The following is a 144179-nucleotide window of genomic DNA, read 5'->3' on the forward strand; positions in this document are numbered from 1 at the left end:
CAGGACTAGGAGGGGATGGTGGTGACAGATGAGGCAGCCAGTGCTCTTGGCAGTTTTTAGGTTGTGGTCCAAGATCAAGCAATTGACTTTTCTTTAAGATCTGTTTAGCTTATAGAGAGAGGACTGCACTGAGATGCTCATTCTTTTTCCCATTTACTTTTATTCCGTGTCTGTGTTCTAAGCCTGACCACATCCATTATCCCTGATTTTCTTCTCCTCTCTATCCTAAGAGTATTTATTATCTACATTACACAAGTTAGTGAAATTCTTTTGGTGATTCATTATATATCGTTTTAGACTGTTTTATTTTATTCGCAGAGTGACACTCTGCTCAGATGGAAAAATCACCAGCCCTCCTCGAATGATTCATTTGGCGGGAACAACAAAACCATGTACGAAAAACAAAAACAAAACAACAACAATTTAAAAAAAAAAAGTGTGCCAGAATGTTCTCTAACACAAAACCCCTCTATGAAAAGAAAAAAATTTTATCATTTTATTATTGCTCATTGAAAATTAATCAATTTATTGAGGACATTTTTTATAGCCAGACTCTGTTCAGCCACACCTCAAATTCTGTGTAGCATGTCAGCTTGAGATTTTAAAATAAAATAGGATACAAGGAGGGGTGGGGAGGTGTTAAAGAAAAAAATAGAGGCAGGGGCTTTATATTTATAATTTAATTGTGATCTTAGTCTCTCTTTCTTTTTCTATCTATCCCTTTCTGGAAGGACACTAATGCAGGTCAAGCTACTCAGGGAAATTGACTCTGAGGTGGAGATTTGCACACATCATTGTTTTTTGGGGAATGCTCCCTGATCCGCACCTGGAAGGGAAGGAAAGGGAAGGAGGCACAAGTGGGTGGAAGTAGTAGTTGGACTGTGATGGTGTCACTACTGACATCTCAGCTGATCCCACAGGGAGCACTGGGACCTGGATTGTCTTTCAGAAGGGTCCCAAATTAAGGAAAGAGGGATAAACCCTTATGCCCAAGTGTTAGTCAGTCATTGACTGCAGACTGCCCCCGTAAGTGAAGTGGTCTAGACAAACAAAGGCAATTGGGATTTGGGAAACTTCAGACCTCAACTGGGAGTCAGATGGTGAACATGCCAGCACTCTGGGCAGCCGGAAGAGTGAGGGTTCCAGCCCCAAGAGGCAGGGGTGAATCTGGGTGGCACACCAAAGCATACATAATAGATTTTTTGGGTTTTCTTAAATATGAAATACTTCAGATATACAAATGGAGAATAATATAACAAACACCTGCATACCCATAATCTGATTTTTTAAAAAAGAGATTACAAATTCAGCTGAATATACACAGTGTAGTTTTACCCAATCCCATTTCCTTCCTCCATCAAGAAATAATCCACCATTCTAGGATGAAGGACCTCAATGTGAGAAAGGAATCCATCAAAATCCTTGAGGTGAACACAGGCAGCAACCTCTTCGACCTCAGCCGCAGCAACATCTTCCTAGGAACATCGCCAAAGGCAAGGGAAGCAAGGGCAAAAATGAACTATTGGGATTTCATCAATATCAAAAGCTTTTGCACAGCAAAGGAAACAGTTAACAAAACCAAAAGACAACCAACGGAATGGGAGAAGATATTTATAAACAACATATCAGATAATGGGCTAGTGTCCAAAATCTATAAAGAACTTAGCAAACTCAACACCCAAAGAACAAATAATCCAATCAAGAAATGGGCAAAAGACATGAACAGACATTTCTGCAAAGAAGACTTCCAGATGGCCAACAGACACATGAAAAAGTGCTCCACATCACTCGGCATTGGGAAATACAAATCAAAACCACAATGAGATACCACCTCACACCAGTCAGAATGGCTAAAATTAACAAGTCAAGAAATGACAGATGCTGGTGAGGATGCGGAGAAAGGGGAACCCTCCTCCACTGTTGGTGGGAATGCAAGCTGGTGCAACCACTCTGGAAAACAGCATGGAGGTTCCTCAAAATGTTGAAAATAGAACTTCCCTATGACCCAGCAATTGCACTCCTGGGTATTTACCCTAAAGATACAAACGTAGTGATCCAAAGGGGAACGTGCACCCGAATGTTTATAGCAGAAATGTCCACAATAGCCAAACTATGGAAAGAACCTAGATGTCCATCAACAGATGAATGGATCAAGAAGATGTGGTATATATACACAATGGAATACTATGCAGCCATCAAAAGAAATGGAATCTTGCCATTTGCGACGACGTGGATGGAACTAGAGGGTATCATGCTTAGCGAAATAAGTCAAGCAGAGAAAGACAACTATCATATGATCTCCCTGATATGAGGAAGCGGAGCTGCAACATGGGGGATTAAGGGGGTAGGAGAAGAATAAATGAAACAAGATGGGATTGGGAGGGAGACAAACCATAAGTGACTCTTAATCTCACAAAACAAACTGAGGGTTGCTGGGGGGAGGGGGGTTGGAGAAGGGGGGTGGGGTTATGGACATTGAGGAGGGTATGTGCTATGGTGAGTGCTGTGAAGTGTGTAAACCTGGCGATTCACAGACCTGTACCCCTGGGGATAAAAATACATGTTTATAAAAATTAAAAAAAAATAATAATAAAAATAAGAAATAATCCACCATTCTATGCTTGACGTTTCCCTTTTTTCAAGTAATGTAACCAATTGTCTTGATTTGCTTGGAACTGTGGGCCAGCGGGTGGGTCCCAAAATATGAAACTTTCAGTAATAAAACAGTAAAAGTTGCAGGCAAACCAGGATGGTTGGTCACCCTATCAAACATATTTTATACTTTTTCTACATATGTAACAATTCACAAATCATGTATATTTCATGTTTAAGCTTTATGTAAATGGAATCATGTTGCCTTATCACTCTACAACTTGCCTTTTTAAAAGCTAAATATAATATTTGTGAGACTGAGTCATGTGCATAATTATAGCTCAAGTTCATTCATTTTTACAGCTCCAGAAGATTCCACTGCTTGGCTACACCACAATTTATTTATCCATTCTGCTTTTGATGGGACATCTTGGTTGTTTCTGGCTGTTCATTTCAAACCATGCTGCAAGTGGCATTATTGTATCTCTATGCACATGTCTGAGCTTTTCCACGTAGAGGTAGAACTGCTAGCCTGTCTTGCATGCACATCTTCACCTTTACTAATAACCAGAAACTTGCTCTCCAAAGCAAGTGCACTAATCTTCCTCCCCACTAACCATGTTTGAGGGCTGATGTTGCTGCCTGTCTTTACCAAAGTTTACTATTATCCGATTTTGAAAATGTTGAAATCTAAGAGATCTAAGATTGTTGTTTGATTGATTGATTGGATTTTTTTTGTTTTCTTTTTTAAAAAAAGTCTAGATTGTTCCCTACTATTTTTTAAGTATATTAAAATTTATATATTCACCAGATTTTATTCTGTAGGACATTGTACTTCCATTAGATGCAAGCTCCACAAAAGGTCCACCCATAGTTATTTGGTTCACCATTATCCAAGGATGAATACATATAAACAATCAATCTTTGCTGGATTCATGGAAGATAGAAAGTACTTAATAAACACTGAATGGATGAATTCCAAGTGTTAGGTCATGAGAGGGGAATTGGACTTAATTTTCCAAACACCTAAGGATTCATACTTTTTTATGTACTGCCTGTTGATTAAAAATTGCAAAGCTAGCTTTCTGTAGAAACTCAGTTTTTATGATAAGATTCCCCCTTGGTGATGTGCCTCATGTTGTACGGCTCACAATAAGGCATTTAGCTGTTGCATCTGTGTTGTTGAAGATGGTGACGATAAACTTATTAAATAGCAAGTATCTTCAGTTTGTGATTAAAGAAATGGAAATGTCAAGGGGCTTAATAACTAACTTAATCTCACCCCACAAAAATGCAGTCTCCTTCTCCCCAAGAGGCATTTACTTTCCTTTCCTGTCCACACTATTTATTCACAGTCTGCCAATATCATTGCAAATGAGCTCAAGCCATTTAACTTCAAAGCCAGCCAGAGCCTATGACCTTGAGATTTAAAAACCACAAACAAGTACAAAGTGAACAACCATCTTTATGTACTTTCTGGACACCACAGATCTCTTTTCAGACCAAATGGAGTGAGCTCCTGCAACTTCAGAAGAGAAATATGAGAACAGCTCAACAAATGACTCCTGTTGACCTACTCTAAAATCCTAGTGCAAGGCCCAGTTCACAGCAGGTCCTCAACTTGAATGAATGAGGGCTCCTTCCTAATTTCTCTTATAAGTATCAAAGATGGCAACCATACAAAAATTAGGGGAAAAGCAACCCTACCACATTTGTAATCTTTATTCTTGAAGATTATTTCACTTTGTACTTGCTTTTGTTTGAAGAGAGTTCAAGCATTTCCTTTGTTTCTGAAACTTATAGCTGTAAATAAATTATCTTAACTCTTTCTTTTCCCTCAAAAACTAACCCTTTGCTTCCAAACAAAGGCCAAATTCTTGAGCCAGACTTAAGGCGTTATAGGCGGCATCTTATTCCTCCACTGTTCCTCTGAAAGCACCCCATATTGCAGCTCAAGGGAAATCCCTGCTATTTCCATACATGTTCTAGAATTTCCCCCTGTGTCTTTGCTCACACAGATGCTCCAACTGGAATGCCCCTACTGTTGTCTAGCTCTGAGTGAGTTACCTGTGCTGGTGGTCTGCCTGTTTGTTCTGACACACACCCCCTTTGTCTTCCCCTGATCTCATCTGAGCCCTACAGTTCCTGGACTCAGGGGTCAGCCAAAGGGAGGCACTAGTGGACACCACCAGAGGACAGGAAAAGGAAGAAGCTGTAGTGTTTCTTCTCTCTAGCTGCCTTGGGCAGCATCTCTAGCAGTAGCCGCATCTCCCCCTTGGCTGCAGCTGCCGCCAGACAGGCCTGCTGGGATTTCAGGTTCCTGGATGGAAAGAGGGAAGGAATCCCAAGAATCTCACTTGAGCCCTGCATTCAGCTATGCCTGAAGCAATAGGTGTAACCTCTGCAATTCCCATGTATGTGAGCCAATGCATTCTCTTTTAAAACGTAAGCCATTTTGACTTTTTTCACCATAAGCAGCAAATAGTGTTTATTAATTTAATACCTCAAGTAAGAAGTAATTTCTCACTTAGCAAGCATATGAGAGGAAAAACTATTCTTAAATCACTATATTGCAGGGTAGAAAATATTATTTGTTACAGGAAAGATGTCAGTTCAGAAGAGGGAGAGTGACTTCCATCATGACCTGTGGGGGTAGAGCCAAGGCATTCAGGTTGAAATAGGAAGCCAAGGAAGGTTTTTGAACAGTGGTATGTCATGATTAAGCTGAGCTGTAGGCAGATTACTACGGGCACAGTGTGGCATGCAGAGCCACTGCATTGCACAACTCTAGGGCATGCCATTCACCTGGAATGGTGCTCCCTGGAGTTGCACCATGTACAGCCTTGAGCAATGGAGAAAAGCTGAAAACATGGCCAAAGAGCTTCTGCCCTCTGGGAGAGAAGTGCCAGGAATTTGGGCTATAATGGAAGGCAGCAGATTTAAGACACACTGTAAAATAATTTGAAAGTTTCAGTGTGCGGAAAGGAAGAGGTGTCAACAGAAAGAGGGCAATTGGGAGGAAGAGTAGCTTTGGTGGAGATAGAAAGTTCCTTTTCAGACAAGAGATTTTAAGGCAGTAATGGGAGGAGGCTGGTGGCTGCTGACAATGGAACTGGGGCTTGGGGAAATAGGGCTGAGAATACAGATCTGGAAATCATTCACACAGAGATGGTACTGGAAATTACAGTTTGAAAGAAATTGGCAAGAGAGAAAATATGTGTTAGAAGACGGCCAAAGTATGTTCCTTAGGGATTAGCTACATGGAAAGTGCAGAGAGGGCACATGAGTCAGAAAATGGGACTGATGAGGGAGGAATCAAAGAATCGTGAGAAAATTAAGGATCATGTCAGGAGGACCAAGGAGGAGTTTCAGAAAGGAGGGGCTGGCCATTCCCATACCCCCTTCTCCCTCAACAGTAATTGCTGGAGTATTTGTCAAGGGGCACATGGGAGGCCCAGTCAGTGAAGCATCCAACTCTTGATTTGGGCTCATATCATGATTTCAGTGTTGTGAGATCGAGCCCCATGTCCGGCTACTCATTGGGCTTGGAGTCTGCTTGAGATTCTTCCTTTCCCTCTCCCTCTGTCCCTCCCCCTTCTCTTTCTCACTCCCTTTCTGAAAATAAAATAAAATAAAATAAGCCATCAGCCTGGGTCCCTGAACAACTACAATGAGCAGAGCCCCAAATGACCCAGAAGGACATCTAGCATGAGTGAAAATTACCTTTGCTGCTAAAAGCCAAGACGAGTGTTTTCTTGTTTCTGCAGCAAAGCCCAGCTCACCCTGACCAACTCATGATTGCCCCTTGGGGATGAGGGAGTGGGGAGAAAAAGCATAATCCGAGACCATAGCATGTTTCTAGGAATAGGGGGAAAACTGGCAAAAGAAACTGAAGATGTAAGAGAGGGTATAGTTGTTGGTCTTGGTTCTGGGAGAGGGTGAAATGTTGTGTTATTCCTGTGCACACCAGCATACCACAGACCAGACTTGCTGGATATGTGGCCAATACACCAGGTCTTCACAGGATGCCTCTGGGTTCTGTGGAGCTATAGGCCAGCAGGCAAGATGCAGCAAAGGCCCAGAAGGTGTTGTTCTGCAATATACAGCAAGAGCATGTTTCTTCCGTCATCAGGTAGGGCAAGGCACTGAGAAGTCCAATCCCAGGAAGCATCTCGAAATTGCACTCTCTAGACATGACAGAGGTACCTGGAGGGTGACCAGCCTTTTTCTCCGTGCAGCCACGTGGAGAGCTCATCTCTGTTCTGTGGTGCACTTAAGACTTGAGGTGGAGGTTAGTGGAAAGGGTAGGAAGGAGATACTATAGAAGAGAAGCAGCCTTGTGTTAAAGATGTATGTTTCTTGATTTTAAGTAATGGCTTACCCAACAAAAGCTCAGGTCTCTTTCTGTTTCCAATCCCTTGTTTAGACTTGATTCTTACTGCTCTATTTTCCAAGTAACAATTCATGGTGAATGACCCTTGTCCTCAAGGCTCAGGTACAAATACCAAATTTCCATTTTCTTTTATAGGCTCCTGGTCTGAAGCAATAGGAGAAGATAAGATGTTCTCATCAAGGTATTTTATCCCATGGGTGAAATAAATCACAAGGAAAGAATCAAGTGGACTATAGTAAAAAAAAAATAATGATAAAATAAATTTTTTTTTTAAATCGCACTTTTTTTTTAAAGTGACCTGAATGAAGACTGTCATCTCCTGGAGAACAGTGGCCGGTCTTGTCACTGTGTCCCCAGCATACAGCTTAGTGTCCGGCACAGAGTAGGCACTCAGAAAAACTGTTTGCTAGCTGGACAAATGAATAAATGTTTTGCTGCATTGTGGCTGCATAGATTGCTTTAGAAAGCAATCACAATTATAGGTAATACAAAGAATCTGCTGGGCTGGACCCAATGCATTTAGGACCCACTGAAAGGGCCATTGAACTGGGATAATTCATACACCCGAAAGACAACTACCTATGCCATTTGACTTCACTCTGCTGCTTATAGGATTGGCTTAATTGTGCAGCTAATGGGCTCTACCAACAACAAACTCCCTGACCTGAGTTTCCCCATCTGTTAGTGTGAGGACTGAAGTAGTTAGCTGCAGGACCCTCAGTAATCTCTGTTCACTCTGAGTGTTCTCTCACATCCTTGAAAATATTTTTTTTTTGAAAATACATTTTTCTAAACAAAAACCTGGCTAGTAAGTAGGGAAGTTTCTAACATTTTCTTCTGTGAAACTGTAGCAGTCTGTGGTTAATGTAATGAAAGAAATCAGTAAGTTTAAGGCCCCTCTTATTACTGTCCTCTTTCCCTCTCTTCTTCCAAAATGAGCGGGTCATGTCTGCAGACTTCAAACTCTACCCTGGTATTTTCTCTGGAAAACACTCCTTTCACAGTAGGTGGGTCCACAACATTAAGCTAGAGGTTCCCTTTATACACACTGATGCTTATTTCCCTCAGTAAAAGGGTATTTCCTTCCCTCCTTCCATCAGCATGTAGGCATCAAATGTAGGCACTAATTGCAGGAGATGCAACTATGAACAAGTGAGATACAGGGTTCCTATTCTAGGTTCGGTCAGGGATTTAGGCAAGTAAGCAGGAGATTGGTGTTTGGTGCAATGTAATGATACGAAATGTGAGTTGGGGAGAAAGTACGCTGGAGACATCCAACCCAGGCTTGGAAGGTCTGGGTTTCTGAGTGAGTGATGCTTGTGCTGTGACATGAAGGTTAACTGTGAGCCAGGTGAGGGGCTGGAGTGAGGGAAGGTGTGGGTAGTCAAGGGAATAGCATCTCCCCTCTCTGAAGACACCGAACTACGCTCTCTTCTTAACTTGCTCTCTGAGCTTTGCTGATCTCAAAGGCTGTAATTTTCAGTATTGACTTTTTTTAACCTCTAAGGAGACCTGGGACTTCATGGACATCAAAAACATTTTTGCTGATGCCTAAGGTAAATGGAAACTACTGCATATTGCTGTTTAAGGGCACTTGCCTTCCAAGGATGCGGAGAAATAGGAACCCTGGTGCGTTGTTGGTGGGAATGTGAACTAGTACAGCCACTGTAGAAAACAACATGGAGGCCGCAAAAAATTAAAAATAGAACTATCCTATTATCCAGTAATCATGCTATGGAGTGTTTACCCAAAGAATACAAAAACACAAATTCAAAGGGATACATGCACTCCCGCGTTTACTCCAGCATTATTTACAGTAGCCAAATTATGTAATCCAGTGTCCATTGATAGATGAATGGATATAGAAGACGTGGTATATACACAACAGAATACTATTCAGTCATAAAAAGGAATGAAATCTTGCCATTGCAATGAAGTGGATAGATCTAGAGAGTATAATGCTAAGTGAAGTAAGTCAGCTAGAGAAAGACAATGCCATATGATTTCACTCATATATAGAATGTAAGAACAAACAAAGGGGAAAAAAAGAGACAAACCAAAAATCAGACTCTTAACTATAAGGAATAAACAGATGGTTACCAGAGGGGAGGTGAATAAGGCGGGGGGGGGGACAGGTGAAGGGGATTAAGAGTACACTTACCTCGATGAGTACTGAGTAATGTGTAGAATTGTTGAATTGCCATATTGTACACCTGAAGCTATATATCACTGTGTGTTAACTACACTAGAATTAAAAGTAAATAAAGGCACTTGCCTTCATTTTACCTCAGTGCTTGGGATTAAAATTTAAAATGTCACGTTCCCCTCCTCTTCCAATAAACACCACAGGTTGGCCTATTCTTCCACAGCTACTTATTGGGTCCCAGAGCACCCAGCACAGGGCAATGAATTATTGGAGAGATCTGCATGGCGTGACTTTGTAGCACACTTGCAGGGCTGCATGAGAAGATCTATTTATTCATTCTGGAAGAAGCATATGAAACCTGTTCATTCAGAGGACAGTCACTTATTTTCAAAAGTTTTTTGTTTTGTTTTGTTTTTAATGGAGCCCCTAGGGCCATCTACAATGTGGTATCTTTTACCAATATCTACTTCCATTGCACTGCCAGGAAATTGATTTTAATTGCTAATTTTACTATTTTGTACTAAATTTAATTTTCTTTCATTCATTCACCCAGCAAACATTTATAGAGCACCTCTACTTCATCACTTTGTCCTACCTCCAATGCTTTGAACATAGTTATAAACTATAAACTATATTTATAAACTATAAACTTTATAAACTAAAGACATAAAAATATACTAATCTCTAAATCTATTCAAGTTTAGAATACTTATAGAAAAGTCCAAAAACAATTAAATCAAGAAAACTTTTCTCAGAAGAAATAAAGCAGGATGTTGTATTTCCATGGATTTTTTTAAAAAGATGCCACCTAAGTCCTGGTTTCCTTATCATATCAACATAGATAACAAATCAAATGTGTAGGTAAAAATAAATTTATCCTTTAAGCTCAATTCATCACTCCTAGTAGGTATTTTTATATTTACTGTTAGTTTTCTTGAGCCTTAGTTTCCTCATCTATAAAAAGAGAGTTCACTCCTAAATTTATTAACAAACATATACCAAATGCCTACTATGTGCTAGATACTGGCTTATGCTTTGGGAACACGGTGGTAAACAAAACAGACACAATTCCTGTCTGTATGGTGTTAATAGGCCGTGATCGTATAGTGGTTAGTACTCTGCGTTGTGTATGGTGTTAATAGTCTCATGAAGATAATAATACTAATACGGAATGCTTGGAAGATTGGCTATTAATATAATCAAGCATTCTGTGAGTTGCAAAGTGCTTTGTAAACCCAAGGCTCCTCAATGTGAGAACCACTTTTTTCTTCGTTCTATCTCCACCATTCAGTAGGTTTTACTAAATGATGATCTGAGTAGATACAACTACTCAATACTATCACATTTGACCACTAGAGGTCCTCCACAGTCATACCCAACATTAGTGTATTATATTCATTCATTCCAGTATAATTTACCGAAAGCAACTTAAGAAAGTTGGTTACATTAAATAAAATGTATTATATGAAACTCTAAGGGACTCTCCACAAGAGATTAATTATATTAACCTAGATATCACATCCCATGAAATAAGATTTGTGCTAACCCTGACTGAACACCCAAAATAAAGAAAATATTCTGAATTAATGCTTTATCACAGCAGTCCTGCAAAAACAAACCACTTCACCACCATACATACTTCTTTTAAGATAAATCATTGTAGGGACACCTGGATGGCTCAGTCAGTTAAGCATCTGCCTTTGGCTCAGGTCATGATCCCAGGGTCCTGGGATGAAATCCTGCATCTGGCTCCTTCCTTGCCCAGCAAGGAGCCTGCTTCTTCCTCTGCCTGCTGCTCCCTCTATTTGTGCTCTCTCTCTCTCTTTCTGACAAATAAATAAATAAAATCTTAAAAAAAAAAAAAAAGACAAGTTAATGTCCACATCATTTTTAGTGGCTATTTTGTATTCTATTTTATGGTTATACCAATATTACTATGTGCTATAGTTAACAAACTTACTGCTAAATCTTTGCAATCAAAGTCAAGTCTTGTGTTTTTCTATAAGAAAAAAAATCAGTATATTTATAGGAAAGCAGCTTAAATTTAATAAAATATTTCTTTATATTTTCATATTTACTGGCAATTGTTTTTAATGTTTTCATAATATTCCCCCAAATTTCATAAACTCATGAATTTAAGTTTAAAATTTTACACAAATAGCTGAAAAATATAATAAGAATTTTGCCCAAGTGGTGTTTTCCTGTTTTCTTTTTTGAAATATCACAGGAAATACTTAATGAACACATACTGAACTGCTTTTTATAATTGCTCTGATCGTGAATATACAAAAACATGAGTATTTCAAGACTCTTTTCACTTATGTCTGAGTGTGCAATCAAGACAAAGGCACTGGAAATTCCTACTGTCAGGAGCCTTCCATGAACACAAGACTGGTGTAATCTATTGAACTGTACTCTAATAACTGTACTCTAATAATTATTTCTATTATCTTGGTAATTCTTAAGTATGAGCCTTATTGAGACAAACTTCTAACAGATATAACAACTTAGGGAACAAATTCTGCTATTTAATGGCAGAATCTTACTATTCCCTTGAAGCAGTGAAGTAAATTCCACAAGTATGAAAAGGGCAGTTTAGGTGGCAAAATCAAAACTATTCTCAAATTATGAGTGCTTGATATATGCAATTTCTCACATGAACTGAGTGATCAGAATGCATTTCCAACACACAAAAAAGTACACTGAAAACTTAGTGCATATGTTTAAGTTTTAATACTTGAGAAAATAGAAGTTAAAATCTGATACAAACACTGCTGCACAAGAAAAGAATATATACACATTTGGATATCAATAGAGTCAGTATGTGAACCTGGATGTACAAATGTATCAAAACAACCTGTTATTGAAGGCCTTAAAGGAAGTAAGAGATTTTAAAATCAGGTAAGGATTAAAAGATCGCAGAAGGAACAGTAACTATTTCTCAAAAAATTTCCCTTGTCCACTAAGAATTGTAAACTCTGTGACATGGAAAGTTAGAGGTCACATAATGCATCAAGATATTTTGAAGACGTAAGACATAAATGCCCAATGTAAACCCAAACAATCTAAAAATAACCAGCATTTCATTTTCCTCCAAAGATCAAATTGATATACCAGTCATGTTCACAAATTTTGGCAATGAAAAATAAAAACTCGTTCCATTCTTTTTTGAAAATACATGTTATTTCTTCCACCAGCTGCTTTAGTAATTTAAGCTTAATTCATTTTGTTAAATATGAAACAAGAAAAATCTTTTAAAATCTTGTCCTCTTAGTTAGAAGAAGTGAAAACTTCTTTCCAACTTCAACACTGTATTTTAATAATTGTGAAAATGATCAAAAACAATATATTTGAAGGTCTTTAAGATACTTCAAAATATATTTGAAGAAAGAATTTTTCAGCTGTTGTTTATTTTTAAAAATCTTTATCTTGGAAGGATAAGCTTCAAAGGTATCTTGAAAGGGATCATGCAACATCAATATAATTGGAGAAATTCCCTACTGATGAAAAATAGGGTCATTTATAAATTAACTTCCAATTTTCTAAAAAAAATTCTTGGAATTTATGCCAGATGCCTATGGGATACTTTTATTCCTGATTATTCTCAATACAAAAGTTACTGTTTAATACTGTAAAATCTACTTTATTTCATAGGTTGGTTGGCATAGCATTATTTTTTAAGTTCTAGAAGTTACCAATACCAAAATATTATTTGATCTTATGAGGGAATAAACTTCTTGAACATTAAATTCTTTCTCTTTGAAAGATGCATTAAACATTTCTGATTACTAAAAACGTAAAGCTCCTAGCACTTCTTGAACACTGATTTCACTTTCCAAAAATGTAAATATTCTCTCAATGCCCAGAGCAACAGAACTCAACCAAGTATTTGGTGACTGTCTCTTTTAAGAAGAGAAGTATCAATTATTCCAAAAACTAGCTTGCATATATCTCTGATTTTAACTGTATTCCTCAGACAAAAGATCACTTCGGTTTATACAAAGTTTTCTTGCTTTATAATCTACAGAATGTTAGTGAGCTTAAGATGATTATCTTATAATTGCACATTTGTGTAAACCATTGTTTTTCTTTAGAAAACACATTTTAGCTTAATAGGGAAACACAAACCTCAATATTGAATATAATAACCTATGATAACTGATAATACTATAAAGTTTTAAACACACCCCAAAACTTCTGAAAGTACATTTATGATTTTTTTAAATAGCCATAATCCCTTAAAAAACAAATTATTTACAAATATCTTAGAGCAGTGGAACCTATGCAGTCGTTACATGATGTGGATATGTTCCTTGAGAGTCTACCTACAGAGCAGAAAACACTGCATTTATACTGTCCACTTGCCATTGAAAAACTGAAAGCAGCATGATTTTATGAAAGAAAATTAATATAATTGGAAGGGTTTAATTAAAACTGGCAGTGTGCTCTCTAAAGAAAAATAATAATCACATGATAGAATTTTTATATAGCACCACCATAAGATGCTTTAGTAACACCTTAATTTTAGGATTGTTAACACATAATTCTGATATTAAAACATTATTTTAATGTAAAAATTCATATCTGTACTCAGAGGAAACTATAGTAAAAATATTTTTAATATGCTAAAAGTTACTAACTCAGTTTCCCCTTTCACATTGCACAGCATCCATCTAAAATATAAGGTGTAGATTCTTATAAATAACATATAAAAAGTCTTGGGTTTCTTTTTGTTTTTTTACCAAATTTCAGTTTAAATGTCAATATCTTATGGGGTTTTTTTACCAAAAATATTACAAATTTTTTTACCAAAAATATAACAAAATATTAACAACTTTAATATAAGCCAGTTAAAAACCATTCCTTCTGATTTGGAAAGCTTAAAATGTTAAGTAATAGAATTCTACCAACCCTAGAGTAATGTCAAGCTAATCAGCAGCAGCCATTGGTACTTAGTATTGTTCAATCAGGTAATCCTGATCAAAAAATTAAATTAGGTGCCTTTTGTAAGACAAGTGCCAAACCGTTGCTATTTTATCAAAATGCGATAACTAATATGAAGAGCACCACTGTTGCTATTAGCCAGTATAAAACCTCCATATTTAATACATATTCAAAAATTCAATAACTATAGTTATAACTCCAGTAGTGTTATTTAGCTCTACATTTCCCTTAAAGGGCAGACATTAACAAAGATGCTATGTATTAAAAATCATATCAATATCTATTATTAATAAGAACATTTTGATGATTTTACAACTGTCTGCCTCAAAAGGGTACCTCTGGCGAATTCAGAAATGTGAATTCTGATGCACACTCTACCCATCCCCAACCTCCAACCCTCACCTTCCTGTGCCTAATATCTGAACCTATTTGGACAAACACCCACAGGAGGAAACTTTTAAGATGTGATGCTAACATATTTTACTCTCTTCTTTTCCTGTTTTCTTAAAGGATGCATTTGTATTTATTTTCTAGGTTTCTTACTTCCAGTCATAACAAAATAATGGTCATCGTCTTCCTTTTTCTTTGCGGTAGGTTTTTTATCTCCACTAACTGCTTCCTTACCAGATGAGGGTGGTTTCCGGGTTGCAGCTGGGGCTTTGCCACTTTTTGGAGGCCCTTTTGCTGAATACTGGCTCTTAGTGGCCATCTGTGCTGACTTTGATACAGGTTGTGTCTTGACAGAGGACTGGGGAAGACTCATGAGAGACAGTGGGGTACGGCCAGGGGACTTCAAGGAGCTGGGTCCTATCTTCTGGGATGGACTTTTATTCTGAGGCTGCTTTTTGGCAACTGAAACCATATTCTTATCTTTTGATTCCTGTGCAGTTTTTGTAGGTAAAACTGAGGATACGGACAGTGGTTGGTTTAAATTTAAGGCTGACTTAAGCTTGTGTGCTGGCATTGCCCCAGCTTGTGGGGCTCTATCAGAGGGCTGAGACCGCATTCCTAGACTTGTGGGTATAGTTTTGGAACTGGATTTTGTTATTTTTGCAGGGGAATGGAGAGAGGGGGAAGGTTTAGGCCTTACATGTATATTTGCCATAGGTGGCTTTGGACGCTTTGACGATGAATCTGAATGTGCTGCTGAAGGAGACTCTGCATTATCCCTGGAAGATTTCAGAGTGTGTTTCAAATGCTTCAGTTCAGTTTTTCCAGAAGACTTATTTGGCACAAGTGCAGACTCAGGCACATCTCTGGGCTTCTGGGCCATAACAAGATTGGCCTGAGGAGTATCGTGTGATGAGATAAGTTTTCTCAATGACTGAGATTCACAAGGTGTGGTTCTGGATGAAGTTGGTGAAGAAGTGCTTTTACCTACTGCTTTGACTGAAGGGGCCTGTGGTTTCTTTGTGATGCCTTTTGAAGATTTGAGCTTAAGATGAGAAGATGATGCTGGAGAATCTGGCAATTTGGAACGGACTGACACAGAGCCCAGATTCCCTCCTTTCAGGGAAGATGCTGGCAGCAACCCATCCAGTGGACGTACCTGCTTTTCTTTGCTTCTTGGAATACCAACTGGCGTGCCAGGTTTTGATTTTTGTTTCTGAAACATGTTAACAGCTGACAAAGGATTCATTTCAGGAGGCTGAGGTGTTCTGGCAGACGAATCAGGTACATTTTCATTGGAAACTCCTTTTTGAAAGGCTAGAATTTTTTGTTCTAGTGTAGCAAATTGTAATATTCGACAGGGATCATATTTAAGCAAAAATCCTTGAAGAGTATCCCAGCCTCCACCAACACGGACCATGACATGTTTTCCATGAAGCATCTTTTCCCCCAAAAGAAAGTAAAAAAAGAAATAAATAAACAAAAAGCCCATAAGGTTCATAGTTCCAATCCATTAGCAGTCACAATCTGTGATGTTTATGATCTATGAAATTCAGAGTATTTGCCAGCAGCTTCAATATAAATTGATAGTCTATTTCTTACATTACTAAAATTATCTATTTAATTCATACTGAATTGTGCAATTAAATATAGGTCCTCTAATTTGTAAGAAAAATTTTTGCACACAACTTACATCCTAAAAATCCAAATTGCAAATATACAAAATTGCAAGGGCAATATTGTTCAATAAAGAGGAAGAAAAGAGAAAGGAAAGGCAGAAGGAGAGGAAGAGAAGGAGAAATGAGGACTTACAGAAAATACGCCTCATAATAAAGAAAAAAATTACGGAAGAAAGATAAAAACAACTAAAACTTGTACTTTGCAAATTAGTAAATTCCTTTCATATATATAATTTAGCAATTTAACCTTTCAAAAAACTTAATATAATTTACAATTTAGTCCTTCTTTGCAGACAAGAAAATTATAGCTCTGCAAAGTTGAAGAAATTGTCTCAAATCACACAGCTTGAGCCTGGCCTCAAACATACCAGGCTGCACAACTCAAATGGCGCTTTTGTGCAGCCAAGATGCATCCTGGGTAGGCCAGCATAGTCCCAGCTGATTTTCAGGCCCCTATCTACTCGGCAAGCAATTCTTCACCATTGTAGGAGATTGCCCTGCAAACATTAACTCCAAATCCCATGCTCCCATCATTATATCAGACTGCCTTAAAAAAAGAAAGCTAATTAAAAAACAAAAAGTCTTGGAAATGTTTCTAAGCGAGTTGGGCAGGGTGTGAGGAGGTAATGATAACATATGAAATTTTAAAATATGGATGGTGAAATATTTTAAAATATTTTTATATTATATTCCTAGATTGGAAATAAAAGTGGACAGAATGCCAAACAGGTGAAACTTCAATCTCTTTACCAATAAAGGGGACAGTTAATCAACTGCAGATCACAGGTGGGACAAAGGAAGGAAATGAATATGCACATCAGGATATTGGTAAATACACTGATGCTGTGTCAAAGAGAAAAGGTTTTATACTTAAGACCCAATCTATACATTATTATAAACTGCAACATTTCGACTTCCTTTTCTTATTACTGATATTAATCTTATTACATGTACTGTTTTAGTTTTTTCTTCTTATTATAGGAAATCATGCCTTTTTAGAAAATTTGAAACATGGAATAAAATAGCTTGGGTATATAAAAATTTTTTTCCCCACAATTATTTTAAATGTCTGAATAGTCTTAGCTATCCTTAGTAGTTTATTGTGTTAAAGGTGTCTACCAAAACTCATATGTACTCGTGAAAGCAAGTATTCCATATTTTTCCTGTACAGTAAAATTCTTCCATTAATAACACTCCCTATTGCATTTTTTTAAAAAGTAAAAGGCAAGCAAAAGGAATTTGGTTAAACAATAAATCCAATTTCAAAATAAGACCTCTATGGAAATAGGATATAAATGGTGGACTCACTCTTATAAAGAGTATTTTATCCCCAAGTCGGTACCGTCCTTCAGATAAGTACTCAATAGAGAATCGATGGGAACAACTACAGGGGGGGTCTTCAGCAATATGTTTAACCTAAGATTAAAAACAAACAAAATTTAGTGCTTATGACAAAAAATATTTAACATTAAAACGCAAGGTTTATTTGATAGATGGGAAATCAAAAGATAAAAATTTAAAGACAGTTGAACCATTTATTATTACCTGTCCTTTACTTGTTGACAAATACTGAGATTAGTTTTTAGAAAATATCTCTATACCCAACATGGGGCTTGAACTCATGATCCTAAAGATCAAGGGTCACATACTCCACAGACTGAGCCAGCCAGGTTCCTCGACAGATAGTGAGGTTAGACATTAACTGATCTAATAAAAGCTGACAGTGACAGCCTTTTTCCTCTCAGCTTTCAAAGTAGGCTCCACACCCAAAGTAGGGCTCAAACTCAGGACCCTGAGATCAAGAGTCGCATGCTCTACTGACTGAGCCAGCCAGGAACCCCAGGGATGAAGTCTGAAGCTCCCTTTCTCCCTCCCTACCCCACCTTTCCCCCTCTCTCTCCCTCTCTCTGCCCAAGTCTAATCAGGGTCCTAGTGGATTCACTGAGCACTGGACGTCTGTGAATCTGAACAACAGGAAGGTCAATTCAAAGCACATTCATTAAATCATAGGAAACACAAGATTTATTATTGAACTTGAATTGTTTTATGCCCTGGATTAATATATCTGTGCCAAGTCAAAGACAGGCCAGTCAGATAAACTTTAAGTAGGAATTCTCACTTGTCCCTTAACACTATGCTAAACATTTGGAGGGGGATATCTAGATTGTTCCAAAGTTACTGTTAAAATAACCAGAGGCCAATTTATATCTATTCACCCAAGACTGGATGAAATTCTAAACAATTCAATTCAAGAGGCATTTTTCTAAAAGTGCCCACTTTGTTTCAATAGTCTGCTAAGTAGATGAGAACTGGAGACAAGTCCCTACTTCTATCCCTCAAGGAGCTTACAGAATTTTTAACTGCAGTAAACATCTAAAAAATTATAAAAATGAATATAAAAAGAAGTTTAGGAGTTCTATACTTAAAATATGGAAATTTTTATAAACTGATTAAAAAAATAAAAACATCTGGGGTGCCTGGATGGCTCAGTGGGTTAAGCCTCTGCCTTCAGCTCAGGTCATGATCCCAGGGTCCTGGGATCGAGCCTCGCATTGGGCTCTCTGCTCAGCAGGGAGCCTGTTTCCTCCTCTCTCTGCCTGCCTCTCTGCCTACTTGTGATCTCTGTCAAATAAATAAATAAATAAAAATCTTTGAAAACAATAAAAATAAAAACATCTGTTGAGATGTTTGAAAAAAAAGTTGCTATCAGTCACCATGGAAAATATTTTGTTTTCCTAAAAATTACATTTTTGGAAAAAGCAAGACCATGAATATTTTTCTCAATTGTCACACAGACTATATCTACACAAACTCATTAATTGAATTTGCATATAATATTAAACCAAAGCCTCTTCAGATACGCCTAAGTTAGCTAAGCACTGATAGAAATCCATGACTGTCTTCATTATCTACCCAAAATGAACAGCCACAGGTGGATTCACCAGGACATGATCAGAAGGTCCCAGAATTTATCTCCCCACATCATTCATTTAACAAATAATATGATCATAAATAGAACTATCATAAGCCATTCAATTATGTTTCTCTTGTTCATAGCCTAGTATATATGCATGTGTACACAGACATTCATGCTCTCACACAGCACAGGCATAAATAAAATGCCTAAACGAAAACTGAACATGGGTACAGAATTCACAATTATTAGAACTATTTACACATGTTAACCAAAGTAATCTGAAAGGAGGTATTTTTTCAGTCACTACTTTCTATCAATAAAAGTTTCATAAGCATCAGAAATATAGCTGAATACAGCACTCTAAATAATGAATCAGATGATAATTACTCCTTACATTAAACGCAATTGCAAAATCTGTAGATCATGGATGTAGAGGTGGACACTGAATGTATTCAAATACCATATGCATATTAGAGAAATGTGTTCTTTTTTAGTGTTCACAACAAGAATGTAGACATGAAAAGTCACTTGCTTTATTTGTTTAAAATATCCAAATACCACTTACATTCAGCAGTAAAAATTAGCATTAACCCACAATCTAAAGAAAGGAGTAGGCCTAAAAGAAGTAAGAGCTATGGATAAAAAAATGTTCTCTTCTGGTTTTATCTACTGTATAATTAATATTAAAACACTAAAGGGGGGTGCCTGGGTCGCTCAGTGGGTTAGAGCCTCTGCCTTTGGCTCGGGTCATGATCGCAGGGTCCTGGGATCTAGCCCCATGTTGGGCTCTCTGCTCGGCAGGGAGCCTGCTTCCTCCTCTCTCTCTGCCTGCCTCTCTGCCTACTTGTGATCTCTGTCTGTCAAATAAATAAATAAAATCTTAAAAAAAAAAAAAACACTAAAGGAAACATAAATTAAAATAATCTATAAAGGCACTAATCTACTATCGATTATTTTCCTTCTTTTTCTTACAGTTTGTCTATATATACATACTTTTCACAAAATATTTTTCTTGTTGCTACATAGTCTTCATAATGATCACATATAATGATTATTCTGTTAAGATAATGAATCCTAATTCACCTAGCCATTGCTCTGAGAGTATTCATACTGCTTTTAATTTTCACCATTATATATAGCACAAAAAAAACTTTCATTTATTCTACTTTTTAATCCCCTTCAATTGTAAAAAAAATTAGAGAGGAACATTTTTGTGTTTTTCAAAGTTTGTTGAACTTTGTCAGCTGTTTTTCAAAGTTTACATCATTTTCCACCACCAGTAGCAATCCCTAAGTATAGTTTTACAAAATTTACCAGCACCAGGTTTTATAATTTTAAGAAATTTTACTAATGAGGCAAGTTGTGTATCTTAATTCCTTCATTCTCAGCAAGACTCAACACTATATTTTCCTCTTGTGTGAACAACAGTCCTTCCCATTTACCTTCTGGAAATGCTTTTCTTATCAAACTGTATGTAGTCTTTCCAATTCAGTAAAAAAATATTTTGCCAATGTTTTCTTTTTTATTTAATTATCATTATTTTAGTTTATATAAGATTTAAAGTAAGTTTTATTTTTTAACCTATTGCATTATCACTGTCACATATGGACATTGATAGTCATCATATAAATCATTAATATAATATAAGTAAGTATATTTTGGCCTGGTAAAGAATATTCTGGCTGATATTTTCTTAAACTGTCTTGCAAGGATATCCAAATCTTTTATTATAGACTTTCATTACGTTAAACAAAATAATCAAAGCAACACTTTCCAAATGTTTATCAGTACTGACTTGCTCATTATTTCTTAAATAATTTTGTACATTAAGCACTTTCATAAAATACAACAGTCTGAAAAAGACCATAATTCTAAGCAACAGTGGAAGCAAAAAAAAAAAAAAAATGTTTGCTACTCAGTTCAAACATTTGAACTGAGGTGAACCTCCATCACTTACTAGACTAGAGTCACTACAGAAGATTCAGCCAAGGACAACTGCAGCTCTAGTGACCTCTGCATAACAATGACCAGGTAAAGCTCAAAGACTTCCCAGCTGAGACCCATCATCTAAAAGTCTGCATACATTGTCAGGGGAATATTCCCAAAACCCCATCAGTTCGCTCTCAGAACTTTTCCTCCTCCTATATTCTCTATGTATCAGTGTACTATTTACTTAGAAACCTCAAAAATCATCCTAGATTTTCTCCCTCCCTATCAGAATTAGGATTCTCCAATTCTACCTCTTAAATATGTCCTGTTATTGTCCCTTTGACTTCACCTTCACTACTGCTGCTCAAGTTCAGGCTCTCATCACTGTATGCCTGGATTATTACAACAAAACCAATATGACCTCTACATGACCATGAGAGTAATCCTTACAATGTGCAAATCAGATTATACCACTACCATGATTTAAAAAACAATCAATGAATTCTTGTGGCCTCCAGTTCCCTTCATGATGGATTCCAGCCTATTTACCTCCCCATTCCTCAACTACATACACATCCATTCCTCATCATACACGAACAACACATCACCTTTAATATATAGTGCCCTAAACTCACCAGGGAGTGGTAGTTAATACTGGTGTATGTTCTGAATAAGAAACATTCTCTTTTAAACACAGCATCACCTGCAGCAAACTGAGACTCTGACACATCACAACTGAGAAAATACAGCGATTACTTACAGCCTCATGTAGCTCCTCATGCTGACAGCACGATTTCGGAATGCTAATGGAATCTTCGGGCCCAGAAGTATTAAGTAAGGTCTCTTCTAGTTCGATTTCTTTCTCAAGTTTTACTAATACTGGTGGCTCAACCCCATATCTGAAAACCAGTTAGGAGATCTCATCATTCAAGGAAAGTTTGACTCATTCACTTCCCTGCATATCACAATAGGTTATGTCTTATTTTTAAAGTGAAGTCTATTTGATTCTCTTCTACCAATTGTTTCACTGGGACATTTGGAAATGCTTTTTAATATCCCACAGACCATCAAAAATTCAACATATAATCTTCACATTATAGCATATATTGGGATTACTGGATGCTCCAGTATTCAACTAGGGATCCTGAAAGTCAGCCACCTTTAAAGCTAGCTTGAAAGTAAAGATGGGGCTGAGTCAGGTATGGAGGACACTAAGTCTAAGCCTTCTTATCAGATCCTCTTTGTGTCCAGAAGATTTGCCTTGCCTTCAACTGCTACGAGAGTTTTACATGCTCTTACCTTACTCTTAGTTTAAAAAATTTAAGCAATGACTTTTATAGTTTAATACTAAATGACAACAAGTTATATGGGTGAGCAGATGTTGACACACGACACAGCTCATGCAAACAAAACAAAGTTAGAAAGGAAGAAAGAAAAGGAAATTAAGTTGTTTTATTTCAATCAAAATTATTTTCTTTTATTTATAAAAAATAGTGCTCTATCTAAAATAAAGTAGCTTTTATAAAATTAGTGACACTGAAATTCTGAAATAATGTGGAATACATACCTCGACACAATTCGACCAATTTCAAGAAGACAAAGATACACCTGTCTTGGATCTTTGTGCAAAACTGTAAAAAAATAAGACCACATATTTTAAAGGGCAAATTAAATAGAGAAATAAATTTCTGGCATAGGAGAAGTAAAAAAAAAAGAATAACGAAGACAGTAGGTTTACTTGTTTGGAGACTTAGAAAAGACATTTTCTCTACATATTATCATCATCATCCATAAATTTTTTTAAAAACTGGCTAATAAGAAGAGGATGAAATTTTAGCATGTACCCTAACTGGTAGCATTTTAAGTCTAAAAGACTAAGGGCTTAATAACATTAAATTATTTATATTTCAGATCTCTCAACAGGATATTATTTGAAGAGATATACCACCTCAATTTTATTCTGAACTATCTTTAGCTTAAGACTATGTGTTAATGGCTTTCTCAAACTTTTTCAAAATCAGAAAAGGAGTACTTCCTAACTCATTCTCTGAGGTCAGTATTATCCTGATACCAAAGCCAAACAAATACATCACAAGAAAACTAAAGACTAATATCTTTTATGAATATAGATGTAAAAATCTTCAATTTATTACTGGCAAACTGAATCCAGTAGCAAGTGAGATTTATCCCAGGAATGCAAGGTCGGTTCAACATATGAAAATCAATCAATATAATCCACTATATTATCAGAATAAAGGAAAAGAAATGTGCAATTATCTCAGTAGACACTGAAAAAGCATTTGACAAAAATCAAATCCTCCTTTCACAATTAAAAAAAAAAAAAAGCAGCCTCAACGAATTAGAATAGAAGGAAACTTTATAGGAATGGAAGGAAATCTGAAAATGGATATCTGTGAAAAACCCATAGTTAACATCATTCTTAAAGGTGAAAGACTGAGACTCTTCCTCCTAAGACTAGGGAGAAGACAAGGATGTCCACTCTCACCTCTTCTATTCAAAAATTGTACGGGAGGTTCTAGGCAGGGCATTTAGGCAAGAAAAACAAATAAAAAGGCATCCAGATTGGAAAGGAGGAAGGAAAACTAACTCCATTCAGGTAACACTGTCCTTTGTATAAAAATCCCCTATGGAATCTACAAAAGAAAAGTATTAAAGCAATCTTAATTTCAACAAAGTTGAAGGATATGAGATCAATATACAAAAATCATTTCACCTTATACACCAGCAATAAATAATCTGAAAATGTAATTTAAAAAACAATTCAATTTACAATGTTTCAAGAAGAATAAAGTACTCAAGAACAAACTTCACCAAAGAATTTTATGACTTGTTTATGGAAAATTACAAAATATCATTGAAAGAAATTAAGTAAGATACAAATAAATGGAAAGACATCCTGTGTTCATGGATTGGGAGACATAATATTGTTAAGATGACAAAACTCTTCAAACTGACCTACAGATTCAGTGCAATCCCTATCAAAATTCCAACAGTCTTTTTTACAGAAATGGTTAAGGTAATAAAATTCATACAGAATTATAAAAGACAGAATAGCCAAAACAAGAACAAAGTTGGAAGACTCACACTTCCCCATATCAAAACATACAACAAAGCTACAGTAACCAAGACAGTGTGTTATTGGCATAAGGACAGACATATAGACAAGTGACTGGACCGAGAGTCCAGAAATAAACCTAGACATTTGTGTTCAGGTGATTTTCAAAAGAGTGGCAAGACAACTCAGTAAGGAAACAGCAGTCTTTTCAACAGATGGTGCTAGAACTGAATATCTGTATGCAAAAGAATGAATTTAGATCCTTAATTCACAACATATACAAAAAATAACCCCAATGGATTAAAGACCTAAACTTAAAAGCTAACACTCTAAAACTCTTAGGAGGAAAAAGAGGTGAAAATCTGTGTGACCTCGGATTAGGCCATAGTATTTTACATATGACACCAAAAGCACAGCAGTCAAAGAAAAGATAAACTGAACTTCAGGGGCACCTGGGTGGCTCAATGGGTTGAAGCATCTGCCTTCAGTTCAGGTCATGACCTCAGGGTCCTGGGATGGAGCCTCCCGCATTGGGCTCTCTGCTCAGCGGAGAGGCTGTGTCTCCCTCTCTCTCTGCCTACCTCTCTGCCTACTTGGGATCTCTCTCTCTCTATCAAATAAACAAATAAAATCTTTAAAAAATAAAATAAAATAAATTGAACTTCATCAAAATTAAAAATTTTCATGCATCAAAGGACACTATCAAGAAAGTGAAAAGGTAACCCAAACACTGGATGAAAATACTTGCAAAGGCACCTGGGTGGCTCAGTAGGTTAAGCATCTGCCTTCAGCTCAGGTCATGATCCCCTGCTCAGCGGGGAGCCTGCTCCTCTCTCTACCCTTCCCTCCTGCTCATACCTTCTCGCTCTGTCTCAAATAAATAAATAAATAAAAATCTTTAAAATTAAAAAAAAAAAGAAAATATTTGCAAATCATATATCTGATAAGGGCCTAGTATTCAGAATAAATAAAACTTACAAGTCAACCAAAAAAAGACAAATAAGCCCCTAAAAATGAGCAAAAGATTTGAAGACAAATTTCTCCAAAGAAGACACACCAAGTGGCCAATAAGCCATGAAAATGCTCAACATCATTTGTCATTAAGATAATGCAAATCAAAATCACAATGAACCACCACTTCACATATCCACTAGGACAGTCATCGGAAAAAAAGAAAAAACAAAAACCAAGTGTTGGCAGAGATGTGAAGTTGTGCACTGCCAGTGGGAATATGAAAATTGTGTAGCTACTGTGAAAAGAATGGTAGTTCCTCAAAAAGATAAACATAGAATTACCATACGATTCAACAATTCCACTTCTAGGGATATCCCTAAGAGAATTAAAAACATGTTCACTCAAAAACCTGTAAACAAATGTAGTAGACAGCAACATTATTCATATTGACCAAAAAGAAAATACAATCAAAATGTCCATCAGGTGATAATGTTTTTTAAAAATGTAGTATATCCATGGGGCGCCTGGGTGGCTCAGTGGGTTAAGCCTCTGCCTTTGGCGCAGGTCATGATCTCAGGGTCCTGAGATCGAGCCCCGCATCGGGCTTTTTTCTCAGCAGGGAGCCGGCTTCCCTTCCTCTCTCTCTGCCTGCCTCTCTGCCTACTTGTGATGTCTGTTAAATAGGCAAATAACATCTTAAAATAAAAATATAGTATATCCATACATTGAATCATTCAGCCCTATAAAGGAATCAAGTACCGTTGAATGCAATGACGTAAATGAAACAGGCTAAATGAAAAAAGCCAGACACAAAAAGCCACATATAGTATGATTCTATTTATTCAAAGTGTCCACAATATGCAAACCCATAGATGCCATCTACAGATGTGGCTCATCTACCTTTCTGTTCCTGTTCTTGAGTTAAATGCTCTAGGAAATTTCTGAAAATTAACAGAATAACGGTATGTATGATGAATAACATAACATGCACACGGACTCCCCCAATGAAAATGGCAGTTCTCCTTTGATTTATGAATATTATCTATTATATACCCAAAGCACAAAGTATACCCTTCCAATGCAATAAGAAGGCCTATATTTGAATCTTAAATTCATACCAAAGGGAATCTGTCTTGAAATTTTTATTAAACTTGTTTTTTAAAAAGTAGCTTTTAAGCATACTTTAACCACAGCATACTTGGGGTTTTTTATTTGCTTTGATTTCCTAGCAAAATGTAAAAATTTAGAGCTTTACCTCTGAAAACCTTTAGTAAGTAAAAATATTAGCTCATCAGTTCAATTCCTAGAAAGGAGTTACTGTTATCAGCAGTGCTTTATTTAGTCCTATGCTGACCTTCAGGACAGTCAGAAGATGGCTTCTACTAACAATTAGAAATATACAATTTTATATCCTTTCAGAAACAGTAAGCTGGAAACTAGAGAATTCAAAGCATTTCCTCTTTCCTTTGATCTCTACAACTTATATATGCCATTAAATCAACCTCATTGTCAATAAAAATCAGCACACCTGGATTAAAGCAGGTGCAAAATGGGAAGTAAAATAGCAATCCATTACATTTTTTTTTTATTGTATACTGGATAGGAATATCCAGAGGCATATCAAATGGGTAGCAGTGGGAGCAGCCGACCCCACACACAGGCAACAACAGTGTGCATAGTCAGAAAATTTCATTTTATTTTGTTCTGTTTTTGTTTATTTTGTCCATTTATGTTTGGTATGGAACTATGAACACATGGTTACCTAATAACCTGAATCTTTGCTTAAGGCAGTGAACTGGTTATTCCTTTTTTTTAGCTCAGAGAATTATCAAACTATAATAATACCACCTAAAAATTTGTTTTTTATTATCACCATGAACCAGCAATTCTAAACAACATCAGTGATAACATAATTCTCTCTACCACGGTATGCTACTACTCCCATGATTCCGCCCACACTTGGTATGCTACCGTTCTTTTCAAAATGTTACAAATTCCATGCATATATGTGTATAAATGCTCTAAGGAAATATATATATAGTAGTCTAAAACTTCGGTAGCTTTCAAATTAGTCACTGCAAAGACGATTCTATAGACTTAAAGAAAATGAGATAATATGTCAATAATTCTTTGGCAAAGTATGACTTTTAAAATGAATTGTCAAAAACATGAATCGGTTTAGATGATCAACTTGGCAACTGCTGTGTACAAGGTAAATCTAAATACTGTGAGTATACATCATTTGACCTTTTGTTATTTCTATAATTATCCAGTCAAAAAGAAATTACTAGTAATTTAGACTTTGGTAGAGTCATTCTTGATGAAAACATTAATTAGCAAAGCATTAGTCCAGAACCTTTCCTTGGCCAACTCATTTAGGAAGTAAAATATCTCTAGGGCATTCTAAATATATGATATTTAACTATAAATGAAAAGCTTAATCTATATTGTTTAGAATCGGATTCTCCGATTGTTTTACACATATTTAAAATATAAGTTTTTCTAGGAAAATGAGACACGGCCTTATTTGGAAAAAAGTCTTTATTTGGAAAAAAAAAAAAATAGGCGTGAGACATACAAAAATACCCTAATGAACATTAAACACAATGATGACACCAACACTTACTTACCTAGACCTTCGGATTCAAAGAGGTAAGTCTCATCAACCCCAATGTGCCTGCACCAGTAAAGGAAGTTCGCAGTATTATCTCTAGCAAAGAATGAACCTGAGGCAGCATCTTTCTTACAGGGCACTTTTCCCATTGGAAAATTCTGAAAAAGATGAAAGGCTAATTTCAAAAACTCATATCAAGGATATTTTCATTAGCTATCCATTTTAATATTACTAAATAAATGTTCAGTGTATTGAATCTGACTAAAAAGTACACATTAGGAGGAAATGTATCTTCAAAAATTACTTCAAGTATACTCCAGAAAATGACTCATAGAAGTCAAAATTAGCAGTAAAATGAAGCATCTCTAACCTCGTTCTTCTTAAAATGACACAAGAGTCTTAATTAAAACAAAAAACGACAGTCTAATAATTCCAAAGCACATCTCTAAATGTCTCTCCATACACAGTTCAATACAACACAAAATTACTGCCATGTTAAAGGTTAATGGAACACTCATTTTTGCTTACTTCCTTATTTGCAGATTCATAAATATGGTTCTGAGTTTCTTGAGGAGACTGTCAAATAAGGAAGTAGTAGCCCATTCTTAATTCAAGTCTTTGAAAATTAACAGTTACATAGAATCCTAAGTTTTTAACTATCTGGACCAAGAATAGTTAGATAATCCTGCTGAGACAGGGGTTTTAGTTCTGTTTTAAATTTTTACTTGAAAAAGCAATTTATGCCTAAGATTTTTTTGCAGTAGGCAGAATGGAGCACAAGTCTGTCTCCCACCTCTACCACTCAGTTCCTCTCTCTTCCTAGAGATAACCACTAATACCAGTTCTTTATATACCCTTCCTGTTATATTTTCCAGAATTAAAATGGCTTTGTGAGTTCTTCTAATTGTTAACTGAAATCTTCTCACTTACATGTTAGTGGGCATCTCTACACACAAGGGCACACATATCTGTACATACAGAATGCTACACAAACACGCTAGTCTGTAATCTGATCTATATGTGTATGTGTGCATACACACTTAAAGGCTGCAGGCATCTTTTGGGGTGGAAAATAACAGATTAAAATAGTAATTTCTAATGAATAGATAAGCATTCCACTCAGTTTAGGCATCATAATTAATTTTTTTAAAGATTTTATTTATTTATTTCACAGACAGAGATCACAAGTAGGCAGAGGCAGCCAGAGAGAGAAGAGGAAGCAGGCTCCCCACAGAGCAGAGAGCCTGATGTGGGGCTTCATCCCAGGACCCTGGGATCATTACCTGAGCTGAAGGCAGAGGCTTTAACCCACTGAGCCACCCAGGTGCCCCTCATAATTAATTTTTAACAACTTCTTTATTGATGAGCATTTATGTTGTTCTTTAATTTTTCTGCACAATCACGTTTGTGAATTTGTAGTTATTTTCTTAGAATAAATCCCTGGGAAAATAATGTTATGTATCAAAAGATGTACTTTACTTTCAATGTGATATATATCACCCACTACCCCCCAGAAAGATGATAGCAATTTATATTTCTACTAACCCTACGTGAGTATCCAGATGGCACACTCACAGACCCCAGATCTCATAGGTGACCCACATTCAATAAAAAGAAAGGAAACCTTATCTAGTTCAAATCATGATTTCAGGGTCAATGGAGAAACACTACCTAAAAAAAATTATTACTCATTCAATCAAATTATAGAATTTACCACTATGACAAAATATGGGGAATATAAAGATGGTGATGATAATGGTAATAATAATAGTAGTAAAAATAATAACTATGTCCCAGGAATCATCACAAGCCCTTTTCTCATTTAACTCTCAAAACAAGTGAGAATATGAGGATTGTTCTCAAGGAGCTATAACTACTTACTGGATATTTACTTACACTAGGCACTAACCTAAATACCATTTATACATTACTTCATTTAATTTCACTAAATCCTTGCAAATAAATCTGACAACATAAATATTAACTCTCCCATTTTGCAAGACTAGGTAAATTATCTAAGGTCTTATACATAGTTGGGTAGAAGTTTGCAACTTTTCAGATATGATAAGAAATGTACAAAAACAAATTAATATGTACCAAGGTATAAAATCACTGATTGTCAGGGCACTTGGGTAGCACTGTTGATTAAGTGTCTGTCTCTTGGTTTGAGCTCAGGTCATGATCTTGCTTGTGGTCATGAGATAGAGCCCCACGTTGGGCTCCTGGCTCAGTGTTGAGTCTGCTTCAGATACTCTCTCTCTCCCTCTGCCCTTCCTCCTGCTTGCTCTCTCAGATGAATAGATAGATAGATAGATAGATAGATAGATAGATAGATGACAGACAGATAGATAAAATCACCTCCTGTCAAACATGTTCTTACCCTGGGTTCTCCAGACTCAAAAGTTTTCACCATGCTTTGAAGAACATCAATCAGTTGGCATAATAGTACTCCATTATCAAGTTCTTCCAATAATCTTTCTGCCTTAACTTCAATACCTAAAAACGTATTTGAAAGTCAAGATTCTACTAGAAACAGTAAATTCAAACAATATGGTTAAAATTTAATTAAATGTAATCAGATTGTAGCTGAAACACAAGACAAATATTAGATCAGACTCCAAGTATTCATTCTTAGAAGTTATAGTTAAAACAGATAATGTGAAATTAAGTGAAAGATAAGAGAAACAAAAATATCTGTGATGGAGAAGAAAAAATAAAATGACATTTTATTTCATTTCTTAAAAACCAGAATATTTACTGCACATTACTACTGCTTGCACAAGAAAAAGATTCTCCAAAAATAACATGGCCTTTGTTGTGATTTTAAAATTAAAGATAATAGTATAACAAACGCCTAGGGAATACCAGACTTTTTGCCTCTAAAATCCCTTCTTTAGGATGATTATTATTACATGATGAGCTTTTAAAAAACTATCCAAATCATCAAACTGATATGAGATAATTAGAGTGTATAGTGTTTTTAATTATCTTGGGAAAGCCACAGATGAAATTCTGTATTTAAAAGAGAGCATGTGGGGCGCCTGGGTGGCTCAGGAGTTAAGCCTCCGCCTTTGGCTCAGGTCATGATCTCAGGGTTCTGGGATCGAGCCCTGCTTTCGGCTCTCTGCTCAGGAGGTAGCCTGCTTCCCCTTCTTTCTCTGCCTGCCTCTCTGCCTACTTCTGATCTCTCACTCTGTGCATATATATAAATAAAAATCTAAATTTTTTTAAAAGAATTTATTTATTTATTTGAGGGAGAATGAGTGAGAGAGAGCATGAGAGAGGAGAAGGTCAGAGGGAGAAGCAGACTCCCCAAGGAGCTGGGAGCCCGATGTGGGACTCGATCCCGGAAGTCTGGGATCATGACCTGAGCCGAAGGCAGTTGCTCAACCAACTGAGCCACCCAGGTGCCCTAAAAATCTAAATTTTAAAAAAGTGTTTTTCTGGGAGATAGTTCAGAGCACTCCTAGTCTAACTGATAAAGAAATATGAAGCCAGATGGGGCGCCTGGGTGGCTCAGTGGTTTAAGCCTCTGCCTTCAGCTCGGGTCGTGATCTCAGGGTCCTGGATCGAGCCCCACATCGGGCTCTCTGCTCAGCAGGGAGCCTGCTTCCTCCTCTCTCTCTGCCTGCCTTCTGCCTACTTGTGATCCCTCTCTATCAAATAAATAGATAAAAATCTTTAAAAAAAAAAAAAAAGAAATATGAAGCCAGATATTCTCCAAGCTGACACTTCCTCCTAGGTTTCACATGCCTTTGCCCCTCAATCCCTCAGAAGTAGCAATCATTTTAATTACAATATATATTCCCCTCAGAATCTCATGCTTATATGAGATGGGGGGAGCACATCAGTAATAGAGATCCCAAATCAGACCTAAATATTTACAAAAAAAAAAAAAGGTTTTAACATTAACAGTGAAAATGTTGATTATTCAAAGATTACTATATACCTTTTCTATTAAGCCTCAACCTTTCTTACTATTCAAGCCCTAAGGTTCGGGATGAATTGAAATATCTCCCCAACAGGAATGTAAGCTTGCAAGAACAAGCATATCAAATATTCCATTCACTAGAGTATCCTGAGCCTCTGGAACAATCACTCCTTAACAAAGAGTAAGATTCTCAATAAATATTTAGTAAATAAAAAACTACAATTTTGAGTATCTTTTCAAGCCTTACCTAATAAACCAGACAGCCAGATCGACAGATCTTCTTGCATGGGCAACAGGGTGGCTTCATGCCTCACAGCTATCCACTCATCATACTGACAAACATCAGCCAAACCTGGCCCATGTCTGGGAGTCAGAGGACTCCGTGGACTTAGAGGCAGGTCTTCTCCAAACCATACCTGAAGAAAACACCAAACAAATGGATGTGACCTTTTTAAAAGTTAGTGCAACCCACACTTATATATTTATATGATGAATTACAGACCATACATAATATGCACATGTATAAAACTGTGGCAGTTCACAGAAAGGTTATAAACTAGAAGCAAACTATTAATCCAGAAACTCGAGACATTTTCAATATTCAATACTGTGGTAAATATAAATGAATCTTTAATCAATGAATGGATTCTACTATCGAACTACAGGATAAAAGTCAACAAATAATATTTTTCCTTCACTTGTTAGCTAACTAAGTTTAATAGATTACTTGAACCACAGCTTCAGCCTCTCAGCTATAGAATCAGTCAATGGTACCTGCCTTACAAGATACATCTTTGTAGCATCTAGCACTGGGGCTAACAACATTTGTTATACAATGGATAAATGAATGAATAAATGCATAAATGGCATTTTATAACTTCTGATCATAATAACAGTGTTATCTTTAAAAAATTCTAAATAATCTGGCATGTCACTTGATTTTTCAAGGCCCACAATCTAAGAATGGTTTTTACATGTTGTTATCTACGTACCTATGTAATAGCCTCAATTTTGCCTACTTACTCACAAAGCCAAGAATATTTACTACCTGGCCAATCCCAATGTTAAGAATAAAAATTGACCTAAACATAATACCAAACCAACACTTGCAAAATTTTGAAATACAATTAGAAGTGCTTTAGTGTAAGATTATTTAGAGAAAAGACTTTAGTTTCTCAATTCAGGAAGGGGTATTTGAGCCCAAGTGAAGTGATTAGGGATCCTCACTGGAGGGAAGCTTGAAATGGAGGACCAGAACTTGAGTGAAATTAGAGTGTATCCACACATGGGGACAGCCTTGTGCACAGTATCAGACCCTGAGTAGGATGAGGAGGACGTCCCCAGGGGAAGATGGGGAACATCCCAGTGCAGGGTGTCAGACAGAGCCCAAGTGAGCTGAGAAAAACATCAACTCAGGGAGTAGGTGGTAGCAATAATGGGAGATTGTTATATTCACAGGGATTTATCAAATGGAAGCCAAGTTTCTCACAAGCCGTAAGAGGTCAACTCTTTCAGAATAAGAGAAAACTAGAATGAATCCTGTGGTGACTGGAATATCTTACCAGAAAGCAAAGAAGGCTCAAAGAATGATAGGTCAGCAAGAAGGGACTTCTACTGGCTAAATCAAGAGCAACTTGAGCATTACACATTGAATAAAATAGAAAACTATCAGTTCATATAGATATAAATATATGAATAAAATGGGATTTTGATGAGGAATGAGATTTTTATATGGTTTCAGAGTATTTCCCCACAAAATACTTTCACAAAGAGAAGAAAGTAATTTTACAGTAGAGAAACCTGACAGTCGGCAACTTAAGCAAGTGACAAAGGTAAACACAATCAATAATGGGACAAATAGAAATCACATTCTACCCAAAAGGATGCAGTGAGAAAACACAGTATCCCTCTGTGATATTCCTGCCAAATATGCATAACATGAATCTAATCATGAGAATACAACAGACAAATCCAAACTGAGAGACATCCCACAAAATAAAAGGTCTCTAATATTCAAAAGTGTCAAGGTCATTAAAGAAAGCAAAGATACTGTTCTAGACAGATTAAGGGACATGACATTAGGTGGCAATACTGTACCAATGTTAATATCCTGGTTCCAATTATTTCATTGCTGTTGTGTAGGATGATGTCCTTATTTGTGAGAAATACACACTAAAGTACTGAGAGGTAATGGGGCATTAGACTGGCAACTTATTCTCAAATGGTTTAGCAAACAAATATCTCTGTTCTACACTTAACAGCTACTTTGTAGGTTTGTGATTACCTTAAAATAAAGGTTTTTTAATTTTAAAAAGGAGGTTCAAGTATAGTTAATACCAAGTGCATCTATTCCCTTCTTGATTTTTAAATGTAGATCATTTTCCTTCTAAAATATATTACACTTATTGAAGTGTATTTAAGGCAAGTCTTACTACACAAAATAAAAATCCATAACACCACTGTTAATCCAGACAAACTTTGGAGGAAAAAAAAAAAAAAGAGTTGTTTCCAAGTTCCTATGGTAAGAAGCAAATCATTTAAAAAAATCCCAAAGCAGGTGGAGGGGGCACATGAATACATACCACAAGAGGGAAGCAGAAGTAGCAAAACTCAATAAAAATATCAAAAGAGTCTCTCTCTGCCTGCCTCTATGCCTACTTGTGATCTCTCTCTGTCAAATAAGTAAATAAAATCTTTAAAAAAAAAAAAAAAGAAAAGAAAAAGAAAAAAAGGGGCACCTGGGTGGCTCAGTGGGTTAAGCCACTGCCTTCGGCTCAGGTCATGATCTCAGGGTCCTGAGATCGAGTCCCGCATCGGGCACTCTGCTCAGCAAGGAGCCTGCTTCCTCCTCGTTCTCTCTCTACCTGCCTCTATGCCTCCTTGTGATCTCTCTCTGTCAAATAAATAAATAAAATATTTTTTTAAAAAATCAAAAGATTAAAAATAAATAAATAAGTAACTCATTTGAGGGCCATTATTTTAGGAACTAAGAGTAGAGATTAGGGAATGAAATCCTAAATATATAAAGATATTAAAAGTTATAGGAAAAAGACATTATTTATTTCTCTGAATTCTCTTAAAATTATTTCAAAGGGAGTATAGCAAAGATTGACTATTTAAATCTTCCTTTCATAGGCATGTCTTATTTCTGTTAGCATATGGTATTCAGTTAAATATTTGTTAAATAATTGAAGACATTAGCAAATGACTCTTTGCACCATCAGAATCAAGATGTATCATACAGTTGAAGATATTTTATAGCAAATAGAATGTTATTTATCTTTTAACAATTTGGCTGAGCTGAAAAAAGGCAGAGCAGTTGCAAATGTTTGTCAAGGAAGGATGTGATACAGTTAGAAGGGTGGTTTTGGAAAAAATTGTTTGTGAAAATGAAGAGGCTAACATTAACAGAAGCCATTCTAATTTCTTGCCACATTAGGGAAAAGAGTACTTGGATTCTCCTATTCTTGCCAAAAAAAAGACTACAATAACTTGGGCTAGTCAATACCATATTCATGTTGTTAAAATTTAGATGTTAATAGCAAAAACTGTACATATAAATGTCCTCAAACATGTGAAAGCTGTCATATTGCAAATATTGTTAATCCACAAACAATCTATAGATGAACTTGAGTACATACAAAAACTTAACTTAAAATTAGGTAAACTTTTATGCCTATACACAAATGGGCCTTTTCTCAGTTCATAACTTTTTGTCAGATTCTTAAAGAGGACTATGTATGACCCAAAAGAGATCAGGAACAATTATTCATTGATTTTTTTTAGACTGTATGTTTATTTACTAATCAGAATGAACGATATAAAAAAAGGAGCAAGGAAGATCTTAATGTATTAAATTAACAAGAAGTCAGCTGATAAGCTACCTACTGAATGTCTCCTCTCTCTGAGGCACTTATGAATAACTACACAATGGTCTAATATAATTAGCAGAGAAAGAGGTGAAAATCCTACAAAGTTTTCACACTCATCAGAGAGAGAAGTAAAAACAACCATGTCAAGAGTACTCTTAGAAAAGAATTAATAAAGATGGATCTATAGACTCTAGATCAGAGAAGGTTTCATGGAACTATAAAACAAAACTGTAAAGAAAAATCACCAAGCTAAGAAAATATTAATGGCATTAGAGTAGAATGAGAAAAACATGGTCAATGCAGCAATTATAAAAAGCACCCAATAAAGAATCAAGAAAATATAATTAACATGAAACTGATGATATTTCTGAGACTTAGATCAAAAGAGAACAAATCAAAATAATTGGATAAAAAATAGTTTTGAGTAATAAAGGAGTTTTGAGCATACTCAATGGGGATTTGAGAGGACCCAAAGAGCAAGCATAAGACCTTTTGGGAGACTGCCATGGACTCCCAAGTCCCAAAAGGGAAAGAGTATAATAGAACTCTTTATTAATACAGCTGCATAGCACACATAGGAGGGAGTATAAGCAGGATCATATTCAGAATTGTTAACATTTGATAAATAAATCATCTTTAGTATTCACCACTGTCATCTTGATAAGCATTCTTTTGAAAGAAAAAGAAAGGAAGGAAGGAAGGAGGGAAGGAAGGAAGGAAGGAAGGGTTTCATGACATAGGTATAATCTCCAGTTTTATATGTGGAGAGTTTGGTTATACCAATGATACAATCAAACTGCTGAAGCGTCTACTACGCAACAGACATTCTAGTAGGCACTTTGCTCATGTTCTCTCATCGATTCCATTGATTTCCTGAACAACAACCTCATCTTGGAGGTGAGGATGTAGAGGTAAAATAAACTTTCAGAATCTTACAGAGTTGGCAGAACCAGAACCAGAAATGATTGATTCTGAAGTTCTCACTTCACAAAGCAAATTTTATTATCAGCTGCTTGCATCTTTATAGGTAGAATTTCAATGTGATTTTTATCTTTAAATTAAGATTCAAGCATATTCTAATTATATCAAAGAGAACTTTTAAAAGAATATAAGAGTAATATAGCAAATACCAATTCTGGAAATCATTCAAATGTAAGATTATTCTGGTTTGTCTAATTATCTCCATCTTGCTTCCCTTCACCCAAAACAAATAAACAAGCAAAAAAAACCACTTTAAACTTTAAGTTTTAATGTCTGGTCATTTATAGGCATTACAGTGCACAGACATAATTATCTAAAATAATTTATAATTGTTTTCATTGAGAACTCTTTTAATTACAAATACATACTAAATTGTAAGGAAAGGAAATTTATAAAATGTTCCAATTCTCTTCCCAGGGTAGTAGGGTTGACACACCAATTCTAAGGAATTTTTGACTTTTTAAAAAATTTTATTAACATATAATGTATTATTTCCTTCAGGGGTCTGTGGATCATCAGTCTTACACAATTCACAGCACTCACCATAGCACATACTCTCCCCAATGTCCATAACCCAGCCACCCTATACCTACCCCCACACTCCCCAGCAACCCTCAGTTTGTTTCCTGAGATTAAGGAATTTTTGACTCTACAAATAATTTGTATAAGTGAAAGCTTAAAATCTTTTCAGAACTAGAAAGTTAAAATATAGTCATTTCTGTTATTAAAATTTCATGCTTAAAGAACTAGTACAGTAAAAGCATTTTGGGATAATTTTAGTATTCTAATTATTATAATTTTATATAACCTCACATAATTATTATCTCGTAATTTAAATACATATTTTCCCAAGAAAAACACTTACTTGAGTTGCAGGTTGCATGGTCATATATATTGAAATGAAACTGCTTTTCTGAAAATAGAACAAAACATTAATATGCAAATAATGGTAGCTTTCCTATTCCCCAACCCCCAAATTTTAAGGAATCTGCTTTAGTCTCCTATTTGACTGAAAACTTCAAACTTTTTCTTCTATTTAGAACACTGTGACTGTAGAAGAAATCAATAATCACTCCTAGCTTCTCACTTATGAAAGTACTCCTCATTTAAAAAGAGGAATACCTGAAACAGTTTCTGGCCTAATATCAAGGTAATTCTGGAAGCATCTGGCTAGAAAAATAAAACTGACAATAAAACTTAGCACATATAAAAGTCTCCCCAAAATTTCCCCTGTAAACATAATGTAAACTATAATGCAAACACCAACAGCACAACAACTGATAAGGAAGTCAAGTATCTCTCATCTGATTTTTATAAAGAGATCATATAAATTCATCTGGACTTTGCAGAAATTCACAAGCTTAGCCATTAGCCTCTTCTGCCAGACAACAAGGGAGTAAAGACAGATATCAACTTTAACTATAAAACTATACTCAACGCCTTCCCATAATAATTTTTCATAAGCTGTTTTCTACATAAAATACTAAAGACAAAAAAAAAAACCAGCAATTTTAACTCCAAAGTACTATTTTTGGAATCTATTGAAAAAAAAAATACAATTTTAATTAATTAGGTTAGTACAATCATTTAATGTAATTTTAGAGGGAAAAAGGGTGAAGAGCTTAAAAACACTCAGAATAAAAGAGACTATATAAAACCTAGGATTTTTTATTGCTTATGGCAGCATAAATACTAGTCTATTTTTTATTATAAACTACTATTAAAACATTATAAAAAATTAAAATGGTCTATAATGCTGTCAATTTCCAAGAAAAAGTTACTTTCTCCTCTAAGTTTTGCCAAACATACCTCATGCACAGTATCAACTACACATACGACTTTCCTTTCAGGAACATTTCGTCTGGTACCAAAGTTGAACTTGAGCTAAATCTAACTGAAAAGTCTAATATTACATCACGTTTTCTTTACGGGAAAGCAAAGGACAGCAGAATGTCCTTTTTGATGTCATTTTTCCTTCTCTCTACCATAGCAAAAGGCCAAAGTACAATTGAGCATTACTAATGAGCTTGTTATGCTTCCCACGAGCTAATTCAGTGGGGAATACATTTTCCTTTGGCATAAATAATTCTTTGTCCTCAACAAAGATCCACAGTAAGAAGCTTCCGAGACTATTTTTTAAAAATGCAGCAAAGAAGCTGCTCCCATTAAAATAAGGAGTCCCACATAATCAGACAAGAGCTTTAACAGTTGGAACTGCCAACCCAAAACAAAAGAAGGCCTAAATTATAAGGCGTGTGCAAATCAAGAACAGTGACACATTCACAAAGAAGCTATCACAAAAATGTTTCATAGTTGCACTTTTTATGGAAAATCCAACAAAACTGGTTTTACGAAAGAAATGAAGAATTTGTGCACAACCTTCAGTCACTTGAGCTTTAGCAGAAGAGTCTTTTGTATACATATTTTTCAAAGCATTCTACTTATGTAATACAAAGAACCATTCTTAGGATGATAAAAATATAACCACCTGTATTACCTTTAAAAAGAAATTTTCTAATAAATTGTACTCAAATAGGCAATAATGTTAACTTCATATATGAAAAACTATCACATATACAAATACATGCTTTTATTGGAAAACTATAAACTGATGAGATCGTATCAGTGAATCAATTAATTAATGAGTACTCATCACGTTCCAGATCCTGAGAGCCAGTTATTGATATTTTCTAGTCATTTACTGTTCTTTTTCTAAACCATTTTTGTGTCCTCAGGTATTTAATCCCAACAGTAGCATCTATTCTACAGTTACCCCTATCCCGAGTCTGCAACACAATCACAACTCTTACCTCCCACTCATTTTGTTACTACCTATTTCCCTCTTTTCCATCTTTCCCTAAAAGTCTCAGTCTCTATTTTTCTCACATAAACCAAATATGATGAATCAGCAACACTTCATTTTTGGAGCTGCATTTTAATCAGCAAATTATTGCCTTTATTTTGTTTTGGTTTTGTCTTTCTCTCTGTCGGGAGGAGCCTATTTCAATTCTTTGACAACTTGAGGAAGTCTTTTCCCTTAGATTTGGGCAAGAAGATCTCTGATTTGACCAAACTATACTGTAACCCTGCTGGGAATCATTCACAAGACCAGGATTAGAGATCTTACAGGAAGAGAACTAAACTTTTACAGTCTGAGGAAATCAGAAACGCAAAAGGCACTCACTCATCCACCTGAAACCTGAACAGAGCTTGGGCCTAACCCACTCATCTTAGAAACAGGTTCAGTCATGAGGTCCTCAAGATCATTTATGGTTAGCCTCTTCATACCAATTGAACTTAAAATCATGATGGCAGAAAATGCCAACCTGTTGAACAGATCCTTCTTCCCACAGCTGTAGGCTTTGAAACTGAGTACATTTTTATCCCCCACCCACATTGTAAGATATGACGGGAGGTGATAAGGTGGAATAGTACATTCCCGGTACAAATGAGGGAGGGGGGAGTTTGGGAAAAAAATGACAAAAAAGCAAAGAAACAAGGTAAGTTTTTTCAGAAAAAAAATGACATTAACTGCCATCATACCACATTTAGCACTCAGACACCAGATTATTGCCAAAATACATAAACTTCAGGGATACGATAAATGCCAAAATTGGGATAGTGGGATAATGCTTACTGTTGAGGAGTGGGAGAAAGATGAGACTGGGAAGAAATGCCCAGAAGCCTTTCAAATGCACTGGTAAGATTTTATTTCAAGATAAATGGTGAGAACACAGGTGTTATTATACTAGTCTATATGACTTTCTGTATGTAAAAAACCATTTCATCATTTTTTAATGCTTCATTTAGAAAAATAACTGCAGAAGATATCTGGATTTTTTTCAGGGTCGGGGGGTGGGGGACTTTCTTAGCTTTAAAGTTTGGGTTGAATATTTCCTAATCGCCTAATAGGAAAAATAGAAATGCTACAGTCATACCAAAGATATTTCATTTTTTAAAATATGTACTAAAATAACACATCATAAAAGCACCAGCTCTGGTAGTAAAAAGTAGCAGACACAACTGGTTTGAATTCCAGGTCCAGCACATTAGCTATATGACCTTGGGGTGCTTAACTTTTCTGATTCTCAGTGTTCTCATCTGTAAAATGGGATACCACCATCTCCTCCACATGGTTATTATAACAATTAAATGAGATGACACACATGAAGTACCTGACACATAACTACCACTTAACAAATGAGTTGATATGATTAATATTTTGATGAGACATGATTATAGTTCATTTAATATAACTTATCAAATTAAAAAGAGATAAGGCCAGTAATACCTAGAAATCATTAAACATAATATGGAAAGCTTCTTTTTTTTTTTTAAGATTTTATTTATTTATTTGACAGACAGAGATCACAAGTAGGCAGAGAAGTAGGCAGATAGAGAGGAAGGGAAGCAGGCCCCCTGCTGAGCAGAGAGCCCGATGTGGGACTCGATCCCAGGACCCTGAGATCATGACCTGAGCCGAAGGCAGCGGCTTAACCCACTGAGCCACCCAGGCGCCCCGGAAAGCTTCTTTTACTAATAAATAAATATAGTTATAAGTGAAAGCAAAAGCTTTAAAATAGTCATGTCATCATGGGGAGGATACTCAGATATGAATCCGTGACTCACAGTTCTCTTTGCTAGAATACAAGTCTTCAGGAACTTATCTAACATCAACCCTTTGCTCCATTCAGTCTGTCTCCTCATTGTCCTCCCTCAGTTTTGTTCACTTCTGTGGCTACATCACTGTTCAGTCTGGATGCTTTTCCATGGGGTGAACACTCATGCATTGATTCAACAAGCATTTACTCTTCCTCTTTAATGAACTAGGACCACAACCAAGAGACACAGTAATGAGTGTAACAGACATGTGACTGCTCTTATGGAACTAATACACCAGTTGGGAAATTTTTAAAAAGCAACCACACAAATGAATACACAGAGTTAAATCTTGATCATTTTACTTTGAAGGAAAGAACGGGGAAGGAAACAGCAGGGCCTACCTTAGACTTAGATCAAATGCTTAGAAATGGTTTAGCTGAAGGGAAAACATGAATTTGAAGAACGGTAGGAGTTAGGGAATGAGAGGAAGAGTTCTAAGTACAGAGAATAGTTTTTGCGAAGACTGAGGAGAGAACGTGGCATATTCCTAGAACCGAAAGAAGCAGGCATGGCTGCAGCAAAAACAATGTGTGGCTTGGAAGGGGACTGAAAAGTTAGGCAGCAGCCCCATCCCACTAGGCCTCCTGAAGAAATTAGATTTTACTCTAGGTGCAGTGAGAAGCCATGGGAGAGCTTTAACCAAGGGAGAGACAATCTAATTCCGAGTTTCAAAAGAGCTCTTTGAGGGGGAGAGTGGAAGACGGCAGTCAAATAGTGTTGGGTTTAACAGAGAAAGGGGAAAAGAAACAGAAAGGGGAGTGGCTAGAGATGTGGGGAAAAGAACCAGGGGAAACAATGAAAGAAGGAGACATGGAGAGGGTAGAAACAGTGAGACCATATAGGAAATGGGAGCACACAGGTAAAGAGATGGAGAGGAGCCTGGCAGAGGAAGAGTTAGAAAATCTGCAGGACTGCAGTAGACAAACAGTGAGTGAGCTAGAACAGCAACATTATCTCCACTTTAGAGAAGTAGATGGAGTTGATATCCACTTTAGTCAGAACCAAGACCTGATAATGGTTAGAGACGAGGGGTGGAAGGGCAGAGTGAAAGGTCAAAAGTGACTCCCAGGTTTCTGGCTTAAGCAATTGAGCAAATACATAGTGGGAGCATTTATTAAGGTGAGGATGATAAGAGTGTGAACAAACCGAGGCAGGGAACACAATACAGACAGGTCAAAAGCACTGTGTTTTGATCATGTTTAATTTGAGCAGATGGTAATACTAATTTAGAGCCGAGAAGAAAGTTTAAGAGAAGGTAGAAATTGTCGGAAAATACTTGGAAGGTAAAGCTATTAGGAAGAATGCGACAATTCTTCTTCTGTCTTGAGAAAGAAATGAAGAAAACAGTAATATAGGGTCTAAGAACAAGAAAATCCAATATTAGTCCTGAGAAGGAGTTAGCATAGGAGATACAGAAAGAATAGCTGAAAAGATTCTTCATCATCTTACTAACCCAGGCTTATAACTTGTTTGATTAACCTCCTCCCAGTAGCCCTTCCTGACTGGCCTGAATTACTTCTGATTCTATCTTCAGCTCTTGAATTCACATAGCATTTCCCCAATATCTTGCCTTTACACTGCTTCATACCATTTTGTGTTATTTCTGTGCATTGCTTTGCCAACTATATTGTAAGTTCCTGGACTGCTGCTAGAAGCAGTATTGAAAGAGTATTCAAGCCTAAAGTTTAGGAAACACTTTTGGTAAATCTCTAGGGAAAATTGGGTTGTCTCTCTTCTCCATAGTGTTTCTGCTGTGGAACAAAATGTGACAGCAGCTTGGAACCAGCTAAATCATAGACAAGTATCTACTGGGAGACCTTTTTTTTTTTTTTTAATTTTTGGCATTCTTTATTATTTTCATGTGACATGTACTGATAAATTATTTTGCCTCTCAGCCAGCATGTCCAAGGTGGAATATGTACAATGGTTACTGGTCAAAGTACCAGCTGGTCAAATGAGATGCCTGATAACCAAAGGAATCACTAAGGGGGTAAAAAAAAAAAAAAAGAATGTTGTATAGGCAGAGGGTCCAAGTGAAAAACATAGAATAGCTGTGCCAAGGGGCATGGATTCTGGAAGCAATGAACTACTCAGGAACTTGTGTGCCTCAGTGAACAAGTACAATTTTATCCCATCTTTAATGAACTCCATTTGTAGTAGACAGAATAGTGGTTCCCCAAAATGTTTACATCCTAATCCCCAGAAACTGTGAATACACTACTTTGTGGCAAAATGGGCATTGCAGGTTGAGTAAATTAAAGACTCTGGGATGAGTGATTATCTTGGTAGGTCAAACGAAATCACAAGAGTAGCAGTTTAGTGTTTTGTTTTGTTTTTTTTAAGATTTTATTTATTTTTTGACAGAGAGAAATCACAAGTAGACCGAGAGGCAGACAGAGAGAGAGAGAGAGAGGGAAGCAGGCTCCCTGCTGAGCAGAGAGCCCGATGCGGGACTCGATCCCAGGACCCTGAGATCATGACCTGAGCCGAAGGCAGCGGCTTTACCCACTGAGCCACCCAGGCGCCCAGCAGTTTAGTGTTTCTTACCAATAAAGTAGCAATAATAGTGTTTCACACATCAAAGTATTGTTTCATGTAGTAAACAAGATAAGGTATATGTATCTTGTAAGAGGAGTGCCATGGCCAAAATTCCTGATGATCACAGATGCAAAAATGCTCAACAAAATATTAGCAAACTGAATTCAACAATACATTAAAGGGACCATATACCATGATCAAGTGGGATTTATTCAGGAAATCAAGGACGGTTCAAACCACAAAGCATTCAACATGATCTACCATGTTAACAAAATAAAAAACAAATGATCAGCTCAATAGATATAGAAATAAGATTTAACAAAATCCATCACCAATTTATGAGACAGATTCTCAACAGAGTTGAGAGGGAACATAATTTAACATAATAAATGCCATATATGACAACCCCACAGCTAACATCATGTGGTCAAAAGCTGAATATCTTTCCTCTAAGATCAAGAACAAGAAATGGATGCTGACTCTCACTACTTTTATGCAACATAGTATTTGGCAGTCATGGTCAAACAATTAGACAAGAAAAAGAAAAGTATCCAAATTGGAAAGGAAGAAGTAAAACTGTCATTATTTACACATTACATGATATTATATATAAAACATCCTAAAGACTACCAAAAAATCTTAGAACTAACAAATGAATTCAGTAAAGCCACAGGATTTAAAAAATCAATACAAAGAAATCTGTTGCTTCTATACATTAATAACAAATTATCAGAAAAAGAAATTAAGAAAATAATCCCATTTAGAGTTACATCAAGAAGAATAAAATACCCAGGAATAAACTTAACCAAGAAGGTAAAAGACCTGTACAAACTGAAAATTGTAAGACATTGATGAAAGAAATTGAAAAAGATGCAAATATATGAAAAGATATTCCATGCTCTTCAACTGGAAGAATCAATTAAAAGTCCATATTACTCAAAGCAATCGACATATTCAGTGCAATCTCTCTCAAGATTCCAATGGCACTTTTCACAGACACAGAGCAGAACAATCCTAAAATTTATATGCTCGTTCATTCTCTGTCTCTCTCTCTCTCTCTCAAAAAATAAATAAATAAAATCTTTAAAAAACACACAGCATGGTACTGGCATGAAAACAAATATATAAATCAATGGAAAAAATTAGAGAATCCAGAAATAAACCCACACATTTATGATCAATGTATAACAAAGGAGCCTAAAATATGTTATAGCAAACAGACAGTCTCTTCAATAAATGCATTGGAAAAACTGGACAACCACATGCAAAAGAATGAAACTGGACCATTATCTTATACCACACACAAAAATTAACTCAAAATGGATTAAAGGCTTAAATCTGAATGTGAGACCTGAAACCATAAAACTCTTAGAAGAAAACACAGGTGATAAGCTCCTTGATATCAGTCTTTGAGATGATTTTTTGGATCAAACTCCCAAGGCAAAGGCAACAAAAGCCAAAATAAACAAGTGGGACTACACAAACTAAAAAGCTGATGCACAAGAAAGTAAACCATCAACAAATGAAAAGGCAACCAACAGAATGGGAGAAAATATTTGCATATCATATGTCATAAGGAGTTAATGTCCAACTCAACTCAGTAGCAAAACAATCTGACTAAAACCAGACAGAGAACTGAGGGTTGCTGAGGCCTGTGGGGTGGGAAGGATAGGGTGGCTGGGTTATGGACATTGGGGAAGATATGTGCTATGGTGAGTGTTGTGAATTGTGTAAGACTGATGACTCACAGATCTGTACCCTTGAAGCAAAGAATACATTATATGTTAATTAAAAAAATGGAGAGAGGACCTGAATAGATATTTGTCCATAGTAGACATACAGATGGCCACAGACACATGGAAAGACACTCAAAATCATTAATCATCAAGGAATGCAAATCAAAACTACAATGAGGGGGGCACCTGGGTGGCTCAATGGGTTAAGCCGCTGTCTTCAGCTCAGGTCATGATCCCAGGGTCCTGGGATCGAGTCCCGCATCGGGCTCTCTGCTCATCAGGGAGCCTGCTTCCCTCTCTCTCTCTCTGCCTGCCTCTCTGTCTACTTGTGGTCTCTGTCTGTCAAATAAACAAATAAAATCTTTTAAAAAAAATTAAAAAAAAAAAACTACAATGAGGTATCACCTTACACCTGTCAGAATGACTTACCAAAAAGCCAAGAAACAACAAGTGTTGGTGAGGATGTAGAGAAAAGGGAAACCTCCTGCACTCTTAGTGGAATACAAATTTATGCAGCCACTATGAAAAACAGTATGAAGCTTCCTCAAAAAATGAAAACAAGAACTACTATGTGATCCAACAATTCCACTTCTGGGTATTTATTCAAAGAAAATGAAAACACTGATTTGAAAAGCTATATGCATCCACAAGTTCACTACAGCATTGTTTACAATAGCCAAGATACAGAAACAACCTAACTGTCCACTGACAGATAAATGGATAAAGAGGTGGTGTATGAATACAATGGAATATTACTCAGCCATAAAAACGAATGAAATCTTGCCATTTGTGACAATATAGAAGGACTTAAGGGCATTACACTAAGTGATATAAGTCAGATAGGGAAAGACAAATACAATATGATCTCACTTATATGTGGGATCTAAACAAACCAACCAACCAAGCTGACAGATAAAGAGAACAGATTGGTGGTTGCCAGAGGTAGGAATTAGGGGGTGGGCAAAATGGGTGAAGGGGTTCAAAGGGTACAAACCTACAGTTTATAAATCATGGGGATGTGATGTATAGTATGGTGACTATAGTTTATAATACTGTATTACACATTTGAAAGCTGCTAAGAGAGTAGATCTTAAAGGTCCCCATCACAAGAAAAAAAAATTATTAACTATGTATGGGGATGGATGCTAGCTAGATTTTTTATGGTGATCATTTTACAATATATACAAATATCAAGCATGTATGTTGTACATCTGAAACTAATATGTGACATGTCAACTGTATCTCAATAAAAATAGATTTTTTAAAAAGAGGGATGAAGAAAAGTCAAAGAAGCAGAGAAACAGATTTGAGGAGCATCACTGTCAGCTTTAAAGATGGAAGGAGGAGACAAGGAACACAGGTGCCCTCTCAGAGCTGGAGAGGGGAAAGAAATGGGACTTCCCCCTGGAGCCTCCAGAAAGAAGGAAGCCCTAATAACATCTTTTTTTTTAGCTCATTTCAGATTCGTGACCTCCCAAACTATAAGATAACAAATTTGTGTTGTTTGCAACCACTACAGTTGTGGTAATTTGTTCCAGCAGTAATAGGAAAGTAATAGTGGAGAAAGGAAGCTATGCCCAGAGGATCAAGATATTTGGCCCCAAGAAAGCAATATGCACCCAGAACATGACTAGAAGATATAGTGATCCAACATATTGAAGCAGTGAGAAAAATGGCACCAGTCTGTGTAGTATGCTAAAAGATAAATAAAACCAAACAAACAAACAAAAATGCAAAATTTATAGGTAAAACCCATTGTGCTATATGCTCTCTAGCATCATCTCATAATCATCATCATCATCACTATCATCCAATGGCCCTGCCTTTGTATAACTGAGATTACTTATTCATTTCCTCATTTACATATTTACAAAGGCTTCCTATGTTTACTATTTCAGGGAATAGCACCAACAGTCACCAAGTTAAATAGATCATCCATGATTCCTTCCTCTCCCACACCTTCACTGTGTCCTAGCATTTGTCAGTTAAAATAGTGACCACATCTTTGTTGCTTCTACCTCTAAATTTCCTCTTCAGTATCTATGGCCATGCCTCTAGTTCAAGTCATCATCACCCCTCTCTCTAGGTTTACTGAAACAGCTTCCAAACAGTCACCCTCTCCCAGCTTTGCAAGCCTCCAACCTGTTCTTCATGTGCTGCAGCCAGATTGATCCTTCAGAAACCCTTATCTGAGGATACCTTTCTCCTTCCCTACTTAAAACCCTTAATGACCCTCCAATGCCTTCAGGATAAAGCCCCAACTCCTCAACAAAGCTAACAACAAAGCCTGATAAATCCCCTCTAGCCTCTTCTCTAGACCCTCACACTCCAGCCATATTGAACTTCTTTTAGACCCTGCAAGCATGCTCCCTCATCTCTGGGACTTTGCGCGATGATCTATCTACATGCAACAATCTTCCTCCTCCTTTTTTCCAGACTCATTCCTACCTATTTCAGATTCAATTCCTCTATTTAAAAAATTAAAAAAAAAAAAAAAAAAAAAAACCCACCTCCCAAACTCCCTCCCTAATTTAGGTTACACAGCAATATATGCTTTTATTTTACTCTATACTTTCTAAAATAAGACCCTTATAGGGGGAACATTCTCTGCTTCTTCTACTACTGTGTAGAAATTAGTGCTAAAATTAGTACCAGAATTACTCCTAAATACAGTAAATGTTACATTTATCACTAAAGAGAATATGAAACAATAATGAAGTAAATTTGTGGTACACTCATTAAAGGAAAATGCAGCTTCCAAAGCAGATAAAGATTTTTCAAGAGAAAGAAATAAGATTCTTACAGCTTCATAAAAACATCACATGTTATTTGCAAAATTATAAAGACTTCATTTGTTGGGAGTCTTTGGTTTTCTATTTGAAATTTTCCTTTTGAAATATTTCATAGAGATTCAACCTAAATAACTTAATTTTATGTTCAATAGAACTATTCATTTATCAAAAAAATTTAAAGAACTTAAAACATTTTGACTTTATATATGATAAACTAAAAGACTCTATGGAAAACATACCCATACACAAATATAAAGAAATATAAAATATATAAAAATATAAAAACAACATAAAGTATCTATTAACAAGAAAATGCTCAAATAAGTCGTCATACTTTCATTCAGTGGATTTATTCAGCCATTTGAAAAAATAATAGCTATATCTACTGATATGAAAAGATGTTATGTGACCAAAAGCAACCTGCAGAACAGCATGTATAATTATGTTATTGGGATCACAATGTTTTCTAAATTGGGGGAGGGAGGGTATAAAAAAGAAAAACTTCTGAACACAGTCAAACAAGTTTTTCAACAGCCAACTTTATTTTTAGGATCCAAAATTGTAACATGTCACCCATCAGAGGGAAAAAAAAGTCATTATGTTTGAAACTACATAAAGTGAGCTCTTCAACCATAGTTAACTGTATACTGTTACAGAAAAGTATATGTTGTGTGATAGTGGGCAGAAATTTCCATCAGTCAGCACTTCAGCAATATCTACCATATGACTAATGGTCATAGTACTATAAATTCCTAAGATGCTTTCAACATCAAAGATGAAATTAATGTTTAGTGCATATGCTACATTTTGTTACATCCTAGTTCTTTAGAAATTAGTAATTTATTGATAAAATAAATGGCAACTTTCTGTTAAAACAACCTACTATGTAACAATGTAATAACATTTGTATTTTTAGAAGGAGAAACATTAAAGAAATACAAATGCAATGACTGCCTTATCATGTAAACATGCCTTGGAGGCATTTCTTTATGGCAGTTAAATTTTGATTAAAAATTGTAAAACTGGAAGTGAGATAAACTTACTGACAGACTCAAGTTTCCTATTCTCTCAAATTCTATGTACATGACATGATTCTTTAGGTATGTAAAGTTGTATCTGATATCAAAGTATAGAAGGCAATAAGTAATAAGGAAATAAAACACAAAAACACAGACATACACGGACATGTTACTGAAAGTAAACTATAACAATACATATTAACCTTAATCCTTTACTTCCCTCCTCAACAGTTGGCTTGAGAAAAATTATTGAAATAACTGAACTTTCTTAACTCCAAACTTGAGATTTACAGGGGGTTGGGGAGGGGATAATAGAAGAGAGCTGCAGAGTAAAAATACAGTGAATACACCAAAGCTAAATGGGAAAATACAAATTAGGAAACATTACTTCTGAACTGGTCAATTCTTCAAACACCATTAGACTCATTTAGTTTTTAGTAATAGCATGTATGTTGCTGACATTCTTCTCTTATCACACACTTTGATCTACCATCACAAATTATTTCTTACTATTTTTTTATTATGAAGTATTCAAAAATAAAACTATACATGGAAGAAATGAACCTGTGCTATACAAACAACTCTGTGCAGAGAAGTTATTTAACACTAGGAATATAAATGAAGGGCAGTGTGACACACACAAAAAACGGGGTGGACTAAATTCTGAGTGGACTCAGTAGGTTATTTACTTTCTCTGAGCTTAAGTTCCCTCACCTATAACGTGCAAATTACACCAACTACATTATAGAATTACTAAGAGGTTTAACACTAATATAAGTAAAGCACCTAAAACACGTACCTGAAAACAAAAACAAAACAAAACAAAACAAAACAAAAACACGTACCTGCACCATCTAGGTAATAATGTGTTTGATATATAGCAACAATTCTATTTTAAGTGCTTACAGGTATTAAATTAATCAATAAATAAGAACTCATCACTATCTTCAGCACTACCTTTACCTGCTGTGCCTCTCAGTCCTTTGGGTGTAGCTTGAAACTTTTAATCCAAATTAAACAGCAAGAAATAATAATAGCTATATCTCAGGCACTGTACTAAACCATTTACATGGATTATTTATTTCATTTAATCCTCATGACAATCCTCCCATCAATAAGGCAGGAGCTACTGTTAACTTTTTCTTACAGATTAGGAAATTAAGGCTTAGAAAGATTAAAAAATTTGCCTAAGGCCATACCCATGGTAAACCTGATTTCAGAACCTACATGCTTAGCAACTTTGCTATGTTAAAAAGAAATATTACTTTAAATTCAATAATGTCAAAATAGCAGACACCTACTATCCAAAGCTGTTAATGAATTTTTGAAACAGATGAATCAGACAACTTGTACCAGAATATATGCTAGAAGATTCTCATCAGTTTCCACTTTTTCATTCAAATCCAACCAATCTCCTCCGAAAGAAAATCTGAGGTGACTAGAATTCTAATTCCTAATAATTTAAATCCCAAGAAATGTGATCACATAGCAGCTCAGCAACTGCGTATCTTCTGATAAAGTAGTTGTCAGCGCTCTTCGCAGGAGCAAAACAAAACCCAGTGTGACTTGGACTGTGCCTGCAAAAAACCATCTCTTCACTTAAGGACTGGATCAGCAACTCCGCCATGCATACAACAGCACTCTTAAATCCGTAAAATTCAACTTGAAAAGATTAGTTAGGAACCAGGAGTGACTGCGTCAGGAAGGACACCTTCCAAGAGCTTCCCCAGATTTCCACGCAATCTACAAGCCTTCCCGTCCTTCTACCCCATTAAGGCAGCCCTCCAAACTAAGGGATGCACCTGGGAAAGCAAAGCCCTGCCCGGACTGGAGAGAACAAATAGGGAAGAGGCTGTAAACTTTGCCAGAGAAGAAAATGACCGTCTGTGTCGTTCTTTTTCCAAGGTCTGTGACTTTATTAATTCTTCCAAAAGGCAGTGTTGAGAAATCAAGTGACCCTATATGCGCCGGGCGCTTGCGGAGAAGGGTGCCCCTGGAGACCTTCAACTAGCTTCAGGTTCTGATCTCCCTCTCGTTTTCTAAAGCATACCGGTAACGGCTTGACACCTCTTCCCCGACCTACTACGTCCGCACCTGCTGCTCCCCCCACCCCGCCCCTGCACACCTGTTGCCCCTCGCGCCGCACCAAGGTGGGCAAGACAGGGCAGGCAAAACGTCACCTTGACAGCCCCAGGGACCAATCAGAGGACGCGGCTTCCGCAGCGGGCCAATCGCAGAGCGTCTTGGATTCCGCGGAGAGACGAAACCGGCGCTTCGACTCGGCGGAGCGCCGGGGGTCCTCGAGCCCGCAGACTGAGGCGCGACAGCCCCAATAAGGCGAGGGAAGGCTCGCGAGGAAAAGAGAAGGCAAACAGGGAAGTACTCACCCGCCCAGGCGCGGGATGGTCACTTCTCCCTGCGGGGTGACATCTCGGTTCAATCTGTGCGAAGCCGGCACGCCCCTGACCAACCGCCACCGCCTCCGCCTGGGTCTCAGGTCTCGCCGCGGTTCGCCGCCTGTTTCGAAAGGACCAATCAGAAGGCGGAGGGAGGGCGTGGCTGGAGGCCCCGCCCCAGGCCGCAGGGAGCACGCGACCCGCGCGCGCGCCTCAGTCAGCCGGGGCGCCCCGCCTTCCACCCCTAGGAGCCTTCCAAGTCTGGTGGCCAACCCCGCTTTTCATGGAAAAGGGAAGCGGCTTGGTCTCGAAGCAGGTCCCCCCATCTGGCACCCCGGCGACATCAGCAGCCCCGAAATTTGTCCCGATGGGCAGAAGAGGTGAATCAACCTCGCTTGTAAACATCCTGGAGAGCTGCCGGGTAGAGTACAAGGGTGTTGCCGGGTCGTACCCAGATCTATTAAGAGCCCCTCCCAACTGTAAGCCGCTGGAGATCCGGCTGTAGTGCGGGCGCCACGGTTTCCGGAGACAAACCGTCACCCATAGGAATAGGAGTCCTAAGCAGAAACCTTCCCGAGAGAGAGGTCCCTCCTCCTGTGAGGTTCGGTGTTGAAAGATGCAGAGCTCCCGGCCACAACTGGAAGCAAACAGGATGTTGGCTCTTACTTCAGGAAACCCAAGAGACGGGGGAGGGGAGGGTAAAAAAATGAACCTCATCACAATGAGGGATGCTTAGTATCTCGGAGGGTTGAAATCGAGCAGAGACTGGACTTCAGTGTAGCAATAAAAAGGTCCGATAACTGCAACTGTAATGTGTTAATAGTTGGGGGGGGGTCAGTAATCAAATGCCTGGAGGCCCTGACCCTTCCCTTCTAGTTCGATTTGGTCAGATCATGTCACTTCTCTGGCCCTCAGTTTCCCATCTGTAAAATGAGGGCGTTGATGTGGAATGATGTTCTCTCTCTCTAGAATTTCTTCTTTCATTCACTCATCAAAATCAATGAGAATGGGGAGCCTGAGTGGCTCAGTCCTTAAGCGTCTGCCTTTGACTCAGGTCATGATCCCCAGGTCCTGGGATCAAGCCACGTGACGGGGTCCCTGTTCAGTGGGGAGACTCCTTCTCCCTCTTCCTCTGCCTGTTGTTCCCCCTACTTGTGCTTGTTCTATCAAATAAATAAAATCTTTAAAAAAAAATGAGATTCTGCTGCTGCATTGCTGAGGAGACTAAAATGAAGAAGACAATGCCGCCCTTCAAAGTGCTCAGTACCTTGGTAAAGGTTTAATGGAGGTCTGCAAAGAAGGGAACACCTAACAGTCTTGGAAGGTGATGGTCAGAGGTTTGAAAGGTGCTGAGTTTTTGAAGGATGGTTAGGAATCTTGCAAAAGCAAGGATAATTGGGAATAAGGAGCGCTTTCCAGGCAAAGAAAACACATGGTTCCAGAGATGTGAGACACCTGGAATGTCCTGGGAATAGTAGTTCTTGAAAGACTGAAGACTGGAGATTGGGAGGTAGATCAGGTTGAAAGAGTAAGCACGGATGAAAGGTCTGGTAGGTGCTGAGGAGTTCAGAATTTTTCTTGCAGTTATTTGGGATTGGTTATAAAAAAAGGGAATGATATGATGGTGTGTTTTAGAAAAAAAAATTTTTCAAGGATTTTTGAAGAATGGAGTGAGATTGGCAACAATTCCAAAAACTAGAAGTTAAGAATTATCTAAACTAAATTCAAAATGGATGGAGAGGACGAGGTCTCTGGAGATAACCTAAGAAGCTGACTTATCTGGACTTAGTAATCATGTGATAATGGTGCCAATCTAAGGAACACAGGGAAAACAACCATCGGAAAGAAAACTGCACTTTGGTTTGGGGTGTATTCAGGTTGAAGTGCGAGAGGAACATGTAGGTAAAGGGGCTTAGAGGGGTTTAATTGGTTGGTGCAGGAGATACAGATTTGAGAAGTTAATTCAACAAATATTACTGAGTACGTGCCCCACACCAGACTCTATCCTAGCACAAAGGGTCCTGTTCTCACAGAGTTTACATTCTGGGGTAGATAAGATGGTCATCCAAAACTGGACATATTCAGGTAATTGAACCTGAAGCCCTATAGTGGGCCTTCCCTTTTTTACTGCAGTTGATCCCAGAAGGCTTTGGTGCCCCTGGCTACAATAAATCAATTTTTACCTATTGTTCAAATAAATGTATGTTTTATAGTGTTTCTGTTTAAAACTAAGGACAATTTGTCATATTACTTCATATAGACAAATTTCAAAGTGGAGCTGTAGCTTTAAATTGGGCTTTACCTAATATCAAAATCTGCACACTTCTCTACAGAAATTTAAGAGTTGTTTGATGAGTCATTAGTTGACTATTTTTTCTTACATGCATACTGTGTGCCTAAACATTTGAATACCACTTATTAAAAATTGGAAGATGCTATACTTATATATGTATATAAACTCTCTCTCTCTCTCTCTCTCTCTCTCACACACACACACACACACGCACACACACACCCCACCTAATATTTCTGAACTATTTACTGAAACTTTGACCGAAAGGCATTTTATGCTTGCTTTCTTTTTATTCTCATTGTCTGTGTAGTTTGTCTTGGTAACTTCTGTACCTTATAAAGATACAAGACAGGAAGAAAATGAATCTGCAACCAAAAAGTCCAAGCAAATCACTTTTCTTTAAGTCAATATCCCTCACTGGTTAAATGTGTACATTGGGTGAGGAGTTCCTTCTAAATTCTTTGATTCTTGTTGATTTTCCCTTCTGTATTATAAATAAGAAAGTTCTCTTATGCTTTCTTAACCTCATTTTTACATTAGTTCCTGGTTAGTACCCCACTCCTTAAGTGCACTCACCATCTTACCTATCTTGATTTTAACACTACAATTAGTAATTGAGGGTTCCACCTAATGAGGTGAAATCTACTTTCATGTGTAGGTTTTCTAATTGGTGGTTAGGTTAATAGCTATATTTTAGAGGTTCTTACTTTACTTGAAATTGCCATGGTTGCAACATGCAGAGCAAGTTTCCCCAGCCTGTTTTCATCAGATGATAAAGTCTATTAGTTATGGCTTTGCCAGAATTGTGAAGATGTGCCCCATTTTAAGAAAGTACCATGCCTGGAAATCTAAATATTAAGTTATTACATTAGGAATAATCACTTATCTGACTAATCAGACAGACGAGCCTCTCAAAATCATATACCCCTTCAATGTAGAGATATGATTTGGCTTTTTCACAGCCCTGAAAGAATGCTCTATTGCTTAAAACATACTGTAGTTACAAAAATAAACCCAAAATGTATTAAGGATTTAAATGGAAGACCTGAAACCATAAGACTTCTAGAAGAGAGAACAGACAGTAATTTTTCTTACATTGGCCATAGCAACATTTTTCTAGATTTATCTTTTGAGGCAAGGAAAACAAAAATAAACTATTGGGTCTACATCAAAATAAAAAAACTTCTGCACAGTGAAGGAAACAGTAAAACTAAAAGGCAACACACGAACTGGGAGAAGATATTTGCAAATGACATATCTGATAAAGGGTTAGTATCTGAACTATATAAAGAACTTATACAACTCAACACCAAAAAAAAAATCCAATTAAAAATGGGGAGAAGACATGAACAGACATTTCTCCAAAGAAGACATACAGGTGGCCAAAAGCCAATCAAAAGGTGTTCAACATCACTCATCATCAGGGAATGCAAGACCGCAGTGAGATACCACCTCACACCTATCAGAATGGCTGAAGCTGTGGTGCCTGGTTGGTTAAGCATCCAACTCTTGATTTTGGCTCAGGTCATGATCTCAAGGGTTGAGATCATGCATCAGGCTCCATGCTGGGTATGGAGCCTGCTTAAAATTCTTTCTCCCTCTCCCCTAACTCCTCCCTCAAAGCTCCCTCTCTTTAAAAAAATGGTTAAAGTAAAAATGGCAAAGAACCACAAGAAATACAAGAAGCAAAAAGTGTTGGCAAAGGTGTGGAGAAAAAGGAATTCTCATGCACTGTTAGTGGGAATGCAAACTGGTGAAGCCCCTGTGGAAACAGTATGGAGGTTCTAAAAAATAACTACCATATGATACAGTAATTACACTCCTGGGGATTTACTCAAAGAATACAAAAAACTAATTTGAAAAGATATATGCACCCCTATGTTTATTGCTGCATTATTTATAATAGCCAAATTATGGAAGCTGCCCAGTTTCCTTCAATAGATGAATGGATAAAGAAGAATGTGATAGGTGATAGATGATAGAGAAATAGGTAGGTAGACAATATATATATATACATATATATTTATATATATAGATATGCATACACACAAACACACACACACACACAGTGGAATATTACTCATCCATAAGAAAGAATGAAATCTTGCCATTTGGAACAACAGGAATGGATCTAGACAGTATAACGCTAAATAAAATAAGTCAGAGAAAAAAAAACTATCATGATTTCACTCATAAGTGGAATTTAAGAAAATAAATGAACAAAGTAAAAAGGGACAAACCAAAAAATAGATTCTTTAACTGTGGAGAACAAACTGATAGTTACCAGAAGACAGGAGGGTTCAGGGTTGGGTAAAATAGGTGAAGGGGTTTAAAAGTATACTATTCTTTTTTTTTTTTTTTTTTTAATTTATTTGACAGAGAGAGATCACAAATAGGCAGAGAGGCAGACAGAGAGAGAGGGGGAAGCAGGCTCCCCGCTGAGCAGAGAGCCCGATGCAGGGCTCAATCCCAGGACCCTGGGACTATGACCAGACCGAAGGCAGAGGCTTTAACCCACTGAGCCACCCAGGTGCCCCAAAGTGTATTCTATTCTTGAGGAGGAGCACTGAGTAATATGTAGAATTGTTGAATCACTATATTGCACCCCTGAAACTAATATAACACTGTATGTTAAGTATACTGGAATTAAAAAAAGAAATAGTTCTTGATTGATTGATTTTTTTTTTTTTTTTTTTTTTTGCTTTTCATGGTTTTTTTAGTTGTTTTGTTCTGCATTTTGTGGCTGCCGCTGCTGTTGCATTTAATGCCTTGACATTACTGAGTGTCAGTCTATGGATTATACCTTGTATGAAGTATTGGATAAAATTTGGGGGCAACAGAGGACTTGAGTAATTCATAACTAACTACTCATTCTCCTGATAATCTATTGAGAGCCAACTACATTAAAAACAATACTAAGCTTATCTTAAATGTTGCAGATTTATATTAATATAAGTAAGTCAATGTTATAAAACTTTATAACAACAGTTCTAATTAATAGTAAAGTGTTATATGTATGTAGTGGATTGAATACTGTCCCCCCTCCCCAAAATTCATGTCCATCTGGAACCACAGAATGTGACCTTATTTGGAAATAAGGTCTTTACAAATGACCCCCTCCTCAATTTTGATAATTTGCTAGTACAGTTCATAGAACTCAAGAAAACTTTACTTACTGTTACTGGCTTATTATAAAGGGTACAACTCAATAATAGCCAAATGGAAGAGGCATGGGATAAGGTATGGGGTTGGGGGAGAGGACATGAGCTTCCATGCTCTCTCCAGCACACTGCCCTCCCAGCACCTCAATGCGTTCATCAACCCAGAAGTTCTCCAAACCCATCATTTAGGTGTTTTTATGGAAGATCCATTACATAGGCATTATTTGATTAAATACTTGGCCGCTGGTGACTGACCTCAATGTCTGGGATCATCTTTTTTTCCTCAGATTCTGGGAATGGGGCTGAAAGATCCAGCTCTCTAATCACAGGGTTAATTACTCTAGCAATCACCCCCCATGCTGAAGCTCCATAGTCCCACCCGCATCACTTGTTAATAAACTCAGGCCCTTTGAAAGGAGCTGTTACGAATAACAAAAGATGCTCCTTTCACCCCTATCACAAAATTCCTAAGGTTTTAGAACCTCTGTGTCAGGAACTGGGGACAAAGAGCCTATATATATATTTGTAATTTTATTACAATTAGTTTTCCACATGAGAAGCATATTATTTACTATTATAAGGTCTTCACTATGTGAATAAATCCATACCTACACTATAAACTCTTAGCTGTGTCTACAGAGCCCCCTCAGTTCCAACTCAATTCCCATCACTTTGCCTACATATGCCTTATAATTTGGGCAACACCAACCCACATTCAGGTCCTCAAACTAGATCTCCTCCTTCAGGCATTCAGAAATTGATTTCTCCGTCTGAAGTGTCCTTTCTTTACCACCCCTCTCCCTTGGTGGGCCTGCAACTTCCCACTTTTCATTCATTAGCTCAATCCCTAGAGATGGTAGTTGCTGGTATCTTCATCTCACCCTGGTGAAACTAAGGGTCAGAAAGGATTGTGCTAAGGGTGGTCCCTCTCCAGATTACTTGTTCTTTGTCAACAGCTGCACAACTCACCAGCCTCTGCTTTTGCTCCTGCTGCCCTTTCACCTTGGATTCCCTTTCCTCTCACCCTGATCCAAGTCTTGGATACCCTTCCAAACCCAAGGGAAAGGTCACCTCCTCCATGAGACTTGCCCAGTGACCCCAGGCAGTTACCGTGTCCCTGTAGGCATCTTGTAATTAGCAAGGACTCAAGTCTTCCTCTCCTATCAAATGGAATACATTTAAAGCTAGCTCTACCTTATTCCCTCTTTTACTATATTTAGGACTTTGGGGTTGCTCTAATATTTTAATACAAAAAATCTTTTTGCATGCTTAGCTAGCTCCATTTTGTCTGATTCCAGGAGAAGGGAACATACAAGCCCATTACATACAGAGGGTCTTTTATTGTATTCACCAAAGACTAATGGGGAGAAGAATGCAACAGTATAACAATGAATGAAGGAAATGAACTAATTCCTGCTTTGGGGGAAAGTATACAACAGCTGTGCACCCAGCTGTAGGTTTGTTTTTCAAAAACAAAACAAACCAAAAAAAAAAAAAAGAGAGAGAGAGAGAGAGATTAATTATAAACACTGAAGCCAATAGCGAATACTTTTAAGAGAGAAAAGGGAATATCCCATCAAGGGAGTCTTCCGCATTTGAAAATGCTGCTTCAAGACTCTGCCTGTGAAAGGGTTTGCTTGAGGAAATGCTTTATGTGAGAATCATTAACTTTTCTGTATATTATCTCCTTGAACTTCAAAGAAAATGAACCAATCCAAGGGCTATTACAAATAAATGAATATTCACCAGGACTTCTCCAGGGATGAGAAAAACACCCTTTGTGTTGTGAGAGTTTATCTTTTTGTAAATTACCCTTCACCCACCCACCCCCCACCCCACCTCCCAGATACACACCGGGCCCTTTAGGATGTGATTCACCATTTAAAGAAATGAGTTTGTATATTTTTCAAATTTTGTTCCAGAAGAAAAGCCTGTTACCATTATGTTCAGTTTATTGCCAAAGTTGAAACCAGCTCTTTGATAAAATGTATGCAAATAAGGTAAGATAAAGAGCAAAATGAAATTTTCCCTATTTCAACAGATAGAGGTAAAGAATGATCAATTTAATTAGGCAAACAGGGCATGCCAGTTAGAACGAAAGACTCCCTGAAGCCTTATAAAATACAATGTAAAGAAAGTCATTCTATCCAGCTCTATATTTACAACTGTGTAAGTTATGGAATTACTGCATAAATATTTGTCAAAATTCTTGTGTGAGACCAGGTGCAAATGAAATAAAAGAAAGTTGTACATCAGATTTATATTATGAGGAAAATCAAGAGCTAGATGCTGTTGCCCCTGCAGTGTTCATCACTGCACATCCCAGATTTCGCAAAGAAGTGGGGTAAACTTGTGGTCATTTACTCTCCAGGACATCAGCATCTCTGCGTGGTGATGATTAAATGTCCGCAGCTCAGTCAAGCGACCCAGGAGACAGGCAAAATGTTGAGGATTTTCGGGCTGATAAATCTTACACAACTTCTGGAGCACATCAAGCAGTGGTTCCTGGAGCTTTTCTACCGCTTCTCTGTCCTTTATGTATTGTCTGTCTGTTTTGAGGTTTAAGATAAAAAGACAAAATTAAAGAGTGGGGAAGTATTAATTTGGCGTAACTGTAGCAACAGTAACTTGCTTGCAATGTAAATGTAAGGGCCTATTTAGCCAGAGTGGCCCCACCCCGGCTAAACAGCCATTTTGTTGTTTATGCAGTAAAACTTAAACTGACCCTGCCCCCCACCCCTTACTTAAAAGCAAGTCCAGGGGCGCCTGTGTGGCTCAGTGGATTAAGCCGCTGCCTTTCTCTCAGGTCATGATCTCAGTGTCCTGGGATGGAGCCCCACATCGGGCTCTCTGCTCAGCGGGGAGCCTGCTTCCCCCTCTGTCTCTGCCTGCCTCTCTGCCTACTTGTGATCTCTCTCTCTGTCAAATAAAAAAAAATAAAAATTAAAAAAAAAAAAAAGCAAGTCCAAGAAACCAGTCCCAGGTAACAAAGCCCAAATACAAGGGTGGGTCAGGTCAGATGGAGATAACAGCCCGAAAGCAGGGATGAGTCAGGTCAGGTAGAGACATCCAATCAGTAAAGCGTGCATAAGGTCTCCCTAGGTACCAAGGAGTCGGGCCCCACCTTTTGGGCGCCAATTCTCACCAAGGTGATAGGCTAGTTCAAATGTCTACTATAGGGTAAACTGTAATTTAGTTGGTCACGTATGTGTGACCTAACATGATTGTGCAGCTTTCTCTGTGTGTTACAATCTCACTCGCCATCTGTGTGTGGCCAGGCCCAACCACATAGCCTTTTCTCTATAAAAGTTAGTCTGTGAGGCAGGGATGGGTCGCCCTATCTGTAAGGGCGACCCATCTATATATATATATTTTTTTTTTTTTTTTCTTTTTTTTGAGAGAGAGAGAAAGAGAGAACACATGCATGTGCACATAGGAGGTAGGGGGAGAGCAGAGAAAGAATCTAAGGAGGCTCCACGCCTAGCACAGAGCCTAACAGGGGCTCAATCTCACAACCCTGAGATCATGACCTGAGCTACAATCAAGAGTCAGATGCTTAACCAACTAAGCCACCCAGGCATCCCATTGCTAGTATAATTTTTAATGACATGGGAAAATAAACTTCTCTATTGTGTTAAAAAGTATGTAATTCCGTTTAGGTTCCTGTTCAAATATCAAACCCTTAGAAAAGCCTTTCCTGACTACTAATTATAGCAACATCCTGCTGCCACTTTCTTTCCTTATATCCTCACTTTTACATATATATAAATATATATAATATAAATATATAATAAAGATATATAAAACATATACCTTTATATGTTTTATATAAATATTATTTATAAATTTTATACTATATAACTTAATATATAAATTGAATTATATATAAGTATGTATTATATAAAATATATACTTACATATTTTATATATTATATATAACAAAAATTATATGGAAATACATATATAATTATAATTTGATATATAAATTAAATTATAAAATTTATAATCTATATTATATATATATTTAACATTACCACCTCCTGAAAATTATTTTTGTCTCCTCATTCGTTATCTTTCTCACCCTATTGGAATGCAAGCTCCATGTAGCTGTCTCCTGCCTGTTTCTTTACTGCTGTATCCCCCAGTGTTTGGAACCATGTTTAATGCATGGTATGTGTTCAAAATGCAATTATTCAATGAACGAGTACTATGTTTAGAATAAAAGTTGAGAAGAACTACACTGAAATATTAACAATGATTTCATTTGAGTGGTGGGATTAAAGGCCATTTTACTTTTTCTTTGCACTGCTGTGTCTTCCAGATTTTCTTTAAAGAAACATTATTACTATTACATTGGAGAGGGAGTAGAACAAAAAAATGGCATAAAAATAAAAATGTAGCAGGCACCTGGGTGGCTCAGTGTGTTAAAACCTCTGCCTTCAGCTCAGGTCATGATCCCAGGGTCCTGGGATCAAGCCCCACACAGGGCTCTCTGCCTCTGCCTACTTGTGATTTCTGTCATCAAATAAACAAATAAAATCTTGTTTAAAAATAAATAAATAAATAAATAAAAATGTAGCAAAAACATTACCTGGAGAGAGGATAACAATTGCCGTAAGCAGAGCATACTCTTCTTGAGTCATTTTCAATTCTGCAACACTTTTATAAAAACTAAACATAGGTGTTATGTATTCATCAGAGATACCTATGGTGGAAAGACGAAAAATTGCAGAGGCATAACAAAATTTTTAAATGAAAAAAAGTGTAGAACTATAGACACCTTGTATACACACACACATTAATATTTATGCACAAATGTATAAATAATGACTGTATATTATGGCTCCAGTCAAAGGCAGGTCATTGCAAAGAAGGTCAATTAACAAAATCCTCAAAATATCACCTAATCAGTGATTTATGTGTTCCTAACTTCTGCAGTGCCTTTTTTTTTTTTTTTTTCCATTTACTTGAGAGAGAGAGAGAGCGCAAGCAGGAGGAGTGGCAGGCAAAGGGAGCAGGAGAAGCAGGCTCCACTCTGAACAAGGAGCAATGTGGGGCTCGATCCCAGGACTCTGGGATCATGACCTGAGCCAAAAACAGACACTTAACTGACTGAGCCACCCAGTTGCCCTCAGCAGAGCCTTTGTTTCAGTCACAACTATTCGCCAGTAAAAGACAATATTCTCAAATTGCCCAAAGACTCTCCCAACCATTTTCTAAATATGGTTTAATCTTTTTAATATTAATATCTATAATCAAGGTATAGGCAGCATCTTAAACAAGGAACAAAAAATTGTTGTTCCTAAGTCCAAAAGTATAAACATCTTCACTTAATACATCAGCTAGGGTTCTTCTCAGAGTTGCATTGCCTACTTGGGCATGGGTACTTGGCTGTTCTCTTCAAAGTCAATACATCCAAAATCAAAAATACCATGTACAGAACTAAAATCCCCATCTTCCTCCAAATCCATCCCCTTCCTGGTATTCCCATTCTCAATTACTGGTACCTTCACCCACCCAGCTGCCCCTGCCTGACAACTGAGACTCGGTCCTCTCTCTTAACTCTGGCAGGTGTGAGTCCTATGATTTGACCTGCTACCTCTCCCTGGGTGTTCTCTCTTCTTTCCATGGCACCTGGAATTGATTTTGTTTAAGTCCTTCTTTCTTTTCATTTGGATTACTACAACTCCCTCCTCATTGGTCTTCCTGTCTTCAGTTTAGTCCCAGAATCTTAACATTTAAATCACGTTTTGTCCCCCCAATTCAGTCTTCCTAATACCCTATGAGATAGTCACCAAAAAGTTAGATAATTCACCCAAAGACACACAGTTGGTGCGAGATGGAAGCGGGATTCGAAACTAGCAGGCTCCAGAGTCCTGGCTCTTAGCTGTCACTAAGCTGCCTGACCTTTCTATCACACAGCCTTTACTCCAGCCATGTTTAGCTACTCAGAGCTTTCTAAATAACTCACATTGCCCAGTTTTCACATTCTCTCTACTTGGAATATTCTCCTTCTCCTTTATCTAGCTGGCACTTCTTCATAATTTAGGACTCCTTTGTGTCACTTCCTACAGTCATTCAACAAGTATTAATTTTGGGTCTGTTCTGTGCATGGCTCCACTCCAGAAGAGCTTTGACTAAGGAATTACAGAGAAAAAAAGGAGGAGGAAGAGGACAAGGAACAGGAGGAAGAGAAGGGGAGGAGAAGGAGAAGAAGAAAAAGAAAAAGACCATGGGAATTAAAAAAAAAGAGAGAGAGAGAGAGAGACTGTGATGTGATTTATGGATGAATTAAGATGAGGATGAATTTCCCAGAATTGGTCCACACAAAAATGGACTCCTCTATTCCATCTCCAACCAGACCTGGAGCTTTACAGCTTTGGCCAAACCAAACCAGAATGCAGCTGGATTCCAGACCCTAAAGAGTACAATTTTTATATAATATTACGCGTCGCAGAATCAGAAAGTCCAAATCCTTGCCTTTAGAATAATCTAAAGAGTCTTCCGGAACTGAATCCCTGGCCTTTCTCTCTTTAGTCCAAATGCCACTCTCTTCTTTCCCCTTGACTTTTGATTCTTTAATGGACCCCAGGGGGCTCTCTTAACGGTAGTGTCTTTGTTAAGCAACTTGGGTATTGCATCATGTGGAAGATTCCAGCTTTTACAGATTGTGCTGAATACCCACGACCAAACTAGATACAACTTAAAATCCAGAAGGTTGAAGATTGTGAGCCTGGGAATATCAGTCCTGGTTAAGAATTAGTGAGGAGGTTAAGAGTTAGTGAGCCAGCTCAGTTTGAAATCTGATCTATGACTCGATGTTAGTCACAATACTTAAATTCCATAAGCCTCAGTGTCTTTATCTGTGAAATGTGAATTATAACAATAGCATTATATGAGATAATATATGTGGAGTGCTTAGCATAATGCCTGGTTGATAGCAAACCCTCAATGAATGTTAGCGCAAATACTATTATTGTTATTTAAGAAATTAGATCAATATTAGTTCATTAATTCATTTTTATCTCAGTTTATCTCAACTTTAGTTAGACAGCTCATTTACTTTTGTGTTTGCAGAGCTATGTTTTTGTTTTATTTTTACCTTCTGGACCTCCCTAGAGATTAATATAAATTGGCTGATCAGTGATCTGCTTCAGTGTTTTTCTAAAACACTGAAAGCTTGTTAAAGCTAAACTAAGATCTATATTTTCCTGGTAAGGATGTTCTTTTTTACTTTAAAAAAGAAAAATGGCAGTCTTTAGCCTTTCCTCAGCATTCAGGGACTACACCCATCATTTGTGGCTACCTGAAATAATAACTCATGCTATATTTTAAAATAGCATACAAAGATTGATGATAATATTAAAGGTGGTTGATTTGAAAATATTTAATTTTTAGAAAACATATTTGACTACCTAATTTCCTATTTTGTCTTTCTAAATACCCATTAACCTTACAAAAATGTTACGTCCATTAGTTATCTAACTATAGCTAATACTTTTGAGGAAAAAAGAGGTAAAGATATTTGTTATGATTGTTTATATTGTATATGTTGTACAAGCTAACAGTGAATATAGTGAAAATATAGAAAATAGTAGAATTTAAAAAAAATTTCTTATAGCATAGATCAAATATAAATCTGCTTTTAGAATTGAAGTTAATAATCAGAATTAACGGGAGCACCATCAACAAAGGGGTATTTTAAGTTTTATGAACCAGCAATTTCTAACTTAGGAAATGTAACAATAATATCATTCCTAAGGGGCAATCTTTTCTTGTTTTCCTGCCTCCTCCCTTCTGGAGATTTAAGTTTGTTTCATTTTTTGTTTCTATACCCAATTAGCTGATTTTTGGCCACAAGGTGGGGCTATTTTCTAATTTAACAACAAAGACTACTATGGAAAAGGGCATAGTTGTTAAAAAAAAAAGTGTGGAAAAAAAAAGTGTGTCTCTGCTTCTCTGTTTCTTGTTTTACCTTTTTTAGAGAAAGAGGTATGTAACTGAACAATTAATTGTTCAATAATCAGAAACAGTCTGAGAGAAAAACTACTTGATAGAATCAACTCTATGCTATTTTAAGTTATTTTGAATTGTAAATGTCTTTTATTTCCTAATTAAACTTCCAAATTTTAACTGGGGACAAAAAATAAAGCAGAGAGGGGCGTCTGGGGCAAAAAATAAAGTAGAGAGCGGGTTAAAGCCTCTGCCTTCAGCTCAGGTCATGATCTCAGGGTCCTGGGATCGAGTCCCACGTTGGGCTCTCTGTCCTGCAGGGAGCCTGCTTCCTCCTCTCTCTCTCTCTGCCTGCCTCTCTGCCTAGTTGTGATCTCTGTCTGTCAAATAAATTTTTAAAATCTTAAAAAAAAAATAAAGCAGAGGGTTGTGTGTATGTGATACAGGATAGTATATAAGACAACATTCCTGGTATTTTAAACACCTCTATCTGATTTATTATAAATGATGGGATCAAGATAGACCAAGAATCTTACTAAAAATGATGCTTTTTGCTCAAAACCATGTAATTTGACATTTTCCTAGAAAGGGAACCACCCCATAGCATAGAAGCTAAGGTATAAGTTTCTGACATGCCCCACAAAGCAATGTTTGCCTTCCACTTTCCTTAGAAAACTCTTTCCATCCCAGTAGTTTCCCTATGAGGTAATGACAGAAACTCTTGGTTCCTGGAGCCGAATTACGTCAGTCTACACTTCTCTACCTCTCCTTCCCTCCAGTGCCATGGCCAATGTGCTATTGCAGAGGAAAAGATGGAAGCTCCAGCCCAAGATCCAGCCACTGTTGGTATAGTCAGCAACAGTACAATTCTGGCTACTGAGGCAAAGGGGAGTCTACTTGGGAGGTCTCAAGAAAGATTTCTATACTCAGAAAGAGGTCATTAATTTCCTTTCTTAAGTTTCTTTTTCCTTTGGGCACTGTTGCCCCTGGATGTGATGCCTGGAAATGCTGTGGCCAGGAAGAGAATCAGCCTGAGGGTAAAGCTAATACACCAAGGATAGCAGAGCAGAAGTTTTGAAAAAGACTTGTCTTTCTGCTAACCTGCTGAGCTTCTTCATTAACCAATTCTGCTGCCACCCTTCCTCTGGGTTTCTCATTTGAGCTAATGTCCTTACTTTTTAAGCTATATTGAACTGGATTTTCTATAATCATCAGCCAAGGGCATCCTAACAGTTCCTCTAACAAATAAGATACATTTTTAGTCTTCATGCTTTTTTGCTTGAAATATAAGGCAGGATCCCTATTAGGCTAGGACACACCACTCATGTTTCAAGACAACACTCAAATTTTGCTTCCTCTGTGGAGCTTCCCCTGTCACAGTGAAGCAGAATTAGTTGTTTTCTTCTCTACATTCATTTCTATGCATGTATCACAATTCATATCTCTCCTTCCCAATGGAGTGTGAAATACCAGAAAAAAAACTATGAGAATAGGAACCAACGCCATACTCCCTGTGCCTGACACACTGCCTGACTACTTAAAGGTGCTCTACTCAGTAATCAGCATTCTGCTGGAGACATGATAACGATGAACAAATGTTTGTTAAATTGGGCAATATTCTGTTTTGTTAGTTCCTTGCGACAAAGGTGACATAATTGTGAGACATCATAGGGGCAAGGGATGCCCTTAGGACATGGAAACATTCTCAGATGTTAAAAGCTTGGGCCCTAACCTCTATTTCAACTGCCAAATTCTACCCTGTCAGTCATTTGTGCCATGCTGTTGGCCTTAAGTTAAAAGTTGTCATCAAATTAGCAATTCAAAAAAATAACTACTTTCAAAATAAAATATTTGAAATATTTAATAAATAACGTGCTTCCCATTAGTCCTAGTGGCTAAAGGTTATGTGGCTAAATTATATTTCACTGGAGCTTAGGAGTTGCCAGGGTTTGGATCGTCAGGTTCCAAATCATCTCAACAAAATTCACCAATTTTTGTACAACAGCAGTGCCCCAGGCACTGTGATAATGCTGGGAATAACCTAATAGTCAACAGATTAATGGAAGAAACAGAAACATAAATAAATACATATTGTCTAATACTGGACAAGTATAAAAGGCTTACTGAATACAGCTGAGAGCCAATGAACATGCTGACTCTTTTATTAATTTAATACTTTCTTTTATTTTGAAAATGCCTTTTTCCTACAGATTGAACCCCCATTTGTCTATGCCAAAATTACATAATCAATTTGAAAAAGCAAAATGTGGTGTTAAGGGCTCCAAATTTTGATTTATGCATTTTACTTTTCTTATAAATATTCTGTTATTTGTTCTTAACATTTCCAGCCCTTTCTTCAAAGTTAGTATCTCAACTGACAATCAGCTTACATCATCCTCTTTAGAAAAGTTAGTTCTTAGAATTGTTTCCATTTGTAGCCAAAGCTAAGGCAATGAAATTATGTGTAGTTAAAAAGCAGAAAAATAAGCAAGGTATAGAGTACACTTGACCATGCTACCATAAACCAGCTACAACTCCATCATGCTGATAAGGATCTCTCATTTCTCTGACCTCCCTGATTCTATTCACTTTATCATTTACCTAAAACCAATTTCAAATAGCTACCTGCTCCTTATATGTTCCCTCTCAACCAAAGGGCAGGAACTGTGCTTTACTGGGTCTTTGCATTCCCTACTAGCGGATAATAGAGCAAATATTAGACCATGGTGAGTGACATGTGCAACATATAGAAAGAGCACTGGGCTTTGAGTTGGATCAACTGCATTCATCTCCTGGCAATCTGCTGATTAGCTGTGCAACATTGTGCAGGTCAATTAGCTTCTCTAAGACTGTTTCCTCATCTATAAAACAGGAGTGTAAACCCCACCTTTAGGGACCATTGAGAATATACGTAAGATGATGTGTATATAAGCGAACAACTACGAAATCCTAAGATATACTGTCATCCTGATAAACACTTAGGGATTGAATATTTCATTTATGTCTGTTATGGGAATAAAAAAAAGCCAAAAAAAATATGTTTCAGAGGTGATATTTGAAGTTAACAGAACAAATTTCATGGTCTGTGAAAAGTTACTGCTAATTTCCTTAATGTTAAAATGTAAACTCATTCAATGTTAGCAATTTCAGTGCTGTCATATTTTATGGTATCATATGATTATTTCTGGTTTTAACAAATATTTCAGCTTTAAAACCTAGTTTGCATAATAGTACATTAGAAATAATATAATTGAGGCACTAGAATTATATAGAAATAACCTAACCACAAGTTATGTCAGATATAATATTCTGAAGCTTCAATTAATATAAATAAGCTCTATAGCTCTCATTAAGTAAATGTATCTCAGGAGACAGTACTTTTGTGTATGTAATTGGGATTTAATAATAGCAAACAAAAGAGTACAAATTTGAAGAACAAGAAATTAAATTTCACATTATATTCTTTAAAGAGTTCTGTAGGCATAGTCAGGGCAACTTTGAGACACTATGTTTCTCTAGAATTAAATGTACAATAGAAGAATGTGTTATATTTGCATAAGAATAAAAAGTTATTCTGAAAGGTCATCTTGCAAGATCAGGTTTTTATGTGGTGTGTGGAAGAGGCAATGCTCTGAAAATCCACTGGGAGAAGCAAATTCATAAATATTGATAAATGGAAGCATCATTATAGATAATAAAATGTGAAGCAGAATGTGAGTTTCGATGGTTTTTATTGTCACAATATGTGGTTGATGTTTGGGTAAAGTAATCTATTTATGAACCAGAGACACACGTAGTTATTTATATAGTTTGCATTCTAGAAAACTTCATTCTGGAACTTTTCTGAAACTTGCAAAATCACAAGTTCTGAAACCTACATTAATCAAGCAAGTTTTTTTCCTATTTTTTACCTGTTTTTAACCTGCAAGACCCTCACCATTTCTCACCTAGTTATTGCATTGATTTCCTTATAGACTTGTCTCAATCCCTGTAAAAGTTCCTTCATATTACTGCTTGAAAGACCTTTCTACAGTACTTCTATGGTCATGTCACATATGCTCAGACCATTACAAGACTCCTCATTATACAGGAACTACACTAAACTATTTTTGTGGTGTTCAAGGTCCTTAAAAATCTAGCATTATTACATTTCACCTTCAGAAATACTATTTTTCAGCAATGTCACAGTATTTGTGGGTCCAACACATGGATGCTCTCACACCTCCACATTTTTGCACTTTAAATTTCTGTATTACTATTTAATGGCTATAGCTGTTGGAGTACCCTTCTCAGACTTTTGTGGCATGATGAGTTCACAACAGTCCTCCATGGTTCACTTGTCAACTTTGTAAGCCTTTTCTGACTCACCATGTAGACTCAGGGAAGCCAAGCACATCTTTCTGCTTCAATTTCATTTTGCATATACATCCCTCATAGTCCCTATTACACTGCACATTGTTTTGGAATTCTTTTTTTTTTTTTAAGATTTTATTTATTTATTTGACAGACAGAGATCACAAGTAGGCAGAGAGGCAGGCAGAGAGAGAGGAGGAAGCAGGCTCCCTGCTGAGCAGAGAGCCCGATGCAGGGCTTGATCCCAGGACCCGGGATCATGACCTGAGCCGAAAGCAGAGGCTTTAACCCACTGAGCCACCCAGGCGCCCCTGTTTTGGAATTCTTAACTTCTACATCTTCCCCATTAGTTTGTAAGCTCCCAGGGGACAAAGATCATAATTCCTCACCTCCATACCTCAATAATTGTGCAGTGCTTGGCACAAATCAAGTATTCAATGTATACTTGTTGAATAGAAAGATCTCCTTTATTATGCCTACTAATTAGTAACTCATTTCCCCCTCCTACTCAATGGGCATACATTTTCAGTTAAGTGAGATGAATATCTGCTCTACAACATTATACCTATAGGCAACAATGCTGTATTGTACACTTAAACTTTTGCTAATAGTGTAGCTCTCATGTTAAGTGTTCTTATCACAATAAAAAAAAAAAAAATCAAGATACTTCAGTAGCTGCCCAAGGGACTGGTTAACCCAGCAGTCAGAAAAATTGATTGGTTAAGAACTAATTAGAACTGGATGGTACTGTGGAGGTTACCTGATTCAACCCTTCCTTCTCCCTTACCCCAGCTGCCTAGACAGATGCACAGATGAGTGAAAACACACACACACACACACCCCACTACATTCCAGAAAATGTAAAATAAAATCTGTCCAGAACCAGAACCCATATTTCTTTTTTTTTTTTTAAAGATTTTATTTATTTATTTGACAGACAGAGATCACAAGTAGGCAGAGAGGCAGGCAGAGAGAGAGAGAGGGAAGCAGGCTTCCTGCTGAGCAGAGAGCCCGATGTGGGGCTCGATCCCAGGACCCTGAGATCATGATCTGAGGCGAAGGCAGCGGCTTAACCCACTGAGCCACCCAGGCGCCCCCAGAACCCATATTTCTTACTAATATACTGTCTTTCAAAGGGCGGAAATCTCTGACAATGTATTTCTCAGACTCTTTCCCTTCTCTCCACTTCTTCTGGGAGCACATTCTTGAAACCTCTTGCCTCCTGAGAGGCGTCTCCTATCCTGGTTTATCCTAACATTGCTGGCAGATTTGTAAAGCATGACTGGCATTTTTCCTCTCCTGCTCAAAAATCTTTAATGTCTCCCTATTTCTTAGAAAATGAAGAATAAATCTTTTAGCCTAGCATTCAAGGTCCTCAACCATTTGATTCTGACTTCTAAAAAATTCCATTTCCCTTTGATATAACCTTTAATCTAATCAAACTCAAATATTCATTCTTCTTTGTGTGTATAACCTGAACTTCCTGCCTCAGTCCTTTGTTTCTGCTGGTCCTTCTCTCTTGTACCTCCACTCTGAATAGTCACATAGAATATCATTTAAGGTCCAGCTTGCCAATGAAAGCTTTCCAGAGCCTTACCAACAAGACGTCACCCCATCTCATTTCTCTTCCACATTTTATTGTAACTATCAATGTACAGATCACATCTCCCTACTAGACTATAAGCTTCCTAAGAGAAGAAAGATGCCTGATTCTTCTCACTCCATCCACAGTGTCTTGCCCTTAAATATATGTTAAACTAATAAATTAGTGGATTTGTTTGAATAATGAATGCATCTTTTTAAAATGTGTATCCTTTAAATCTAACAATGATGATAATTATGCTTTCGGTGTTTAAGAGAAGAAAACACAACAATTATGGGATGGCTGTTTTTTAAAAAAATTACTTTTAATTATTTTCCTTATATTGCAAATGCAGAAGTTCCTAAAAAATCTTTCCTTCCAATCTCTATTCTAAATCACTAATTTTATAAATATTTAAACTTGTTCTAGTAATTCATAAAAAGATAATACTTTGGGAAGAAAGGATCTTGAGCCATCATTTCATCTCATTCATTCCTTCCCTCCCAATCCATATATAAAGTCTCTCAGGTAAATGAAAAGTTATACTATTTTAAGACTCAGATTCTAAGATAAATAGCACAGAATTCCTGGAAATTCATTCCAATATCTCTTAGTGCTTTCTGTCCCAGTATTCCTCTGTAATAATTTCAACTCATACTATTATTTCATTTTGTCTCTTGAGAGACAGTGTAACATAGTAGTTTAGACACAGGGCTTCTAAAGTCAGACTTCCTGTCTGTCGATGGAAAAGTTATTAGGCACACTCTGTGTCAGTTTCCTTATCTACTAAAATTTGAATAATAATAGTACTTATTCAGAGGACTTTGCAAGGATTTGATGAAATCATATATGTAAAGTATTTAGAACAGTGTCTAAAACCTAGTAAATGGTGTATAAATGTTGCTATTAATAGTTCCTTTTATTTTACTTTGAATAGAGATAGATAATAGTTTGATCCATGGTCATTCATACGTGAAGGTTTTGAACAAATGAATCTTTTTTGGACTGAATAACCTCAGCTCCTGTATGCTGTTTTTATCAGACTAGTTTTCTGAACTTTAAAAAAAATTTTTCCTTCGACCTTTAATCTTGATATAGAGCAAAGAGTATTTTTAGTATTTTGCTAATACAACAAGGATTTTTGAACCAACCCTCTAAAGGCCTCATCTATTTAACACATATCTTTTTAGAGCCATTCTCCATACTAATTACAATGGGCACATAACTTTGCATAAGACAGACAAGACGCCTATCTTGTGGGATGTACAAATTCTTACTTGCAGGAACAAACTCTTTACCATTAGCCAAATCACTTACCACTCTTTCGAATTCTTTCTTCCAATAGATCAGCATGTCCAGCTGGAAGTTTCTTATTAAAAATCTCAGCTGAACGCAGGAACATAGCTTCAACTGCAGACCCCTTCAGCAAAGCAATTTGATCTTCATGGTCCAAAGTCTGAAATCCTGGATGAAGATGATAATCAAATCAGTGTGAGGGAATTGTGAATTCTATATAAAAATATTTCATCATCGTTATCATTCCCATTGATAAAACATTTCCATAAAGTGATTTTATAATTGTTTTAAGGTTGGGTAGGTTGAGTCATTAAGTGCTTATTGTTCTCTCCCAAATAGATGTTGACTTTTATCTTTATTGAGCAGAATTTGTTGAATAAATTGGGTAAAAAAGGATGTCAGACCCACACCAAAAATACATATTATGGCAGAGCAGAGATCCAGATGAAGCAACCCTCAGAAATTAGAAGCAAACAGATACTCTTTGAGCCATTATACTAGTTGCATCTGGTGTCTTGGAGTTAACTCTGCAGAATGGAAACATCCACCAAAGAGAAAAAAATCTTCAGGGTCCCCTGGGTAGCTCAGTGGGTTAAAGCCTCTACCTTTGGCTCAGGTCATGATCCCTGGGTCCTGGGATCGAGCCCCACATCAGTCCCATGTGGGGCTCTCTGCTTGTCAGGGAGCCTACTTCCCTCCTCTCTCTCTCTGCCTACTTATGATCTCTCTCGCTGTCAAATAAATAAATTAAAAAGAAAAAAAAGGAAAAAAAAGAAAAAGTCTTCACATATACCCAGACATTTAAGGGATTATTTGTCTGGCTCATTAGTCAATCTGGAGAATGGAGGAATTTTCAAAAAAAATAATAAAACAATGAAGATCATGTTAAGATATCTGCTCTGAGCTCAGCACTCTATCATACAGGGTAGAAAAAAATTAGAGAAATATGGGAATGAGTTGATAACCTGAAGGAACATGTCCTTATCCTGGCTTATATGGCATAGTCCCCAGCTACCTCTCTGACATCATTTCTTCCTCCTCCTTCCCCTCACTGACTGCACTCTAGTCACACTGACCCTGGGCTCTACTATGAACATGTATGTTGTTTTGCCTCAAGGGTAAATGCCCTTCTCCAGCTATCCCCATGTCTCACTGTATGCAGGCACGTACTGTATGCAGATCTCTGCTTCAAGGTAATCCTACTAAAATAATATTCCCCAGAATTCACTGGTTCCTACCTGCTTTATTTTCTATTCATAGAGTTTACCACTACCTCACATATTAAAATTATTCATATTTGCTAATTGTCTGCCACATCTAATAGAGTATAAACTTCTTGGGGTCAGAGACTTTGCCGTTCTCTTCATTTTTGTATACCCAGTGCCTGGCACATAATTGACAGCCAAGAATTACTTGTTGAATAATTAGATAACTGAATAAATGGGAAAACAACACAAGCTCCTATGCACATGTATACACACACAAACACACACACACACACACAACACATATAAAAATAAACTAACATCATCAGGGTCCAAATGGCTTAGAAAAGTATTAAATAACAGTGGAAGTTTAGAAAAGAGAGTAATGTGAAGGATTAAGAATCACTATCTTGGTGAATTGAAAAGCTCCTTTGAGGAGCCAAGCCTGCAGGGTCTCCAGCACCCTGGACAGTGCCTGGCACAGCTTATGCTCAATGAACTACAGAGTGAAACAATTCATCTATCTCTCACAAAAACCCTTTCATTTTTGGAGTTACAGCACTATTATTACTATTTATAATAATGCCATTTCTATTATTTTTGTTAAAATATAAATTTTAACTATATTGTTACTATTGCTAAAATTTTTCTCACGAGTTTTGTGTTTTTTATTTCCTTCTGTATTTTATTTTTTTCCTTTTTAAAAAGTTTTAAAATATTTTTCATTTTTTAAAAGTTTATTCTTAAGTAATCTCTACCCCAAATTTGGGGCCCAAACTCAAAACCCCCAAATCAAGAGTCACATGCTCTCTACTAAGCCAGCCAGGTGCCCTTGCTTTACCCATTAAACATACATTAACTGTACTCTTTCCTCCCCTCAAGAACTAGTCTAAGCATGGGGAATAAAGAGATGTGTCAGTTATTGCTGTTGCCTTCAGATAAGCTACATTCTATGAAAAGTAATTTTTTCTTCAATTATTTTGTGGTTCAAGACCAACAGACAATTTGAACTGAAAAACTCTCTTTTCACAAACAACCAAAAACATTATATTTTTCCTTTTCTCCCAATTCCTCCTCCCACACTTTCCACTCCTGTATACACTTGCTTTTGATCAAGACTGCCCTAATTAGCATATAACAAATTAAGTCCTTCTTTTGTTGTTAATAAAGAAATGAGAGAATATTAATGTTAAAATGATAATGAACACTTTCTCCTCACATTTTATGAGTTTTATGTAGGCTTGTGTCTATCCATGACACTTTAATAAAATAACTGCATAATGTCAGCAAAAGAAGACAAATTAACCTAATTAAAATCTTACATCAGAAGTTACATTCTGCAATTTAATATTACAAGGTTATGCTCTTGTACAAGGTATTAATTATACTCTCCTAGATCATGGAATTCTATTGTACTAATATATTTTTTAAACACTGAAACAACTTAAATGTATTGGCTTAGATAACATTGGTAGTATTGTTGGAAGAATTGGGAAGCTGGGGGACAAGAATCTTGAATTCCAGTTTCTGTATTGGCACCATCCAAATGACTGTGAATAAGTTCCTCTCCCTCATTTCATAAATAAAATTGTTCATTAAGTACTATCAATTTTTGCATCTCTCTTCATTTTGTTTTCTCTTCAGTCTCCCACTGCTGTTGTTTTATTTCAAGCCCTCTGCCTTGACCTCTGCAGTAGCATCCTAAATGATCCCTCCTCCTTGATCCCTCCCTATTCAAATCCATCTTATATAAAACTGATCAAGTCATATCTATATAACATAAATCAATAACTTTCCTATCAACACAAACAACAACAACAAAGAGGCACCAAAAGCTCTCTACAATCCAGGGAATGATAATTAAATTCCTTAGTTAGGCCCTTATCAGTCTAGTACCAACTACATTATGTCTAACCAAGGAACCCACCACATTATGCTATAATCCCATTGAATTTTCCTCTTTCATCTCTAAAAATCCTATTTTTGTTTATGCCTTATATTTTATATTTTCACAAGCAGGATTTTCAACTTGGAAGGTTCCTTCTCTTCTGTGCCACCAAGAAAATTGCTTTATCTTTTTAAAATTTTTTTATTAATTATTTTTATTAACATATAATATATTATTTGCCTGAAGGGTACAGATCTGTGAATCATCCAGTCTACACATTTCACAACACTCACTATATCCCATACCCTCCCCAATGCTTTATCTTTTAGACCCAATTAAAATATTGTTTTCTTTGAAGTCTCCCTATCTTTCTCAGATACAATTAGCAACCACTTCCTCTCTGTTCAAACAGCACTTTGTATATAATTGTTTTTATTATAGCCTTTCTTTAGTCACCCCCTTGAAGGTAATAGCGAGGTACTTAGCATGAAATAGGTATCAACAAATGCTTTTTAAATGAGTAAATGGATGAATGACAAATCTGTAAAGTCTCAATTTCTTAGTTTATCAATTCAGAAGAATTATTGTAAATGATTTCACGTATCTTATGTTCTAACACATGAAATAGAACATGAAATGTTCTAACATTTCATGTCTATAATTGCTAGACACATTAATTTAAATCAGATGTAAAATAATCCCTACTTTACAATAAACAGAACTGATTCTCTCAATGTCACAAGAATATTGCACAGTATAACAAAAAAGTATCTACATATAAAAATACCTGGCAGTTTTTTTGTGAATTCTACAAGAATCTGTACATGACTAGTTGCCATTTCAGTTAAAATGAGAAAGTTTTCTTCTGCACTGAATTCTTCTTTCAACTAAATTTTAAGGGAAAAAAAATCAAATGATTAATAAGTAGATAAAAGGATACATAACACAAAATCATTAGACTAAAGAATGAGATTTGGATAATACAATTTAAATTTCAGTTCATATTTTTCAGATTGCCAGAGAACAATTACTATCACCTAGACAGATATGAGACCTCTTATTCTTTGTTCAATGCTACTAAAAGTTTAAACATATAAACTAAATTCTCAGCTGTAATCATTTAGAAATAACAAATTCATATATAAATTCTATCTCCAAAATACTAAAAGCTCCAGAAAACATTAACTTTAAACTATTTTCAGGTATTTGTACATACAATTTTATTTGTTATTTCCTGAGGCATCCTCTGTTTGCTGTATGAATCCATAATATAATGCAGAAGATTCTGTTGATCTGGGGTGAGTTCAGTTTTCTCCTACACTGGCAAAAAAATAAAAGGTGTTAGGGAAGGTGGTTATAAGGCATCTTTCATATATGTGCATCCATCTGGAATAAACTAATTTCAGAAATTGTTGATAAAAAGCCTTAAATGTGGCAGGAACTATGCATTCTGATATAATGTGTGCTGTAATCGCTTACTCTGGGTCCTTGGGCAAGCCATATACCCTTTCACTAAATGTCTCCCAAGGTATTGATTTTTTTTTCTGTAAAATAGGGGTAACAAAATATCCATTTCATGTACTTCTTGGGAATATAGGATAGTCTGGATATGAAGTCTATCAAGCCCATTCATAGGAAAGTTCAGTGAAAGTTCAAGGTTTAGTCACTAAGGAAAATGTCCCACACTTAAGAGCATTCTGAGCAAACTGTGGCCCATCTACCAAATCCACCTGGTTTTGTGACTATTGGAACAAACCACACTCACTTGTTTATGTGTTATCTATGTTGCTTCTGCACGAAAATGGCAGGGTTGAGTAGTTGTCATGGAGACCTGAGGCCAAAGCCTAAAATATCTGACTCTTTATAGAAAAAAGTGTTTGCCTAACCTTAAAGTAGAGTCATCAATCTGGACAGTTCAGACCCTGAACAACCCTTTCTCCCTACTAGCATCTTTTGAAGAGTATGGCTAAATTGTCAACTCTTTGCTTCCTTATATCAAAGTGTGAATGTCCTATGGCAAGATAATATGAAAGTATTTTTTTCTGAAGTGAATGTGAAATACTATACTTGGAAAACTAATTGTAGATGAAGTTTTCCTTGTCAGTAGTATCATAAGCATTAAGAAGAGTGTGATTTAAACAATCATGGATTTTTGTTTTCTCAGCTTTTGGCAAATTAAAGTTCCCCATATACTCTGTGGATTATCACCATGTGTTTAACCAATCATCCAAAATGCTGTTCTGTTCCTCTATTTTGTCTCAGGTTGCTCAAAGGATTTCTTGCATAACCTGTGAGCTCTATGGGAAAGGCTTTTCTCTATTGTTCCACAGATGTGTATCGACTCAATTTTACCCATTGGTAGGGACTAACCCACAAACCTCTACTGAATACACATCCTTCCCACTTTTAAGTTTCCCTTCTTAATGAAAGAAAAAAGAAAATGGTCAACAGAACTCAACCCGAGGGGTACCTGGGTGGCTCAGTAGGTTAAGTGTCTGCCTTTGGCTCAGATCATGATCCCAGGGTCCTGGGATCCAGGCCCACATCCTACATCAGGCTCCCTGAGAGCCTGCTTCTCCCTCTCCCTGCTTGTGCACGCGGGCTCTATCAAATACATAAAATCTTAAAAAAAAAAAGAAAAAAAAAACCCTCAACTTGAAAAATCCATTTTCTATACTGAACCATTTCTGCTGGGAACCTCTTGGTAGTAAGTGTGGAATGGAGCCAGGGGGACAGAGAGCATTCATTTTGCTTTATTTACTGCTAGTATTTGAATTTCTACACCAGAGCAGATTTTACTTTCTCTACTAAAAAGAAGAAACCCATTTAATGCACAACTGGAATGAAATTCTGCTTACGGTGGCTCTAATTTTAAAGCCTCTCAGCCAGGTCACTACAGGCCTAGAAGCTCAGCTGCTGTGGGCTTCAGCGGACACCATTGCACGTTATTACCCTGCATGACTTGGTTGTCGAGGTCACTTGTCGCAAATCCCGACCTTCGCTGTCTTCATTAATGGTCTGATCTGCATGCTGCTTCACGTTTTTCCTTAGTCGTTTAGATTTACACTGAATTTCAGTTAACAAGCCTGAAAAAATAAAACACAAGAGATTTCAGCCCAGAGTCCTATTGGGCCTGTGGTCATGAGGCAGCTGATGTGTAGTTGGCTCACATCTCTGCAATTTGGCACAGCACTAATTCTAATCCTTCTGAATTTTGAGACTTGGCCTTGAACAAGAAATTTCTCCCCCTGTGAATCTCAGTTTCTTCATTGATAAAATAGGAAAAAATCTACCTCAAAGAGTTTTGTATAGATTAAGCGTAATTGGGTCTTTTTTAAAAAGTTGTATTTTATGTAAAGAGTTTGTAACACAAAAGCATTGTACAAATCCATGGTATTTAGTCAATAAAAAAGTGAAGGACACTGTCTCCATTCTTGGTCTAGGGGACCCTGAGAGCTAGCGTTTCATAACATAATGTTGATATTATTTCTCATCCATGTTTATGTAACTGTATCTTAAAAAGTATATTCCATGTCACATTAAGCACACATAAGTAAACACATGCTGAGCAAAACAAATGTCAACATCCTTTAGGGAAAATTTTAAATCTCGTCATTTTTCAGAACTGTGTACATTATTGAGAACACAGAGATGAAAATAACTCAAAGGGACTTTGAAATTTCCTTTTGAAGAATCTTATAACATCATCATTAATTTATACTAACACAGAGCTATAAAAAATAATGCAGAAAAATCTTCCATATTCCCATTTAACGTCCTTATCCTCTCAATGTTAATGAAACTAAGCTCTGGGAACTTCTTTGTCCAAGAATTTATTTTGTAAGATCACATAAAACTCTGCATCTGGTATGGGGAAGTTTGCATTAATAATAGTATAGACTCTGGTCGGCGGAATCACGAAAAATGTCCTCAGTGCTCCCATTGGAACGAATTCATATTTAAGTGATGAGCAACATGAACCCCCCAGTATCAAAGTAAGCGTCTCCATTGCAAGATTGGATTCCAGCAGACGTCCCTACTGCAGTCTCTTGTTTCATATGCCAAGAGGAGATAGTGATCATCCACTATAAAACTTTCATCTACCCAGAGCTGGATTATTTACACTGGCCTATTTTTCCCCCTCTTGCACACATTATTTCTCTGGGTCCGTCCCAGTCGCCTGTACAGTGTGGAAACAATAGAATTGGAGTCACCTTCCAAAGGCTTTTATTCCATGTGGCATTCCCTCCCTGAATGTTATCATCCCCTTGGTGACATTTGTTTGTCATTTGTGTTTTGAGGAGGAATAGGCCATATCTCAAAATCTGAGTGGTCTGTAGAATTTGCAGAATGAAAAATTAATATGTTATATACTAGCATGCATTCCAAATTGATGAAGATTATGGCTCCTCACAAAACCAGCAGTTAATACAGTGTCTCTTGATCAGATCAAAGGGCCAAATTATATTAAAACCCACAGCAGTTAATTTCCTGTGTAAACCTATACAAATTGGTTCAAAGCTGCACTAAGAGAAGAAGGACTTCTAATAAAATGACTTGGTTTAAAACTCTATTTAGACAATTCAGAGGCAGTTATAACTTATAAAACATTCTTAATTTCCCACAACTGTGAATTTTTATGCTAATTAAACAATAAGAAAGATATTAAATCAAATTTGGAGAAAATTCTTGGCTGTTTCTATTCCTGATAGCTTCTTACAACATGCTATTTTCACCACGGATTAATGCCATTTTACTCCGTATATGATTCCTTGCAACAACGAACAGCAAAAAGCTGCTTCTTTCTGGTGGGTAAAATCCTCTTTCACTGATACTTTGGCCAATTTCAGGTGTTCCTTACGCTTTTCCAGAACTTCCACAGTTTAGTTCATCCCTTCTTTAGTATGTGAAGTACCATTCTAATCAGACGAGTTACCTGCATCTGCCTCCTTAAGAGATTTTAAGTGGAATTTAATTGCTTGATGTGAATACCTGTATACATACATTCAGCCAACATTCCCATCTCTTTGCATTTCCTTAGGCGGCATTCCTGGCACTTTCTTCGCATGTACATGTCCATCACGCAGTTGCCCCCATTTTTACACTTGTACACGGCATTTTTGGTAATGCTTCTCCTGAAGAAACCTGTGGAGGAAACATAGAAAGGAGTAAAAGGACTCATAACAACTCTTATTCAGAAAAACACATTAGGAATAAGGGATGCTAGAGCATTTTCTCAAGAACCCCTGGAGAGCACCCAGGCCATCCTTGAGAGTACAGGTGACAAAGGTACCTTCAACCTCACTTCATCGTCCAGAAGACAACTATTGTTAACGTCTGTTTCAAAGATAAAGACATGTTTGAATCATAGCCTCTCTTAAGAAAAATCTTAATTTGTGGGGTGCCTGGGTGGCTCAGTGGGTTAAGCCACTGCCTTCGGCTCAGGTCATGATCTCAGGGTCCTGGGATCAAGTCCCGTATCGGGCTCTCTGCTCAGCAGGGAGCCTGCTTCTCTCTCTCTCTCTCTCTCTCTCTCTCTCTCTCTGCCTGCCTCTCCATCTGCTTGTGATATCTCTCTGTCAAATAAATTTAAAAAAAAATTTAAAAAAAAGAAAAATCCTAATTTGTGAGGGGTAGTTAGAGATTTATTTATTTGTTTGAGAGAGAGAGAAGTGGGAGTGACAGAGGGAGAAGGAGAGAGAGAATCTCAAGCAGACTTCCTGACACAGGGCTCAGTCTCAGGACCCTGAGATCATGACCTGAACTGAAGCCAAGAGTCCATCATTTAACCCACTGCACTACCCAGGTGCCCCTTAATTTGTTTTTTAAGGCAGGTTACTTTCCTTATATCTTTATTGGGAGACAACTGTGTGCCAGTGAGCTCAAGGTGCCGGTGGGACAACGATGAATAAGTCATTCCTGCCCTCTTAGAGTTTATAGCCTGGTTGAGGGCAAACCTGTGCAAACAACCAAACAAGTGAAATTAAGTGTTCCTGAGCTGGGCTGGGCTGAGGAAGCAAAGAGAATGGTCAGTTCTGGGTGAAGAGATTAGACTCGGAAGTAAGTGTTGAGCTAAGCCTTGCAAAACAAGTTGCTATTTACCAAGCATCCTGGGAGAGGTCGCATTGAAGGCTTCCATTCAGTATTTAAGATGCCCAGCCTAGTGTAATAATACAGATGCCAACCTTGCTTTAAAAGCCAATCTGTATGGCCGTAGTGGCAGCCTACCACAGTTAAGCTACAGGCAGGAAGGCCTTTCTCTTTTTTCCCACTTGCCACTTCTACTCTTTCTCCTCCACCTGGCTAACTGTAGTTTCTGACACTTCCAGAGTCAAGGTGAAGTAGTGAATAAGGAAAGGATTGTGGGAGGCAAGGGGAAGAAGTAATAGGAAAGTGCTTTGTTGCCTGTACTGCTAGAAGTTGGCTTGTGCCCAGCAAGTTTCTGAAATTGACTCCTTCTCCCTTGGGTTGGGTTCTTTAGAGGATGCCCACCACTGGGACATGTTCCTTTGCAATTCCTCAATGGGGGCAAAAACATCTCTATTCTAGCCCATGACTTGTATCCCCTTCTTCTGCATCTAGGAATTTAGCAATTTACCACCATCCTCTTTACTCTGAAGTCCCTCCATGTGGCCTTCTTGTCATGAGCTTAAGATAACCCTGTGCCAGCTTTCTCTGGTGCAGCAAACTGGGGGAGGGGGTCGCAAAATCTCTCCCACTTATTCATAAGCAGTCGCCATACCTCTGGCCCTTCTCAGGTGAAAGTCAGGTGCCAGTCTCCTGTGTCCCTCAGCTGAAGGGGATACTTATCAATCTCCTCAAGTGATCCTGTTGAAGACCCTTTCATTGGGCATGGGGCAGCAGGGCCTCCTTAGTGTATAGATTTCACCTGGAGAAGGGGGGACACATTTTCCTAATCCTCACAAAAGTACCATACTTTCAGTGGTGGTCCCCAAGACAGATACCTGCATCCCACACCCTTCCCCCTCTGCATTGGGGATATGGGATTTATGGTGCACTAGTCATATGCTCCAAAATCTTTAAAGACTACTCTAGAATTTCCAACTCCTGACCACTTCATACCCTCAAAGTAGGTGAGGTTTTAACTATTTCTTAACTACCCACTGCAAGATGGGCTCACTTTGGATATAGCAACTAATCTTCAAGAATGCTGAAACTGAGACAACAAGAGTCCTTCTTATTTTAACAGTCTGTTGGAATAATAGCTAACATTTATCAGCACTCGCTGGCTGTTGTTCTAACCACTTCACCTGCATTGAGTTATTTAACCTTCATAACAATTTTATGATGAAGATAATATTATATATTCCCATGTTATAGAAGTGGAAGAGACACAGAGAGATTAAGCATCTTGGCCACGATCACATCGTTAATAAGGGGATTAGGAGGATTCAAACTCAGGCAGGAATTTCATCACAGACATGGAGATTTGCACATTAGTTATGGCAATTTTTTTCCAGCAGAAGGCAATAAAAATTGTTCTGGTAAAATAATTTTAATGTGACAATATCCCAATAGCTAGAAATTGAGTGTCTTGAGGAAAAGGCATTATGTGGCTAGGCACGGCCCTGATTAATTTTGAGGGGAAATCAGAGAGCACTTATTAAAGAAGTAGAATTTAGGCAGGCATTAGGAAATAAGTAGGGTTTTGAAACATGGACTGTGAGGGAGGAAGGGCATTCTGGGAAATGAGAAAGTTATGGAAATACCAAGGAGGGGTAGATGATCTATTTTGGTGGGAGGGTACAGTATAGGGAGAATTAGTGGAAGGTGGGTAAGAGCATGTAGTGGGACAGAATATGGTTAAATGCCCTTCAACACAAGGCAAAACTGCTGAGTTTTTACCATGCAGAAAGAGAGAAGCCATTAGAGGGTTTTGGCAGAAGAGGATAACCTGCATCTTGGGAAGGATCCTTGGTGCAAGGTGAAAAATGTAAAACAGCTGAGAGGTGATTGGTGCCTGAACTAGATGGTGAGAACTGGGAAGAAGAAACAGGGGAACTCAGGACTTGTTAACTAACTCAATGTAAAAACAGAGCCTGAAGAAAAAGTTAGAGATAGCAAGGTTTAAAAAAGTCATAGACTTGCTTGTGAATCTGTCAGCTGGTATAACTTTCAGTAGGAAAGATCTTACCATTTTCCTAAATGTCAAATCCAACCACACAAAGTCTAAAAAAAGACTTTGTGCTTCAGATCAACATTGATACAGGAAGTGCAAATACCAAAGCATGCATTTTAAAAGAGCCTCTAGGCAAAAAAAAAAAAAAAAGAAAGAAGGAAGGAAGGAATAGGAAGGAGGGAAGAAAGAAAAAGAAAGGAAGGAAGTGAGGGAGGGAGAGAGAGAAGGAGGAAAGGAAGGAAGGAAGGAAGGAAGGAGGGAGGGAGGGAGGGAAGGAAGTTAAGAAGTTAGGAAGTTAGTTTTCTTCCTTGTACCAAATCAGTGAGCTCAATGATGTTCCTTAGTCAACCTGAGTCAATCTTTACATGAATATTTAGCCCCTCCCAGGAAAGATTCCATTTAAAAAACCATCATGGTGCCTGAGTGGCTCATTCCTTGAGCATCTGCCTTTGGCTCAGATCATGATCTCAGGGTCCTTGATTTGAGCCCCATATTAGGCTCCCTGCTCGGAGGGAAGCCTGCTTCTCCCTCTCCCACTCCCCCAGCTTGTGTTCCCTCTCTCGCTGTGTCTCTCTCCATCAAATAAACAAGTAAAATCTTAAAAAACAAAAAACACAACACAACACAAAACAAAAAACCCACGAAAAAATACCAGGGGCACTTGGGTGGCTCAGGGGGTTAGAGCCTCCTCTGCCTTTGGCTCGGGTCATGATCCCAGGATCCTGGGGTCAAGCCCCACGTCAGGCTCCCTGCTAGGTGGGGAGCCTGCTTTCCCCTCTCTTTCTGTCTGACTCTCTGCCTACTTGTGATATGTCAAATAAATAAATAAAATGTTTAAAAAAATTGTAGATACCGATAGCACAATAGTTAACAGAAATAAACCTCCTTATTCCAAGATGGATCAAAAGAACAGTGCTAGGACAATTCTGCAGGTTTGTTTTTTTTCTTGAACTTTGGTATTAACTGAGAAAGAAATCATTATCATCTCAATAGCTAGCTGAATTAATTAGCTTTCATTCTGAGATGGCAACACAATATTATCATTATATCACTTAAATATGGGTGCATATACTATATTTATACTTATGCAAATTTATCCATACACATACCTCTGACTCTATCGTGAGCATATTCAACAATGCCCAGAAAAGTAATTTGAAGATGAATGGAAAGGAAATTCACTGAGGAACAGAGACTCCCTGATAATGAAAGATGAGTAGACAGGGCTGGCATTGTCATCTGAGGAAGGTGTAGCACTAGGGGAATTCCTGTGGTGGCAGGAGAATGTCTATAGGATAGGAAAATGGATCCCTCAAGTGTGCAAAATATTGCATATCCGGTTTCTCTGCTTCTTTATATAGACATAACTCATAGACTATACCCTATTTCCAATGCATATATACATATATGTGCACACACAAGCACACATGCATATGCACATATCAGACTCCAGTGACTGACAGTAACGACTGTTTGAAATCAGTAAAATATTGGTTGTTTAACATTTTCGGGGTCTCGAGGTGCCTGGGTGGCTCCGTGGGTTAAGCATCTGACTCTTGGTTTCTGCTCAGGTCATGATCTCAGGGTTGTAAGATCAGGCTCCATGTCAGGCCCCTTGCTCTGCATAAAGTCTGCTTGAGATTCTCTCCTTCTGTCCCTCTCCTGCTTGCTCTCTCTCTCTCTTTCAAATAAATAAATAAATAAACCCTAAAAACACATTTCAGGGTCTCCACACTTTTTAAACAGCAACAAATGCACATAGCTGAATAACTAGTGATCTTTACATCCAATATAGCCTAAATAGAATCAGTCTTCAGGTCTATCTAAGCACATTGTCAAATAAAAAGGACTCCATCACTCACTTACTTAGAACTTACTTTGTATCGGGCACTGTTCTAAACATATGCATGTGGTGATTTATTTAATATTCATATCAATCCTATGAAGTAGATTCTTTTTTTTTTTTGGACAGACAGATCACAAGTAGGCAGAGAGCCAGGCGGAGAGAGAGAGAGAGGAGGAAGCAGGTTCCCCGCCAAGCAGAGAGCCCAATGTGGGGCTCGATCCTAGGATCCTGGGATCATGACCTGAGCCGAAGGCAGAGGCTTTAACCCACTGAGCCACCCAGGCGCCCCTATGAAGTAGATTCTATTATTATTTCCTTCTTGCAGCTAAGGAGACTGAGTGTCACAGAGATGAAGCACTTTGTTCCAAATCCTACAGATAGTCAACAGTAGAGCTTAGATTTGAACTCTGATACGCTCACTGGCAAACTCTATGCCTTTAATTAGTGCTTTAGGCTATCCTTTTAGTAAGGAGCTTATATTGCTAAAAACTGTCTTTAGACATTAATCGTTTTAGAATTTGCTTATAGACTCCTGATCACCTCACAAAAGCGGTGTCAGACTATTATTTTTGAAAAAGCATTCCTCAAACTTCTGAGATGAAGTTGATGAAATTTACTATTTTTTAAGCTTTCATTTTAATGCAAGTTAGTCAACACACTGTTCTATTCGTTTCAGGTGTACAATATGGTGAGTGATTCAACACTTCCAAACAACAGCAGGCATTCATCACAATACGGGCAGGCCTTAATCCCCGTCACCTATTTCACGCATCCCCTCAACCCTTCCCCTCTGGTAACCATTGGTTTGTTCTCTATAATTTTAAGTCTGTTTCTTGGTTTCTTGATCCATCTATCTCTCCCTCTCTCTCTTTTCCCTTTGATCATTTGTTTTATTTCTTAAATTTCAAACGAGTGAAATGCTACGGTATTTGTTTTTCTCTGACTGACCTATTTCGCTTAGCATAATACTCTCTAGCTCCCCCCATGCCATGCAAATGGCAAGATTTCATTCTTTTTATAGCTGAATAATATTCCCTTGTATACGTATTCCACATCTTCTTTATGCATTCATCTACCGATGGACACTTGGGCTGCTTGCATATCTTGGCTATTGTAAATAATACTGCTGTAAACAGGGGTGTATGTATCCCTTTGAATTAGTGTTTAGTATTCGTTAGGTAAATACTCAGTAGTGCAATTACTGAATCACACGATAGTTCTATTTTCAACTTTTTTAGGGACATTCACAATGGTGGCCCCAGTTTGCATTTCCACCAACACGGCAAGAGGGTCCTGTTTTCTCCACACTCTCACCAGTACCAGTTGTTACTTGTGATGAAAATCATTATCGACTATTTAGTACCTGCTGATAACTTTGAGGTTTTCACCCTTTAACCTACTGGAGAGCCACAGACAGACAAAAAAAAATTTCACCTGACTTCTCTAACACTTAACTTCTATCTACTATAATCCCTATTGATTTTTTTTTCTTAAATACATTTTAAAAGGACTGACTTTGAATTATTTTGAGAAGTTGGCTAACATCCTTTCAGAGCAGACAAATCTACAAACAACTTAGTAGTCAAAGGGCATTCATCAAACTTCTATACTCCTTTCTGTCAAAAAAAATACCACAAAATAAGAGAAAAGTTCATGGAAACAGCATGATCTCTAAGAGTTAGAATACAAATACCTCAGTGTATCAAAAATGCTGATTAATCTCTGAAAGCCAGGGAACAGAGTAAATTTGTGAAAAACATGCCCAAAATAGGTGCAGAGAATGCAGGCTTATGAGCAATGGAGGAAACTGAGTTCAGATACAAGATGCTGATGGCCTATAAGCATTCAGCGGGAACAATATGCTAAGCCAGGAGTCGGCTAACTACAAAATGCAGGGCAAGTTCCATTTCTGCTTATTTCTGCATGATCTGCAACCTAAGAATGGTTTTTACATGTTTAGTGAGTGGAAAAAAAACTCAAAATAAAGTTATTTTGTGCTATGTAAAAGTTGTATGACATTCAAATTTTAGTGTCCATAAATAAAGCTTTATTCGAATATAAAGCTCATTCATTTCCATGCATGTCTGCTTTCGCACTACAATGGCAGTCAAGCAGTTGTGCCAGAGACCTTAATACCTACAAAGCCTAAAATATTAACTATCTGGCCCTTTACGGAAGTTCACCATCCATCTAAGCCATGGAGAACAGTGTATTTTTTTTTTAAGATTTTATTTATTTATTTGACAGAGAGAGATCACAAGTAGGCAGAGAGGCAGGCAGAGAGAGAGAGAGAGAGAGGGAAGCAAGCTCCCTGCTGAGCGGAGAGCCAGTTGCAGGACTTGATCCCAGGACCCTGAAATCATGACCAGAGCCAAAGGCAGTGGCTTAACCCACGGAGCCACCCAGGCGCCCCGAGAACAGTGTATTTGCATGTAGTCTCAAGCAATGAATATAAACCACAGTGCAGGGCAATGCCCAGAAGGAATGGGGAGTCTTTGTGCCTAGAAGATAAGGACCAAAACATTCTATCCAGCCAGACGTCTTGTCCTCCCTCCAGACTGCTAAAAGCAGGCTGCACAAACACAAACAGCATCTCAGAGGAGTGAACAGGGAATCTCAGAGGCTACTTAAAGATACCACTCTCTGTCCTAAAATCATTTGAGGATCACCTTTGTGGGGGTTTGCCTGGGAGGCAGCTCTTGGTCTATTCCTACTTTCACAATAACCTATTAATACAAGGTACAGGGTCAAAGTGTAAGACAGTGCAAGGTAAGCTCCCACAAAGGCAATTCTTAAATTATATATTCGAATGCTCATATATATCACAATTAGAAATGAAGATACTTAGATGCCTCATTCTTTATTTTTAGAAGTGATATGACCAGTGGTTGTCATTTCTATGTGTGAAAGTGGTTGACGACCCGACTTCGTTATTAAGAAGATGGTCTATTTTGTACACAATTGAATATTGTCCAATAATTTATGGTTGTGCCTGCTCCTGTGCCAGGAGATCATTCTGTCAAATAACCAATGGGTTTGGATTCACCATCACCTAGATTTTGTTTTTCTCTTTGTTGGTGTGTTCTTTCTCTAAACACAGAACCAACTTTTTTTTTTAAGATTTTATTTATTTATTTGACAGAGAGAAATCACAAGTAGACAGAGAGGCAGGCAGAGAGAGAGAGAGGGAAGCAGGCTCCCTGCTGAGCAGAGAGCCCGATGCGGGACTCGATCCCAGGACCCTGAGATCATGACCTGAGCCGAAGGCAGCGGCTTAACCCACTGAGCCACCCAGGCACCCCCACAGAACCAACTTTTAAAACACTCATTTTCCTTGCATATGCTTTAGTGCTGTCTTTGGAAAGTCATTGACAGAAGGATACAAAAAAAGACAGCACAGAGATAAAATATAGCTCAGGAGTCCTAATGATCTGATGATCAATTCTACTCCATTCTTTCATAGCCATGAGGCCTGGACAACTTTTTGAGTATTGGTATCTTTATTTGCAAAAAAGGAGATGATAATACCATCTACTGGAGCCATTATAAGGTAAATGAAATAAACAGTCTGTGCTGGGAATTGACCAGCCCATAACAGAGACTCATTACCTTCCCCAATAATTTGTGTCCATTTATGTGGTTTTCAATAATTTTAGCAATGCTAATATGAAAGAATAATTTATTGAGTGATTCGTGGATGTTTTGTTGTTTGTTCTTTTCCCTTTTTGGGGGGTTAACCTTTTCTCCCCACTGCTGCCTGTTTTTACTTTTCTTTCCCATCCCAAGAGGGTAGCCAATTTTCCATGTTCACTTGATAAAACAAAAGCTAAAGTCGTCTACCTCTAAAAAAAGATAACTCTAGCATTGGGCTTTTGTTTTCAACCCCTCATTGAAAGGGTTACACTGGATCATCTCAAAGATGATGGAGGTGGAGGTCAATGCTTTTAGATTGGGAAAATGAGGGGAGGGGTAATAACGCTCTGTGTGAGCTTGATTTTGCATCTCTTTAAGAGCCATTCAGACTCCCAGGTGGGCAAACTCCCAGGAGCTGGAGGCTTAAGCAAACTAGAGTTTTTTTTAGTCACTACTTTCATATTTACATATTGCTTATGTATTTAGTTTAAACATGCCTTCTTGTTTAAATGTAATTTTTATAGTCTCTATTTCTTTTGCATATTAACTATATATTTATTTGAAATTTCAATTTTTATCCACTGGAAATCATTCTTTTACCATTTAATTTTTCTGTATGTTCTTTTTGACACTATTTCATTGCTTTTATATTTTTTAATCTTTTATTTTTTTGTCTTACTGTTTTCTCTTTTTGTCTATTTTAGCTCAGTTATATAAACTGTTTCCCTGCTTTGCTTTAAAATGGTGACTAAGAGAGCTGGAATTTTGTCTGTTTTGTTCACTGCATCTCCTATGCTTAGAATAGAACCTGGCATATGGTTCGTACCTAATAATAGTTGCTGAATAAAGAACTGAATTAATGAATTCAAACTCTCAGGAGCTGGAGGCCTACTTAATTAACTAATAGGAAGAGAGAGAGTTTCGAAGACTGTGTATGATCAAAGTTTGAGAGTCTGGATGAACAGAAGAATAACAACAATAAAATAATAAGAATTCACCAACAAAGGAGCAAAAACTAATGCTTACTGAGCATTCAAGTGTGCCAGGCATAGAGCTAGATGTTTCAAAAACAATGTCTCATTTTTTTCTTCACAGTAACTTAATGATAATAGTAATAATAATGGACATTTATTTTCTTAATTATTAATTTAATTTAATTTCAGTGTAACAGAATTCATTATTTATGCACCACATGCAGTGCTCCATGCAATCCGTTCCCTCCATAATACCCACCACCAGGCTCCCCCAACCTCCCACCCCCCCCACGCCCCTTCAGAACCTCAGATTGTTTCTCAGAGCCCACAGTCTCTCATGGTTCATCTCCCCCTCCAATTTCCCTCAACTCTCTTCTCCTCTCCATCTCCCCATGTCCTCCATGTTATTTCTTATGTTCCACAAATAAGTGAAACCAATAATGGACATTTATTGGAGGACATTTATTGAGTACCAGAAGCAAGTACTATGTTAATTGCTTTAAACATATTATCTTCTTTAATCCTCTCACCAACCCCTCGGTGCCTACCTCAAAGCATGGTCCTGAGGATTAAATGAGCTAGTACAGGTAAAGCCCCAGATAAAACCTGTGCATGATAACCGTTTGATATACCTTCTCTGTTTCTCACCAGCATCACCATCATCCTCATCTCAACCTCAACCTCCCCCTCCTCATCTTTATTACTATCCTCACTTTACAGGAGAGAAGTCTGAAGCCCAGACACATTCAGAAACTTGGAACATCTGAGAAGAGAATCAGCAGCACGGGAAGAGGGTGTTGAAATCTGGGTTGTCTGCCATCAGAATATGACTCCTCTTGCCACTTTTATAACACTTAACTACAAAAGGCTTCCAATGTGTGAAATAGTTTAAGCCCCACCCCCTTGCATCCCTCTCCAAAATAATTGGACCTATAGAGTTCAGTAGGATCATGACCAAATTTTATAAACTCAGACCTCAAAATCAAGTAGGATTTCAGGAAGTTCATGTGGGAGTCAGGGCACCTCAGCCCTGACACATAAACAAAGGGCCCATTGGAAACAATCTGCATCTATTCCACACACCAGAATAGACTCAAAAACTATGGAGTCTTTTCTAGAACTTCAGAACTAAGTCAGAATATGTTCAAAAGGACCATAGGTCACCCATTTACTCATTAAAATGCCCTTTAAGAATTCTACCATTCTCTCACTGACAAGTGTAGACTCTCCCAGCCTGGAGATGGATGTGACTGACATTGACCTATTTGGAAATGCAGCCATCTGAAACTTCCAGTCAGATGCAGATCAGTTTTGTTAGCTGAGGTTTGAAGTTTGAATCAAAATTCACCCACACGTGAGCACATTTTCATATGCCCCACTGATAAGAGGGAGAAAAGAAAGCTCTTGGTGTAATCTGATGCTGAGCAAATGGCAGACATTGTCAGTGCGTTATGCTTGTGCTCTTAGAATCATTGCTCTTTAAAAATGTATTAGAATTTCTCTCATTGATGCCATAAGTGTTGACAATAAAACGTTCATTATAATTAGAAACAGATATGAGGGGCTCCTGTGCTCCTGTGTGGCTCATTGGGTTAGAGCCTCCACTTTCAGCTCATGTCATGGTCCCAGGGTCCTGGGATCAAGCCCCAAATCAGGCTCTCTGCTCAGCAGGGAGCCTGCTTCCCTCTCTCTCTCTACCTGTCTCTCTGCCTACTTGTGATCTCTGTCAAATAAATAAAATCTTAAAAAAAAAAAAAGAAATAGATATGAGACTAATGAAATCAGGATGTTTAACCATGATCTTTGTTTTGTTTTTAAGTTTTTAAAAACTTTCTCCTGTGTGTATGTGTGTGTAAGTATCACAGATCTGATAGATGTGCAGTGAAGTCCTAAAGAAAGAGAGCTGCCAGGATCTTTACATATAAAATTAAGTTAATTCTACACAGACCCTGTGAAATAGATATTACCCTTTTTTTTTTTTTTTGCAGTGTGAAGGCTCAGAGAAGCCAAGTATTCCACAAACTAAGAATTGGCTGGCCGGATATCTGTGGCACCCACTTCTATTCTAGGGTACATTCTCTATTGTAAAGGCAGGAAAACTGGACACCATCTTTCCCAAAATCCCTTGCAGCTAACATTGTGCATATGATTTAAGCTCTGCAGGACAGACGCCCTTGTAAGACTTGTTTCTGCGGGCAAGCAGGGCTGGGGAATTGAGCTATAGCAGCATCTTGGTTTCCCATTGCTAACTTCAAGGGCACTGAAAGGCAAGGCACAGAGTATTCGTCATGGGTATATGAAGTTTAGTTGGCAAGCCATTGCTCTGTAATTATGGGGGAGGCATCTTTCTGATCCTTGGATGGCAGCTATGGTGGTGTCTTTCTGGAGCCAGCAGCTCTGTGTTAGCTTCCCGTTTTCCCATCTTCTTGACCATAGCAAGTCCTTGGCAGGTCAGTTCTGCAGGGTGACCCTGAGCATCCTCTTGGAGACTCAGCACAGAACCTGCTCCTCTACCCTTCCAACTTCTCCTGTGTTAATTCCTTACTGCTTGAGATTTTTGTTTTATTTCACTGAACTCTGACCAATATATTAAGTAACATGTTTACTCAGCCAAGAATGACAGTCTAGGAAACCCCAAAATCCACACCCTTCCTTTGATGGGAAGCTATGGAGTAAGACTCATTCTGTATTTGGTAAGCACAGATATCCAAGGAGTGTGGAGTAGGGGGCCAAGTTGGCCAAGTAGACCTGCCTGGCACGGGGTACTGGTTCTTTCCCTTGTAGTCTACTCTATGTTGTGAACCTCCTTCCTATTCACTAAGCTAGGATAATTTTCTTTTTTTTTTTTTTTAAGATTTTATTTATTTATTTGACAGAGAGAAATCACAAGTAGACAGAGAGGCAGGCAGAGAGAGAGAGAGAGAGAGAGAGAGAAGCAGGCTCCCTGCTGAGCAGAGAGCCCGATGCGGGACTCGATCCCAGGACCCTGAGACCATGACCTGAGCCGAAGGCAGAGGCTTAACCCACTGAGCCACCCAGGCGCCCCTCATTTGTTTCCTCAAGAGAACATATACAAAGCACAAAGGAGCTCATTATTGGCTTTTCAGTCACAAAAGCCTAAGCATCAAGATCCCACACACTAAATTTCCCCAAGTTGGGATAGATAGACAAATAAAGAGAAATCAACAAAAAGCCAAGTCATGTTAAGTTCATGAGAAGGCCCTGAGTTCTGTCCCTCCCACCTTCATGCCCAGACAGTATCCTGGGATGTGTGTATTGAAAGAATATAGCAACTCCATGTCATTCAGGAGTCCTAGAACAAAAGAATTCTTGGGCCCTTTCCTGGAGACAGCCTAGAGAGGCATCCGGGTCTGCTGGTACTCAGGGCCGCATAGGAACAGGTGAAATGGTCTCTCTGGGCAGCCAGGCAGTACCACACGGGAGGAGCATCAGGAACCCACCCACCTGAGCTGCGGAACAGCAGGCAGAGCAGACAGGAAGGAGAAGTGTGCTCAAGACCCCAGAATGGAGCCTCAGAAACCCTTCCGACTGGTGACTGAAGACCAGCTAGAATAACACCCGGCAGATGCTGCACCGCATTAACAACGGTGAAAACCAGAGCCTCCCCTGCAGTGCTCAATCCTTGCAGGACACTGCGTAATCATAGAATTTGGACAAAACACCAGAGAAAGGTAGGGTTTTTTTGCAGGGGGAGGAGGGATGAGTAGAATAATCCTGAATTGAATGAAATATAGTTTCCATGATTTCAAACCAGCCATACAAAATGAGCTTACGTGTCCTGTATCCATGCCCTGAGTGTTGTACTCTCTCGCTACTCAGCTTCTAGTTACTTCTCACACTCAACCTCCATAGCCATTGGTCTAGAACAGGGTCAGCAAAATACAGCCAGGCCTATGGGCCAAATTCAACCTACTGTCCGTTTGCTTTTTTTTTTTATTTCCTTGCCTATTTTTGTAGATTAAATAAAGCCACAGTTATGCCCCTTCTTTATGTGGGTGTGTTTGCAAAGTTGAGTAATCACAACCGAAACCAGCGATGGTGCAAAGCCTGAAATATTTACTCTCTCTTTACAGGGAAAAAACATTGCCAAGCTCTGATGTAGAATACAGGCTCTTCCTCACTCCATCTCATCTTCTCCCCGCACTCTGGTCCTTTTGCTCCCATGATGGGGGCAAAGTCTCAAGTCAGAATCAATGAAAAAGCTCAACCTTTCTCTGCTCTTAAAAATCATATCCGCATCCAGATCCAGCTTTTCCTTCCTGAATCTCCCCAAGGATGGGTTCTCTCCTGAGTACTTATCTGTCCCCTTGTGTTCTATGATCCTGTACTTTCCTGGTCCCCTCCCATTTCTAGCTTCCTTGTATATCTTTTAGGGGCAACTCTTCCCTTGCCCGCTTTTATTTTATTTTTTTAAAAAGCTTTTATTTATTTATTTGAGCCAGAGAAAGAAAGAGACAGCACAAGCAGGGGAAGAGTCAGGCAGAGAGAGAGGGAGAAGCAGGCTTCCTGCTGGGCAAGGAGCCCGACACAGGACTCAATCCTAGGACCCTGGGATCATGCACTGAGCTGAAGGCAGCCGCTTAATGACTGAGCCACCCAGGCACCTCTCCCCTGTCCACTTTTTTTTTTTTTTAAGATTTTATTTATTTGACAGAGAGAGAGAAATCACAAGTAGGCAGAGAGGCAGGAAGAGAGAGGGGGGAAGAAGCAGGCTCCCTGCGGAGCAGAGAGCCCGATGCGGGGCTCGATCCCAGGACCCTGGGATCATGACCTGAGCCAAAGGCAGAGGTTTTAACCCACTGAGCCACCCAGGCACCCCCACCCCCGTCCACTTTTAACGTCAGTGTTTTGGGGGGTTCTCTTCGGCACTGATTTCACTCCATTCACACTGGATGCCCCAGAGTCTTCTCAGGAGGACCAAGTTTCACAAAGTGTTCACCTGTAAGGAGGTGACCTGCCTCAGATTACTGACTTCAGAGGTTTATTATCTGGCCCAGATAATACCGATAGTTTATCCATTGATTTAGTCAATATTAGTCTGAGCAAATAGCTCAAAGAGTAGAATGACCACTCAGTAGGCAAGGATCAAAAGACAGGATAGGCTAGTGGTTAACTCCAGAGCAAAGGCTCTGGAGTTAGGCCTATCAGTTATGGATTGGAAGCGCCACCCCTAATTAGCTGTGAAGACTTGAGGAAGTAACCCACTTTTCTCATCTATAAAATGGGAATGAAGTATTAGAACTAGTAATTTACTATTAAAGTTTAATAAATACATCAACTAATAGAGTCTTATTTTCTTTGATCTCAGTTTTAAAAGAGATGCGTTCAACAGTTTCTCTTTCTTTTAAAAAAACAACAGGTGAGCGTGGGTGGTGACCGATTCTTGATTTCGACTCAGGTCGTGATCTCAGGGTTGTGGGACTGAGCCCCACGTCAGACTCTCTGCTGCCATATGTGAGGTTGTAACTAGAAAATATTTTACTTATATATAAGCTGAATACACTAAAAGGCTTTTCCTAGAGATTTAGAACAGGTAGGCATGTAGGAAGAGAAAATGGGAAGTTATCTGGAAAAAGGGAAGAATTCAGTCTGAGGGATTTCAACAACCAGTTCAAAGAGTACAACCTCAAGGAGAGAATGGCCAACCAGAGGTGCTTACCTTTGCAGCCCTCACAGGTCAGTGCATTATAATGGTAACCAGATGCTCTGTCTCCGCAAACAACACATAATTCATCCCCTTTTATTCTCCCCGCTGATGCACTCATTCGGGCCTTTTTTGTTACAGGAATCTCTGCTACCTCAATCTCTCCTTGGTAGAGAGTCTCAGCTGGCATTCGCCTGAGTTCATATATTCCAGGAGAATACCACTCCTCGGGCTGCTGGGGATAGAAACCCAGGTTGGAATAATAGGATGACGAGGAAATCTGTGGCTGAACTTGCGGAAACGGAACATTGTTGTATTGTGAGTATGGCTCTACTTCTAGATTCTGTCCCAAAGGTCCTGCTGCTTGTTCTGTTAGTACACCTGGACAAGAGTAACAAAATTGGAATTAATGTCTAAGAAAAGACCAAAATTTAACTATATAAAAATTGACAACTTCTTTACAGCAAACAAAAACAAAAACAAAAAAACTATAAAAAGGATTTAATGACAAATTACAAACTCAGAAAAATATCTGCAACATAAAAGATAGACCAAAGACTCATATCACTAACAGGTAAAGAGCACTTGCAAACCAATAAGAAAAATTCAACAACCTCATGGGAGATAAAGGATATGAAAGGACAGTTTTTAGAAATACAAACACAAAGTATTTTATAAACATAAGAAAATGCACTCACCTTCATCAACAATTAAATTTAAATTTAAATTGCAATATAAAATATGACCATGTTCATCCTCAAATAAGTAAAGGTTAAAAATGCTCAATAGAACACTCTTAGAAAAGCAAACATTCTTAGAGGACAATTATTCAGTATCTTTCGGCATTTGAAACTCAAATACTCTTTTAACGCAGCCATTAGACTGCAAGAAATTTTATTTTAGAAATAGGCACATATTTGTGTGAAAGGCTTCTGTAAAGATATCCATGTATAGGAAAATCTGTAAAAACTATAAATCAGGAACTAATTTAAATATCCACCAATAGGAGTCTTATTAAATTGCATTATGTCCATGCACTGAAATATTATGTAGATGTGAATTTAGATCTATAGGTGTTGATAAAGAAAGGTTTCTATGATATGATGTTATTTGAAAATATTAACTTATAGAATAATGTACATATTTATGTGGGTATTAAAAGAACAATGTGTGTGTGCACACGCATGTGTACAAGGCAAGTTTCTACACGATACAAAAGAAACTGGATGATTGTGACTGGAAAGTCAGATTGTTCCATTGTTTTCTGGGGTAGGAGGTTGCATGGTGTTCATGTTGTTCGTAACTTTGCCATGTAGATTAGTATTTTAATCATGATAAAACAAAGAAGGAGCTTTAAAAAAAAAAAAAAGAAGGCAGTGCCTGGAATTGTGAGTATGGTTCAAATTCTAGTCCTGTTACTTATTTTCTGTGTGCATCTTGGCAATTTATTTGATGTCTTTAGGGATCAAATTTCTCTTCATAAAACAGAGAATAATAGCTACCTCATTAGGTTGATGTAAGAATTAAATAAGATCATGTATGCCAAACACTTTGCTAAATGTTTGGCACACAAAGAGTGCCAGATAAATTAGAGTTGCCATTAAAGTAGTAGTAATAATCATTATTCCTACTGCCGTTATTACAAAATGAGCTTTTTATCTATAAAACCTCTAGATGTAGAAAACTATCAGGTTGTGAAAGTGCTTCTATTTCCTAGAAACACAAACAATGACTCTTTAGAAAAAAAAATATTTAAGCTATGCAAAACGTTAAAAATTTTAACGAACATAAATAAGATATAGGAGAGTGTACAAATGTGTCTGATTCTTCAAAGCATGGTCAGGCAACCCTAGACCAAAATTCCAACTCCACTTCCATTGAACAGTGGAACTTTGGGCAAGTTGCTGAACTACTGATGAGCCCAGTTTTGATGGCAGCAAGCTCAGGATGAAAATATCTATCCAGAGTTATGTTGAGGATTGAATGAGGTAATACAGATTATTCCACTTATTCCATAAGTTCTTTATGAAAGTCTTGGGGTCACATGTGTTTTGGAATTCAGAACTGATTGACTGTGTTTTAGAACAGAACACAGTGTTCTTTCTCCCTGTGTGGTCTGGGACAGAACTCAGAATCAAACACAGCAATCTTCCATGGTGAAATGTATAAACATTCATACGATGCAGAGTAAGTAAATAAATAAAGGCCATTAATATCCTCCCATCCATTCGGGTCAGGTTTTTGCCACCAGAGAAATTTGTGTCAAAACTTTGGTTAAAATGTTTCATTTTTAAAGCTTTTGGAATTTAGAACTGTCCATTAGGGACTGTAGATCTACGCATCTATACATTTGCAGTGCCCCCCCAAATTGCTGTGGTTGTTATTATTGCTACTACTACTGTCAGAAAACGCTTAGAAACTCCATCCTAGTGCCAGGAGCTTGTATATTTGCAATTCTTCTCACAAAAATCCTACGAAGTGGGTAACATTAGTATCCTCATTTACAAATGAGTAACTTGTGGCACAGAGAAGGAAGGCAATTTTACTCCTACATTCCTAAATAGCTGAGATTGGAACTTTGATAGTCTGACTTCCTTCCGAACCATGTGCTGAATTACTCCTCTCTGGGATAATTTCAGATGTGTGATGCTTTAAAGCATGAGAGCACACGGTTTTCTCTTCGTCCCTCTATACCTCAGCTGGTGAGTCCCTTCAATACGTCTGCTTGTAGGTAAGCTGCAATCAGGTGTGCAAGGTGCCACATGATCCTACCTTTTCTCTTCCAGCCATTTCTTATGTTTTTTTTTTAATTTTTTTTTAAGATTTTTTTTTATTTATTTATTAGAGAGAGAGAGACAGTGAGAGAGAGCACGAGCGAGGAGAAGGTCAGAGAGCGAAGCAGACTCCCCGTGGAGCTGGGAGCCCGATGTGGGACTCGATCCCGGGACTCCAGGATCACGCCCTGAGCCGAAGGCAGTCGTCCAACCAACTGAGCCACCCAGGCGTCCCCATTTCTTATGTTTTGAGTTACCTAATCCTTGAATCTGCATTGCAGGTTCCAGACTCAGAACCTCCCTTCCCTGCCCCTAGCTCCACTGCTTCCTGAGCCTGGAGCTTTCTACAATACAGCCATTTGCTCACAGAGCTTCATCTCACTATTCTACACTTAATCCATCTCTAAATTTCCTTGTAAGTATAGCTTCTTTTGGGAAGTCTTCCCTGACTCTAGGTCCCAGGGTGTTCTGAGTTTAGTTACATGGTACTTACCTATCCTCTGTGGGCTGCCCTTTGCTCATCTCTAAAGAAAAGGCTTCATGCTGGATAACCTTACAGTTCTTCTTTATATCTAAAATCTCCATAAGTGAATAACTAAAAGACTATGGTCGTGAGAACTCAAGGCTTTTCTACAATGGCAAAGTAGAATATATGCGTACCAAAAGTTTGTTGAAAAGAATGCTTTCTGCATTGATCCAGAAAAAGATTGTCGAAGCACAAAGTATATACTATCTGGGAAAAAATTAACTTCCTGTCTTCTATGCCTGACTTCTCCATATAAAACCAACATTAAGTGATTATATCTGAAAGACCAAGTTTTGGCAATGGTGCTTTGTCTTATTACCACAAAATAGAAGAATATGAAATAGAATATGATTACAACAAAAAGAAGAGATAAAATATAAACAAAATTCTGATCTACTTTATAACCAAATATGACTAAAATTTGTGGAGTGAATGGGTTTGAAAAGAACTGAAAAGCATTAAAAGCATTACTTTCACTTATACTTATTGCTGGATTTTATCTCCCAACCGATCTTACACTGTCAATTACTGGTTTCCACCCCCGACCCCTGCAGATCCAACAAGTTAAAGCAACTTGCCTGGGGTCAAACAATTAATGACAGAAACTGGATTTTACAAAATCCAGGGAAATGTGTAATTTTTTCCTCCTCACGTGACAATTCCAAGATCTCAAATCATTGTTTCAATTAAGCTAGTATTCTTATAATCAATAGCTAGCATGTAGTCCTGACTAAAGTCAGATCGTGGCATCAAAATCTTATTGGTCCTTTGGAATCATTTCAAGCAAAATGGAAAGTTTTCACAAAGACATTGACAATATTATACAAAAGCAAGAAAACATGGTAAGAATATGAGAATAGCACATAATATTATTAAATTGTGCTTCTATCCTCAAAGCACATCCACATGTAGTATTTCAGTGCCCCCACCAAATCTCCACAGTATGCAGGCAACTTATAATAAGAAGCCCAGCATGGTCAACAGCACCCAAAATAGTGGGATTAGAACAACTTCCATCGTGAATTGACTGTAAGACTTTGAACAACTGCCTAACATTTTTTGTTTTCATTTCTTCTATAAAATGGAACTATTAACAGCCAGCCTTGCTATCTTATAAGATAGTTCTGAGTATAAAATAAAATAGTTGAGGAAACGTTTTGATAAGTTGAATGTCATGAAAAGACATGTTTGTTCCTAGCAAACCTAGCAAAATCCCGATTTTAATAGTTAACTGATAGTTAATTAGTAATTATCTTAGTCTGTTTTGATAACGTAAGTTATAGGATACTTTCATTTATAAATATTGTATTGATACTTGCTATTTTCCAGACAATGTGTTAGGCTCTGAGGATACAAACAGTGAACAAGACAAAGGGAATACAGATAAAAAAGGCCCCAGTCATTCCCTACACATGCAGGCATGTGCGTGTGTGTGTGTGTGTGTGTGTGTGTGTGTAGAGATATCAAGGGCTGGGATAAAAACAAGCAAAAAAATACCAGAACTTTCTGATAAAGCACAGATGTGAAAGAGCAGAGATGGGTCAACTTTAAAACATGATTTCTATAAAAGTAAATTTATTTTTACTTTACTACAATTTAAAGTAAATAATAATATATTAATATATATCTATAAATTTGGATTTAACAGTGCTTTTCCAGAATCAGTCTATCCCAAAGTGGGGGAGGGGAGATTTAGATTCCCTTATGATGGGGAATGCTCCCTGAGCGTTTAGGAAGAGTGGTGTGGGTTTTTTTTTTTTTTTTAAAGATTTATGTATTTATGTATTTATATTTAGAAGAGAGAGTATGTGAGCAGGGAAGGGGCACAGATAGAGGGAGAGGAAGAGAATCTCAAGCAGACTCCCACTGAGCACAGAGCCCAAAGCAGAGCTCAATCTCACGACCCTGATATTCTAACCTGAGCCAAAATCAAGAGTTAGATACTTAACCAATGATCCACCCATGCGCTCCGAGGAAGAGCTTTTAAATGGGAACACATGAATGTATAGACACCTGGGAAGTCTGAGACCCCATGCAAAGGAAAGCAAAATTCTTCTGGGTAGATTCTCTAGCAGTCAGTAGTTTCTCTAAAGGGGTACCATCTAAGGGAACTTCCTGAGGTGATGGAAATATTCTATACCATCAATGTGGTAGCCACTAACTGTATGGGAATATGGAACACTTGAAATGTTGTTAGTGATATTGAGAAACTGAGTTTTAAGTTTTATTTAATTTTTTAAAGATTTTATTTATTTATTTGACAGAGAGAGACACAGCGAGAGAGGGAATACAAGCAGAGGGAGTGGGAGAGGGAGAAGCAGGCTCCCTGCTCTGCAGGAAGCCTGATGTAGGGCTCAATCCCAGAATACTGGGATCATGACCCGAGCCAAAGGCAGACGCTTATCAACTGAGCCAGCCAGGCACCTAGTTTTATTTAATTTTAAATAATTAAAATTAAAAATTACATAGCCACTTGTGGCTAGTGACTACTATATTAGACAGTACAGCTCCAAGGAGTTTGTGATGTGTTTTTTTTTTTGTTTTGTTTTTTGTTTTTTTTTTTAAAGATTTTATTTTTATTTGACAGAGAGAAATCACAAGTAGATGGAGAGGCAGGCAGAGAGAGAGGGAAGCAGGCTCCCTGCTGAGCAGAGAGCCCGATGCGGGACTCGATCCCAGGACCCCGAGATCAGGACCTGAGCCAAAGGCAGCGGCTTAACCACTGAGCCACCCAGGCGCCCGTGATGTGTTTTTATTGTTGTGGTTAGTCTGTGAACTCTTTGGGGAATATATTAGGTTATATTCCCCCCCCCTTTTTTTATTTCATTCCTGGTGCCTTACACAAAGCCTGATACAGTGCGCTTAATAAATGCCTATTAAATGGAAATGATAGAAAGATTTGCTTTTCCTGCCTTCTAACTGATTTTGTAAATACAGTGTCAATCACTTTTAAACATATTTAAATAAAATAGTATGCTGCTAACTCTACAATCATATATTCAAAATTATAATTATTGTAAAAATGATTAGAGTTCCTCTTTTAACTGAGAATTTAAGAGGTAAGATTCTGCTTTGAAAAAATATTAAAATAGATAATATTACATGTTATGGTCTATGTTTTCATTATAATCTATGTTTTACTTCAGAGAAAACAAATAGTGTAAGCCTAAAACTGAACTCTTTACTTATCTGATTTTCCATCAATTTGGGAGAAATCTGCTATGAAACTAATTCAGTAAATCAGTGTTTCTCAATCTCTCTTTATTTTTCTCGTCACAACCCATACTTTGAAATACATCTTATATTGGGGCACCTGAGTGGCTCAGTGGGTTAAGCCTCTGCCTTCAGCTCAGGTCATGATCCCAGGGTCCTGGGATCGAGCCCCACGTTGGGCTCTCTGTTCTGCAGGGAGCCTGCTTCCTCCTCTCTCTCTGCCTGCCTCTCTGCCTACTTGTGATCTCTGTCTGTCAAATAAATAAATAAAATCTTTTAAAACAAAGAAGAAATACATGTTGTATCATAACTCCTGTATACACTTAAACATATGTAGAAGTAACTGAAACAAGATTTTCACAAAATAACACTTATCCTTACTTCTTGAAGTGCACGCTGACATTTCTATGCTACTCTACTCTTATTCTCTTCTATTCTAAACTATTCTAACTTTTTAATGGTGGTCATAGCCACAAATAGACTTCGTGACCCACTGGGATCTGAGACGTGCCATTTTTAAAACACTGCATTAAGTACGTACTTCAAAGTACTTTTTCATGTGTCTACAGGCATTAATTAGAACTGCCTAGTGTTTAACTTGAGAAAAGCCTGCTAATTTTACATAATATTTAATGAACAATTTTAGGGGAAACATACTTAGATTTTATCTCAATGAGATACTCACCTCCCTAAATCCTCAAAAATCACCCTGCCCCAACTTCTCACCCCAACCTTCTGGTTCTGACTAAGACATCTTTGACAGACACCCGCTGCTAAAATCTCAAACAAAAGCCCTCCACTTCCTCAGTCCAGTTGCAGAAGTTTGGTCAAGAGCACCTGTGAACAGTGTCTTACCTTTATCAGACTTCATGTTCATCATTTCCATAATAAATCCTGATGATGCGTGTCTATGGCGAGGACTACTTTGAATTGGATTTTCTAACCCCTGAAACTGCATTACCATTCTTAGCTTACTCACAGCAACTGAAAATGAGACCAGGTAAGCAGCGATAGAGGCCAGAGGTTGTGTGGCTTACTGATTAACTTCATTACAGAGCAGAATATTTGTAAATGTTTATGAGAAAAGACCTCGATGCCAAGTTGCCTAGTAGCTGGAAACCAGTCTTTTAGCTAAATATTTTGGGGGAGCACTTTCGAGTTTTAGAACTTAATAGGTAGAGTAGATTTCTGTTCAGTGGCTCTAAAAGTGGATTTGGGGTCAAGTGTCATACTCTGTGTCTTGACATTTGTTCCTATCAGAAGTCTACAGAATAATATAATTTTGTTATGTCAGAAAGCACCGAAGCATAATGCTTAACAGTACAAGACCAAATGATCTGGGTTTATATTCAATGTTAGTGGAATTGTGTTCCCCACTCCCCCCAATTGGTATGTTGAAGTTCTAACCCCCAGACCTCAGCATGTGACATTATTTGGAGAGAGGGTTTTTATAGAGGTAATCAAGTTAAAATATTCATGAAGATGGTCCCTAATCCCATATAACTGGTCTCCTTATACAAATGGCAATGTAGACACGGAGACAGGCAGACATAAAGAGAAGACACTATGAAGAGATAAAGGGAAAAGGCAGTCATCTATAAGCCAAGAATAGACCCCAAGACCAGGAATAGACCCTTACCCCACAGGCTTCAGAAGGAATCAACATGCTAACCCTTTGGTTTTGGACTTCTTTCTAGCCTCAAGAACAGTGAAACAATCCATTTCTGTTTTTGTTGTTGTTGTTGTTTTTAGATTTTATTTATTATTTATTTGACAGACTGAGATCACAAGTAGGCAGAGAGGCAGGCAGAGAGAGAAGAAGGGAAGCAGGCTCCCTGCTGAGCAGAGAGCCTGATGTGGGGCTGGATCCCAGGACTCTGGCCTGAGCTGAAGGCAGATGCTTTAATCCACTGAGCCACCGAGGCACCCAATCCTTTCCTGTTCTTTAAGCCACCCAGTCTGGTCCTTCATTACAGCCTCTTTAACAAACTAATACTTCCAGACTCCCTTGGTACTCATTAGCTGTGGACATGGACAAATTCCTGAACCATTTAATTTCTCCATTTCCTCACCTGTAAAATGGGGCTGATAACCATACAACCTCACAGAGTTACAATGAGCATTAACTAAGATAATATTTATAAAATGCTTAGCACAGTAAATGACTACCCACCATCACCACATTAATGTTATGATTATTCGGCTTTGGACTCAGGTTGTAGGGTGGCTTATTTACTGAGTAGAAATAATTCTGCAGCATAATCTGTGGCTATCAAGCTTATGACTGTTGGTTATTTTTTGGAAGAAAGGGTTTTAAAATAGGATTCGGTAGGCCCAGGGTTAAGCTCACCCTTAATGCAGCCAGACACCCTGTATAACCTTAGGCCAGTCTCAGGTTCTGTGGGCCTCATTTGTCTACATCAACAGATGGTAAAACATAGATAATAGTTCCTGCCCTATTTCCCCTCATAGATGTGTTGTGAAGATAAAAAGACAATAAATATGAGAGCAATTTGAAAGGCAAAAGTGATCTGTATAAATGCAATCATCCTTGCCAAGACATTTCTACGGCCTTCACTCTTTTACAAGTGGTTCCATATGCATTACATCATTTGATCCTACTTGTATCCTCTGAGGAAGGTATTATTTATGATACCCTCTATCTTCTACCATATTTTACAGACTCCATAAGGCAACTCAGTGACACTAAGATATTTGTCTAAAGTCACGCAGTTAGTGAGGCATTAAGTTAGGACTTTAACCCAAGTCTTCTGACTCAAACCCCGTGGTTGAAACACTAAGGCACACTTGCCCTCATTGCCAAGAAAGAGGAAAAGAGTGATGGTCTATGGTTACTTTTTAGTTTGGATTGTCAAATCAAGGCTTACATTTGCAAAGCTATTCTCAATCCTCACTCTACTTCTGACCTTATTGTCTTCTCCTCACAACCCCAGAGCTATCCTTGCCTTGAGAGGATCCTGAGTGAGAGAGCTACCCAGAGAATGTAAACCAGGATAAACTATCTATGAGTTTTCCATTTTATTTTTTAAAGACTTTATTTTTCTATTTGATGGAGAGAGAGAGACCACAAGCAGGGTGAGCAGCAGGCGGAGGAAGAGAGAGAAGCAGGTTCCCCACTGAGCAATGGGCCCAGTGTGTGGCTCAATCCCAGGACCCTGGGATCATGACCTGAGCTGAAGGCAGACACTTAACCAACTGAGCTACCCAATCATCCTTATATATCCTTTTTTGTTTGTTTTAAAGGAATTCTCTACTGACTTCCTCAATGGTCAAACAAATGGACCTCTTGTCCTCAGAAATTGCTATACTAACAAGGAAACAAGTAGGACAATTTAGCTGATCAAGGAAACTGTTGTTCCTTAGTAAAATTCACACAGGATATTCTCATAAGATGGACTGGACACCTTTGCTTCTCTCTCAGTGATGCCTAACAGCCTCGTGCTTTTTTTTTCTAAAAATACATTTTCCTCTGCCATTCTGTGTACTGAAATAATAGCCACTAGTCATATATGGCTACTTAAATTAATTTAAACAAATTAGAATAAATTCCTTAGTTATGCTGGTTTTATTTTAAGAGTTTTATAGCCACATGTGGATAGTGGCTATGGCATTTTGGACAAAGTAGATCTAGAATATTCCATCATCATGGAAAGTTCTGTTGGTCCTATGCCTATGGTACTTGGGAGCAATATGAATGATGCATCATTCGTGGTAAGTGGGAGCATCAGCTATAAAGTCATGAAAAAAGGGAAGTCCCAGAGCAAATATTGGCAATGCTTTTCTGAAAACTATCCTTGAGAAGTCGGCCAAAGACTTTGAGTAATGTAATCTCATTGGAAAGCCTTTTTCCACAGAGAAGGTTAAGAAGAGTGTTCTATTTGCCTGGATCCTTAACCATCTAATTCTAATTGCTTGTCTTGATTATATTTTGGATGCCACTTATACCTATAGAACCTTAAGCAGATTATTAAATATTGTTAACTTTCCACTTTCTCACCAGTAGAAGGGGAATATTAACAGTATGTAGCTCATAGGAGTATTGCAAGAATTAATGTCAATGGCAGATAGTTATAGCACACTTATGATGTGCCAGGCATTCTTCTGAGAACTTGATTAAATAAAGCAAGTCACTCGTGTAAAGTTGAGGAATTTGCCCAAGACCATGTACCAGTAAATGACAGAGATGGACTTGAATGCAGGAAATCTGCTAACAGGTCGAAAATGTGCTTAAGCATGGTGTCTGACTATTTCTTAAAGCACTCAAGAAACAGTAGTTGTTACCATTGTCACAATTTTTTTTTAATCCCTGTAGATGTATACATTTGCAATCTGATTTCATAGTCAACCTTTCTCAGCTTGGTTAAAATGTTTAGTTTTTAAAGCTTTTGGAATTTAGAACACTCCATTGAGATCTGTTTCTTAGTCTGCAAGGTTGAGAGCAAGGATCTGGATGGTATTATCCACCAGCTGGCCACTTGTCTAAAATTCTTCATCTCTCTCCAGCCTTTTCCAAACTATTCATGCCTTATCAAAAGAAGCAGTAGTCCATTTTGTCATAAGTAAAGTCTCTGTCCATAGTTCTTTACCTTTTTCCATTTCTTAACTCCACTAACAAGAGTTATCAGATCTGAGATTCCTGGGAGAACAAAAACCAACCCATAGTGAATTAATAAGAATCTTATATATTGCATAAATCTGCGGAAAAGATGTGGGTAAGAAACAATATTTAAATTATGCTAAAACATAGCTCCCATTTTGTGGGAGCTATGTGAGCCAACAGTATCCTTCCATCTTCTGGAAACTTCTGTTTATGATTTACCCATTAGAACAGAACTACATTCACTTGAGTTGAACCCAGTGAGATAAACCCAGTGACTTCAGATACCTGAAGTCAAATTCAGAAATATTCCACAAAACTGCATCTAAAGACCTTTAGTTGTATTTTATTTTTTTTCAAAGATTTATTTATTTATTTGACAGAATGAGATCACAAGTAGGCAGAGAGGCAAGCAGAGAGAGAGAGGAGGAAGCAGGCTCCCTGCCGAGCAGAGAGCCTGATGCGGGACTCGATCCCAGGACCTTGAGATCATGACCTGAACTGAAGGCAGAGGCTTAACCCACTGAGCCACCCAGGTGCTCCTCTTTAGTTGTATTTTAAAACATCTAGCTGGTTTTGTAACATCTCAAAGATTCTTTCAATTTAAGCAAAATACATAAACAAGAATCAGATTCCAAAGTGAGTATCTTCTAATAAAAATAAAGCTTTACCCAGAGAAAACAGGCATCAGTAGCTGAGAAAAGCACAAAGTAATGAAAAAATAGCTAAAGGAAAGGGATTATGGGAGATAGGCCTCCTACCACTTGCTGGGCTTCATTCAGAATGGGTCTTTGGAAAGAGTATTAGATACCCTAATAAAAAATAATATAAAACTATGGATTCCACAGCTATTGTTAGCAATGCCATAATACCAAGGTGAGACAGAGTATGTTTCCTTTCTTCGGGCATCCACACATTTATTTCCATGCTGTCGGGTTTTGTTGGCTCCATGAAGATTCTTTGCATTCAACAATGTTAAAATAAATAGAACTTCCTTCCCTTAATGGGTAGAGTGGTGTTTGTCATTTCAACGATTTAAGTAGCAACAACTACGTTGTTGCTAGATTAATTAACTCTAGATTAATTATGTTATATGATGCCTTCAGAACACTTTCCCAGACAGTCATTCAATTCTCCCAATAAGCTGTGACATGTCATCGTTATCCTTGTTTACAAAGGACAAAACTAAACTTCAGAGTGTCTCCATGGCCTCCAAGACTATTTCTTTCAATTTCATTGCTTATTTCCACTCACATTCAGGGAACTTTTCCCAATATCACTGAGCTAAAAGAACCAGGACTCATTGTACTGGGAACGATAGATACGGGAGCATAAGACAGTACCTTCTATTGCTTATTCAGTGCTATTGTTAGAATGCTTTCCTATTAGTCTGAAATTCTGTGATTTTTTTGAGTTCTTAAAGCACAATTTGCTAAAAGAATACATGGGTTGTATTTAACATACCATCTCCTACCCTATTCGCCATACCAAACCACAGGAAGCTATGGACTTTGCCATCATTACCTTTTATTATGCACTAATTGCATAAAGGCCCTGCCTTCTTCACTCATCAGGGAACTCTTTCTCAATTCACTAAATTAATCTTTGACCAAGCTTCCTGGCTTGCAGGATGTCCCAAAGGAAAAGAGACTTATCTCTTTTGGGTCACCATGTCCTTCCATGCCGAGTTCTGTGTGTGGATTGAGTTACCAATGAGCTAGATTCCCATCTGAGTTTGTCAGGGATGTGTGACAGCAGAATAAATTAAAGGACCTCACAAGGTCACTCCAGCCTCTTCTCTACAACTCTATTCTGTCTAGGCTTCTTTCCTTTTTTTCCTGCAAACAGCAGCCTAAGAAACAGAACTATAGAGCAAATCTGTACCATCCCCCCTCAAAATCTTAGCCTTCCTTTGAATACTTAAACTGATTTGGGGGAAAATCCCATTTATAGTGTGTGGCAAACCCCTCTGGTGGCAGTGTCACATCCTTCAGCCCACTCCTCATTTCAGCTGTAGCCACAGCAAATGATCACACCTGAGTTCAGACTCACCTCATATTCGGTTTGTCATTTCAGGAGCATGCCACACATCTTTTTGCTTTCTGCCCAGAACTTCTCCAACATCACAAGAGACCACTTGGCCTGATTCCACCAGGAGTAATAGAAGCACAACCCAGAAGTGCTGGAGACCTTATGTCTTCAGGGGTTTTCTTCAACCTGTTACTAACTGCCCCAGCCCTTGGTCCCTCAAAGACAATTCTCTGTGCTACCCCCAGGGGTGAGGGGTTCCCTCATCCACAGCAGTGACCCTCATAATTCATCTTGTCTTGGTTTTCCTCTTTCCCTGTCTCATGACCCCAGTCTTTTGCTTCCACTATCCACAATCACTTCTCACATAGATTACCTGCATACCAGTCCCTGCGTTGGGCTCTTCTCTTCAGGGTTACCATTTATACATGTGGAGCTGCTTCCCCTTCACCTTAAGCAAAGCCTGCAGTGAGTGAGGGGTTCATAGCCATCTGTGGAAGACACTGAAAGTCCTCACTCCAGAGGTCATCACTGTCTCTGGTGCCCATTAGTGAGTGCTCATCAGTATTTGCAGAATAATCTTCATATCACCTTCCTAATGTCCCAACACGAGGATTTCATTATGGCCCTTATAATCACCTGCAGGGAGGAGAGCCATACCCAAGGCCACCTTAAGAGTAACATCGTGGGTCAGCTGAGTACCAATGAATCCAAGTTGCCACTTTCTGACACAACTGTAGCAATTTGTGGACTCGAATGTTAAAACTATACAGAGGTTCCAGAATATGTAGTCTAATAATCTCCCATTACCCTTACTAGTTGGGAATACAAGGGTCCAATGAGAATACAAGGTCCAGAGCCCATTCTCTAGACCATTTCAACTGCCCTAAATAAAAATGAAAAGACAAGGAAGTCCATTCCAGACTTTGAGCTTTTTCATTTATTATTTCCTTCACCTAGAATGTTCTCCTTGGCTTCTTGCCTTTCAGTTTGAGCTCAGTTGTCAACTCCTCAGAGGCGTTTCCCAACCACAGAAATTAGAGCAACCCCATCCTTCCAGTTACTCTGATATCACCCTGTCTTGTTGTTTTTATAGCACTCACCACTACCTGATGTTAGTTTGCTTATTTATTTATTTATTTATTTACTTACTTATTTATTTATTTGCATGTTTATTGTGAGTCTACCCTCCACTAGGATTTTGCCTGTCTTACTCCCTGCTTTCTTCCAATGCCTAGTATATAGCTGGTACTCAACTTTTGGGCGGAAGAAAGGATAGCTATCCATATTCTCTACCATCAGCCTCACTTTCCTTTGTTGTAACGACAGGATAGCTTCATTACACAGACCATTAGAAAAGAATTCCACTCTCTAGCTAGTTGGGCCCATGGGCTAACACTTGCGAATCTCTGGTATATCTCAAGATCCAGAAGTGGTGAGTTGGGCATTGCCAGTTACTCATCCATGGGCCACAATGTTTTCCCTAGAGCTCTGCATCCTAAGCTTAGGGTGGGAAGTCCAAAGAATCCCTCAGTGTCATCAGGACACAAAAGATGAGGAGGAGGAATAAAGAAATTAAAATGCAAGTCTTTATCCACCCCTTTGGCATACATTTAGCTCAGGTTAGTTAAGCAGAGTGAGATCAAGGGTCTGGGAGGAAAGAGATGTAATAATAATGCTTAGAGCTAGCTCTAGAACTTAATACAGAAAAGGAAAAAGTGCCCCCATGGCCACACCAGATACTGGCGTACCAGGAGAGAAGACCAGATGAATATTTGAGAAAACTGCTCCAGCCAGAAATAACAGCTGTGCTTATAGCATGTGCAGCCTGTGCTCTCAGGAATCTTAAATGACAGTGTTAGGAAACAAGATGAGAATATGGTCTAGCAAAGGAGAGCTAAAGGAAAAGCAACACTGGAGGCATGAGTCACAGTGCTTCCTTAAGCAATCATTCCCAGATGCTTCTAACTTGACAGCACCCCCACGATTTTGCTCTCTCTGCTCACATCTTTTTCACTTCATGGCTGATGAGGTTAGCCTTCAATCTAACATGCTTGCTTGGGGGTCTTACCACATAGTCATAAAATTTCAGTGAAGTGAAAAAATAATCTTATGTGAAATTTTCCTTAGTTTATGATATGCACTTATAGTTCTAATTATCCTGAGTTATGATTAGTAGACAAGAATTATGAAGATGTCCATGCACTGATTATTTTAAGAACTAATAGAAGGGTAGACCAGAAGCAAATAATCAGGTAGCCGGCCATAGAGGTAGGGCTCATTGGCCTTGAATGCATGTATATGGAAGAAATAAGACAAGTATGTCTGACAACTGGCATTTCATAAAAGATACTACTGCCTTAGGTCTCTCTGCGCATTATTCATAAATATCTCTTTTTTTCTCTAAACTTCTTTTCTCCTTTCCTTTTATTATTTATTACTTGATTCTTATTAACAAATGCAAACTAAGGTTAATAAAATATGGTCATTGCCTTTAAATGCTCTTATACTGCATGAGGCAGGTAGATATGTAAATAGGTAATACAAATAAAAGAACTCTCCTTGGAAATGACCCTCTAAACCACTGTACACTAAGATACTAATGAGTAGTAGATAATAGCATAAGCTATTAATTAATCTCTTTCAAGGATGTCTGCAACCAAATAGGGGATCATCCCTTCAAACACTGAATTTTGTGGAATTTCAAATGTTTGCATTTTCACTATCATAGTCTACCATGTTCCATGCATTGATGGAGAGTAGGAGAGTAGAAAACTGGGAGCATCTAAGTCTTCCAGCAGGGCTATAGTACAAAAGGGAAGTATTTTATAAGTGGCAGGCGGCTTCCCTACCCCATCCCAAATATTGCTGCTGTTGAGTTTGCTGGTATCCCCAATTAAAACTCTTTATAATGACAGTTTTTTTCATAAATGCATAAGGTGAAGCAATATATCATTTTATGGTGTCATCTAGTTAGAGATCTACTGAAAACAACCTAGAACAGTTTGTCCTCAATCCAATTTAAATGACTAATCATGACACTATGCCATATATCCCCCAGCACGAGATGAATAGTGGAAACTATAATCTAAGTAATCTCAGCTTTTCATAGGTATAATATTAAACCATAAGAAGCATGATTTCATACTTTAGTACATGCTATAATAATATCAGAATTAGCCTGTAACAGGAATTCATTTCTACCCTCACGTCTGTTAATTATCTAGCCTCATGGCCTTGGGCTAGTCACAAAGCTCTCAGTCTTGCAGTCCTCATCTATAAAAAAGAAGACCATTAGGTTCAATAAATCCAAGGTCTGATCTACCTCTAATCTGGCATAGTACCTAATGTTTACTGAGTACTTGGGAGGAACAAAAACATTTGCCAGTCTCTGTTGGATTCATCATCTAGACATTTCCCCCCGTATATTTCCAGGTTGCCTTTGTTTTTTATTTAAATTCAAGGGAACTTGGCAACTTACCAAATAAATTGTCAGAAAGAGAAAATTCTTCTGTGACAGGTAAGTGGGAGTGTTCGATGAGATTCATTTTTGATCCCATCCAAATTGTTCTATTGGAGAGAACGCGCCTTCGTTATGGTGGTCTTCAAAAAAACCCCAAAAAACTCTGAAAGACAAAGCAATAAGTAGAGAGTTTGAGGAAGGATTGGCAGTGTAGATAGTTGAGAGTGAGAGAAAAGGAGGGAACAAAAACTTACACACAAAATAGCAAATACATACATTTGTAGACATTTTGCTATAGCCTTTCAATACATATCTGCTTTCAATATTTATCATTTTTATACCTCATTTGGACTCACAAATGCCCAGGATATGTGCCTTCAAAAGAGAGACTCTAATGTCTGGGAAAACACCATATGTTTTCATTTAAATTTCAGCACTTGAGAAATTTGGGCAAGATTTGATGACATTTTGGTTATCTCTTTATTTCTTTTACAAGTAGAAAAAATAGAAAGAAATAGAAAGTCATGGACAAAAATGTGATAAATCAATGACTTATTATCTTAAACCTTATTCCAAAGTTGAGCAGGTATTTACAAAGACACAAAAGTGATTTAAGACCACTTCCTGCTGGAATCTTCTTGAGTAGGCACTATGTTGGCAAATCAAAAATTCAGAAAGTGTTGTCTCAGAATCTTAATTTTTGCTTTTGTCAGAAAATTTCAGAGGCTTGCATTTTCACTCTTGGGGTCTCCCATGGTTTATATTTATGTGAGCTAAAAAAAAGTTATGGTAAAAAGAAAAATAATGTTAGATCTCACCAAAGTGTCTGAAGTTTCATCATGAGGAAATGTCCAGAATGAATCCAAGAGCCCAAGAGAAGCAATGTCTACTTTTAGTTATATTTTTAGGTCTTCTTTTCCTCCTGCCTTCCAATATTTCTCCCACTTTCCTGCAGAAGTAATTTAAAAGGTCAAATAATGAAAACTTGTGTTATCAGAATCTCTTTTCCAAGGCTGTTTTCCAAGGATGATATTCAAACCTCTTGATCTTGTCTCCACCAAGAAATCATTTTGTTTACAAATAAGTAACTATATTTGCTATTCAGGAAGATAATATAGGGTTTCTGTTGAACAAATATTTATTTCTTTAGACTGTCCCTGCTATTTATGTCTTTATTTATTTTTCTTTCACTCATCAGAATGTTCCAGTTCAAGCAGAAGTGAGATTCAGATACACTGGGCTACTGGTAAGGCGGTCTACGAGACTGTGCTGCTGCCTTCATTCCATTATTCATGCTTTCAAAAAACATTTATTGAGAACTTATTCAGCACTAAATTCTGGGCTGGATCTTTGGAGATAAAACAGTGAAAGGAAAAAGAAATGTCTATGACTGATGACATCAAGCTTAATAAAGAAAAGAGACATTAAAAATAATCACACGGGGGTACCTGGGTGTCTCAGTGGGTGAAGGCCTCTGCCTTTGGCTCGGACCATGATCCCAGGGTGCTGGGATCGAGCCCCACGTCGAGCTATCTGCTCAGCAGAGAGCCTGCTTCCCCCCCTTTCTCTGCCTGCCTCTCTGCCTACCTGTGATCTCTGTCTGTCAAATAAATAAATAAAATCTTTAAAAAAAATTTTTTAAAATCACATGTATACACAGATGATTACAGATTGTCATTATAATAACCCCAAGATTAAGGCCCTAATAGAGAGGTTTTAGTGTGAAAAGGAGTCAAGATATGGAAAAAGCTGATGAAGGATATGGTTTTAAGCGCAGTTTCTAAAGACGGTCAAGACTCTGGGCACATCTGAGTTGATGAGAAGACGCTAGAGAGGGGGTGGTTGAAGACACAAGAAAGAAAGAGAACCTCCTGCTACAGAACACAAACCATGCCCACTATGGGAATGCAGACAGCTCTGGGCCCATCTAGTGAACCAATGGCATACCCTACCAGAATCTATTCTCCAGGAAGCCAAGGAGCCTGCTGGGAGAAAACCCATTCTAAAGGCAGGCGGAGCCAAGAACCATGACCTTCACCCTAAAGCAAACCTTAGTCATTTGAGAAACGTGTAATTCTCACTGTAGCACAGTGTTTGGCCAATCCATACTGGATTCAAAACTCCTTCCTACCAGTATAAGCTGAAAAGAAAAGCTATAAATAAAAATGAAACCTAGAAACATTGATGTATGAAGTAGAGGTAGACCCTTCCAACAGAATTCTTCCAACAAGTAGGAGGGAGGAGTTGTTTCAGGGCTGCCCTCGCTCTCACACCACTCTGCCACATATCACAGTGGAACTTTGACCCCAAGAGGACCAGGACCTTTCTGGGGAAATTGTGTAATAGGAGCAGCATGCTAGGTCTCACCATAATCCACAGAGAAGCAGAGAAATCGTGACCACTGGTTGGCCACTGTTCTCACTCATGAATACAAGAAATAATGGAAGCAGTAGCCAGAACAAACCTGATCATGAGCAAACAGGAGACCCTAAGGCATTTCTGAAATACTTGGACTTTGACAGAAAGCGAAAGGTCCTAAGGAATAAACCAGTGAAAGTTGAGTTGTTACTGTTAATGAGACCTCATTCAGACTCACAAGCTAGTTGCAGATTAGGGAGAATCAACGTTTAATATGTGTATATAAATTATATAGGTGTGTATTCACTGTGTATATATTAATATATCAACTAATTATGTGTAATAATTGTGTGTGCATGTCTGCATATGGAATAATAAATGGATTGAAAACCTCCCCAAAATTCAGACAACTATTATTCTAGATAGAGCTCCTCTTCTGGAATAGAAAATCCCACAGTTTCCCAAAATAATAATTTCCAGGAACCCACAATGTACAGAGACTCTTATTTTCCTAATATTCAATCCAAATGTATACCCTGTAATTTAAGACCCATATCCTCTAATCTTTAAAAAAAAAAAAATAGGAGATTTTGGTTCTTTGTCTCTTCCTTTGGGTTTCCTTCTGTGCTGACTTTTTCTCACACTTGTCTTTTTTAATCTTTAGTCATGTTCATCAAGCTCCCTCATACTTCTGTACCATATGATAACTCTGTAGTGTTTTCCAGGTATACTCATCTTCATGTTGGATTCTTATATTTTCCTGTATATGTTCATATAACTTGGTACCTTCTAGTGCCTGGCACATAATAGGCCCTCAAGAAATGTTAGCTCAATTAAATAACCTGTATTAACTGTTTCTCCTACTTTGTTCTGCCCAGTTCCCTGTCATTTGTCATGCTCTTCCTGGAAGTGGCAAAAGATAAGGATATGATTATCCTTATTAGCACAAAGGGCGTAATTTATCAATCTCTTACCCAAATGAAAGCCCAGTTACTCTAATTCTATAGCAATTGGGTTATTACCCCTGGCTGGAGATCCATTATGTAGGTTCCCCCTGATTAGCTAACAAGAAAGCCCTCAGGATCCATAATCCATGGCAGAGTCTGCTCAAACCAGGTTGGATGGAGTTATGATTCCTGAAGGGGCTTAAAGAAAAGGAAACTCTAATTTTTAAAGTGGTAACACAAGCACATGGTAGGAAAATCAAACAGTACACTTAAAGCTTGCCCCTTTGCTTATATATCTATGGTTGTCTTCACACAGTAGCTGAGTTAAACCGTTTCAACATAGTCCACATGGTCTGCAAAGCCTAAAATAGTCACTATCTGGTCTTTATAGAAAACGCTTGTGATCCCCACTCTAACCTACAGAGACATGTATGGAAGTGTTGAATCCATAGTCAGAGTAGTGTTGTAGAAGGCTTGGGTGGGTACATAGGAAATTTCCATAGCATCTGTAATACTCTCCTTCTTAAGCTGGAGGGTAAATACAAGGGGGTTGATGATATTACTCAATGTTTTTGCATGTGGGAAATATTTCATGATGAAAAAGATTGAATGAAATTATATATGTAAAAATCTTCCTCATCTGTGAAGTTATGCAAGTTCATACATGAAGGCTCTGAGGAAAGAGTATTCCTTTCTTTTAAAAAAATTTATTTATTTATTTATTTATTTATTTGACAAAGAGACGGAGAGAGGATGAGTTGGGGAGGGGTGTAGAGGGAGAGGGAGAAACTAAGCTCCCCACTGAGCAGGGGGCTTAATGTGGGACTCAAACCCAGGACTCTGGGATCATGACCAGAGCTGAAGGCAGACGCTTAACTGACTGAGCCATCCAAGCGCCCCAAAAGTATTCCTTTCCATTGAATGTTTGGGGACTCAAAGTGAGGGGATCACGTGCTTTACTTTATGGGGTCTGGGGAAATGGAAAGTAGGGGCCTTGAATACAGCAAACATAAAGAGGGGGCCGGGAGAAGAAAGCCTGATGATTCAAAGCTTAAGCCCTGGGTATCAGTAGAAGCAGGAACAAAATGTTTATTTTACTTCATGTTTATTTGTATGATGCTGTACGCTAAGTCTTAACTTAAGGACCCAAGAACAGTTTCAGAAATCGTTCACACTGTTTGTTTTTAATGTGATAAGACACATAGTGACTGGTAACTTAGACTCCAAATTTCTGGTTATCAGTTTTTACTTGTTTAGATACTTTGTGTCACTGGAAGTTCATGGTGTGTGGATCTCCTCTGATGCAGCAAAAACCATTTGCAAACAGAGACCTTGGAGAAACCCTGTTCCAATTAAACAGCTTTGACTCTGATTTAGAAGAATCTCAGTTCTCAGAAGATGAAGATAAAAACCAGTTACATGTGCTGGTCCTCTATAAACTGTTCACACCCAAGGACACCATCCTTGGTGACGCTTTTCTCAGATGAACCCAGTTGTTGAGGGCAAAGTTAAATATGTAAATCATTCTTAAAGAACAATAAAAAAAAGTAGGCTTTTTCTAGCTGTCATTATTTCATGCCCAGGGGAAGCTCTGGATTCAGCTAAAATTTGGAAGAATGTTCTTAAGAGAAAAGAGAAAGAAACTCTTAAAAAAAAAGAAAATCTGGTCTTCCTAGAAGCACTCAAACTGAAGTAATTCTTTTCAGGGCAAAAATACAATTTAAGGTACATTGATCCTTCCCAAAGTCCAGAGAGATGTATAAGACAATGTTCGGCCAGTACCAACCAGAGGTCAGGAAGGATGACCTTGAGCCAGTGTGATCACATTACCCTGAAAGTGGTGCCCTCTAGGAACAAAACGGTATTTATTACTGTCATGTAACAAGTACATATCTGGGGGGAGATAGACAAATAATATCTACCATTTTATGAGTACTTTCTATGTGTCAGCATCCATACTATGTTATTTCATTTAATCTATAATTAGTCAAGTAAGTATTAACATACAAACTTTATAGATGAGAAAACTGAGATTCAAAGAGATTCAGCAAACTTCACAAGGTCACGCTTCTCAAGGTCGCTCTGACACATTGACCTTCTCACCTAGTGGTAAGCAGAACAGGGATGTAAACCCACATCTAACTCTAAATTCATGCTCACTCATGCAGCTCTCCCACCGAGACTGTAACTAACCACTTACTAACCCCCAGTGAGGTGAATCGGCAGTTCTGCAAAGTCACTTCTGCCTAAGGCAGTCAATGTGTTCTTATGTACAAATTAATTAAGCCTGTGAAGGGTTTGCCTGTTATATTTATATTGTATTATATTATATTATATTAATTCTTCTTTCGTGTTTCTCAAGTCTCTATTTAAAAGTATATTACCTTCAGGTATTGTGAACCAAAAATACCAGACCTCTACAACCTCTACAGCCCTTTGAGTTTCTGTGCATGGGAGTTATACAATGGAGTGTAAAGAGTGGCTGAGCTTTATCTCCAACTGGATAAAAAAGTTGAGTCCCCTAGGGCCAGGAACCTGACAGTAAGTATTCCTTCTATTCTGTACTTGTCTCTTGCTTGTCTTGCTCAAGCCCCAGTCCAGCTTCTCTTGACTAGCACTACCCTTCAGGAGGTTTTCATACCACTGAGTACTTCTTCTTGTCATAGTTTTAATTCTATCTTTTCGTTGATGGTGATTGATTGTCTGTCTGTCTTCCCCACTGTACCATCAGTTCCAGGAAAGCTCACCCAGGATCTCCAGTGCCTAGCAGACTGCCAGACACATAGTATGTATGCAAGAAATATTGTTGATTGAATGCATTAGAGGATGGATGAATAAACTAACTGAATGCACAAATGAAAAATGAATAGTATACCTTCACAGATAACCAACCACCTTTAGAATCAGTCTTGTTTGGGCCACAGGATCATTAGTGAATTGAAATGTCCAAGAACACACATAAAAACTGAAGAAGGATTTTTTTTTAAACATTTTATTTATTTATTTGACAGACAGAGATCACAAGTAGGCAGAGAGGCAGGCAGAGAGAGAGGGAAGCAGGCTCCCTGCTGAATGCAGAGACTTAAACCACTGAGCCACCCAGGTGCCCCTGAAGAAGGATTTTTTAAACCACATACAAAACCTGATAACTGAGGCTGTTTTCCCACAATGGATCCCTAATTAGTGAACTGTATCCACTCCTGTTGAAAATCTCTTATCCATTTTATACATGGAATTGAGCACCCCAGGAAATAGTTTTAATAACCCTCCCAAATCTCCTTTTGTTAATCTATCTTTCCTGAGAATTACCAGAAATAGTGTTTTGTCTCCTTAAAGTTTACTCTTCATAGTCAGGAAAGCTGTCTCCTTTTCCCCACAATCTGCTATATTCAGAATGGTCAAGAAGTTGTTTTAGGCACAGAGTGAGTCCTTAAAAGGCTCATAATAAATCCAGAAAATGTTACGCAAATTGCTATAGTGATACCAATGTCATCTTGAACCAAAACTGACTTTGCAGTTTTTCCCACTATGCAGTGAAGTCTATTTCTCCACCCCTTTAATGAGTTGTTATTATTGTGATTTGCTTTGACCAACAGAATTGTTCTATTCCAAGGCTAAGGCTCAAGAGACCTGTGGCTTCTGTTTTCACCCTCTCGGAATGATGTCCTGAGACCACCACACCATAAAGAGACTGGGAATGAAATGCTCCAGGCAAAAGAGACTTAGCCATTGCAAGCATCCCAACCAATAGCAACATCAAGGACCCAGTCGTGGAAGTAAGACCTAGTTGATACTCCAGTTGAAATCAGTTGCATGTTGAGCCCAGGAAAAAGCAGAACCAACTAGCCAACCCATAGAATTATAAGAAATGATAAATCAGAGTGGTTCAGTCAGTTAAGAGTCTGCCTTTGGCTTTTACGATCCCAGGACCCTGCGATTGAATCTCACATTGGGCTCCTTGCTCAGCAGGGAACCTGCTTCTTCCTCTGCCTCTGCCTGCCACTCCACTGGCTTATGCCCTCTCTTTCAATCTGACAAATAAACATATAAAATATTTTTTTTAAAAAAATAAGTGATAAATCATTATCTTTTTCAGCCATTAAGTTTTGGAGTAGATTGTTACATAATATTAGACAGTTGATTATAATCCCCCAAATGAATAATATGTTGGCTATTGTTTCACTGGCATCTAAAAAAAGTATTTTCTTTAAAGTAGCTTGTTTACTCTTTTAAAATGGCATCTCAATGTCAATTTCCAATGTCAATGCTAAGTGAATTCATTTATGCACTTATTTATTCAATCAATATACATTTATTGACTCTGTGTCAGTCACAGAGTCACCAGGCATATATGCACCAGGTATATAAAGACAAAAAAAAAATCATGATCCTTCAAGAAGTTCAGTGGAAATGTCCAGCAAGGAAAACCCAATTAAAATAGTCTGGGAGTTGTTATGACAGAGGTAAGCACAAGTCCCTTCAGGAGCATAAGCAAGGATATTCATCAATTCATTCAACATAGGGGAAGAGATGGTTAATTTGCAAATAAACAAAAAGTGAGATTTCCACTGGTGATAATAAGAAAATAAAGGGGACAAGGGATAGTGTGATGCCATTGACACTATTTTGGACAGAGTTAACAGAGAAGAACTCTGTGAAGAGTGGACATTTGAGCTAAGAAGTGGAGGATAAGGAGTAAGCCATGCAAGAGGCAATTAAAACCAAAGGCACAGAGTCGGCAAGTGCTAAGAGCCTGAGCTTGGAACATGGCAGGAACAGCAAAAGCCCAATGAGGCTGGAGATGGGTGACAAAGGGACAGTATAAGACACTCGGCCCGAGATAAGACAGCTTTCATATGGTCTTGTTGACTGTGGTAAAGAGTTTTGATTCTATTCTAAATGGGAATCATTGGTGAGTGTCAAGTGTACATGTGACTAGGAAACCTTTCTGAGGGTGGAGGGCTGCCTCTTGAATTTAATCTTGAGTAGGCATTAGACTAGGCAGAGGGCATGCAGTGGGGATGGCTATAGGAAAGGAAATCACATGCTATGTTCCAAGCAGCCATCTGTTTTCTCTGCCGTAGTTGGTGGATTCAGCAGGAACCAGAGGGGGAAGGATGACCTAGTCAAGAAATAGTGTCCAGAAAACTGACTATTCCTTTGGGGGGAAAAAGATTAAAGATGTTTATCTTGTATCATTCTTCAAAATAAGTCTCAGGTGGATTAAAGATTTTAAAAGTTATAAAATTATTGGGAAAAATATAGGAACACACATTCATGATCTTTGTGAATGAAAGGGTTAAGAAGAACTTCTTAAACAAGAAATAAATAGGAAAGGAATAAAGTTGACTATTTAAACTTGAAAATAAATCAAGACACCATAAACAGCTAAATATATGAAACAAACTGGGAGAAAATATTTACAACATAAATAGTAACCAAAAACTGGTACAAACAATACATAAATAACTCCTATAAATAAAAACAGAAAAGATAAACAATCCAGGAAAGAAATTGGCAAAGGATATAGAGAGGAAAACTCACCAAAAGGAAAATAAAAGTGGCCAATAAACATATAAAACATCTGAAACTAACTAATAATCAGAAAAATGCAAATTAATATAACTAGATACCATTTCCACCTATCAGATTATTGAAATTTTTTTGCATGATAATACATATTCTCAGAGACTACTAGTGGGGGCATAGATTTTCATCTTTTTGGAGGGCCCTTGAGCAGTATGTATTAAAGTAAAATGCAACTCTAACTCTTAAATATCGTTCCTGGATAAACCTTGGCACAAGTGCAGAGTATGTTCATGCAGCATTGATTCTATTTAGAGCAGGAAGTAAAAATCTCAAAGTTTTATTAGGATTTTATCTTAAAAAATAAAAATTAATCAAAACTTATATCCCTATATATTCATTTCGGTCAGAACTCTGTTGTGATACTTAGACCTAAGAACAAAAAAAAGTATTGCTTTTTCTATGTAGTGTTTCACTTCACAATCAAGTTGTGTTCAATTAGTATTGTATTGACAGAAACTTAAAGAAAGGGGAGAGAGGAAGAAGAGCAGACACTGCTTTATTACCAAAATTGGAAAGGGGCAAACTGAGGGAGAAAATAACTCTGTGGAGGGCACAGGGGTTAGGGAATTACAGAGTGGGATAAGAGAAGAGAGAAGTGGGTGGATATTTTTATATAAAGACAACTTTTTCCTCCCCATGCAGCTGGGTAACTAAGGACTCATATATAGTGATGCCTTGTGGCCACAACTCCACTGGCAGCAAGTAATACAGCAATAAGAAATAGCTGGGAAGAAGAAAATTGTTCCTATGTCTCTTAGCATTAGAGACATCCTATGTCCCTTCACGCTCTCTGTTGCTAGGATGAAAGAGGAAAACGAGACTTTAGAAAAACAAGGGGAAAATTCTCACTATCAAGAAAAGAACATATTCCGGGGCGCCTGGGTGGCTCAGTGGGTTAGAGCCTCTGCCTTCGGGCCAGGTCGTGATCCCAGGATTCTGGGATCAAGCCCCGCATCGGGCTCTCTGCTTGGTGGGGAGCCTGCTTCCTCCTCTCTCTCTACCTGCCTCTCTGCCTACTTGTGATCTGTCCATCAAATAAATAAATAAAAATCTTAAAAAAAAAAAAAAAAGAAAGAGAGAAAGAAAGAAAAGAAAAGAACATATTCCTTCATGCTTTCCTTCATCCACCCACCTATGGACAGGATGAGTATTCTCCTGGCTTTCATAACCTTCAGATTCTGTGAACCACAGCAGTGCTAAGCTCTTCTCGGACATCCCTAAGCATAGCACCATGGTGAGCTCATGGAGTCTTTCATTAAAATGCTGATGACTGAAGTCTCCAACCAGTGCTCCTAGACTAACCTCTGGGTTAAAGCAAATACAGTTGGAAGTTTCCAGTTACCCCTGCTAATGGCGCAGCTACTAGAAAACACTCTACAAGGCTTTAGGACTTCTCACAACTGTGCTAGGGCTTAACACGTCACCCCTTCCCACTAAAATGTTTGCAGGCTGCTTTTTCTGCTCTCCCATTAGTTCTGATGTCAACGTTTCCCAGTTTCCGACAAAGTCAGGGTAGCAAGGAAAGGACTTTGGAGTCAGAAAGACCTGCCCTCATGTTCAGTACCTGCGACTTCCTAACTGTGTGATCATGAATAGGTTATTTGTCCTCTGAGGGGGCGCCTGCCTGGCTCAGTGGGTAGAACATGTGACTTTTGATCTCAGGGTCGTGAGTCCTAGCTCCACATTGTAGGTAGAGTTTACTCAAAAAACAAACAAACAAAAAAATGAGCTGTCCACTTGGAGCCTCTGTTTGCTCATCTGTAAAATGCACATGAGAAAAACTCCCAAGCAGGCTCATTGTGAGAAAGAAACAAGCAGTTGAGGGAAAGCCTGTGACATATTAGTAGACACTCAAAACACAGCAAACTCCACTACACACTCATGGACACACATTTTTTTTTTCCATTCCTTACAAAGTACTACCAGGTGTTGCATCACAATCTGGCCAGATTTGGGAGGCATGGAAGATGTGGGAAGACCAGAGTACATTCCTTTCCCTCTCGAACTCTGGAAAGAGGGCAGAGGAGTCTGGAGGAAAACATAGCAGCAGATACTGAGGAAGGGTCTCAGAACAATTGTGTGCTGTCCCTAAGTGATAATTATCAGCTACCTCCAAGTTGCATCAGCCACATTGCAACATTCTCAGCAAAACAGAAGAGTCCACGGTGCAAATGGCATACGTCCATCATTTGGAGGAGGGGGTGACTCAAAGATGAAGTGTTTATCATTTCATAAAATCACAGCTAGAAACCCAGTGATGGCTCGCTCTACTTCTCTTGTCAATACTCTGAGGTCCCTTTATCTAAGGCAGCCCCAGAGGCAATATCAGATTTCTTTAAAACTCTGGTGAGTTTCCCAAGGAGAGAATCCAAAGTGAGTCGTGAGTATCCCCTCCCCCCCTCGAAATAAAAACTCAATAAAGAGAAACAATCCAGAATCACCTTATAGTTAGTTGCCTAATTCACTATGGCAGTAAATGGACAAGGCAATGTCTTATCTGTAGATTCAGACCTTGGACAATTTTAATCTCAAAGTTCTTCCCAACATTTTCCATCTTTTTTAGTGTTTCCATCCAATATTAATACTATAAGTGGAAACCAAGTTTACAACCAAAATCAAAAGAGAAAGCTTTTTAAACCTATTCTTCTTCTAGGAAAAATTTTATTTCAGTTACGCATGGCTTAAACATCATCCTGTCCCTAGATCTCAAGTCATTTTGAGATTAGCAGTATTCCCAAACTCACAGCAAGATTTGATAAATCATCAAAATAGAGCATACTATTCAGGTCAAATTGTCTACGGAATCAGAACTTCTGAAATTCACTGTCTCTGTGATTCTCTTGGATAACCACAATGTTTAAAAGATATTCCTAAATAATTTGTCAATAAGGTAAGCAACTGTTAGACCCATGAACTCCTGCTTCCTCTTGTTTGTTTTTAGAGTTTCTTTCCTTTTCTTTCCCTTCTTGTTTTCAGGATTTTGCATTAGACTCTAGTAACTTAGAATTCATCCATCGATCAAACTTCCTGATATTAAAGAGACCCTGATAACTTCCCCTCTCCTGCCTTCAGATGGATACCTGGCCCCAGAGGAATTAGGTACTCACTTAGATTGTCTCAGGTTGGAGATGAACTTTCAAGGCCCTCGGAGGATTCTGAGGCCAATCTTCTTCTCCAAATCACAGCACTTTTGCTACAAATGCTCAGAACCTGGGTTTGCATTGGGGTGATTCCAGGAGACAGCAGGGTGAGGAGGAGGAGGAGGAGGTGGAGGAGGAGAAAGAGGAGGGAATTCTAGTAAAAGCTGTGGATGATCACAGACGGCCTTCCGGCTCAGCAGCAACATCTCTTCCTTGGCTCCGTGCCTCATGAACACAGATTAGTCATTAACAATCCTTTCCCTGATAAATGATATAAACATAGAAAGGAACCTTGGGAGGGCCTCGAGATTCCCAGGACAAACTCCCACAGCCCCAAAGAAAGGAATGGGACCTGTCCAAGAAACCCTGAAGCTCAGCTTTTAAAGTGAATCTCCTCAGGCTCCTTGGTAGGGTTCTGAGTCCCCAGGTTTCTGCAGGCTGGTCTGAAACTGAACTGTCCTTTCCCCTCCCCCCTAATTTCTTTTAATAGCTCCACCACCTCCCAGGGACTGAAGTTAGCAACTGAGCCTTCTTGACCCTTCCCTCTCCTGGGCCTCCTATAGCAAGTAATAACAGATCCATGTGGATTCTATCTTTGGAATGTCTCTTATTTCCAACCCACCCTGTTCCTCTGCTAATTTGGGCCTACCACGGCCTCCTTTCTGAAGAACAGCATCGGCCTCATACCTCTCTTCTCTTTACTTTTTTTCCCTCCGTTTCTCAAGTTACATGGCGATATAAAGCATGGGTTCCAGTCAGATGCCTACTTGTTTGTCACAACCCTGGGCAAGACATATAGCCTCTCTGAGTCTTAGTTTCCTCCTCCATAAGGTAGAGATCCAGTATCTCATGGGCTGTGGTGAGAATTACATGCATTGTTAAAAACGTGCAAAATGTCTGAAAGGTGCCTGACCTACAGCAAGCACCCAATAAGTTTCAATTTTGTTTTATCAATTGAACTAATTGTTTTATCAATTGAACTTATATTGAATGGTCATCTGCATACTATGTACCCAGCAAGCAACTTCCTAGGTGTTCTGCTAATCAAAATCCCCCAGTGGGTTCCCACTGCCATAAAAATCAATTTTAAACGCTTTGGTCTGACATTTAGAACTCCTTTCATCATCTGACAGTCTAGCCCTAATCCATCTTTCTAGCATTTTCTTACATCCTGTCTCTTCAAGAGACCTTAACCTCTTACCCATCTATGCCAACCTCTCCTGGCTCTGTGCCTTTGCTCAAGTTCCTCCTTTTACCTAAATCACAATCCTTTCATACCCTCAGGTCTGGCAGGTTCACCACAAGTGCTATGTTCTACCTGAAGCCATCCCCATTCCTCATCTTCCCCTACTCTGCCCACCAAACCCTTCTCATCCTTTATTTGTAGTTCTCTCATTGTCCCTTAATTCCTCTGATCTTGTATATAATAGTTACCTACATACCCCTTTAAAGGAACAAAATTTCTGGAGGAAAAGCATGGTAGTCAACTTGCCTTTGTATCCATCCCTGGTCTTCTCATAGTACTCTCATGGAAAACTATTGCTTAATTATTTGTTAGCAAAAATCAATAAGTGAGCTGAGAAAAGAACTTTCCAAGGCATCATGTGTACACATGGGTGTGTGGTGTGTGTGTGTGTGTGTATGTGCCCATATATGCGCATCCACCAATGTTCCCCGTTGTAAAGTTAGTGGAAGGTCTACATTCAAACCCCTTAGGAGTGCTACATTTTACTTCTCTTATTAAGTAGCCTCTGTAGGTCCTACAGGCTCACACTCCCTATACCCATGGACTCCCTATGTACTGAAGCATGCCCCCAGACACACCCTTCATCACACGAAGAGGGGGAACCCAGCCCCATAAATTCTCCCCTCCCATTTGAAGAGTCTGTGACGACACTCACCCTGCTCTGCCGCTCTGGGATAACCAAAGGACTCCTGCATGATTCCCAGACCAATTCTTCTTGGATGGCAAGAGCCTGTATTGTGATTTCATTGTCCCTAGCAGCCATTGGAAGCTGATGGTTGAGGACGCAGACTCAGGAACTTATCACTAGGGTTTAAATCTTAGCTCTGCCACCTGTGAGCTGTATGACCTTAGACCTTAGGATTTTACTTAACATCTCTATGTCTCCTCATCTGTAAAATGGACATATAATTATTACCTATTTCACAGGGTTATTGTAAAGATTAAATCAATTAATATGTGCAAAGTGCTGGTTCATAAAGAGTGTCTGATACATAGACTTGCCAACTAAGCATTAGTTACTACTCTTTTCCCTTGGGCACTTCACGCTGTCATATCTGCCTAACCAGAACTAGATCTGAAGGATCTCTGGCATTGGGAATGAAAGGTATTGAGAAGGAGAAAATTTCAGGGTAAGAAAAAGGCAACAGCAAAAGCTCTGAGCCTGGAGTAGCTTGCAGAATCCCATGAAGGAAGGAAGGCCAGTGTTTTTCAACCAAGAACACAGAGGAGTTGTGAAGAAATATGATTAGGGGAGGTAGGTGCGCCAGGAACGCTCTCTCAAAGAGGGACACACACACACACACACACACACACACACACACGCTCATGTTACTTTTTAGATATTAGACATGTGTAACATGTTTCACAAATAATAACATTACACAAAGTTTTTGTATATTGTAAACTCTATGTAGCCCAACTGACCCTCACAGAATGCTTTCACTTAGCTTTGCCAAACTCTTGTATTGCTCGCCGATTTTCAACCATGATTTGATCAATGGAACTGCATTCTGTTCCACAAATGTTTTTCCCAATGCATTTGCTGTCATGAAATCACATGTGTGATATATTGTTGAACTGCTACCCTCACACAAATTATATCCATTAAATCACACCCTCTTTCAGTTCCAATATATATGTTGGAAACTCTTTCATTAATCAGTAAAATGAGCAGCTTCTTGGCTGAATCAGATAATAGTTCTCAGACCTTGAAAGACATGCCTTCATTTTGTGTATGTGCTCCTCACAATGTAAAGCTATAAGCAGGACACACTTCTAACTTCTAAGGACACACTTCTAATCTTTATTCCACCTAGCCCAGAGATGGCAAACTTTTCTTGCAAGGGCCAAAAAATAAATATTTTAGGTTTTGCAGCCACATCTGGTCTCTGTCATAGTTTACAATCTTTTAAAAATAGAAAACCTCTTCTTTGTTTGCAGGTTGTTCCAAAATATCAATGGACCAAATTTTGTCTGCCAGCCCTGCTTGCCTCAGACAATCAACAAAACAATGAATCAAATCAAATCAAATTCATAGATTTTTTGCTCATTTCTTTTATGGAAATGTTCTCATCATGGTCAAACTATCAGCCAGATGGTACTTAACACAAGGTTGGGAAGACAGGTTCAGTGGTACACCATTACTTAGTATTTCCTATGGGTACAATAGTTGTGAATAACCACAAGAGTATATATAATTGCAAAATACAGCATAATAACCAGAAAGTGAGGAGTTTAAAACATTTATCACATCTTTTTAAAAAATATATTTGGGGGCGGGTGGGTGGTTCTACAGTTAAGTGTCTGCCTTTGGCTCAGGTCCTGAGCCCAGGGTCCTGGACTCTCTGCTCAGCAGGGAGTCTGCTTCTCCCTCTCCTTCTGCCTGCCATTCTGCCTACTTCTGTTCTCTCTCTCTCTCTCTCTGCATGCCAAATAAATAAATAAATAAAATCTTTAAAACAATGTATTTAATTGTAAGTTTATATGCTTTAATTTTTTAATGTGGCTATGTTTACCAACCCACTCAGAAGTTCCTGAAAATTTAACAAATGGCTCTTGTGAGCCAGAGAAAGCCAACTCAGCAGTCCACCAAGGGCACGAGGGCCTCTTCCATCTAGTCCTTGTAAGTTAGAAAATAGAAAGTGTTATCTCCATTTTACAGATGAGGAAACCAAGACCTAGTGATCAGTGACTTGTCAAAAGCAATAAAGCTGGGACCTTAAACTTAGACTTGTTTTCTCCAAAGCTAATATAGTCCTCCTTTACTTTATTACACTATTATGGTTGGCAAAGTTAGATCAAAATATTTATGAAATGCTTATCAATATTGGGATATTTTAATTAATTACTGAATAAGAGAGAGATGAGGGAAGTCATTAACATATTGTTAGTGATCAACTCTGGTATAGTATTAGATGTGTAACATAAAAGCCACTCTGCCAAAAAAAAAAAAAAAACTCTATTCCTAGAAATTCCCATTTTTTAAATTAATTCTTTAGCTTCTTTATCTTCTCAAGGATTCCTTTTTTAATTGAAAATTCCCCCACCCACCCTAATGAATGAGTTCCTCATAGATCGAAAGCACCAAAGATCCTGAAGCAAATGCGAAGCAGAACAGGTAAACTTTGAATGTTAAAATTACAAAGGTCTGACCTAACCTAGGAGCAGGAGGCATGGGTGACCACCGCAGTCAGAGAACAGAGAACAGAGACAGGACACGCAGCTTCACAGGGCAATGACCACAAGGAGAACATTAAAATAGAAAGGGAGGGAAGGAAAGAAAGCCTGGAGAGTTGAGTTGGTCTCTCTCTCCGTTGGCTCAGGCCTGGCTATTAGTGAATCTTTGCCCCAAAACCGAGTCTTTAAGAAGTTAGTCTGCAGCAGTCCTTATACTGCTGCCTTAAGTAACTTCTTTTCTCTGGTTGGGCACTATAGCCCTAAAGAGGCTGTGCTTTCAAAACCAGAGAAGATTTGTAAGATCGAAGACAACATGGTAGGGGCAGTGCCAGAAGTGTGGGTATTGGAGTCAGGAACCTGGGTAAGAGTCCTGACTCTGGTCTTGTCACATGACCTTAAGCAAGACAATTTTTGGGTCTTAGTTTCCTCCCCCAAAATAATATAATGGAAAAGAATGCCCGACTCTTAGGATTACTGTGAACATCAACATGAAATATCACATGAAAATGCATGGCATAAAAACAGCAAAGAGAAGCACTAGCAAGCCCCATAAAATGTGAAATCTTCTGGAAACTAGAAACCATGGGAGTCTGACCCATCTCTCTGCAATCAACTTTTTTTTCCAATTTATTTATTTTCAGAAAAACAGTATTCATTATTTTTTCACCACACCCAGTGCTTCATGCAAGCCGTGCCCTCTATAATACCCACCACCTGGTACCCCAACCTCCCACCCCCCTGCCACTTCAAACCCCTCAGATTGTTTTTCAGAGTCCATAGTCTCTCATGGTTCACCTCCCCTTCCAATTAACCCAAAAGCACATACCCTCCCCAATGTCCATAACCCTATCCCCCTTCTCCCAACCCCCAGCAACCCACAGTTTGTTTCGTGAGATTAAGAGTCACTTATGGTTTGTCTCCCTCCCTATCCCATCTTGTTTCATGGATTCTTCTCCTACCCACTTAAGCGCCCATGTTGCATCACCACTTTCTCATATCAGGGAGATCATATGATAGTTGTCTTTCTCCGCTTGACTTATTTCGCTAAGCATGATACGCTCTAGTTCCATCCATGTTGTCGCAAATGGCAAGGTTTCATTTCTTTTGATGGCTGCATAGTATTCCATTGTGTATATATACCACCTCTTCTTTATCCATTCATCTGTTGATGGACATCTAGGTTCTTTCCATAGTTTGGCTATTGTGGACATTGCTACTATAAACATTCGGGTGCACGTGCACCTTTGGATCACTATGTTTGTATCTTTAGGGTAAATACCCAGTAATGCAATTGCTGGGTCATAGGGCAGTTCTATTTTCAACATTTTGAGGAACCTCCATGCTGTTTTCCAGAGTGGTTGCACCAGCTTGCATTCCCACCAATAGTGTAGGAGGGTTCCCCTTTCTCCGCATCCTCGCCAGCATCTGTCATTTCCTGACTTGTTGATTTTAGCCATTCTGACTGGTGTGAGGTGGTATCTTATTGTGGTTTTGATTTGTATTTCCCTGATGCCGAGTGATATGGAGCACTTTCTCATGTGTCTGTTGGCCATCTGGATGTCTTCTTTGCAGAAACATCTGTTCATGTCCTCTGCCCATTTCTTGATTGGATTATTTGTTCTTTGGGTGTTGAGTTTGTTAAGTTCTTTATAGATTTTGGACACTAGTCCTTTATCTGATATGTCGTTTGCAAATATCTTCTCCCATTCTGTCAGTTGTCTTTTGATTTTGTTAACTGTTTCCTTTACTGTGCAAAAACTTTTGATCTTGATGACTCACTAATTCACTAGGTTCACATTGCAGGGATAGCCATCCTATAGATGGTGAAATACACAGCAGGACACTCATCCAAACCTGGACAGCCAGTCTTAACGATCAGAACATTTTAAAAATAAAATATTCATAATATTACTCACCCATCAAAAAGAATGTAATCTTGCCATTTGTAACAGGGTGGCTAGAACTAGAGGATGTTATGCTAAATGACATAAGTCAGTCAGAAAAAGACATATACCATATGATTTCACTCATATGTGGAATTTAAGAAGCAAAACAGATGAACATCAGGGAAGGGAAGGAAAAATAAGATTAAAGACAGAGAGGGAGGCAAACCATAAGAGACTCTTAACTATAGGAAACAAACTGACGGTTACTGAGGGGGAGGTGGGTGAGGGTATGGGGTAATTAGGTGATGGATATGAAGGAGAGCACTTGATGGAAGGAGCACTGGGTGTTATTTAAAACTTATGAATCACTAAATTCTATCTCTGAAACTACTAATATACTATGTATTAACTAAAATGAATTTAAATTTAAAAAATTGTTTTAAAGATTTTTTATTTATTTATTTGAGAGAGAGAGAGAATGATAGAGAGAGATTGAGCATGAGAAGGGGGAGGGTCAGAGGGAGAAGCAGACTCCCTACCAAGCAGGGAGCCAGATGTGGATTCGATCCGGGGACTCCAGGTTCATGACCTGAGCTGAAGGCAGTCGCTTAATCAACTGAGCCACCCAGCACCCCTAAATTAAAAAACTTTTAAAAAGAAACAATATTGGTTCTTCAAATAAAAAAATATATATTCACAACCCGTTTTAACCCATAAGATAGAACATTACTATATTGTACTTTAGAAGCTAGTTTCTCCACTCATCCTAGATCAAATGCACTTTGCATTCTCTATCTTCCCTGCCCCTCCCTTTTTTGGAGAGGTCCTTTATTATTGTTGTTTTTAACTGATAAGTAGAAACTGTCAGTGTAAAAACAGAAAATACAGATAATCATAAAGAAAGAAATAAAATTTACTTATATTCTTACAATCCATAGGATCATAGAATAATCTATTAACACCGATATATTTTCTTCTTAATTTTTTTTAAATTTTTTTTAAAGATTTTATTTATTTATTTGACAGAGAGAGGTCACAAGTAGGCAGAGAGGCAGGCAGAGAGAGAGAGAGAGGAGGAAGCAGGCTCCCTGCTGAGCAGAAAGCACGATGCGGGAATCGATCCCAGGACCCTGAGATCATGACCTGAGCCGAAGGCAGCGGCTTAACCCACTGAGCCACCCAGGCGCCCATTTCTTCTTAATTTTTAATGCAAATAGATATATCATATATCACATCTTCTCTTTTCATAAAAAAAATACCATGTGCTATATACTGTTCTGAATCTGCTTTCCTCTTTTATTGTATCAAAAATACTTTAAGGGGCGTGTGTGTGTATAGTATATATTACATATATAGGCCTCATCAACAGACACATAGGTAAGTAAAATAAAAGCTCCATTAATTGGTACATACCTTTCTACTTACAATGGAAATATTGCTATGCTATTTTAAAACATACGCTATTTCATTGAAAACAAGCAAATGCTGGTCATCATCCACCAATTTGATTTTATGAACCACTAATGGGTCATGTCACACAGTTCAAAAGGCACTGCGTGAATGTCCATGTTGCTTCCGTACTGGGAGGGGTAAGTGAGGACTCAAGACATCTCAAAGGACACTTCCTCTGGAAAAAAGAAGCACCCACAAGGCTTCATAAAGAAAGAAATAAAATTTACTTATATTTACTTATATTCTTACAATCCATAGGATCACACACACACACACGGTTGTAAGATCACAGAGTAAATCTAACTCAACACTGGTTAGATCTAGACTGAGCACTACTTAGTCAAAAGATCATAGATGAGGCTTAGATTCACGGCATAGTTTGGTGGGGAAGGAAGCCCAGGGAAGAGAGAAGGGACACATATCCCATTTGTATTCCCTGGTAGGAAAATGCAATGGACAGAAACGTGATAGAACTTTCAAAGGTACACAAAATTAGCTACTTTTAAAAAGTATAACATAAGTCATGGTTTTATAGTAGGTGAAATTATAAATTTCAGGGTGTGACAAGTAATCTGTACCTCTCTTCTTCACATATTTTAGGCACATCATGTCTATAGGTCTATAGTTACAAATCTGCCTCTGCTTTTCCCTACTGGTATTTTGGGGGCAACTCATCTAATCTCTCTAAACCCCAGTTTCCCCACCTACCAAATGAGGATGTTCAACCAGATGACAGCCAAAGTCCCTTCCACATCTGTGGCTCCAGGGGTCTGTGCTAACCCTTGCAGATTCTTGAAGTTCATTAACAGGGCTGTTTATGAACGTATAACATTTGCAGTTATAAGGGGTCCCTCACTTAGAAGGCCCTGTGTGTTTGAATGCTCTATTGTTATTGTTTTAAAAATTCCCAATAAATGTTTAACAAAAGGTCTCATATTTTCATTTTCCATGGAGCCCCACAATTTATGTAACTGGTCCAGTCTATTAATGCAGACATGAAGTCTTCCTGATAGGAACATGGCATTCTTTCACCCTTGGTGGATAAAGTACAAGCTGCTTAGAAGGTTTATGACCTACACTGTTTCAAAAGTCTGCTGTGCACTAGGAACAACACATAAGGGAAGCTGTTTAGAACTTTTGTTCTGCCCGAGGCTTGCATTCAATTGTTCTAGCCCCAGCTGGAGTGGATTGTCCAAACCGCATTCAACTCTTACCAAAAAAAAAGCCTTAGAATAGGATGACCCATTTAATGCCATGTGCTGCTATATGGGTTAATTGGATGTGAAATATTCGCAGCAGGTTCTCAATAAAAGATATAATAGAAAGATGAAGGTCAGTGTTGGGCCTGAGTGTTGTATTATGCCCAACCTGCATTTTAAACCCAAAGGTTGCTAAAAAGATTACTAATAGGTAGAACAAAGAACACATTTGGGGACATGGCCCATTTTATTTTGAAAAGGTCCCCATCTGTTGGTGAAATTCAGCTGATAGCTCAATGGTAAGATATCTTTCTTCAGTGGGGACAAGGCTACTTATCATCAAGAAGGCATATTTTCAGAGCTCTACAGTAGTGGTGATACTGTATTTACACTATTCCTATTGTGTTTCAGAGGCTGAATATAGGCCATAACTATGGAGCAGAATCAGATATGATGAAAATCATGATGCTGGTCTCCTTAGAAATGATTCTGAAACACAGGAGCCAACCAGGTACTTAAAACATCAGTCTTTACACATAGAACAATCTTATATTAAACATCTGCTATTCAAAGGTTTTGTTTACCCTTTGCAGAGTTCCCTAATCAGCATAGTTCATATGAATGTTATCTCTTCTCTGTACCCTCAAAGCACCCCATGTTCACCCCTCTCAACATATTTTTTATTCATTATTGCAACTGTTTACTTCCTTATGTATGTCCCTCACTAGTTTGTAAGCTCCTTGAAGGCAAGTCCTGAGGTACTTTTTTTTTTTTTTAATCTCTCTCCAGTCCTAGCACAGAACCAAGCCTACTATAGGTGCTCAAAAAATGTCCATGGGTAAGTAAGCAAATGAATGACATATGATATATGAAGAGTTCCTACAAATCCATAAAAAAAAAGTTCAACAACACAAAAGAAAAATGGGTAAACCACATGCAAATATGAGACATAGAAAAGATATACACATGAACATTACACATATAAAAGGACATCGAGACTCAATCATAATAAGAATCCTAATAAAAGACAAAAAATGACAAATAAATGGCCAGTAACACATAAAAAGACATCTACACTCAGTTGTAATAAGAGAAATGCAAGTTACACTGAGATATCATTTCTCACCCATCAGATGGGCACAGATAAAAAGAAGTTTGCTAACATACTGTACCAGTGAGGATAAAGAAACAAGCACTCCCATCTATTGCTGGTAGGAATGTAAATTGGTACAATCTCTAAGGACAGATTGCAAGGGTGCATAACCCTTTACCCAGTAATCCCATTTCCAGGAATCTATCCTAAAAATACTCATGATCATGTGTGAAATGATACTTAAACATAGAGCTAAATTCACCTGGTATGCTCCAGATGTGCTGCACTGATTGTTAAAATACTGAAATTCTTCCTGATATATTGGTAAACACAGCTGCCCTGAGCCCACCCAGCACCCCACCTCTGCCCTGTCATTCAGCTCCTCCTCTCAAACTCCCAGACCTTGCTGCAACAGAGCAACTCAAGAGGTCATGCCTGATACCACAGGGGCCGCCAGGACCATGCATCAGCCCCGTGCCCAGCCTCAATCTGATTGACCTCTGCTTGTGCTGGGAGGGCTGTTAGATACTTGATCTCACTCCTATATTCAAGGCTGTTCACTGCAGCATAGAATCCAATAGCAAAACTTGGGAAACAACCTAATCAAAAGCTAGTATTTACTGGAGAGCTGACTATGTGACACACACTGTTCTAAGCACTTTACACTGATTATCATATTTAATCCCCACAACAGCCCTAGGGAGGAAATACTATTGCAATTCCCATTTTACAGAGAAGAAAACTGAGGCACAAAGAAGTTACCCAACACCATATAGCTAATCAGTGATGAGCCAGAACTCTGTCAAGGTAGTCTGATTCTGAAGCCTATGCTCTTAGAACAAAATGTGCCTCAGTAGAGACTGATATTAATTAGGGTCTATCCATGGAATAGAAACTTATACAGCCATAAAGAAGATGGGGACACTCTTTATGAACTCATAATGGAACAGAATCCAAGCTAAACTACTCATTGAAAAGAAAGTACAGAAAAATGTTTGTAGTAGTTACCCAGTTTGTGGATCCACACACATTTGCATATGTAATTATATACATACACATACATGTTTGTATATGTATATATATGTATATGTATGCATATACACACACATAAAATTACAAATGGGATACATAGGATGTATCTGGAATGATACATAAGAAATTGGTAACTCTGGTTGCCTACCTCTGGGGTACAAGATATTAGGGAAAAATGTTTGCAGTGTGTACTTCTTTGCACCTTTTGAATTGGATACTATGTGCACATATTGCCTGTTTTAAAAATTAAACTGCAAATTAGTGTTTTAAATGAATGATATATACACAAAGATCCTGAGGCAGAAAGTCAGAAGAGCTTACAGAGAAACAGAAAATGTGTGCATCTTGTCAGAGGTGAGTGAGAGTCCACTCTTCTGGTCATCAGGCAGAGCAGAGCCTTTAAAGAAAGGGAGAGTTGTGAGGCTATTTGGAAAGCAGGAGAGGGCACCCCCAGGGAGGGGGGCACAGCTAAGGACACCATGATAAACTTTAGCACACAATGAAGTGAAGGTCACTGAAGATCTCTGTGTCCTCTACGGTTATGAGTGTCTGCATAGGAAGCCAAGATCTGGATGTGGACATTCTGGGAGGGGATCCTGAGGTTGAATGCAGATTAGAAATCAGGCTTGTGGTGTCCATCTTAGGGAAATTCAGAGGAACATGAACTAGAAATGCCTGAACCTCATCCTGGCTCACATCCAGGTCTGGTAAGGAGTTAAACTGTGGAGCCATTCTCAAAGAACTGAAAGAAACAAAGAAGTAATTGAAGGTTTGGTGGAAAATGGGGCTGAGGAAAAATGGTTCAAGGAGCTGATATTGTTGGTTCAGAAGGAGGACAATGACTGTCCCCTACTTGACGGCATATCATTGTCAGTGGGATGGTGACCAGCTGTTCTCTGCCACCACAAAGGAGACAAAGAGGGAAAGGACTTCAACTGCTGCATGAGCAATCTGAATTAGATTCAGAGAAAATCTTTTCATCAGGAAAAATACAAAGTTGTTCAACACTGAGGGAACAGACTCTGAGGGAAGATAGGGTATCAATTTCCCTCCCTCTAAATTAGACGTGATGGTGTAGACACCAAGCTGCATCCAACTTAGCCACCCTTTGTGTATCCCAGGGTCTTCACCTTAAGCTGTAGGCACCAACCTCATAAAAGTTGCTATAAAGGTGAAAAGAGACCCTGTATGTGAAGCATTTAAAACAGGGCCTACTCTACAGTAAATTTTGGACAATAACAGCTGATGTCCTTTATGGTAAGATAGACAGTGTTTACTAACCGTGAAGGTCTTCAGTGATTTCGATGATTCCTTGGGATGGTCCCGGATGGCCTTTTTAATTCAACCAAATATCCCAAGTGCTTCATCAATAGTTTCATGTCCACAGCTTTATAAGAAAACTCTACCCTTTCTGGAATAACGAGTAGACTATTCTTCTCATCTGCTTTGGTTGTCAGGAGTTCTGATGTCAGCCATTCCCAGAAGGCACATTTCTAACAACCTTATTCTATGGGGGAGTATGGACAAGAGTTTTTCAAATATTTTGGATTGTGACCCATGATAACAAATAAATTTCATACCACAATACAGTACACAAATGTACACACACACATTCATGCATGTGTAACTGAAATGGAAGTTTGCAAAAAAAAAAAATGCTTAGGCTTTCTATGTGTTATCTGTTCTGATATTTTCTATTTTATTTTATTCTGATTTTTAAAACACTGACCTTGACCCACTAGATTGATTTCATGACACATCCATGGATTGTGACAGGTAGTTTGAAAAACTTATGTTAAGTCTAAGACCATTGGGCAAGTTTCTGACCTGTTCTAGGGTCTACTAGAAAAAGGGGATTAAATTATCAGTATCTTGGTGTCTTTTTTTTTTAAAGATTTTATTTATTTATTAGACACAGAGAGATCACAAGTAGGCAGAGAGGAGGCAAAGAGAGAGAGGGGTAGCAGGCTCCCTGCTGAGCAGAGAGCCCGACGCGGGGCTCGATCCCAGGATCCTGAGATCATGACATGAGCCGAAGGCAGCGGCTTAACCCACTGAGCCACCCAGGCGCCCCAGTATCTTGGTGTCTTATAAAGTTTTAATTTAGTTTAATTTATAAAGTTTCATTTAGAACACTAAGTAACACTGGGCCTAACATTTACTTAATAGACCCTCCTCAATTAAAGTTGACAATGCCATTAAAATGGTCATCCTGAAGTTCCTGTGTTAAAGTTGAGCAAAGGGTCTGGCCCAGAGCCCATATGCTCTTACTTGGTAGGTATCCAGTCGAGGTGCTTGGTTTCCCTTCCAATAACAAATGTTCATCAGCAAACCTGAGGAGAACAGAAGAGCAAGGTGAGAGGTGAGAAGTGGCCACAATGCAAGAAACTGAAGCATTCTCCAAAACATGAATGGACTGTGCTTAATACTAAAGCCCAGATGAGAACGAGTGTGGAAGAGCTGCAAAGAGAGGGATGTTATGTCCTCTTCTTCCATTTAAAAGGCAGGGTAGAGCAGAATACACTTTAGGAAAAAAAAAATTCTGTTCCAAGTGGAAAAAATACAAAAAATAACTAAACATATTGTTTCTTAAAGAGTACATCTTGGGTGCTGAAAAATTAATGAGAAGATCTCCTCCTTCAGCTAAGACAAATGAAAGAAATATCAATGTCATTTGAAATTAATTTGCAGAAAGAAGAGATGCACATTTCACCTGTAAACATAGCCCCCTTTAACCTGGCAGTTATAATTCTTTGCCTTGACCCCAAAAGAACTAAATATAAACAGTTGTCAAATTTTGCTTCTATCATGATTATAACTTCTTACCATGACCAGTGAAGCAGGATATTAATGGAATGATCATTTGCATGTGTTGTCGCTCTATTCTCCAGTCCCTCCAGAAAAGTCACCATTCTACTAAGGGAGATAGATCTCATGTATTTCCTTTTCTTTGCCTATCCTCTCCCAAGCGCCCCACACATCCAACTGACAAGAAAGAAGAATATGCCTGAAGGACTTCTTCAAAGAGATTTTAATGGTAATCTGAGAGAAGAGAGACAGAAAAGTGGTTTGGGGGCAAGATTAAAAATTTTAGAGATCCTGACTGAAAGGAATATGGTACCAACATTACCATCCTCCAAACATATATCAAAATAGAAACAATACTAACCCATAACCTCCCTAAAGAAGAAATCTACTTGATTTTAGATTTCTTTTTATCAATAAAATGATTTTTTGTAGTATCAATTATTTTAAAAGTGTGTGTGTGTGTGTGTGTGTGTGTGTGTGTGTGTGTCCAAGTCCTGCATTGCAAGTACCCTAACTAACTATTCTACTTTTGGGTTTATCTAGCCCTTAATACTTGAAAGGAAAGATATTCCCAAGACTGCAAAGTAGAAGGTTAGTAAGAACCCCCACTCTGCTTTGAGCAATAGGGGGACTTCCAAGGAAATGGCTCCAGTGTATTTCTAGAAAATTTGGGCTCTAGGCCCAGGGGTTCCAAGACCTTCCAAAGATTCAGGCACCATAAGTGTGGTGCAGGAACCAGGGAGCTGCAGAAAAGGCCCCTGCAGGCGAGGACAATGGGCACACCAGTGGTGAATATCATGAATGGTGTCCCATGATTGATGAAATTTTACTGTGTATGAGAATTTGACACCACACTGGAGTAGAGTCCCAATAATGACCAGGATCGAATATCTTTCCAGCATGGCAGAATGGAAAATAGGTTATTTTCATACACTTGAGTTTCTGGCCAGCAATTTAAACTTCTAGGTCCTGGACCTGACACTCTGGTGGTACCTCAGCAGATGGGGCTGAAATCTTCCTTCCTGGACTATGGAGTCTACAGCCTTTGAGAACACTTCTTCTACCAGATCAGGCTATTTTCTCCCCTTGTCCAGCACAGCAAGTCAGACCTAATACCTTAGGTATAAGCTATTGGTTTGGTGTCTTAAAGCAGGACTGGGGCAATAGGCAAATTTGGGCTGAAAATCTATACCCATCTCTGGGATTTTACATTTCAGAAATAAACTCCTACTCCTACTACAATAATACATCATCATCTATTATATGAAGAGGATATAAGACAAGGTAACACATCTCATGGCAAAATGATAAATTGTTCAGACATAAGATGTTGTCAGCCCATCCCCCTCTTTTCTGTTTGCAGGCAGAGGAAGGGAGTGTGTCCGTATCAGATTTGGGGATCAGATATTATGGATGAAGCTGAAAAGAGTGAATGCTTTGTTACTTTAACAAAGCCCATTTTCAAAGCTTTGTCCCTCTCTGCTACTGTACTTATCAAAGAGAATCAGATTATCATCAGAACGAGGCCCAGCATAATTTTATAAAGAAAAATAGATAATTGCTCATTGGATTTTAATTACTAGGTTTAATTTTGTCAATGTCACCTCCTTTCATTATTTTCCTCTAAAACCCATCCTTGGATGTTCTCCCATCCTTTCTCATTTTATGATTTCCTATCTGTGAGTATTAAATTCCTGGTTTATTAACATTTTTTCTTAATTGACTTTTAAAATTCAGTTCTAAGCATCAGTCTCTATGAATCACTTTGGTAATATCTTCTCTGTGAAGATAATGGATAGTTTGTTAAAGCATAATATTAATAGTATATTATAGTTTGTTATAGCATAATATTAATAGCAATAGCATAATATTAATATCCACAAATGTAGGCTTCCTTCCCTGGGCTTAAGTGATGAATGCACTATATTGAAAAAGCAAAGCTACTATCTACTTGATAAAATAAGCAAAATATGTCTATAACAACTATATATGAAATCTAAATTATAACCAGAGCTGGAGTTTTTCTTCTCCCTCCTAAATGCAAAAGGAAGTAGGACAGAGAAGGTGATTATGAAAATCAAAGAGATCTTCAACAACAGTAGAAAAGGGAGCAAATGAATATCACTCAGACCCTTGAGATCTCAGGGAGGGTTCAGACTGCTCATCCTTAGGCACAATGTGATTTAGAAAGATGTTTTCCAAATCAGAAGCCTTGATGCATGGCGTAATGAGGATAAGTGTAGTTAGGGGCACAAGCACTCCCCACTTCACCCTAATTCATTCATTCATTCACTTATTCAATCATTCATTCAATACGTATTTATTGAGCCCCTGCTCTGCACCAGTCACTAGGCATACAGCAGTGCACAAGAATGAAGCATTTCCTATTTTACGAAATAGATTATCTAGCAAACTCCAAATCTACTTTATATAAACAAACAGCATGAAAAAAAGTATAAGCACAAAAGCAACTGAAACAAATTCAGGCGTCCACGGCTGCAAGTAGTAATAAAAAAAACTAGACAATAATCATCATTCTCATTATGTCCTGACCTGCCATTCTGCATATAATTACCTTGATACTAAAAAAACTTTCCAAAGTAGATCCTGTTACCTTCTTTATAGCTAAGGAAGCTGAAGATGGTTAAGAAGCTTGCTTAAAGCTAAATGGCCAGAAAAGTCCAAGTGTTGGGGTTTGAACCAAAACCCAACAGCCTTCCAATACATCTTTTTCCCTGTATGGCAACATCTTCTCTGGGAAGAGGACTTTCCCTCTGAGAACCCAAATCATTACATTAGAATACCAGAAAGAGATCTACCTAGAGCATATTAGCTTAGCTCCTTCCATAAATGCTTCATAAGGATTTATAGTCTTTTTTTAAAAAATACCATTAGAAAAATAACTTTTATATATAGACCACTTCTTTTTCTTCTAAAATACTATAGTTGAAGATACCATCATTTGTATTTACCCTGTTACTAAAGTCCACACAGTAACTTGTTTTGCCAAGATTACATGTTTTATGTTAGATAAGCTTAAAATTTCTGATTTTACTTTAATTCACTCATTTGTTCATTCAACAACCTTTTCTGAAAAGTGATTATTTTAGTGTGATTATTTGTCCCTGCCTCAAAGGGCTTTTGATTTCCTTTTTATCTTTATTGTAATTGTTTTGCTATTATGTTTATTATAATGTATTTCATTACGTGGGTTTTTGGAAGTAGTCAGGAGAGTATAAAAGGTAAATGATAACTAAATGGGGGGCACCTGCGTGGCTCAGTGGGCTAAGCCTCTGCTTTCCGCTCAGGTCCTGATCTCAGGGTCCTGGGATGGAGCCCCACATCGGGCTCTGCTCAGCAGGGAGCCTGCTTCCCCCTCTCTCTCTGCTGCCTCTCTCTGTGTACTTGTGATCTCTGTCTGTCAAATAAACAAAATCTTTAAAAAAAATTATAGGGCTTATAATCTTGTAGACTCTGGGTTCAAATCTCAGTTCTGCCCCACTTACTGTGTAATCTGAAACAAACTACACTTTCTGAACCTCTGTTTCATAAAATCGGACTAAGAATTCCCACACAAGATGCCTATAAAGATTAAATAAGATAATATATACAAACCATCTGGCACTGCCCGGCACATAGTAAATGTTTAATAATTCCTATTTGGGATTAAAGCAGGTAAATAGACAACAAATAATCCTACCCATAAATACCCAGTCTCTGAGGTGGGGTGAGCCTCGTTTCCATGGAAAATAAATGGACATTTGTAAAACCTCAAAATTTAAATTAAGGTTAAACTTCTTCCCTTTGGTCCTTTCCAAGATTCTCGGCAATGTTCCATCACCCCTGGTTGTTGAGCCCTCTTGTCTAATTATAAACTAAATTCTGGCTTGTTAGCAGAAAAGATTTTCTCAGGCTCTGTTCTATAAACAATACCAGAGAAATCACAGATGCTTTGAAAACTGGGAGGGCCCTCCCAGTCTTCACTTTTTTCATCTTAAAGACCCCACAAATGACTCTGGCTTTAAAAGTTTTATGTTTGCTATCAACAAGCATAGCACCTTATGCTTGCCTCATTGATGACATAAATCACACTGTCTTATGGTTTATTTCCATGTCTGCCTCACCCATAGGAAACTTCTTGAGGGCTGGCAGTATTTCTCATTCCCACTCATTCCATTCCATTTCCTACTCCAGTGGCAGGCACATAGTTGTTGCTCAAAAAATATTCATGGAATCAATGAATGACCTAACCAATTAATGAAAAGCTATCTGAGGCCAAGGACCATATCTAATGCACTGTGTTATCTTCCCATAGCACCTATCATAGTGAATGAATGTTTACCTGAGTCCACTTGAGATACAAAGAACTTTTTGAATAGTAACAATTTAAATATAATTTTTCAGTGTAAGCCACAAAATAATAGCTTTTTTAAATCCCCAGAGTCAGTTTTTTAGAGAACTTTCAAAGCCATGACCATCTTTGTGACTATTTTCATAAAAATTCTCAAACAAACCTTGTGAATTTTTCACATTGGAGTCTCTGCATTGCACTATTTCTCTCAGTGACAGGGAAAGCTTGGACAGAGGTGAATGGACTTCCCCAAAATCAGACTAAGTTTAGCAAGGCCTGCAGGTGGAGACTGAGCTGTGTTCTTTCTAGAACTTATATCTACTTCATGTCTAGAAGAGGTGAAAGAGGCCTGCCAGGGGTTCAATAACTATGAACATCCAGGAGACTCTTGGGAAATAACTCTTCCAAAATTGGGTTCGAGGACACCACGCCCATGGAAAGTTGTGTGGATGTGTGTGTGTTGGGGGGGTGATGCTAAGTATTTCCATTCATGAACTGTTCGCTTTCTCAAATGGTCTCTCTGTCATGCACAATATCAATTTGCATGTGAAACTCAGCCCCTTCCTGGATTCCCACTCACACATAACACCCAACCTCACAGAGCCTTTCTTTGAGTAACACCCTGATAAAAGTTTGGGGAGTCTAGACTTCTTTGTCATGTAACTTGGTACCCCTCCCTTTCTCTTCTTCCTAGTATCTGCATTTACCTATGCAGAGAAATATCCAGACTCTTTTTATTTTATCTCCTCTTCCTAGTCTTAGCCCTGATGCTTATATTTTCAAACTCAAGTAACTCATAAAGATATTTCCCTTCATAAGAAGAATCTTGTACCAGCTATTAAAGAATGATTTTCAAAATAAATAAATAAATAAAATAATGATTTTCACCACTTGGACCAAGTTGCCTAATTATTTCCCAATATCCAATCTCCTTTTATATGCTTAAAATTAGAATTCCTGAAATTTAGCTGTGTACATGGAGACACAGAATAAAGACTTTCTCAGTCTTCCTTGATGCCAGGTATAGTCATGGAATATGAGCAGAACTAATATGAGCAACTTCTTAGTACATCCTTTGTACCTGCTTCCTATTGGCTGAAATGTGGACATGATGGCAAATGCTGGAGCAGCCATCTTGAACCATGAGAGAAGGTTGTGTGCTGAGAAAGACAGAGCAACAGGATTGAAGGGTTCTGGGTCCTTGACACCACACAGCTGCTATTTCAGTCCTGAACCACGTACATGAAGGCTATTATGTGATTGAACAGATAGACTTTTCCCTTGTTTAAGCAATTTTTATTTTGGTTGTGACAGCTATTAAAACTATATCCTGCCCAATACACCTCTTTATACAGATATTGGCAAACATAAGCCGTATCAGTAAATACTGCGACAGGCATTCTAATCAGATTACCCATTAGAGTAAGCCCTACTCATTTCCTTTCTACTGCTTTTTTTGTTTTTGTTTTCCTTTTTCATGTAGAATCATTCTGCCAACTGTTATCAAGTGGACAGATCTCTATTGTTTGGGGTTATAAATAAAAAGTTCAGCATTTTATATGCAATGGGATTTTTTTCAAACATTTCCAATTAACACAGCATGCTTCTGAATTTAGCTTTAGTTTACATTTCAGTTAAATTTAAATAAGCTTAAAATTTTTATTTCTTTCAGATTTTTTCTTCTATAAGTGTTTTTGCATGAAATCTTCAACTATACAGAGAAACAACA

The 144179-nt window shown here is 38.1% G+C and overlaps 2 protein-coding genes across 5 annotated transcripts; both read right to left on the reverse strand.

Moving 5' to 3' along the window:
• Positions 1–11845: 11845 nt before the first annotated feature.
• GAS2L3 (growth arrest specific 2 like 3) lies at positions 11846–51644 on the reverse strand. Of its 2 annotated transcripts, none has more exons than XM_044227860.1 (9): positions 51553–51644; positions 37284–37331; positions 31813–31981; positions 30015–30130; positions 27651–27792; positions 22558–22621; positions 21751–21889; positions 17453–17560; positions 11846–15906 (listed from the first exon to the last, which is right to left on the reverse strand). In XM_044227860.1, exons 2-9 carry the CDS (start codon positions 37305–37307, stop codon positions 14599–14601), a joined length of 2070 nt encoding a protein of 689 aa, XP_044083795.1. In that variant the 5' UTR covers positions 37308–37331; positions 51553–51644; the 3' UTR covers positions 11846–14598. The 2 variants fall into 2 exon arrangements, with proteins under 2 accessions (XP_044083795.1, XP_044083796.1); XM_044227861.1 differs by lacking the exon at positions 51553–51644 and adding an exon at positions 38228–38285.
• Positions 51645–58877: 7233 nt separating this feature from the next.
• Positions 58878–103034, reverse strand: NR1H4 (nuclear receptor subfamily 1 group H member 4). 3 transcript variants are annotated; one of them, XM_044226711.1, is made up of 9 exons: positions 102919–103034; positions 95566–95931; positions 80297–80437; positions 78245–78378; positions 76509–76607; positions 76080–76179; positions 72221–72367; positions 61607–61720; positions 58878–59564 (listed from the first exon to the last, which is right to left on the reverse strand). In XM_044226711.1, the coding sequence occupies exons 1-9, from the start codon at positions 103025–103027 to the stop codon at positions 59326–59328; spliced, it is 1449 nt and encodes a 482-aa protein (XP_044082646.1). In that variant the 5' UTR covers positions 103028–103034; the 3' UTR covers positions 58878–59325. The 3 variants fall into 3 exon arrangements, with proteins under 3 accessions (XP_044082646.1, XP_044082645.1, XP_044082647.1); XM_044226710.1 differs by having other exon boundaries at positions 80285–80437; XM_044226712.1 differs by lacking the exon at positions 61607–61720 and having other exon boundaries at positions 80285–80437.
• Between the last annotated feature and the right edge of the window lie 41145 nt (positions 103035–144179).

This window comes from Neovison vison, chromosome 12 (genome assembly GCF_020171115.1).
Source record: "Neovison vison isolate M4711 chromosome 12, ASM_NN_V1, whole genome shotgun sequence".
NCBI classification, from domain to species: domain Eukaryota; kingdom Metazoa; phylum Chordata; class Mammalia; order Carnivora; family Mustelidae; genus Neogale; species Neogale vison.

Coding starts and splice junctions, on each gene's coding strand:
- GAS2L3 (XM_044227860.1), bottom strand. CDS start 37,307: ATGACCATGCAACCTGCAACTCAA. Junction 30,131..31,812: donor CTGGCTGTCTGGTTTATTAG/GTAAGGCTTGAA, acceptor ATACGTTTTTAG/GTATTGAAGTTAAGGCAGAA. Junction 27,793..30,014: donor TTGAGTCTGGAGAACCCAGG/GTAAGAACATGT, acceptor CATCTTTTTCAG/AATTTTCCAATGGGAAAAGT.
- NR1H4 (XM_044226710.1), bottom strand. CDS start 103,027: ATGGTAATGCAGTTTCAGGGGTTAGAAAATCCAATTCAAAGTAGTCCT. Junction 95,932..102,918: donor GAACATGAAGTCTGATAAAG/GTAAGACACTGT, acceptor ACTCTTGTCCAG/GTGTACTAACAGAACAAGCA. Junction 78,379..80,284: donor GGCTGAATGTATGTATACAG/GTATTCACATCA, acceptor TTATTTTTTCAG/GCTTGTTAACTGAAATTCAG.